Below are 127,002 nucleotides of genomic sequence, written 5' to 3'. Positions count from 1 at the left end.
GTTTAGGTCATGAGAGTGGGTCCCTCATGAATGGCTTGGAGCCCTCCCCATGGCAATGAGTGAGTTCTTGCTCTGCTGATTCACTGGAGAGCTGGCTGTTTAAAGGAACCTGGCTCCCTCTCCTCTCTCTTGTTCCTGCTCTAGCCATGTGACATGCTGGCTCCCTGTCACCTTCCACCATGATTGTAAGCTTCCTGAGGCCACACCAGAAGCCAAGCAGATATTGGCACCATAGTTCGCATATTGCCTGCAGAACCACGAGCCAATTAAACCTCTTTTCTTAATAAACTACTCAGCCTCGGGTATTCCTTTGTAGCAATACAAATGGCCTAATACACTGTTTAACAAGTTACCACAGTTAATGGCTTAAAACACATCATTTTGATCTCATAGTTTCTGTGGGCCAGCAGCCAAGGCATGGCTCATCTGGGTCCTCTGTCTCGGGGTCTCTCACAAAGCTACAGTCAAAGTATCAGCTGGGGCTGGGTTCTCATCTGAAGGTTCAAGTAGGGAAGGACCCACATCCAAGCTCACATGATTATTGGAAGGATTCAGTTGCTTGAGGATTGTTAGAATAAAGGTCCCAGCTCCTGGCCATGTGGTCATCTTCAATATGGCAGCCTGGGTCATCAAAGCCTGCCAGCCAGGAAGGCAATAGAAAGACTCTAACATGACAGAAGTTATTCTCTCTTGTAACTTAATCACAGAAGGCACATCCCATCACTTTTTCCATATTCTATTGGTTAAAGGCAAGTAGCTGAGCCCATACCCAAGGGGAGAGAATTGCACAATGAATTTCAGGAGAAAGGGGTGATTGGGCATCATTGTAGATTCTCCCTGGCACAAGTTTATTTACAGGTGTGTCCTCAGGGAGCAGTAGGGAAGGAGAAAAAGCCAACTCAAAGATGTGCTCTGTTTGGAATTGGCCATGGCTACAGGCACCCAGTGCTCAATCCTGCAAAGCTAGGGGAATTTTTTTTTTTTTTTTTTGCCCAGGGAACAAAACCTTCAATAAGCTACTGACCCCTGAGGTCAAGGGTGGCTCCACTGGTATTAACTTTCCCATGCTTCCAGGATGCTTTTGCAGGATTCTAGAGCAGGCTCCTGGGACGGCCCACACCATGCTGTCAGAAAGGAGCAGGACACAGGGGGAATCCTGGATGGGACAGGTGCTGAGAAAGGCAATCAGAGCTTGCACAGAACTGGTTGCTGCCTCAGTAGCTGAAGAAAGAGGTACCCAGAGGACTGAAGCCATGTATGAGACATGTCTGATACAAGCTCATCCCCAGGTGTGTGTGTTTACACAGGCCTCCACCTGGGAGACAGAAGGCACTGCCTCCCTGTGAGCTTGGGGAAAGCTAACGCAATGGGGCCACATCCAAATTTAACATTTTCTTCCACCCAAATGTAGCTCTTTGGCTGACCTTTCTCTGTTGAAGGCACCATCCTGCTTCTCTCCCAGCTTCACCTCAAAGTTGATCACCTCCGTGGATTCTTTGTTCTCCTTTGCAATTCATGCCTTATGGGGTAGGACCAACCAGCCATGTAACTTGAGGACTCTGTGCAAAGTGAAAATTAGGGGCCTCTTCCAAGCATGTGGACCAGTGTGACTGCACAGGTTGCACTTCCCTGAAGTCAGCCCTGCCTGCAGGATCTATAACTTCAAGAGATTCTCCAGTCACATCCTTAGGCTCTTAGCATTCTCTGCTGTGCTTTTCCTCTTGGCACCCCCACCAACTTATGACTAAAGTCTTCTATGCTTCTGTGGCCCTGAAAGAATGAACTTCATCCAGGACCCTGAAGGTGACCTGTCAGTCCTGCTGCAAACTCCATTTGCCATAATGATCTGCCTGAAATGCCACCCTAACTCCTCCTGCAGAGGAGAAGAAGAGTGAGTCTGTGGAGGTGGGGTATGCAGTGTGCAACCTGCACAGCTGTACCTAGCAACCTGGAGTCAAAGCGGGACTTGCCAAGAACTAAAAATGGTGATAAGGGGGTCTCGCAACCTTATGTGCCCAGTACTAGTCATAAGAACTGACTCTAATATATCACTTACTACGTTCCAAGCCATGTTTAAGCTCTTTGTACATATTAATTCACTGATTTCATTCTCACAATCATCTTATGAGACAGTTGTTCTTTTTATTCCCATTTTACCAAAGAAGCACTGAGCAGAGAAATGTAAAAAAAAAAAAAAAAAAAAAAAAAAAAACTTTCCCAAGGCTGTGAGACCAGTTACCAGAGCTAAGAATTGAGCCCAGGCAGTCCAGCTCTCAAGTCCATTTCCCTAACCACTAACAACACTGAAAGTGAGAGCCTTAGCTATTAGAGAGATCAGGCATGTGCACAGAACCTTCAGAAGTCTGACTACCTGATGATGTTATGCACTGTTTGTGGTTTGGAGAGAAATGTGTGCATCTCATTTGATTTTTTTCCTTTACTTTTTGTTGAAATTACTTTGGGAAAGTCTAGCCTATGTCAAGAAAGAGAAAAATGGGCAAAGAGACGGAGATGGATGGATGGATGGATGGATGGATGGATAGATGGATGGATGGATGCAGAGATATAGAGAGATATAGATCATGCAAAACCCAGGTTATAAAGAAAGGGAACGGAGCTGGGAAAAAGGTGGACCCCTAAGCCAGGCTTAGCAGCAGCTGTAGAGAGCAAAATAAAGGTAAAATTAACCAATCTCCCAAATCAGTCAAAATCCTACCTGATTTCTAAGACTCAACAGAATTATGTTCCCAGGAAGCCCCTGTGAATCCAACGTGAGATCTGTCTAAGAAGGAGAAGTGGGAGGCTGTGGTGATTGCAGCCTGTGTGTTTGTCTCTTTCTAGAAGAAAGGAATGTACACCAGGGCCTGATACCCTCCTGAGAGGTTGTCCTGACCAGCAGGGCAGCTGCATTGCTGGGGAGGCAGCAAGCTGGTAAGGTCTTGCTTCCCAGAGCAGCAGGTGGTGGGTTGCCATGGGTCCAGGAGTCCTTGCTGACATATAGCAGTTGCCTTGGGGATGTTGGAAGAGGCAGCCTTCCTGGCCAGCCCTGGTGAGCAAAGGAAAAACACTACAGGTGGGGAGAGTAAAAGGAGGATCACAGACCTTGTGGAGCAGCCCACAAAATCCCTCACACCAGTGCCTTATTGTCTATAAGAGATGTGCTGTCTCCACAAACTCCCACCGGCTAAGTAGCAGGGAGAAAGTGGGTGGGGTGGGGAGGGAAGTACTTGATTGCAACCCCATGCATTAATCTCCATCCAATTCAGTCACTTGGGTTTGAGTCTCTTGGAGCCTGAGTGGATGAATGGACTGAGGGCAGACCTTGAGATCTGTGCCACAATGGGATTGAGTATCAGTGGGGAGGAACATACCTGGCTGTGTTCTCCAACCAGGAGGGACAGCTGCCCCATACCTCCTGTGACTTCCACAGTCCTGTGTCTTGCCTGACAAAGTCCCTAGGTGGTTTGCCTGGCCATCATTTGTCATTTGCTCTTGTGGTAAGTCACAACGTGGTTTCTCTGACTGCTCAGGACTCAAAGCCCTCTTCCACCACACTCAAGGGGTGCTGAAGGTTAGGAGGGCAGGACCCCAGGCTTTTTGCAGGATGACCTCAACGTTGCCCACCCTCTAAAAAAAAAAAACTAACCATAATGACTGTCCTCCCCAGTAGCCAGCTTCTCAGCAATCCATCAACTACTCTAACAAGTGTAAACTGAGGTCAGCTTGGGAATGGAAATGTTCAGGCCTCCTTCAGCCCAAGCAGGCTGAGCATGTGAGACGTGACCACACTCCACCTGTAGCTGGGCAAAAGCTTTCCCCTGCCCCTTAGGTCCCATAACCTCCTAGCAGGCTGGTCTCAAGGCCACCTCCAGACCTCCCATCTCCCAAGGCTCAGGAAAGAAAGCACAGCACCTCCCTTTCTATCCTTCCCTTTCCCTTCCTTCCCCACAATCACATGAGCTTTGATGTGGATCTTTCCCCAGTTGAGCCTTCAGATGAGACCCCAGCTCCAGATAATACCTTGACTGTAGACCAGCAGAGGTGGCCTCTTCCTCCCCACAACTGCTCCCTCTATGTAACCAAGAGGCAAGGCCTGAGCAGGGCAGGAGAGGGTAGGGGAATTTGAGCAACACATCAAAGCCAGTCTTGGTCTGTTAAATAGGAGTTAAAGGAACTTGGAAATTTTTTTCCTCTCCTATTATTTTGCCAATAAATCGCATTTTGAATATCAAAAGCTGAATGTTAGCTCCCTTTTTCTTTCTGCTCTCCTCTGTAGCAACCTCAGTCTTTTTCCTCAAGGCCACTGGATGTTGGTTTAGGCTAAGGAGCAAAGGGAAAAGTCTCATTAATAGTTTTCAAACGACGACTCTCTTTCTCAGGTCAAAGCCAGGGAGAGTGAAAACTAGGAACAGTTAGAGATAAAATTTGCTGGACTATGTATTAGGTCTAGAAAGCTGGTCTAGCACTTTACTGCTGCCTCAAAGTAGTTACATTCCTGATTTGACAATCAGCATGCAGCCTGCTCTTCCTTTGAGCAGGGCAGACCCCATTTTATGAGTGCACCAAGATTTCTCCAGGAGGAAGGAACAGATTCAAGCTAACTAAGTGGCTGCATAGCTGATGAATAATCCAGGGACCAGCTAAGAGTTGCAGCACAGAAGATGCTGAAAAAAGAGCCAGATGATCACATCTGCCCAGGGCAAAGCAACACCTCCCTGGGTGTTGCCAACACACCCATATTTGCACTTCTCTTCTTTTCCTGGCACGTGTCACTGACCGTCCCCTCCTTCATCCTCACAAGGGCAGACACAGCCATCTCCATGCCAACACACTCTCACCACACTGAAACTTCTACATGTGCAGTTTTTTCCCATGTCGATTGCACTCTGGGTTGGATGTGTCTAGTGACAGCTGCAGAGGTGCTGAGTGCACGGGTAGGTGACAGGCAGCTCAGCCCAGGAAGGTCTCCTCTCCTCTCTGTTCCCATCCACGTTAGCCTTAGAGAGCACATCCTGTCTCTTGTCCTTCTCCCTATGTTTCAACACCTGTGCTACCTCTGCTGACTGAGTTACCAACAACACCATCCCTGCAACAATGCCAGCTCCTTTTCCTTAAGCAGCTCCTCTGTGCCCAGGTGGAGGTTGGATGCTTTCCATTTATTTCTTAGAAATACTCAGGCGTACTCTTGGGTGTATGTTACTCCCATTTCATAGATGTGAAAACTGAGACCAGGATAGAAAAATAGCTGGATCAAGGTCACACCACTAGGAGACGGGATCGTGGTACCTACTCTTTGGTCTGCTTAGCAAACTTTCCTATCATCAGAAGTATGAAAAGATAATTTTCCCAAAACAGGTGAGATCATGACTCTCATACTTTAACATATGTTAAAGATTTTATTTGACTTAATGAGGGAACCAGGCAGATGTTACAAAAGAGAAGTCTGAAAAGCAGAAATTTATAGGGAGTAAGGAAAGTGGAAATGAATTTACAAATAGACCGAAACTGGCTTTTTCCTTAGGAAGAGGGTAGTCGATTGAACCGCTGGACAGGATTTATTTGCATGTCTATAGACAAGAATTATTTTTGCATTGCTATCAGTTATGTACAACTTACAGAGCCATAAAATAGCTCAAAGACCCTGAAAGGCTAAAATCCAATAATATGCAAAGGTATGCTCAAAACAACCTAGTTTTCCATCGGCGACACCTAGTGATCTTTTTTGCTTATTCCAGATTTCCTTACATGGGCAAGTCCTTGGCCAGATCTAGGTGATCCTGGTAACTTACGGAGAAAATCATCTTGGCTGATGTGGTCAGGCTAAGGCAGCCAGTCACACAGAGGAAAGAGGAAAGGCAGATCTCCAATGTCACTGAGCATCTACCACATGTCAGGCACTACTTCAAATGCTTGGCACATGCTAATTCATTCAATCCTCACAATAACCTATGAGCAAGCCTTCGTTGCTGTTCCATCTTATGGATGAGGACAAGAGTACCTGGCCAGCTAAGGAACTTGTCCAAAGTCACACTCAAAGCCTGATGCAAACACAGAAGTCAGATGCCAGAGGCGTTGCTTGAAGCTCCGTGCCATCTTGTCTTACAGAACGACCCGGAAAGACAAGCAGAGAGAAATAATGATGGGCAATGACAGATCAAGATTGCAGATGGGGCTGGGGATGGGTTCAAGCCCCTATGGCTCTGGAACCTTTAGGAGGTTCTGGAAGGTTCTAGAGTCTTTCTTCCCTTGGATTCCTCAAGCAACCTCAACATCCTTTTCCGGGTACCAAAGACAATATCTCTGTATCCTTTTGTTGCTTAAGCTCCTTTGAGTTGTACTTTATGTTTCATAAAGAATCTTGACTTATGCATCTATTAAGTGACAGAACTGAGTTTCAAACCCTCATGTGCCTAAAATGCATAGCTGCGTCTCAGTTTTCTCACCTGGAAATGGGACTATTCTAGTACCTACCCTGCTGGATTATTGTGACAGTTGGGTACGTTGATTCAGTAAAGCTCTGAAAAGAATGCCTGGCAGTTAAAGGCACTCAGCGTTATTATCAAGTTATTAAATTAGTGTTATCATCAGCTCCATTTTGCAGATCAGTACACTGGGACAAAAGATGTTATGAACTTTGTCCAAGATCACTCACCTGGCACCATTTATTAGCAAATGGCAGAGCCAGAAATTGAAACCAAGCAGTCATCGGAGCCCCTCGGCTTCACATCGACCCTGGGAGGGCCCTCAAGAAGTCATCTGCCCCCTGCCCTTCTGTCCAGAGCTGAGTGGGTGTTCCAGAAGCCTGGGCCAGGCTTCCGGGGCAGAAGGACTCCCAGAGCTGGAGCTGGCTCCTTTCCCAGCTTGCTTGGAATTTAAAGAACCTCAGGAAGGTGAGGCCTTCCAGCTCTGAGCTGCAGCGGCCAGGTGAGCACAGCGCTCTGGGGCAGTGGCTCCCACTGAGCCCAGTTCTTATGCAAATGGACCTGCTCCCATCACCTACCCAGGTGCCTATGGAGGCGCCACCATATCTCTCTACTTGCACTGCCTCCACGTCTTCTTCCCTGTCGTCTCCACCGTATGGAGGCATAAATCCAGTTAATGTGTCCAAAAAAGAAAAATCAAAATGTCAGATCTGCAGTGATGGTTCAATTGAAGGAATATTGATTGTCACAGAGAATATTCTCACTTTATTCACCTACTTAGTCTGCTCCCCTAGGCGCATATGAATTCATCAAATATTGTCACAGCGAATAATAACGTTCATTCCCGCATTGTTGTGACTGCTTGGGCTTCGGTCCTGCTCACCATGCCTGACCCAGGTGGGGTAAGGCCAGGGGAGGGTGGGAAGGGAGAGGAGGGGGTTGCTGACGTGGTTTTGTTGTTTGTCCTCTCCAAATCTCATGTTGAAATGTGATCCACCATGTTGGAGATGGAGCCTAATGGAAGGTGTTTGGGTCACGGGGGCAGATGCTTCCTGAACGGCTTGGTGCCCTCTCTGCGGTAATGAGTGAGTTCTCCTTCTACTAGTTCACAGGAGAGCTGGTTGTTTAAGGAGTTCCTCCCCTCTCTCACTGTTTAAGGAGTTCCCCTGTCACCATGAGACATGCCTGCTCCAACTTCACCTTCCACCATAAGTAAAATCTTCCTGAGGCCTCATCAGAAGCCAAGAAGATGCTGGTGCCACGCTTCCACAGCCTGCAGAATGATGAGCCAAATAAAACTCTTTATAAATTACCCAGCCCCCAGTATTCCTGTATAGCAACACGAAATAGATGAATACAGTGGCCAAGGCATCACATCATGGCATTTTACTCAAGACAAGACACTTTGCCATCTAGCATCTGAACTGATCTTCAACACCACCACGTGGGGGAGTCAGGAGGGAGAGAGTTATTCCCAGTTTTCCAGGTTGGATCCACAGAGTTAAGCAACTCATCCGAGATCATGCTGCTAATAAGCTAGAATTTGAACCTTGGTTTCCAACTTCCAATTTGGAACCCCTTTCATGCCACCTGCCCTTTCCTGCAAATGGTGGGTCTGATCCAGACAGGCCTAGAGATGAGTGTGGTCCTCTAGGCTTCTGCATGGCTCTGTCTGCACTGTGGATCATGCATCCACTCTTTGTCCAGGCCTGGACACAGACTCAAGGAGATGCCCCATAGCTCTCAATGCATGTATTAAGATGGAAAAGCAGGAGACATGGCTTTTAGAGACTAACAGCTGGAACTGTCAGAATGCCACACTGAGAGTTGACCCACACGACCCCTCCGAAATTGTTTATTGAGTTGACATGACACCAGCACAAGGTAAAGGCTGAAGAACCCTGAGAAAGTAGCGCAAAATATCACAGGGAACATCTTAGCCCCCTGAGACCTGCATTTCTTTTCCTTTTCTTTTTTCTTTTTTCTTTTTTTTTTTTTTTTTGTGAGACAGAGTCTTACTCTGTTGCCCAGGCTAGAGTGCAGTGGTGCAATCTCAGCTCACTGCAACCTCTACCTCCTGGGTTCAAGTGATCCTCCTGCCTCAGCCTCTCAAGTAGCTGGGACTATAAGCATGCACCACCACACTTGGCTAATTTTTTTTTTTTTTTTTTTTTGTATTTTTAGTAGAGACAGGGTTTCGCCATGTTGGTCGGGCTGCTCTCAAACTCCTGACCTCAGGTGGTCCACGTGCCTCGGCCTCCCAAAGTGCTGAAATTACAGGGATGTGCCACAATACCCAGCCCGAGACCCACATTTCTGAAACATCAACCAAGAAGAGGGGTCAGGCAGCCAAAGCCCCAGAATGCACTTGTACCATAAGTTGTGGGGTCTCTCCACTTTCCAGGAAAGCACAACCCTAAATATTTAGACCAGCCTTTTTTTACGGTGTGTCCCAAGGAACAAGGGATCTGAAATTCTGAAACGATTTTGCAGTCAAATAAATTTGGGGAACTTTGGGTTAATTAAAATCAAACAGATTATTTTGATCCAGGGTTTCTTGGAACCTCCATCATCTTGATTTTAATAAGAACAGCCCATGTTGCCTGTGGCCCAATGTGCCCAGCACTGTTCCAGTACTATTTCCCATTTTATTTAAAATGGGCACTGCTATGCCCATTTTACAGCTCAGGAAGCCAAGACACAGAGGGGAAGTGACCTGCCCAAGGCCAGGAGTTCTCGCGTGATGGGACAAGATGAGCAAGCTAGAATCAGCAGCGACTCTGAGGCAGGTAGACAACACAACACTTCCCAACCTTACTCAGCTCTGGATCTGCCCCATCCTTTGTTCTGTCCCAGAGCATCTCCTGGGACTCAGGTTCTGTGGAATATTTAAGAACTCTGGTTTAAACAACTTCCCTGACGGGCTAGCTCAGGTAGCTCTCAGAGCTCCGTTCAACGGCACAGCCAGAAGCAAATGTAAGTTGATTTGGTCTCTGAGTAGTGCCTCTTTCTTGTTCCCCAAGGAAGCTCCTGGGCTGTGGGGAGCCTGTATCCAAAGGCTGGAGCCCCTGGGGAAAATCCAAATGTTTGGCTGGATGGGGACCAGTGCTTCCACCTCTCTATCCTCTTCCCCGGGCCACCTTGAAGTAGAGAGCTGAGGAAGGTGGGATGGACTCCACGCTCTTCCTCCTCATCGTGCGCCTGGCTGGACACCAGTTCTGGAACCTTCCAGCCAGAGGCAGAAAGGATCTTTCCAGTGGTTAGACTCAGCCCAGAGGAATAGAGACACTAATCACTTTGAACAACTGCCTCTCTGTCCCCACCTGGGGCTCAGCCACACCCACCATAATTTCTGACTCGATGTGATGCTTTGGCTGGAGTCCACAACAGATGCATGGAGTGGGGGATTTTATTCCCAGGAGTCTTTGCCAGGAGCTCATCCCTGGGAGGGAGAGGGGAAATGTGGCCTCAATAGAAGAATATCAATAGGAAACCATGGTGAGAAGACATAGTTGGCCAGAGCTGGGGATGGAGTAATTAATTCTACTTAAGTAAAATGTTACTAATAATTAAACGTAGTAATTAAGAAAAATTGGATCAGCTGTTGTCAATGTGGCACAGAAGCAGGAGCTCCACTGACACATTATTTGGGCAGCTTCCCGCTGGGAGCGGATGGGACTAGACACGGCCCACAAGGTCACCTTGGGGCCCAGGAGAAACCAGAGGAGCTATGAGCTGGAGAGGCCTCTGTGAGAGGAAGCCACAGGCTTGGGGACATGTCTGGTAAGGTGACAAGTCCAGAAGGCTGGTGAAGACTCTACGAGAAGGAAATCCAGAATCTGGCCCCAGTATGTCCACCTGTACAAAGCACAGGAAGTCTGTGCCAGATAGCGACAGCAGAGAGCAGCTCTCAGGCAATAGAGGGGCAGGTGAGATGCTTAAGAGAGACGGATCCCCGTGGATGGAAGACGAGACAGGCAGAGAGGACTGATCAGGACTCAGGCAAGGACAGGCATCTGTTGGTCAGCAAGTGAGTCTTCAGTGGTCATAACTCAGGCGAAGTCGGGAGGCAGTAAAGTGTCATAGCTGGAGCCAGAACTGGAAGACAGACACACTAGCTAAGGGAGGGCTCCTCAGCCTCGGCACTATGGACATTTGGAGTCAGACAATTCTTTGTGTTGGAGGGAGTGGGGGCCTGTCCCAGGCATTATAGGATGTTTAGCAGCAACCCTGGCCTCTACCCACTAGATGCCAGAATTATCCCCCAATTATAACAATAAAAAATGTCTCCAGGCATTGCCAAATGTTACCTTGGAGGCAAAATCACCCCCAGATGCAAACCACTGAGGTTATTTTTCTTTTTTAACCAGCCACTGAACGTCACAAAGGTTTACTGCTTACTCCTCTGAAGAGAGCGTTTTACTCCATACAGTCATTCAAGCCCCAGGCTTCCTCCCACTCATGGCTCACTAACCCCCAGGCTCAGGGGCCTCCACTGGATCATTCACATCCAGCTGGTCAATGAGCTCAGGAGCAGTGTGGAGAGATTTAGGGGCCAGGCCTGGAAGTGACTGATATCACTTCTGTCCATGGGCTACTGGCCCCACTTAACAGCAAAGGATGAACCTGGCACAGCAGTGGGCAAGGAGGGAACCCCAGATATGATGGACAGCTACCCCCATGCCATGTCAGCTCCTGGTCCTGGCCCTGACTCTGCCATGGATGGCTCCTCTCACCTGGGCCAGTCCCTCCTCCAGGCCTCAGTTTCCTTCTCTTAAAAGGCCCCTTTCATAAACAAAAGGTGGTCTATCCATTCAATGGAATATTACTCAACATAAAACAGAATGAAGCACTGATATGGGCTACAACACAGATGAACCTCAAAATCAAGCCGTGTGAAAGAAGCCAGACACAAAAATATTTTACAATTCCATTTCTATGAAATATCCAGAATAGGTAAATCCATAGAGACAGAAAGCAGGTTAGTGGTTGTCAGGGGCTGGGGGAAAGGAAAGTAGGGAGTGACTGCTTAATGAGTCCCAGGTTCCCTTTTAGGATGCTTAAAAAATATTTTAGAACTACACAGAGGTGATGAATGTACTAAATGCTGCTGAATTGTACACTTTAAAATGGTTAATTTTATGTTATGAGAATTTTACCTCAATTAAAAAAAATTAAAGGAACTTCCAGCTGTAATCTTCAGTGAATGCTTAAGATCCAGGCAGCACAGGAACCAGGGCACCCAAAGGTAGGAAAATGGGAATCTGTTTTCCCCAGAGACACACCCCAAATAAATAAGAAAACAAAGTCCCCTAGTCCCCACTCTGCCTTTTGAGTCAATACAATATAAGTGAGCTTTGTAAACTATAAAGCTCTCCATAAATGTAAGCAGACATTATTACTGGGGCACTATTTAGGATCTCATTATTATTCTGAATTCAGCCAGGGCAAGGCTGGACATGAAGGAAGTGAGCTGCATAAATGTGTGTGTATTAAGGGCAAGCCAGTACAGGGGTTCTAAATGCAGTGGCCCAGAACAGCCATTACTATTTAGGATGAGGTAAATTAATAATGAAGCTGCTATTTCTTGCTTCCTGGGTGCCCGACACAACACAACACACCTTCCATGCATCTATTCAGTTAATCTTCTCTGCAATCTTGAAAGGTAGTAGGATTAGAACTGTTTTAAGATGAGAAATAGAAAAGTGAAAGGTTAAATAACTTGCTACATGAGTTATCTATTGCTAAGTAACAAGTTATCCCAAAACTTAAACTGTGGCTTAAAACACAGTTATTATCTCACACTTTCTGCAGGCTGAGAATTTGGGCAGAGCTCAACTATCCTCTGTCTCAGGGTCTCTCATGGGCTCCAGTTGAGGAGCTGGGGTCTCATCTGAAGGTTCAGCTGTGGAAAGATCTACATCCAAGCTCATGTGGTCATTGTGATTCAGTTCCTTAAGGGACTGAGTGTCTTGGATCCTAGCTGGCAGGTGGCTGGAAGCCACTCTGTTTCTTGTCACATGAGCCTCTCCAACATGGCAGCTTGCTTCATAAAAGTGGCAAGCCAAGAAGGCACTAGAATCTAACAAGACAGATATTTCATCTAATGCAGCCTGTCATGGAGGAGCATCTCCTCACCTTTGCTGTCTTCTATTAGCTAGAAGCAAGTCACTAGGTCCAGCCCACACTCTAGGGGACGGGACTAACACAAGGGCATGAGCACCAGGAGGTGGGAATCAGGGAGGGGGACCATCTCAGAGTCTTCCCATCATGCTTGCCAAAGGTCTGTGGGTGCTAGAGAGCCAAGCTACATGCACCCTGGCTTTGTAGAGGAGGCTCAAGTCCATATCATTGCACTGTACTTTCTCCATGTTCTTCAAGGGTAGGCAGGGTGTGGGGGAAGGCAAACAGGGAGAGAGAAAGAGAGATTTTTCTATAGAACAAAAATAAGCTCTTCCTGGCCAGGCTACACTGATGAGGCTGTTCCTGCAGGACACAGCCCACAGCTAAGGCTGCCCCCAATATTAATGGTGTCCTCATTAGAGGCATAAGCAGGGTTGCATTTTAATTGCTGGCAGAGCCCTGAGCACCTGAAGGGGAGACTTGCCACATCCTCCTCATCATGACTATTAATAGGCTGGGAACACTCAGGGCTGCTCAAACCCAGGGTTGGCAACTCCCACTCCCACCAACACAAGCAGCTCAAGTCTTCTCAAGGCCTTCTTTACACCAGCCCCATAGACCTGCAGTAACCAAGGACAACACCTGGCCTTTCCTCCAAGGCTGGTACAGTGTGTGCCTGGAACTTGGGTCTTCTGAGCACCTGGGAGATAAGGGTGAAAGACCCAACCTGTCACCACCCAACCTGCTCAAGGGAAGAGCCTCATCTCCTATCCCTGTCTCCCTGGCAGCCAGCACAGTGCCTGGCAGGTGGGCCTCAGTGGATGAGATGAGTCAATGGCTGCCCACAGGGGTCATCTATGCAGATGTGGTAGGATGCCCATGAGACCAAGTTTGCCCAGGGAAAATTAGCCTCCACCAACTTCTGATTTCCCATCTATCTTTAGGTGAGGGGGATGTTTACAAACTCTCTAATGGCCAAAAGACCAAGGCAGAGGGGAGGACACCTGAGATTAGCAGGTTAAGTGCTTTTGTAAGTATTTACCTTCTTGGTGCCCCAGAAATATAACCATCCAAAATGTGACCCTCCCAGCACCCCCCGCTTCCAATTCAGACAGAGTAGAGCTGCCATGCCTCAGTGTACCTCCAGGGTTGGAAGTGAACACCTGCCAGTGTCCCACCCCCATTTCTTTCTCTAGGGATTGCCAGATTTTTGAAACATAAAAGCCTCTATGCAATCCCCTTCCAGCCATAAAGTGGGGCCATTGGCTCTTCAACCTCCCTTCCAAGTAAAACTCTTGAGAGATTCCAGTGTGCATTGCTTTCTCCTCACCATTCTAGGGGTGCTTATCATTAATGGGTCCAAAGCGAGTTCTCTGGCTTCTTTCTTACTAAAGCAGGAATAAAAAAAAAAATCTTAATATCAGGATCCCTTCCACCTCTGACTATATACATGCATGTGTATGCAGCCTAACAGTTTGTGCCACATGAGTAATCTAGAAGGTCACGTTTCCTTCCACAGCCTCCCTAGCTTGGATGGGCTGGTAACTATATCATTCTTATTTGCAAGGCTGGATTAAATCTTGTAGGGCATGTTATCCAAAGGCCATGGAGACCTCTTGACTCCTCCAACAGGAAAATGGGCAGCTCCTCCCCCTGAGAAGTCTTGGCCAAGGAGGGTCAGAGCCCCCACCCCCTGCCCACCCACTCTTTACCCACTCCTCCCCAATCACAGGTCTCCTTTCCTCCAAGTTCTGGCATGCCTCCTCCTGCCTCCCTAGGCCGAACTTTGCTATGCTGGGAGCAAAGAAAGCTTTATTGAATTTTCGCAAGTACTTTGCATGGCATCTGATTTACAATTCATAACCTGGATTATACTGCAAGTTCAGCCTTCCGGGGTCGGTGTAATTTAGATCTCGGAAATATTTGCCGTGCTTTCAATTCCCCTGACATCTGAGGGGTTGGAAATGGATTCTGCCCCTGGAGGTTTGCTATTTGGAGGGGCCGATGGAAGTGGGTACAGGGACGAAGACAGCTCACAAAGGGGTGGTGGGGAGGCAGTGAGACATGAAAACTGAGAGGCAGGGAAAAGATAAAGTTAAACACCAGCAGGAGGGAATGATCACATGCATGAGACAGACGGGCAGAGTAGGCCATGTGACCACGGCTCCCTATCACCTGCACACGTCACCTCTGCCTGTGCAGTGATGGCCCTGGGGACAGGAGTGCTGCTGTCCAGGGGAAGTGGCTTGGCAGCATGGAACAACCCACCTTCCCATCCCACCTTCTGGTCCTGCCTTTTTCCCTACCTGGCTATAAGAGGGGCAAATCCATTAGCCTTTTTCTTTAACCAGTCTTATATAATTCACATACCATACAATTTGCCATTTAAAGTGTGCAATTCAGGCCAGGCACGGTGGCTCATGCCTGTAATCCCAGCACTTTGGGAGGCCGAGGTGGGCAGATCACTTGAGGTCAGGAGTTCGAGACCAATTGGCCAACGTGGCGAAACCCCATCTCTCCTAAAAAATATACAAAAATTATCCGGGCGTGGAGGTGGGCACCTGTAATCCCAGATATTCCGGAGTCTGAGGCAGGAGAATTGCTTGAACCCAGGTGGCAAAGGTTGTAGTGAGCAGAGATTGCACCACTGTACTTCAGCCTGGGTGACAGAGTGAGACTCCATTTCAAAAATAAATAAATAAAAATAAAATTTGCAATTCAATGGCTTTTAGTTTATTTACAAAGTTGTACACACATCACCATGATCAATTTTTGAACCTTTTCATTACCCCACATAAATACCCTGCACGCCTGGGCCATCATCCCTGTACTAGTTTCCTGGGGCAGTTATAACAAATTAATCATAAACCTGGTACCTTAAAATAACAGAAATTGGTTCTCTGTCTGTTGTGGACGCCAGAGTCTGAAATCAAGGTGTGGGCAGGGCCATGGTCCCTCCAAAGGCTCCAGGGGAGAGTCCTTCCTTGCCTCTTCCAGCTCCTGGTGGCTCCAGGCGCTGCTTCGCTTGGGGCTACGTGGTTCCAATCTGTGCCTCTGTCTTCGCATGGCCTTCTCCCCTGTGCCTCTGAGGGCCAAATCTCTCCCAGCCTTTTTCTTATAAGGACACATGTCATTGGGCCCACCCTAAATCTAACATGACCTCATCTTTAGAGTCCACCATAAATCTAGCATGACCTCATCTTTAGGGTCCACCCTAAGTCTAGGATGACCTCATCTTCAGGGTCCACCCCAAATCTAGGATGAACTCATTTTCAGGGTCTCGCTTAAATCTAGGATGACCTCATCTTAAGACCTTTAACTTAATCATATCTGCTATGACTCTTAAAAAAATGAGTCCACCTTCACAGGTTCTACAGGTTAGAATACGGACATATCTTTTGGGGGAACACAATTCCACCCAGTATATTGTCCTTTTGCCCCTGTCTTCCCCAGCTCCTGGCAACCACTAATCTACATAGATTTGTCTATTCTGGACATCTTATATGAATGGAACCATATAATACGCTGTCCTTTGTGATTGGCTTTTTTCACTTAGCACAATGTTCTCAAGGTTCATCCATGTTCTAGTATTTACCAGTATTTCATATCTTTCAATTATTGAATAATATGGATATATAACATCATATTTATCCATTCATCAGTTGATAGACATATGGGTTCTCTCTATATATATATATATATATTTTTTGCTATTCTGAATACCATTGCTGTGAAAATTCATGTACAACCCCTAACCACTTTTACCTTTAGCAAAATAGTGAGAATTTCATACTTGTCTTCCCCAAATCCCAGAGTTAGGATGAGTATGGCAGGCAGCTTCCAGAATGGCTCTGAGTGTTCTCCCATCTCCTGGTATTCACGCTCTTGTATAATCCTCTTGCCTTGAGCATGGGATGGACCTAGAGATTTATTTCTAATAAACAGAATATAGGAGAAATGATGGGATGTCACTACCAAGATTAGGCTGTAAAACACTGTGACTTCTGGCTTGCTCTCACTCTCTTGCTTGCTCACTTACTTTCTCTATTGAATCAACCTGCTATGTTGTAATCTTTTCTACGGAGAAGGCCATGTAGCAAGGAACTAAGGACAGCCTCTGGCCAACAGCCCTCTACGGACTAGGTCTTGCCAGCAACCACATGAGTGAGCATGAAAGTGAATCCTTCCCCAGCCAAGACTTCAGATTAGACTGAATCCCTAGCTGACATCTTGATTATAGCCTGGAGAGATACCCTGAGCCAGAGGACCCAGCAAAGATCACCAGGATTCTTGACCCTTAGACTGTGAGAGGATATTGTATGTGTGTTGGTTTAAGCTACACTGTTTTAGAGTAATTTTTATGCAGCCTTAGATAAAGTGAAGATAGAAGAAAAGATACTCTTGGGAGACCCTGAGCTGCCAGGATGGTGGATCAGGGATGAGCTTATTGGGAACTGACACTTAGCCCAGATTAGCTGATGTTGAAAAGTCTTGGCTGCAGACATCCCAACACAAAAGTCTATTAAATGATTTGGTTTTCTTCTTTGGGATGGAGGAGAAGTGCTGAGATAACCAGAGTGGAGAAATCAGATGTGATATGCCATCTTCCTCCCTCTGAAGCTACAGAGCCCTGAAGGCATGGAAGTGAAGGAAGGAGCAGTGGTTAGCTCCAAATTTGATCAAAAGCACTACAAAGACTACAATTGGGTCAAGGAACTAGAAATCTGGGCTTCCAGGACACTGCTCTTTCTAGTGCACTGGATTTCCTAAAGGGCAAAGAAAGTACATTATCTGATCCAGAAAAGACTGCTTAGGTGGCTGAGAGGGTGAATACCTGAGGACAAGAAAATATTAAGGCTTAATGAAACTATCAAAGTGTTAAAACTTTATTCCAAAAATGGCTATGACCATATCACTCAGCCTGCATGGTCTTCTCACAATGTAACTTTGCCACTTCCCCTATCAAAAAGTAAAGCCAATATCTTCCCTGGAACCTAATCAGACCTTAGTGACTCCTTCAGCAAAGTATGGCAGGAATGATGCTATGTGACTTCCAAAGCTAGGTCATAACAGGTGACACAGTTTCCACTTGCCTGTCTCTTGGGATGCTTACTCTTGGAACCCAGCTGCCATGTTGTGAGGAAGCCCAGGCCACATGGAGAAGCCATGTGTAGCTGTCCTGTCAGACAGCTCCAGCCAAGGTCCCAGCCAACAGCCGGCATTAACTACCAGACATGAAAGTGAGGAAGTCTTTCAGATGACTCTTGCCACCATTGGAATAAAACCACATGAGAGAACCCAAGTGAGAACTGACTGGCTAAGACCAGTTAACCTCAAAAATCATGAGGAATAGTAACAATTAATTATAGTCATATTAGTCTGTTCTTGCCCTGCCACAAAGAACTACTTGAGACTGCATAATACAAAAAGAAAGAGGTTTAATTGGCTCATGGTTCTGCGGGCTGTGCAGGAAGCATGACTGGGGAGGCCTCAGGAAACTTACAGTCATGGTGGAAGATGAAGAGGAAGAAGGCATATCTTACATGGCTGGAGCAGGAGGAAGAGAGAGAAGAAGGAGGTGCTACACATGTTTAAACAACGAGAACTCCTGAGAGCTCACTCACTATCACAAAAACAGCAAGGGGTAAGTTTGCCCCCATGATCCACTCACCTCCCACCAGGCCCCTCCTCCAACACTGGGGATTACAATTCAACATGAGATTTGGGCAGGGACAAAACTCCAAAGCATATTAACAGCTGTTTCATACCACTACATTTGAGTTGGTTTGTTACATACCTACAGGCAACCCAAACCAAGTAAAAATGCTATAATCATGAAGATGATGGATGGATGGATGGATGGATGGATGGATGGATGGATGGATGGATGGATAGATGGATGGATGGATGGATGGATGGATGGATGGATGGATGGATAGATAGATAGATAGATAGATAGATAGATAGATAGATAGATAGATAGATAGATAGATAAACTGATAGATGGATTGATGGATCAACGGTTGCATGGATGGATGGATAGATGGATGAATGGATGCATAGATGGATGAGGAGATTGATAGGGTAACAGAAAAACATCAAATGAGCACTTCCTATGTGCCAGACACTAGACCAAGGGATTTATTGATATTATCTCTTTTTTAATTCTCACAACAATCTTATGAAGCTGGTATTCTTATTCCCACTTATAGAAATAGTAACTTGGATTTAGAGAGTTTCAACAATGTTCCTGAGGTTACAAAGCTAGCATGGAATAGGTTCTCCTCACCCCAAAGTCCATGATCTTGACATGTCTGGTGTGGAGCACAGGTAAGGGTGTGAAACTGAGGATGAAAGTAATAGAAATTCTAGGCCTAATTAACTCAGGCAGACCTTAACTACTCATGACACTAGCCTGACCTTTTCTGGATGCCTCACTTCAGGATTTTGTCTGGAGTACATGTTTCCCTTTATTCTCCTGCTGAGGACTACAGAAAAAACTATTTTTTGACATAAGAACAAGGAACCTAAGAGAGGAGTCTCCCTCCTGTGCTGTCTTTTGTTCTGAAAAGACAATGACTAAAATGGGAAGAGCTGTTTTGCTGGTATTGTTGTTGTCATGATGGTGATGGTGATGATGGAGGTGGTCATGATGATGGTGAATGGTAGTGAGTGATGGTGGAAGTAGTAGTAGTGATAATAATGATGGTGATAATGGTGATGGTGGTAATGGTGATGGTGGTGATCATAGTGATGGTGGTGGTGGTGATGGTAGTGGTGATAGCTATGATGGTGATGATGGTGGTGTAGTAGTGGTGGTGGTAGTGGTGATGGTGGTGATAGTAGTGGTGGCAGTGGTGGACATGGTAGTGATGATGGTGGTAATGATTTTGGTCATGATGGTGGTGATGGTAGTGATGGTGGTAGTGGTGATGGTGATAGTGGTGATAGTGATTGCAGTGGTGATGGTAGTGATGGTGATGGTGATGGTAGTCATGATGGTGGTGGCAGTAATAATGATGGTGGTGGTAATGATTTTGGTCATGTTGATGGTGATGGTGATGGTAATGGTGGTGGTGGTGATGGTGGTGATACTAGTAATGGTGGTAGTGCTGGTGGTGATAGTAGTGATGGAGGTGGTGGTGGTGATGATAGTGCTGGTTGTGGTGATGATGGTAGTTGTAATAATGTGGTGGCGATGATGGTGATAGTAGTAATGGTGGTGGTGATGATCGTGGTGGTGATGGTGGTAGTAGTGTTAGTAGAGATGATGGAGGTAACAGTGGTGATGATGGTAGATGTGGTCATGGTGATGGTGGTAGTGGTAGTGGTGTTAGCAGTGATGGTGATAGTGGTGATGATGGTGATGATAATAGCAGTGCTGGAAGTGGTGGTAATGATGATGGTGGTGGTGGAAATGATTGTGGCGTTGGCAGTAAGCATGGTAGTGTTGATAGTGGTGTTAGTGACGATGGTAGTGGTATTAGTCAAAATCCATGGACCCTCTCTGCAGAAAAGGGAGGCCTCTGGCCAGGATCATGCCAAACCCTCTCCTCTAAAGTCCAACAAAAGAAGATGGGCATGGTACGTGGCATCCATAGAATAGAGCTGGTTATATAAGGCCCTTCCAAACTCTTCCAGCAACCAAGAACCTCAGAGCTATTGACACTTGCCTTCTCTCCTATGTTTGTTCTAAATCTGGTTCACTGTGGCTCAAGAGCTATTACTGATCCTAATTTAAAAACCCAATGCAAATGGAGGGTCCTTGTGAGTTTAACACATCACTCCCAAGGCTCAGCACAGTGCCTGGCCTATAATAAGCCCTTGATACACATTTATGAATAAACAAACCCTTCAGCAAGATATAGTTCTACTGAGGACCAGAAATATCCACAGTTGGATTCAAAAATATTTCCTGAAGCTCTCAGGGAGGGGTATCCTAATCTAGGAGTTGGGAAGCCTGGACATACCTTAAGACAAAGATGGCTTCAGAGTCCTTCTAACCATAGAAATCTTGTCCTAATCACACTATTCGAGGATGCATAAATTGGCTGCTGACTAAGCCTTTTGTGTGGCCTGGAAGAAAACAGACTTTGTGAGAACTTAGTACAGTAAAAAGTAATAGCTAATGTTTCTGATGGCTTGTGATGTGTCATTTAAAAACTTTACACAAATTTACTTATTTGAACTCACAGCAACCCTATCATGCATGTGCTATCACTATCATTATCAATCATCATCATCATGATTTTATGGAAGAACTGTAGACCAGACACAGGAAGAACAAGCAAGCTGCCCACAGTGTCACAGCTAGCTAAGCCAGAGCTGGACAAATCCCAGGCAGTCTAGGCTGCTAACCACTGTGCCACCTGGCCCCTTCCCTTCCGTTGTTTCCTATGAGCCTGGCCCTGCACTCTGCACCTTTCTATGAGTTGTTGCATTCCATGATGGCTTCAGTTCTATGCAATAGGTGTGCTATCGGGGTCCTGGGAGGAAGCAGTTGGCCTACTTAGAGGTGTGATGGAAGAGAGTCTGATATGGTTTGGCTGTGTCCCCACCCAAATCTCATCTTGAATTGTAGCTCCCATAATTTCCACTTGTTGTGAGAGGGACCCAGTGAGAGATAATTGATTCATGGGGGTGGTCTCCCCCATACTGTTCTCATAGTAGTGAATAAGTCTCATGAGGTCTGATGGTTTTATAAGGGGTTTCCACTTTCACATGGCTCTCATTCTCCCTTGTCTGCCACCATGTAAGATGTGCCTTTCACCTTCCACCATGATTGTGAGGCCTCCCCAGTCATGTGGAACTGTGAGTCCATTAAACCTCTTTCCTTTATAAATTACCCAGTCTTGGGTATGTCTTTATCAGCAGCATGAAAATGGACTAATACAGAGTACCAGTGAAAGAACCATTGACAATGCTGATACAGGCTAAGGGGATCCAAGGAATGGGGGGTCGCACCCAGGGGTCAGCCAGAGATGGAAGCCAATATGCCCCTAGGATTGAGTGGGTAAAGGAAGAGCTTGGAAACAGAGGGGACTATAGGAGAAGGCCTTGACAGCTACTGCCAAGCCACTGCCTGGGCTGGAAGGTGCCAGGACCCAGTGTCGTCACTTCTCTCATCTTATCCTCTGAGCTCTGTTACTGCCATATCTGTGCAAGCCAGAGCTAAGGTCCTCAGAGGCCAGCCTCCCAGTCAGAGCAGGTGGAGAAGGAGGGAGGGTGGTCTGCAAAGTAAATGGACACCTTCCAGCATGGCCGAGGCTAAGAAGTTGAGACTAAGAGAGTTTATGCAACTTGCCCAAGGACACAAGCTTGGAGGTGAGCACACCAGGTGGACTTCAGAATTCTTCCCACGGCTGCCTCTGTGGCCTGAGTCACAGTGAGGAAGGCTTTCGTGTATGTACATTGGTGTAAATGATCATCACCCAGGCTGCCAGCAGCCTCCGCAGTGTTCTGATAATGGGATTTTAATTCACTCCCCCCATCGTCCTGCTGAGCTGAGAAGCGTTCCTGTTTGTCTACTTCTTGTTAGGCTGCTGCTTCAAAGCAGAAACAGGAGGCAGTCCCTCTGGTCCACTTGCCATTCACACTCTTTGGGCCAAACCCCCTTTCTCATGTCCCCCAGCAGTTTCCACAAATGCTGCCATCCCACCTGTAGCCAGAGAGGAGAAGATATACAGAGTCCACCTTTGGAAACAGGAGAGGAACTGGACAGCGCCAGGACACTGACCGGCAGCCTGGCAAGAATAGAAAGTGGCTGTTTACCCTGAGCCAGGCTTTGGAGTCTAACAGAACCTGGTTCCCAGTCTTCCCCATATTGGGTAGCACCACCACAGTCACTCAACTGTTCAGGAAAGAAGCTCATGTGCTCACTCTTGACTCCTGTTTATCTCACCCCTACATCCAATCATCAGCAAGTCCTTTCCAGAGAAGCAATCCCACCAGTCTGTGTCTATTCTTCTGACAGGCTGGAGTTGACTTCCGCTTCTTTGGACACTCTATTATAAGTGGAATTCCCTTTATAATGGGTGTGCTCCTGCAAATTTGGGCTTAAGCTGCATTTTTGTAAATTGAACCCCAGCACGCCATTGGCTTACCCAAGCTGTCACTGAGGTTGGCTCCCCAGGGAATCCTAACACTTTAACCCTATTTCTACCGCTGGAAGACTCTAGAATTTTCCAAAAGGCATTTAGTACTGACCCACTCATGTTCCTGGTCACGGGTTGTTCCATGGGTTTTAACTACTGTGCCACTTATTGAGCTCCTAGAAGCAGTTCCCAGGGCTGCCCTGTAGGCAGCTTCCGCTGGTGCTGATAGAGATGACTGTGCTGGCCGCACTCCATTTGACTCCCCCATCGTCCCCTGCCCCCATTGCCTTGCCAAAGCCATGCTCTCTTCTCCCCTCTGCTCTGTGCCTTGGAAGGGTGACTTCTCCAGGCTGTGTCAGCTGGGCCTTTTTGTCTCCTGCCTTCTAATTGGGTTTGGCCTATCAGAGGCACTGGCAGGAGACCAAGGGCAGGAGGAAGGAGCCATGGGGATACTGATTCCACCCTCTCCCTCCCTGCTGCTATTCTGAGAGCAGCTGTTTCTATCAGGGCCATGGTTCCTGTTGGGTGGCTCCCTCTCCACGGCTCCAGGCTCTGATAGCTCCACTTATTTTCCTTGTCCCTTTGGACTAGAGGTGGCAATGGCTCCCCACTCTTGCTGGCCCCTGGATCCTACACCAGAGGAGCTGGTTTCCTTAACTCTTCTCACAAGTCTACAAATGCCCACGTCATTAAACTGCCTTTGCTGGATCCCCTCAAGGATACCATCTGCTTCCCTTCGGGACCCTGCCTGGCACAATGACAGTCATGACGATGATGCTGCCATGCTCTGAAGCTCAAAACTCTGACTCCCAGTCCCCACCCAGGGCCGTGGGTAACTCACTTCTAGCCCCAGGGTAAGTTGGGAGGAAGACTAGATGCCTCCGAGGAGTCCAAAGATGCCGAGGTGGGGGAGGCACTCCGAGGGCAGGGTTTCTCAGCCTCAGCACAACCGGTATTCCAGGCTGGATCAGTCTTTGTTGTTGGGGTGGCTGGGGCTGTCCTGTACATTGTAGGATATTTACCAGCATCTGTGGCCTACACCCACTTGATACCAGGAACACCTCTTGCCAGTCACGATCATCTCCAGACATTGCCAAGCGTCTCCTGGCGGGGAGAGTACCCCCTGGCTGAAAACCCTGACCTCCAAAATGGTGGGGCATGAGCTGAGGGCTAGCTGGGCTGGTTTGCTTCTTAGGTGGCAAAGCACAGAGCAGGCAGCCCAGAATGGAGTCCTCGGCAAGGCAGAGATTCCATCGCGGCTCCTCCGTGTGCATTTCTAGCCTCAGCAACTGAGCGGGGCCAAGGCTTGACGAAACTCACTGGTCACCCTCAGCTCGATGCCCTGCTTGGCCCTGCTGCCTGAGCACAGGGGTCCAAAAGGCACCACTTGGCTCTCTCCTGGCCCTCCCACCACTCACCCACACTCTCCTCGTCTCCCCTTACCCGCCTCAAAATGATTTTGGGAGGCAGCTGGCAGCAGGGGAGTACAGCTGCCACTAAGTTATCCAAACGATTTATCTTAAGATTCATGCAGAATTCATTGTGTGGGGACCAGGGTGGGTTGCGCTTTAATATTCATGCAGATTTGGAAGAAATGTTAATCACGGGTTTGGGTAATTTGCACTTTTGCTTAATTCTCCTCCTCCTAGGCTCAGTTGGCTGCCCCGCTAGCCCCCTCGCTCCTCTGCTCCTGGCTCCTGCGCCCTGGAGTTCTTCCAGCCCACGGTGCAGCTGGGGTGGACTCAGAGGTTGGAGGGAGGGTGCTGACCTGCTGTCCCGGTGGTCGGGCTGGCCCCACAGCACCTCGGGTGGGGAGGGGGAGACGGGGTGGGCAGCAACGGGAAGAGCTGCAAGAGCCTCTGGGACATCTTGACGGGAAATAGATAACCTGCTATAGCAACCAGATATGTGCAAATTAGCATTGATTATTCTCAAATTAACAGCTTGGGCATTTCAAACCCAAAACAAGGCCTCAGCTCTGCTCTGATCTTGCCCTCCCTCCCAGCTCCCAGCCCATACTGTTTCCCCTTCCCCACAGTGACAACCATCTGGGCCTCATCAGGGTGAGAGGCAGGCTTCCTGGGGGACGGGACCTGGGGGGTTTCCACCAGACCTCATCGCCTTCTTGCCCCTCACTTAGGCCTGGGGCCTGAGCACAGGAGCCCAGAACAACTGGCACCTTCTGGCTGCTCCCTCCCAGCCCTCGCACCCCTCACCCGTGCTCCCCTCCTCTGCCGTTACCACCTCCAAATGATTTTGGGAGGCAGCTGGAGGCAGGAGAGGAAGAGATTCTTCTGTAAATTTTCCCTGGTTCCGACTGCCCAGTATAGCCAACTCCACCTCCTCAGCCCTAGTTTGGGGGTCCAATCCCCTGGAAATCAGGGGTTTTGAACCACGGGAGCTTTGCCCCCCAGAGATGTTTGGCAATGTCTGAAGATGATTGTGACAGGGAAGGGTGGCTCTGGCATCACGTGGGTAGAGGCCACAGAAGCTGCTGAGTATCCTACAATGTAGAGGACAGCCCCGGCCACCCCAGCAACAAAGAATGATCCAGCCCAAAATACCGAAAGTGCTGCGGCTGAGAAGCCCTGCCCTCGGGGTGCCCGCCCCACCTTGGCACCCTTGCTTTTCCTCAGAAGCATCTAGTCTTCTTCCCAACTCACCTGGGGGCTAGAAGTGTTACCCAGGGCCCTGGGTATGAACCCCACATACATGGAGAAGGAAGCTTAGGACTCAAAGCCACACCCCATGAGCATGTGTCTCACTCTCTTCCAAGTAGCTGGGGAGGGCCCAGGAGCCACAGCAGAAGAACGCTGGAGAAGCCCTGAGTGCCCCAGGCAGAGGATCCAGCGCTCAGAAGGGGCTGCTCTCTACACTCCCCTCTCCATTTTAAGATAAGAAAAGTAGAGTCCAGAGAGGCAAAGCCACTAGTCCAGGGGTACACAGCTCATTAGCGGGAGAGGGAGCTCTGAGTTCAGGTTTGCCTGAGGCCCAATCAGATGGCTGCAGCATCAGGGTCCAAGCAGAAAACAGGCACCACTCTGAGTGTCTCAAAGGGGGAGATTTATGCAGGAACTTGATTGCACAGGTGAGGGAAGAACTGAGAAGGGGACAGGGAGACATTCTGGGAATTAGCAACAGTGGGAAGCCGCTACCACCCCAGGCTGAAGGGACAAACGGAGGAGAAGGCATCAGTGGACCCCCACTGCCAGGTCTATCCTGGAAGCTGGTGGATCTATCTAAAGAGAGCAGAAGCAATGATGAAATCCAGCAATGCTGGAAAGAAGGAGGAAAAATCCTCTAGCTTCTTCCTCCTGCTTGCTCCCATCTCCTGCCGGGACTCAATGCCCAAACCAGTCAGGAGCCAGCTGCCACGGGCAGCCCCCCAAGGTGCTAAGCAGGGCAGGAGGAGCATGGAAAATGGGTCTGAGAACCAGCAGGCAACTGACCAGCACAAGACCTTCCAACCCAAATGTTGTTCCTCTCCCTCCCTCAGGCCTTGCCGGGGACTTGGGAAGAGGAGCGTGAGGAAGAAGACCCAGGAGGAGAGGCACCACAGGACTGTCCCATGCACCGGAGTCAGTGGAGACAGCGCAGCTGAGTTGAATAAAAAGGGAGCTAGGGGCTGGGGGTGTTCAGAGTTGGCTCTCTCTCCTCCAGGCCCATCCTCCCACCCCTGCTGGGATCTGGTCAGCTTCCAACCCCGGCAGCCGGTGTTACCTGCCACTGCCTGTCAGCTTTCCCCCGACCATGCAGCTGCTTCTATCTTGGCCCAGAATAATAATCAGGGAGCCACAGACACAGAGAAAGTGTGGCAGTAGTCCAGATGGCCGCCCCTTCCCCTACCACTCCCTTGCTGTAAAGACTGGGTGTCCAAATCCCTGACGCCCACCCCCACTAGACACACATATATGCATGCGCGGGCACAACATACCAAGGTGTCCCAGAATTAGAGTTCCCTGGGAAGGCTTTCACACCAGACCATGTCAAAACGCAACAGAATATCTGTTAAAGCAGGGAGTGAATGAGATGCTCATTGAAGGAGGGCACTTAGAAATAGTCTCAGCCCCTTCCTCATCTAGTGGAGGAGAACTCACACAGCAGCATAGCAGACCTTTTCCAACAGGGAACCCCTTGAAAGCTACAGGTGTACGGCAAGGAGGCCACCACCTGTTGCAGGTAAAGGACATAAACTGTGACGTGCCCTGAGAGCCCTGGGATTCAGAGGTCACTTGGATCAGATGGTCCGAAGGTCGCCCAGGATGGCTGGCCCAAAGCAGCGCCTTAACACCATACCTGGCACAATGGCGGGCATTGAGGAAAGCGCTTTTGTCTGCTTAAATTGCTAGCCCTTCTTTGGGCTCTTTTGGGAAGACCCCTCAAGTACTACGTGAGCTTCAAACACAATGGCCTGAATGGCCCCTCCTGGTTACAGAGTGATCACGTGACATCATACACGTGCCCGTGTGATTGAACTCTCACAGTGCTGCATTCCCCAGATCAGAGTGATGGGTTCAGAGATGGGCGTGGAGTTCAAGCCAGCCAAGTAGTCTTGCCTGGGGCAAATCTACTGACTCTGTTGGAAAAAGGATGCTTTGGCAGGTTCACAGATGGCAACAAATGTACCACTAGGTGCCTGCATAGATAGGAGGGGAGGCTCTGAGTATGAGAGGGCAGGAGGTATACGAGAACCCGTATTTTCCACTCAATTGTGCTGTGAACCTAAAACTCTCTAAGAGATAAAGTCTATTAAAAGCAAAAAGGTTAAGGTCTTTAAAGCAAGGGAAAGAAAAAACAGAAAGATGCCAATATAGAAAAGAAAGAATGACAGGCTGTGCATGGTGGCTCACACCTGTAATCCCAGAATTTTTGGAGGCCAAAGGGGGTGGATAACTTGAGGTCAGGAGTTCGAGACCAGCCTGGCCAACATGGTTAAACCTCATCCCTATTAAAAATTCAAAAATTAGCTGGGCATGGTGACACATGCCTGTAGTCTCAGCTACTCGGGAGTCTGAGGCAAGAGAACCACATGAAACCCAGGAGGTGAAGGTTGCAGTGAGTGGAGATCACACCACTGCACTCCAGCCTGAGTGACAGGGTGAGACTCTGCCTCAAAAAAAAAAAAAAAAAAAAAAAAAGGAAGAAATAATATAATTTAATGTTAAAATATTTCTGTGTGTGAGGTAGAGGGGCGGGGAATTGTGCTTTGCAAACTAAGAGCTATTTCTATGAAATTGTGTATTTTAGGGGGGCATTTAGATACAGGAATTATTTAAATAGCTTAGCTTCTATTGAACTTCTTTTGTGCATGGGGTATGAGATGGTATGAAAGGCCATTTGTAACTATCTTTTATAAAGTCATAAATGCAAACTAAGAGCTATTTCTATGAAATTATATATTTTGGGGGGCACTTAGATACAGGAATTACTTAAATAGCTTAGCTTCTATTGAACTTCTTTTGTGTATGGGGTATGAGATGGTATGAAAGGCCATTTGTAACTATCTTTTAAAAAGTCATTTTTATTGAGTCTGAATATTATAATAATATTTTGTACTGCAGTTGCTAGTGCTGGGAGAATGAGAGCCTGCAGAGCCAGTGGTTATCCTGCCTGTGCTGTACAGGACCCTGTCATGAGAAAGAATCCAAATTGAAGTTCTAGAAGAAAAGAAACAGAAAGTCCTGATGACATTGTTTGGACCCCTGGAAACACTCATGCATAAAGTCAGCACAACTCTTGGACATTTCAGATACACGGGCCAATGAATTCCCTAATTCAAGTTGTGTTTCTGTTACTTGCAACAACAAAGTCCCAATGAAATAAATAAATGGATAAATGAGCATATAACCCAAGACTTGAAAGACAAGAAAACAAACTTCAACTCCTGTCCCTGAGATTCAAAGTTAAAGAGGTTTATGTGGATAAAGCAAGGTAGACCAGCATGGCCATGCACAAAGCTTAATGGCTGAGAAAAACAATGAGACCTCTTTGCTTTATAAAACTACCACGTGAAAGGAAGAGTCCAGGCTGGTAATCCAGCTCAATGCAATGGCTTAAATGTTTGTGCAGAAGAGTAGATTTTACTAGAAGGTAAGGCTGATGTCAGAAGCTCCCCAGATCAAATCATCCTATCACTTGGTTGCACATTGAAAGTTGTTGGCCAAGCATGGAAATCTGAACTATAGGGGGCTGTGACCTCGATGCCCTTGGATAGCACTGCTGTACTCTGAGTTGAGATTGAGACCATGAAGAACCTGCCATTAATTAGTCAGTGTCATTCACTGAGCTCTGCAGGCCCAGTCTCCAACAGCGACATCAGGTGGTAGTGGGAAGTAATGGCAGTGATTGACCGATGAGACTCTAGTTGTTAAGTCTCTGATGGAATAGGGCTGTACCCCCTAGTGCAGAGTAAGTCCCTGAGATTCTTAGACAAATCCAGTGTGAGGGAGGCCACAGGAGGAGATCCTGGACATTATGAGTATTCTAGCAGACAACTGGAAAAAAATAAGAGCTGTAATATGTTTTCCTCCCAAACCGGAAAATCAAGTCATATGTTTTCCAAAAGATGTTTGAGGCTAGAAGGTCAAGAGCTTAGAAGTCTGATTCCAGCCTGTCATTATTCCAGTGTGTGACCTTGGGTGTGTCATGTTCACTTTTATTTCTTTATTAACATCCCCTCCCCCCACACTGGAGAAAGAGAATGAGAAGAGCCAGGACTCCCCTTCCAGCACACCCACAGATGACGTGGACAAAGCTCTCTGAAGGTCACACCTGCATCAGGTGGCAGTGGCTCCAGGCAAGTATCTCTCATACTACACAACAGCCTCCATGCCCTGTGGCTATAGGAAGCTTCCAGGACAGCAGAGCTAGAAGAAAGCATCCTCCTGGGGTGAGGAACGATGCACAATGTGGGATTTATATCAGGGGTGACCCTATCATTGAGTTTAGGACAACCTCCTGCCAAGCAACTCTCACCACCCCAATCCCAGTCCCCCAGAGGCCAAAACACAGACCTGACACCCACTTCAGGGCCCCCTGCTCCTCTCCTGTGACACCTACCTCTCCCTGTGGAAAATGCAAGTAGGGGCCAGGTGCGGTGGCTCACGCCTGTAATCCCAGCACTTTGGGAGGCTGAGGCGGGCGGATCACGAGGTCAAGAGATAGAGACCATCCTGGTCAACATAGTGAAACGCTGTCTCTACCAAAAATACAAAAATTAGCTGGGTGCAGTGGTGCATACCTGTAGTCCCAGCTACTCAGGAGGCTGAGGCAAGAGAATCGCCTCAGGTGGACGTTGCAGTGAGCCGAGATTGTGCCACTGCACTCCAGCCTGGGTGACAGAGCGAGATTCCGTATCAAAAAAAAAGGAAGAAAAGAAAAGGCAAGTAGGGCAGGAACACCTGTGGGCCCCGGGATGCTGGACCACAGCGTGCAGGCAGGAGGAGAATCCTCACTGTCAGAGTCAGAGAGTCCGGGCTAGAGGGAATCTCAGCAATATTCTCTAAGTACTTCAGGTCACAGACAAGGAAACTGAGGCCCAGCAGGGGGAGTGAGTCTAGAAAGCCTCCCAAGGGGATCATCAGCTGGGCTGGCCAAGGCTGGGGCCCAGCTCACCTGTCTCCTAACCCCACACTCCCTTCCAGCATCCCCCTCTTCCCAGTGCCGTATTGTCTCACACAGGGGCTCTAGGTCTCTTAGCACAGCATGGCAAGCTCATGGCCACAGATGAGGATAGTGTGGGGCAGACAGTGGGCCTCTAAGCCCATCCCACCCCTGCCCTTCTGCCCAGGGCGGGGAGCTTCTGAGCCCACAGTAATCCCCTGAGCTTCCAAAGGCTGTGGAAGCTGCAGGAGCTCTGTCCGGAAGAGTGCAGACTTAAGGGGGATTTGGGTTGAGCAGGAAGAAAGGGAGTGGAGGGGGCTGAGGCCCAGAGATGTGCTCTGAGGGGATTGGCTGTGGATGCCAGGAGCACCGTGTGTCAAAGCTAGATCCAAGCTCAGACATAAGCCCCCTTCCCCTCCTTAGAGGGGAAATACACAGGCTGCTTTCAATGAAGGCTTTAAACAGAACGTGTCCAGGCGTTTCAATGTTCTCTTCCCAGAATAGGCCCCTCAATTCCATCTTCTCTGAGCTGGCAACTAAGGAAGGACATCTCTAACTTTGCCTGAAAATTAGAAGTCTGCCCCTTGCAATTTGCTCTGTGAGAGACAGTGCAGTGCGGTGGATGGGCTGGAGACGCCAGCTTCGATGTGGGGGTGCGGCTGCCTCGGACTGCAGCTCTGCCACTTACTGACTGGGTGAGCTCGGGAAACTACTTTATGTCTGTCTCCGAGCTCCAATTTCTTCACCTATAAAGTAGCAGGGTAGCATTGCCTACTATATTTGTTTTTCATTGCTGCTGTAACATGTTGTCGCAAATTTAATGGCTTGAAACAACACAAATTTATGATCTTACAATTCCATAGGTTAGAAGTCTGCCATGGGTCCCACGGGGCTAAAAGCAAGGCTTCAGCAGGACTGCATTCCTTCTGGAGGCTTTGGGGAAAATTCTTTCCCCTGCTTTTTCCAGCTTCTAGAGGCTGCTCACATTCCTTGGCGCATGGTCGCTTACGTCCGTCTGCCAAGCCAGCAGCATAGCATCTCTCTGACCATCCTGTCATCATATCTCTTTCTCTGAACCTCCTTTTCCACTTTAAAGGCACACCCAAGTTATAATAATAATAATAATAAACTCCCCAGCCCCAAATCCTTAACTTAATTACATCTTCAAAGTCCCTTTTGCCATGTAGGGCTCCAGGGATTAGGATGTGCCTATCTTTTGGGGGAAGGGAGTATAATTCTGCCCACCACGTCTACCTTTTAGTGTTGCTGAGCAGGTTTAAGTCAAGGATTTAGCACAATGCCTGGTACACAGACACCACTCAATAAAGGGCAACTGTATTCATGGACATGGCCTCATTTTGTGATGTCTTCAAAGGGCAGCTCCACCTGCCTGTGACACACTGTGCCCCATCCCCTGCACACACATCATACCCAGGCCAGCAGGCATGTAGCACCCAGGGCATGTATGACAGGCCCGCTGCCCGCTGTCCCTCTGCACACAGCCTGCCTCTGGCACAGGTTCCAGATGCTGCTGTGCATTTTGCTTATGCTCAGGCATTTGCATCCTCTTGCAGTGCCACAGATGTTTGCATAGATGTTCATATGCAACAGACACATGTGCACATACATGATCTGCCACTCAGGATCAGCAAAGTGCACACAGACACGCACACACACACACACATCCCATATATGCAGGTCCATATCTCCCCAGACCCCACTGACAGAGGCCCCTGCTCAGAGAGGGCACTGCCACTTTTTCTGGCCCTGAGCAGATTGAGCTGCCTCCCTGTCCCCTGCAGCCTGCACTCAGCAACCCCTTCCATGTCTTGTCCTGGGTGTCACCACCTCCCACTCCCGCTCCCAGAGCCCCAGCTCCATTGATTGGCCTTGCAGCTCAGCAGCCGGAGATGTGCCCCAGCTGGAGGAAAACACTTGTAATTTATGGAGTGTCTGATTTTTAATCAGTTTTTTGTTCCTGTGCTGTAATTGTCCTAATTAGATATACATATTTTGATGAAGGTTTTTCCAAAATAAAAATTGTAATCGAATCTTGCTTGACATTCTTTACACCCACTCGCTCGGATCCAAACTTCCACAGCAGCAGGCTCTGGAAATCGTGCATGCAGCTCGGGCATCTCCACACGCCTCCCCCGGACCACTGCAGCTGTCCTGTGGCCCTCACAGGCTGGAAGGCAGGCGCCCACTAGGCAGGGCAGTTTCCTTTGCCCTGGGCCTCCAAGTGCCCCCATCAGAATGGGGCAGACTTTTCCTGTGGATCTGACCCCTCCAGGGCTTCTGGGCCAAGGCTTACCCCTGGGGGAGGGCTTAGGACTGTCTAGCACTGAGGTGCCCTCTCTCTGCCCATCCTTCTGCTTCCTGGGGCCCCTCCACCAACCATGGAGAATTGATGCCATCCCACAGGCCTCAAGGGCAAAGGCTGGCTTCTGTCACCCCCCACTCTTATAAATAATAATAATTCCTGCCCCTTATGGAGTATCTACCATGTGCCAGGCACTGCATTTTATATACATTAGCCCTAATCTGCATGACAACCCTCTGAGGGGATTTTTCAGAGGAAGAAATCAAGACTTGGAGAGGGTAATTCATTCGCTCAAGGTCACATGGCAATAAATGAAAGGATTGCAGTCTTCTTTGCTGGAACACTGAGAGGCAATGGCTGCCTACCTGGGAAGATCCAAGAGGAGCTAGTTCTCCAGCTGCTCCTCTTAGGGGGAGGATCCACAGGGCTGATCTTACCCCAGCACCCCAGCATCCATCTGCAGCTGACCCTGAATAGCCAATGATGCAAAATTCCTCCTTCTAAGCCTACAGTACAGACCACACATGAGAAGTCTGGTGTCTGTCTACATGAGTCTCTCTGGGACCTGGAAACCAAGGTTCAGGTATCAGAGCATAACCAAGAAGTCAGCCTTGAGACTGGCTGGGAGGCTGTGGACAAGAGCTGGTTCCTAGGATCTTAGATTCCAAGAAAGGCCCTCTCAGCAAACCTATCAGGAGATCCAAGCTAAGAACTTTCTGTGCCGGTTCTTAAACTGTTGACCGTTACTCCAAACCCTCCCAGTGATACTCCGCAAACCATGGTTGTGCTTTGCCTGATGCGCCCAGTTAGCTCCTGCCAGTAGACAGCACTCGGGAGACACAAAGGCAAGAAGAGGGAGAAGGACTTGTTCCTTTCCCTTTGCTTCCTGTCCCTCTCAGGGTTGCCATGGCGATGGGTCTTCAATCTGGTGGTGGAGCTGTTTCCATTGTCAGTAGTTGGTCCTGGTTTGCAATGTGCTTGTCCCACACTTCAGAAGGTGCCTTATTGTGTCCTCTCAGAGATCCCAGCAGCAACTGGCACCTGCCCAGTCCCTAAAGAGCTCTGAGTTCCAGCTCCTAGTGGCCTCTCCACTAAGCTTCTAAATTTGAGTAATCCCAACCTCTTCCCTTGTTCCCTCAGCCCTAGGGATCGTGGCTGCTTCTTGTAGTTGCTACCTTTATGATTGCTTCGTAAGTATCACAGAACTTTTGCAGTTCTCCAATACTCCAAGTCCTTCTATTAAATTATCTTGGTTAAAATAACTGGTGTGGTTTCTGATGTTTTACTGTACTACACCCTGCATGGTGTCCAACTGTAAACTGGAAAAGGTGTGTTGAGAGGTGCCACAGCCACACCTGTGTTGGGGAGTGTGGCCCACTGGCCCACAGAGCTGGGCAAAAAATCCAGCAGAGAACTATGCCACCTCTAGTACTCAATCGGCACACTAGGCTGAACTAATAAAGGAATAAGTGAATGAATGGGCAAAAGAATTAATAAATACAATAAAAATGATCAACCATAGAGCAGTCTGTTCCAGACCCAGACATGGCACCCCCCCTTCTTACAGAGCCCAGCACAGACTAAAATCACCAAGACAATCTGATTTGATAATGGTTAAGATGAGAAGTTCAATTGTTCTCTGGGGTAATTTGACACAGAAATGGGGAGTAGGAGCAACACTGAACGCCAGCTGAGCCTACTGAGTGTAGTAATTAGGGTAATTAATGCTAGCAACTGGCCCCAAATTCTTGGTGGTTTCATAAAACTGCTCAATGGTTTATTTCTCACTCACATCAAGTTGAATGTAGATGTTGCTGATCAATTGGTTCTTCTAGGAGACTCTCCTCCAAGTGGTGACTCAGGGATCCAGGATCCTCCCTGAACCTTCAGGCTCTGCTGTCCCTAGGATATCCTGGAAGTCCTCTGTTAGGGATTCTCTATATTGAGCTGAAAGATGAGAAAAGAAAGAAAACATGGAGAATCTCCCACCCAATGCTCAACCACCTTGGCCTGGAAGTAATATGCATCATTTCCATTCAAATTCCATCGGTGAGAACTAATCATATGGACCTACCTAGATGCAAGAGGGGCTGGAAAATATAATCCATGACTGAGCAGCTATTGTCCAGAAATGGTGATACACCATGGATGTGGAACACATTTTTGTTGGTCAGCTAACTATTTCTCTTACCCTCAGGTACAGTATTAACTTGAAGCTATGACATCAAAAATATGTTAGACCTTGTCTTAGTCTGTTTTGTGTGGCTATAACAGAATACCACAGAGTGGGTAATTTAGAAACAACATAAATGTATTTGACTTATGGTTCTGGAGGTTGGGAAGTCCAAGAGCATAGTGCTATCATCTGATGAGGGCTTTCTCGCCATGTCATCCCGTGGCAGAAGGGGAAGGGCAAGAGAGTATGTGCAAATAAGAGCAAGAGAGAAAGGAACCTAACCTAGCCATTTTATCAGGAACCAAACCTAACCTAGCCATTTTATCAGGAACCCACTCCCACAATAATACCATTAACCCATTTACAAGAGCAGTGCCCTCATGACCTAGTCACCTCATAAAGGTCCTACCTCTCAACACTATTGTATTGGGGATTGTACTTCCAATACATGAATTTTGGGGGATGTGTTCAAATTATAACATTCCACTCCTGGCCCCCAAATGTATATCTTCACCCTGCAAAATACATTCATCCCATTCTAACAGTCTCCAAAGTCTTAATTCATACTAGCATCAACTCAAACATCCAAAATCCAAAGTCTCACCTAAATTAGATGTGGGTGAGATGGAAGGCATGATTCATCCTAAAGCAAATTTCCTCCAGCTATGAGGTGTGAAATCAATACAAGTTATCTACTTCCAAAATACAACGGTGGGACAGGCGTAGGATAGACACTCTCATTCCAAAAGGGAGAAATAGGCAAGATGAAAAGAGTAATAGGCTCCAAGTAAGTCCAAAACCCAATGGGGAAAACAACATTAAGTCTTAAGTCTTCTGAATAACCTTTCTTGACTCCATGCCTTGCCTTCTGGAAACACTAGGACAAAGACTGGGCCCCACAACCATGGTTTTACTGGGCTCAGTTCACTCAGCAGCCCTCACGGGTTGAAGTCTCAGACCAGCAGCATTTTTTTTTTTTTTGAGATGGAGTCTCACTCTGTTGCCCAGGCTCGAGCGCAGTGGCGCAATCTCGGCTTACTGCAACCTCTGCCTCCAGGGTTCAAGTGATTCTCCTGCCTCAACCTCCCGAGCAGCTGGAACCACAGGTGCACACCACCACACCCAGATAATTTTTGCATTTTTAGTAGAGAGGGGTTTCACCATATTGGTCAGGCTGGTCTTGAACTCCTGACCTCGTGATCTGCCCACCTCAGCTTCCCAAAGTGCTGGGACCACAGGTATAAGCCACTGCGCCTGGCTGCCAGCAGCTCTCTTAGTCTGATGCTGCAAGCTCAAGCTAGTAGCTCTATAGTTCTGGGGTCTTGGGAGTGGCCCCACTCTCATGGCTCCTAGGCATTGCCCTAGGGGGGACTCTGTCATAGCTCTGACTTCACATTTCCACTTGGCATTGCCCTAGTGGGGGCTTTCTATGGTGGCTCTGCCTCTGGTGACAAGTCTGTGGCTGGAGCCCTGGACTGTCCACAATATCCTTTAAAATCTAGGTAGAGAAGGTCATGCCCCCATAGCTCTTGTATTCTGTGCATGTGCAAAATTAGCACCGTGTGAATGTTGTCAAGATTCACAGCCTGTATATTCAGGAGTAGTGAGTCAGGCTACATCTGAGCCTACTTGAGCCATGGCTGGGGTGGCTGAGGAGCCCTGCACCTGAATGTGGGGAACAGAAGCCCAGTGTGGCTCTGGGCCGCAAGCCCACGAAAGGTACCCCAGGCCCATCCCTCAAAATCTTTCTGCCCTGCTAGAGTTCTTAGTCTGTGATGTGAGGAGTAGCCTCAAAGATCTCTGAAATGCCTTTGGAGTCTATTTTAGTCTGTTTTCTGCTACTATAACAGAACACCACAGACTATGTAAATTATAAACAAAAGAAGTTTATTTGGTTCTGGAGGCTGGGAAGTCCAAAACCATGGCACTGGCATCAGGGAATGATTATCCTGTGGTATATGGGTGGAACACAGAAGTTTGCACACAAGACAGAAAGAAATGGGCAAAACTTATCCCTTTATCAGGAACCCACTCTGACAATAACTAAACCACTGCTTCAATAATAGCATTAATCTATTCATGAGGAAAAAGCCCTCTTAATTACCTAAATACCTCTTAAAGTTCCTGCCACCCAATACTGTTATACTGACAATTAAATTTCAATGTGACTTTTGGAGGAGACATTCAAACCACAGTAGGTTCACTCTCCCATTGTCTTGGTGATTCCTTCTGTCAGTACTGATCTTTTTAGCAAATGGTCACTTAGTCACATCCTTAGTTTGCTCTCCTAAACATGTTTTTTCATTCTTCACATGATCAGGCTGAAAATTTTTAAGATCTTTTCATTCTTCTTTTCTTTTCTGCTAATTATAAATTCCATCTTCAAATCATTTATCTCCTCTTACTGTGTGTGGTTAAAAGTAGACAGCTTCTTCACTATTTTGCTTAAAAATTTTTTCTGCCACGTATCCCAGTTCACCATTCTTAATTTTTGCCTTCCATAAGGCCTTCAGGCATGGACATAATTCAGTCAAGTTCTTTGCAACTTTATAACAAGGATAGCTTTTACTCCAGTTCCCAATACCTTCTTTCTCATTTCCATCTCAGACTTCATCAGAATGGCCTCTACCATCCATATTTCTACCAACATTCTGATCACAACCACTTAAGTAATTTCTAAGAAGTTTCAGACTTTACCCACATTTCTTCTCTTCTTCTGAGCCCTCTGCAGAATCACTGTTACTGCTCCATTCATGGCAATCTAGACTTTTTCTAACCAGCTTCTCTAGATGCTTCCAGCCTCTACTCATTACCCAGTTCCAAAGCTGCTTACATATTTTCAAGTATTTGTTATAAAAAATAGTACCACTTCTCACTACCAATTTTCTGTCTTAGTCCATTTTGTGTTGCTCTAACAGAAAACAACAGACTGAGAAATTTATAAACAACAGCAGTTTATTTGACTCATGATTCTGGAGGCCAAAAAGTTCAAGAGCATGATGCTGACATCTTGTGAGGACCTTCTTGCTGTATCATGCCATGGTAGTTGGTGGGAAGGCAAGAGAGTGCACATGAGCATAAGCAACAGAGAAACGGAGACAAACATATCCTTTTTATCAGGAGCCCAATCTTGTGATAATGCCATTAATTCATTCATTAGAGCAGAGTCTTCATGACCTAATTACCTCTTAAAGGTCCTGTTTCTCAACAATGTCACACTGGGGATTATGTTTCCAACACATGAATTTTCAGACACACACTCAAACCATAGCAGACTTGGCCTTTCATGGGAGGGAACACAAACTAGAGAATGTAGGCAGACATAAAGCTGTGTCCATTAAAGAGGTGAAATATATTATTTGCATTCTATTTACTGGCTAACCCGCAACATACTGGACACTGAGTACAAGAAGAAGCATAAAAATTGTGTATCTTGTAATTCCAGGCTTTGAGCTGTTTTCAGTCCGACTGATGAGACAAGGTTTGTGCCAGTGAAAGTAGAAATTCAAGACAGATGTGATCACCAGTCTCTGCAGGCATAAATCAAGTTTCATAACTGACTGAACTAGTATTTGAACCAACATTTCTTCCTATTTTCATCCCAGTAGCATCATCCTAATCTGGTGACCTTAAGGTCTTTAAAACATTTGGTTATTACTGGAAGAATGTTGCCTCCATCTAAAAGTTGCAACAAAGCTTTCTTTCCCCGAGAAAAATCTAGCCAGCCCTTTGTGTAGGTTGACTATAGTGGGCATGTGCCCAGCATCATTTTCCTGATGGTTCATTCTCCCTCACCCAATGCTGAGCCTTCTCCAATCTAAGGAAGTGGTAAGTCCATGATCCGATAAATTTATGCCATCTACATGACACAGTGATCAGTTAAAAGAAGACTCAAGTTGGTCCAATAAAAATCCTTCCCTAGAATTAAAGATACTAAAAGACAAAATTTATTTTCCAATTGAGGTTGATAAGCTTGGAAAATATGAATTTGGGCTACTTGTGGTCATGTTTCTCACCACAGCAGAGATCATTTTCCAGAGTGAAGCCAAACAAAAGATGGCAGGCAGAGGAGCAAGAGCTTTGGGGACTCAGTCTCGTCCCTGAAGGCAAGTTCCTACTGCTGTCCCAGAATCCATCAGAGCTCCTGGACCAATACATTCCCCATTTGCTTAAGCTGATTAAGTTGATTTCCATCACTTGCAAATAAGTGAGTCCTGACTAATATGTTGGCTTCACAGTGCCATGCCCAGCGCATCTTATCTGCACATCTCTATTTTCCTGCAGAAAAACAACCATTGGACAGAATGGGCTATGAAGCTCTTCTTAAAAGCACACATTCCTGGGCTTAACCCCAGACTTACTGATCCAGAATCTCTGGGGATGGGACCCAGGTATTTGTGTAATGCTACCAGTGATTTTGTTGCACACACAGTGCCAAGTTTGCAGCGTGGGATCACCACATCCCATTGGCTGATTCCTGGAGTCAAACTCCCCTGGAAAATTTTGCTCCAGCCAGGTATCACACTTTAAGATGAATACTAAAGGGTGTTATGGTTTTAATGTGTCCCCCAAAGTTTAGGCGTTTGAAACTTAGTCCCTAATGCAACAGGGTTGGGAGGTGGAACATTTAAGAGTGGATTAGGTCATAAGGGCTCTGTCCTCACGAATGGATTAATGTTATTATCCCAGAAAAAGTTTAGTTATTGTGAGAGTGGATCTGTTATAAAAGTGAATTCAACCCCCACTTGCCCTCTTGCTTCCTCACTCTCTCTTGCCTTTTCACCTTCTGCCATGGGATGATGCAGCATAGAGGCTCTCACTAGATGCAGGCCCCATGACCTTGGACTCCCCAGCCTCCAGAACTGTAAGAAATGAATTTCTTTTCTTTCTAAATTACCCATCTGTGGTATTCTGTGATAGCAACACAAAATGGACTCAGACAGAGAGCATGACCAGGAGAAAACAGGTCAGTGAGGGCACTCGCGCTGTTCTTCCTCTGATGTGTTTTTTCAGAAATCAGGGTGTTTAACCAGGGAAACAGCAAATCCACGAGGGATGTTCTGTCTTCAACAGTGTGAAAACTGTCATGTGGAAGAATAACAGATTGACTTTGTGGTGTTCCAGAGGACAGGCCTTCAACCAAGGGCATCCTGGTGCCAGATTTCAGCTAAACAAAGGGAAGAACTTTCCAGCAATTACAGCTGCCCCATGGTAGAAGGGCTGCCACAGAAAGTAGTGAGCTGCTCGGCTCGGCCGTGTGCAGACATCAGTGGCTCACCATCTGTCAGTTGCTCTGGCTGGGGCTGTTCCACTGGACAGAAGGCTGGACGAGCTGCCATTTTCTTGCCAGGATTCTACAATTCTAGAACGTGGCCTGGGGACAAAAGAGGCCAGGCTTACCACAGGGGCCAAGTGGCCAGAAGGGGAGAGACGTACACAAGTTTGCTGGGAAGGACTCATGTGAGAAACCAAACTCAAGATAGACCTTGAAGGGCACACAGGTAGCATTAATTATAGCACAGGCCAGCACTGAAGTCAGGAAATTTTCCACTTTTCGTAACTTGGTTTTATTTTACTATTATTATCGTGACTGTAAATTACTGTGATAAAGAGGGGGGAAATCCCAGATATTTCCATTTTGGAAAAATAAAATCAATAAACTGAAGCCTAATAATGAATATTCATGTCATTGAATATAAACAAGGAGAGTGAAGGAAGGGATATTGTGAATGAAGTAGCTTCTATGTCAAGAAAAGTAGAGCACTGGGGCCGGGCGCAATGGCTGTAACCCCAGCATTTTGGGAGGCCGAGGAGGGAGGATTGCTTGAGGCTGGGAATTCAAGACCAGCCTAGACAACATATTAGACCCCATCTCCACAAAAACAAATGAAAACAGAACACCATGGTGCAGGATGCCTGCTCCCTCGGTCCTCAAGGTCAGAGTACCCAGCAGAACCCAGCAGAACCTGAGTTGTGTCTTCACTCAGGGTTTCTCAACCTTTTTCATGCCCAGGCATTTGGAAACTTCTCTAAGTATGCTACTATATTTCTGCAGCAAGGAGAAGATTGTAGACCAAGTAGGGGAAGGGAGAGGGACAGAGACACTTCAAAGTGGACATCAGACTCTCATTTTGCAGGGGAAGGAGAGGAGAAGAGCCCATGCACATAATGCCGCCCCCACAGCAGAGTGATAAGGTTGCACAGTGGGACTGGGCACAACCCTGCGGAGGCTGATAAATCACTCAGAACTCTGAAATTTGCAAGTGACAGAAACTGAACTCAACTAGCTTAAGCAAAAGGGGGATTTATTGGCTCTTGTAGCTAAGAGGATTCTGGGACAGCTCACATAATTAAAGAAAAGACTGTTGGGACCAGGACTTTGGGACCAATTCTCTCTCTTGTCTACAACTCCATCCATGACTCCATCCATCTGTCTCCTCTCCCACACACCCCTACCCAGTTTTCATCTGCGCTTGTCTCTGGTCGCAGACAGGCTCTCTTCCGCACTGATGAAGACGGCCACCAGACACCTCACATTCACACCTTCCCACTCCCGCATCCCCCGAGAAAAGCTCCTGCTGGCAGGATCCATGGCCCAATCTCAAAGGAAGGACTCTGATTGGCCCTGCTCTCATGCCCCGCACCCCCCTCGGACTGATCACTTTTGTACGGGGGATGGGCCCTGTGATTGGTCAGGGGTGGGTTCCATGCCTGTCCCTAGGGGCTCGAGAAGAGTGAGGGGCCTTAATAGCAACCTCTACTGGGGTCTGGGGTCAGCCCTGGGATGCATCAGGGGAGTGGGAAGGTGGTGAAGGAGGATCTTGGAGCAAAGAGGAAGGGCTGCTCACCTCCCCCTGGGAAAGTCCTCGTGGGCTGATGGTCACTGTAGGACTCCCTCCCTCCCTCCCGCCTGCTGACCCATGAGTCGGGCGGCTCTGCCTTCAGTGTGTGGAGGGATCCAGGCAGGACTGGCTGAGGGCAGCTCGCCCTGGCCCTCAGAGGATGATGCTTGGTAAGGTTCAGCCTCTGTACACACACACACACTTGCATACTCACACGCATCCACACAGATGCACACTCACATACCCTCATACCCACCAGACACACCCTGACACACACAGAAATGCATACACATTCACACACACACTGACACACTCATACCATCACAAATGCACACTCACAAACACACTTGTATTTAGACACATTTGCACACAGACACACATTAACATACTCACACTGACACTCATACACACACAGATGCACACACACACTCTCATGCTCACCATACTGACACACTCATAGACATGCTTACACATTCACACAGATACACATACACTGACACACGGACACATAGTCAAACAGATGCACACTCACACTGACACACAAACACACACTCCCACAATTTACACACACATTCATGCAGATGCACAATCACACATGCGACACTCACCTTCACAATTCACCCACACATACTAACACTCAGACACATTCACTCATGCTCACATGCACTCACACACTGTCACACACTCATAGACCACTCATACACACACTTTCACACATTCACACACTCTCACATTCACACATGCACACACATTCTCACACACACTAACACACACATTCAGACACACCCTGTCACATATGCTCACTCACCCACACACTCTCAGGCTCACACAATCACACTCACACATACTCTAATATATGTTCACACAGTCTCACATATCCACACACTTGATACACACACTCTCACATTTGCACACACACACACGCACCCTCACATATGGTCTCATTCACACCCATGCACTCGCACACACACTCACGCTCACACACATTTGCATACACATACATGCTCACATTCTCACACACTTTCTCACACACACTTACACACTCTCACACACACACACACACTCCTCCATCCCGTAGTCCCTTTGAAGGTCAAGATGGTACCTCCCACTGCCTCCACACAGGCCTTACTGAGAGCATGTGGGGGGTTTGCTCCCCTGGCTCCACAGAGGACACGGGGCCATCTGGCTGCATCTCCTCCCCTGGCTGGGAAGGTCTCACACTGTCCCCTCTACTCCCCTCCAGGCAGGGTCACCTTAGCCTGAGCATCCCGGTGCGAAAGATTCTGTCTTGTTTCTAAGGCCTCCAGAGGAAATGCTCGTCCCCAGGGAAGGCAAGAAGAGAGAGAAGACGGTGCCTCTAAACTGCCTGGCAGCCAAGAGCACGTCCTCAATGAAGGCGTCCAAGAGCACATCCTCAACGAATGCGTCCAAGAGCACATCCTCAACGAAGGCGTCCAAGAGCACGACTTCAACGAAGGCGTCCAAGAGCATGACCTCAATGAAGGCATCCCTGTCCCACCGCCCTGCCTGAGAATTCCCAGACTGCAGTTGGAACTGTGCACCCCCAGACCATCTCTGCACCTTCTCTGAGTCCATTTCCCCACCTGCTTGGTGGAGGTCAACATGCTTGCCCCGAGGGCCACCCAGAGGACACCAGGAGAGATCAAGTGGCACCCAGCACAGAGCTGCCCACTCAGGGACGGGTCGACAAGGTCGGCTCCCTTTCCCTCCTGCAGAGGTCACAGCTGGGAGACGGTGGACTCCCATGTGAAATCAGAGGAGAGTGATCCCTGGGCAGGGTCTGCCTTGTCAGCTCATGATCTGTCCTGGCTGAGGCAGAGAACCTCAGATCTTCACCATCCTCAAAGCTCACTTCCCAAAGAGTCCAAACAAGAAAGCCACTCTAACTCCTCTGCATGATTTGGAAACCCAGACATCAAAGCCTCTCACTGCCTGTGGGCATTTTCTACCCGCTCCCTATGCTCTCTTCATCCACCCTTCCCTTCCCCTACAGGCCCCTGGCCCTCCTCAGCAGACCCCTATGTCCTTCCTCTCCTCCGCTCAATCAACAAGACCTTTCCAACAGTCGTCTCTGCCATTAACCCCTGCAAGCCACAGCCTCTAAACCTTGGTTCCTAACCAGCTCCTCCGCATACCCCTGCCTGTCCCTTTGCCTCCTAGCTGGATTTTGATTTAGGATCTAGCTCCAGGAGACCCAGGTCCTGGAGGGCACAGGTCTTGCGTAGTGGACACACTGCTACGGCCAGGCCTGGCTCAGTGGCAGGGCACATCCAGGGCCCCTTTGGATGGCACTAAAGAGGCCACGTGAATGGTTCCCTCATTCCCCCGGGAATTTGTCTGCTCTTGGTCTCCCTCCAAAACATCACTTCTCCTTTCAGAGGCCACCCCTTTTCTGTTAGTTGATATTGATGTGTAATAAGCCAAGCACATCGAAGCGGAGGTGAAATGCCTCTTGAAATAAATACTCTCCCCAGCAAACAGGTCAATCCATCCAGGCAGGATGGGCTTTGCTGGCAGCCAGGGAAGGGCAGGCAGGAGCCCTGGGAGCAGGAGGGAGAAGGGGCTTCCGGGGACTCTGAAGGATGAGATGGGATGGACTGGGGGAGGGGTGGGCGCGTCACCACATTTGACGCTGTCATCAAAAGTGGAAATGGAAGGCACAGTTCTCAACCCCTCAGACTCCCATCACAGCAGAGATGAAGCAGGTCATTTTAAAGGCTGGCTCTGGAGTGGCAAAGACAGACCGTGCAGTGCAGAAGCCTCTCTAAGTGGGGAGGGTGAGGAGTCAAGGTCACTGAAAGTCAGCAAAGCCTCCGTCCATAAGTGCTGGGGCTCAGAAGGTCCTAGAACAGGAGGGGAGCCTGGGCCAGGCTGCAGAGGTCCAGGACATGGATGGGGCTGTGCATGTGAGCTGGGGCTCATCGGAGGTCATTAAGCCCCCTGCCGCACCTCTTAGCAGGACCACCTCACTAAACCCATCCTCAGTTTACGGTAGCCTCTCCTGGTGTCAGTTTCTTCTCAGGGAAAGGGTCATTCAGTGGGGCAGGGCAGGGCACCACTGAGCTCCACACCTAAGGGATGGAAAAATAACTCCAGCTTCTAAATCTGTCCCCTCCCATGAGGACTGTAGCCTATTTCTACTTCCAGAGGTGACCTCTCCTCTGTTACAGATCCCTAAGACCTGGTCCATGCAGAGAGCTTCACCCCAACACACATTCCCAGGCAGAGAAGATAAAGATATTCCAGAACACACACACATACACACATGCACAGGCCTGTATGCACACTTACACATGTGCATATATACACATGCACACACATGCATGCACATATATACATACACACATGCATGTACACATGCACACATTGTCAAACTGCTCATACAGATCCAAACTCCACTTGCACAGCCACACAAAGAAACAAAACAATCCCACACTTAGTTTCTACTCTTAACTGCCAGAAAAGCTGGGGGTGCCTTTCACATGCTAGGGACAAAACCAGGAAGACAGGCAAGGCTCTTCTTCACCCACCTAAATTCCTTCTGACCATTTCTCAAAGACCTACAGCCCGGCCTTTTCATGATACTGTCCTTCAGTCTTGCAGGGGACACTCATGGAGCCTGAGACTGCCAACCTCGTACCCAAAGCCCACGAATAGAATATGGAAGGAAGGCTCTTAGACAAAGAGGTCAGGGTCAGCTTCTCCGTTTGATCTCCCCAGCTGCAAAGGGGCAGTTCAGAGCTCGCTGGGCCTGCCTGGCAGGGGAGAGGAGTGGAAGAGGGGAGAGAAGGGGTGAGAAGTGAAGCAGGCAGCCGGCGGTGGCCAGCATCCTCTGCAGCATGAACATCAGGTCATGAAATGCAATTAGGGCTGCTTGTGCCTAACCTCCCTTCCTCTGCAGCTCCCTGTGACTTGGCAGATTATTTGGAGGATGCTCCAAGCTCCATTAGTTTAGCATCGTTTGACCTTGAGGGTCTGCTACTGAGCACACATCCAACTGGCTGCCTTCCATCCGAACTGGGGCAAGTGGGGACCAGGCTTCGTCACTTTTCTGAAGACCAAGCTCTTGGCTGAACCAGTCTGAGTGTCTCCATCACCATCCCAGGATACAAGTGCCTCTTGTGTGTCGAGCTGGTGAGACCTCCTCTGCCCCCAAGCTCTATGGCACCAAGACGGCCTGCAAGCCACTGCTCTCCTCCCCTACAGAGTGGACTCCTCCATACGGGAAAGGGCTAAGCAGCTTCCAGCCTTTTGGGGAGTGGGTGTTTGATGAGAAGTATTGCATTTGTGGATGAACGAATAAATGCACAGCCCTGGAGAAGAAGCCTCTTCATGCTCATCTCCTTTATTTTCTTCTTTCCTTCTCCTCCTGAAAGTTATATCCTCTCCTGCCTGCGGGCTCAGGTGCTGTGTTCTACCAGCTGGCCACACTCCCCTCTACTGAGCAGGCTCCCGCGGCTCTGGAGGACACACTCCAGTGTTTGTTCTTTGCTTTCTTCTCATGTCGTTCCCTTTCCCTCAGGTCCACTCTGGGGAGGTGCTGAGATCAGGATTGGTGGAAGGGCCCTGCTGGTCCTTCCTCCCCACACGCTCCTCACCTCACCCACAGCTGGACAGAACAGAGCCTCAGGCTGGCCTTGCAGTGTCCCGCTGTCATCCGTGAGAGCCCCCAGGGCTGCTTCTTGCCCAGGATGCCAGGCTTTGCACGGGGACCTCTACCCCACCAACCCCCCTGATTGCTTTCTGCACACCCATAGCGTCCTGGCTGAGTCTAAGAACTGGTTGCAATGAAATGCATGATAGAAGAGGAAAGAGCCTTCCCCAAATTGTCAGACTGAGCCCTAGCCCCAGGTACAGAGAAGGGGGTAAGAGAATTTCACTCCTGGGTCTTCTCAGTCAAAACCTTCTAGCACTGGAGGCAAGAGGAGGGGAAGACAAAGAGGAAGGGATCCTCTTCTTTTCTCCCAAAACCGCGTGCTGACTTGGGCTTCCCCAGCCCTGCCTCCCAGGATAGCATCTCACCTTTCAGACCTCTCTCCCTGCTACCACCTTCCCGCCCACTTAGAAACCTGCTCTAGGTTAACCCTGGAAAGGAGCGGATAAGTAATTCGTACTACAGTGTGTATTACTAGAGTATGAATCACTCAACAAGAACTTGATACTCTCACCTGTGTGTCTTCCTGTGAGAGGGGCTGATGTTTTTGACCTGGGAAGGCAAGTGGCTTCCATCTCCCATGCCCAGTCTAGCTGGCCCTGGCTGCCTAGAGCACCCCAGGAAGACTAGGAAAAAGTCTTCTGAAGCCACTTCTGGGCTCAACGAGAAAGAGTGCTCTGATCAATTGGTGATGTCTGCCATGGGCACAGGATGAGGAGAATCCTAGTAGGTTCACTCGGTATTTGACATTCCAGATTTAATTCCAAAGGACTTACATAGTGAAATTTCAGAACTGTATCACGTGAGCCCTGCTCTAATTAGGACAATGAGGTGAGCAAAGGCTGGCTTGGCCAATCCTAGCTGTTTCTCCCACTCCCCACCCGACGCAGTTGACTAAACTGAAATCAGAGAGAAGGATGCACTGCTGCAGCCACTGGGCTCCCAAAACCCATGCAAGGCACGCTGGAAAGATGGGCAACCATGGGTCAAGCAAGGCTGAACTCTCTCTGGGCCAGAAAAGTGGGTATGGATGAGTGGCCATGGAAGAACAACTCTTCCCTTCTCTGTTCAAGGTCAGGGGTGGGCGAGATAAGTTTCTGATTTGATTCCTCCAGCTAGAACAGGGGTTCTCAGGTGTCGCTGCACGTGGAATCACTTAGGAAGCTTTTTAAAAACACAGAAGCCTGGACTTCAGTCCCAGAAATGCTGGCTTAATTGGTCTTGGGTGCAGCCTGGGCTTAGAGAAATGTTAAAATCTCCCCATGTGATTCTAATCTTTCATCCAAGGTCGAGGCCACTGGGCTGAAAGGAGTTTTGAGAAATCATTTAGGCCAGTGTTTCTGAAACTGTAATATTCATTCAAATCATCTGGGATTGTGTTAAAATGAAAATTTTGATTAGACCGGGGTGAGGGCCCAAGAGTCTTCATCTGTACCAAGCTCCTTAGTGATGCTGATACTCCTGGTTCTAGGACCACACTTTCAGTAGGAAGGATTTAGGCCACTGGTTCTCAGAGTACAGTCCCCTGACCTGGCAGCCTCAATATCACCTAGGAGCTCCTTAGAAATGCACCTTCTTGCGTTCTATCCCAACCGACTGAATTGGGAACTTGGGGGCACACTCAAGTGTGGGAACCAATGGTCACTGAGAGGGGCCAGTCTCCTGCTTCTAGGACACACCTGTTCCCCAGGTCTGCAGGATTCCTTCAGAAGAGCCCTCTTGGATACAGCTCCCTTCCTGGTCCAGCCAGATGCGTGTTTTGGGGGGTGGTGAGAACAAGTGTGAAGGAATTAATGAGTCCATATGTCAATTTTTGGCAAGGAATAAATGCACACAGTAAATGCACAAATGTCTAGTTTTCCAACCCCGAGGGAGAAGGGAAAAAAAACACCTGAAAAACACCAGCAATGGAGAGATGAAATTCAATTCCAAACTAAAAATACACATAATTTATCATTATCTGGAAGGAGATTGGGTGAAGGCCGTTAGCGGGTATTTTCTGGTTGGTGCTGTTCTCAATAGCATGAGTGGCGAGCCAGAAGGGTTACTGCCCTACATTTCCCTTTGTTGCAGTTAGCAGCAGCAACTTCAGTGCACAGAAGGCCCCACGCTGCTTCCTCCCACCAGAAATGATTTCCCATTATCTAGTGGCTGCTGGGTAGAGGGCATCAGGGCTCCAAAGGTACCAGCCTCCTGAGGGGCAAAGCCACCTCTATTTCTCAGAAAAAGAACTTAAACCCAGCAGGGCTACTGCAGATAGACTACCCTGGGGGCAGGGGCCCAGGGGTGGTAGTGGGGATGGAGTATTTTCCACAGCGGCGTGGCAGCTTGGGCTTGGTAGAGAGGAGGCAGGAGCCTCCAGGATGACTGTGGCTGTCCCCACCTGTTCACTTCCTGGGATGCAAGGAGGATTTGCAGAAGAATGTGAGTGCATTGCCCGGAAACCCATGTGGCCAGGCAGATCTGAATTGGAACTAACCTCAGACTACAGGGGAAGACCCCAGGAGAGGAGGTGGCCAGTTTTATGTACACCAACATCCTTGAGCACCTGCAGCGAGCCAGGCACTGGGGACACAGTAAGGAATGGGACAGAGTTCCTGCCCTCGCGTTGCACACAACCCAACAGCCACCTGGTCAAGCTGCCACAGATGTGTTCACTCATCAGTAAGGACCAGGATGCATCCTAGCTGTTGAGTGGTAAGGACACCTGTCTCCCGGAGCCGCCATGATCAAAAATGACCTTCATCCCAGTCTCCAGGATGCTGGCTGCATTTCTCTTCCTGTTCTTTCCTGCCAGTCTGGCTGCTCCCAGATCCCCATGAGGTTTCTGTCTTCATATTGCCTTGTCTGTCCATAAACCCCATTACATGAAATAGCCTGTGCGAGCCTCTGGGCCCGACGACCTAAAGAACCTCTTATCAGCTATAGGTCAATCCCTTAAAATGCTGTTAGGAAGACAAAATGAAAACCAGTGAACAAAAACGGAAGGGTTGAAGGCAGCAAGTAAATTCAGCAAATGGACCCTTTGGAGGACTAGCCATGGCGTGAACTGGATTTCAGGAAAATGACCTTTGGGAAATTGGGCTACCTCATCTCAGGCTCCATTGAGCCCCAGGTCGCTCCTGGCCTGGGGCAGGCTGCAGGGGGTGCCTTGGGCAAAGTCTCTTCTGGGAAGCCAGGCAGGTGCTCTCTTCCTCACTCAGCCCCACACCCTGTGGCTTCCCAGAAAAGTCCTCATTCCAGCTGTAGATTATACCCAGCCTTGACTCACTGAAGAAGTTCAGAAAAGACTTTGGAGCCTTGAAGAATGGAAAGGGGAAGGAAGAGATGCCTGAAAGGGCAGCCTGTGAATACTGTCCCCCAGCAGCTATTTAAGATAAGCGGTGGCACCTCCTTCCCGCAGCAGCAACCCCTGGAGAAAGCTCCAGCTGTCCCCAGCCCTTCTTTTCCTGCCTGATCACGCAGAACTGTCAGGGAGCTGGTTGGAGATGAGGGACACAAGCCAGGGTGTGCTTCCAGCCCACTAACAAGTCATCCCTCTCTCTGTGCAATAACAACCCTTGTCCTACGAATTATGTTGTTTTTTTAAAATAGCTTTTGACAAATGGGGTACGCACACACCATGGAATACTATGCAGTCATAAAAAGGAATGAGATCATGTCCTTTGCAGGGACATGGTGGAAGCCGGAAGCGGTTATCCTCAGCAAACGAACGCAGGAAGAGAAAACCAAATACTGCATGTTCTCACTTACAAGTGGGAACTGAACAATGAGAACACATGGACAAGGGATGGGGGGTTCTGTTGGGAGTTGGGATGGGGAAAGGGAGAGCATTAGGAAAACTAGTTTTTTAAAAAGTAGCTAATGCATGCTGGGCTTAGTATCTAGGTGGTGGGTTGACAGGTGCAGCGAACCATCATGGCACACGTTTACCTATGTAACAAACCTGCACAACCTGCACAGGTACCCCACAACTAAAAATTAAAATAAATAAATAAATAAATAAATAAATAAATGGCTTTTGACAACTGGTACTGCTCTTCACAATTAGTCCTGAGAGTCCCCAAACTCCAGCCAGCAGTGTCCCTAATTATTGGTGAATTATTGAACACCAGTAATTCACTCTGCTTTCCTGAGCTCAGTCTTTGAGGGCAGGAGATGGCAAAGGTCTAGGAAATGACTTAAGAATCCGGAAGAAGACCCAATCTGACCCCCTGCGAAGCCCCCACCAAGTCTATTGTGATCAAGGTCCTGCTCTCACCTCCTCCCTGGGACTGCTTAGCCGAGGGTCGTGGCGGCCGCCTGCTGCTGAGTAGAACAGAACCTTCCAGCCCTTTGACCCCACTCACCTGCTCTAAGAGGGAGCGGACTCTATTCTCCCTCCCTGCTTCCTGCGAGGTCACGTGCTCCCATTTCCACCCCTCTGGCTGCTGCCTCCTCGTTGTCTTTTCTTTAAAAGGAAAACAAAAAAAAGGCAACCTTAATGAGGTATAACTTAAACATCATAATATTCACCACTTTAAGTGAACAATTCAACAAATTTTAATGAATGTGTCATCAAAATCGCTCCAATTCGATGGTCCTCTTCCTCTGCCTTTGGACAAGTGCTGGTCTTCATGCCGCGCCGTCTGTGCCCGCGACGATACAGGTGTCCAGACCTTGCCGCTCAGTTCCAGGGACCTCAAATGTGGTATGTCGCAAATTCCACTCGTCAAACTGACTCCTCCTCTGCACTCCCTACCATAGTGGATGGCACCATCACCCACCCAGTGCCCAAGCAGACACCACTGAGTCATGGCCCACCATCCTTAACAGGTCTAGAGCCCATGCTCTGCTCTCGGGCCACGCTTGCCAAGGCCACCACCGTCACTCTGAGCTGGGTTCCCACAGCGCCGTCACCTGGTCTTCCTTCCTGCACTCCTAGCCACCCATCCCCATCTCCAGGTGGCCAGCAAAGGCATCTAAGACACATATGCCATCAGGCTGTGCCCTGCTTAACATCTTTTTTTTTGAGACAGGGTCTCACTCTGTTGCCGAGGCCAGAGTGCAGTGGTGCAATCACAGCTCACTGCAGCCTCGACCTTCTGGGCTCCAGCGATCCTCCCGCCTCAGCCTCCCAGGTAGCTAGGACCACAGGCATGCACCACCACCATGCCTGGCTAATTTTTGTATTTTTTGTAGAGACAGGGTTAGCCATGTTGCCCAGGCTGGTCTTGAACTCCTGGGCTCAAGTGATCCTCCCACCTCAGCCTCCCTAGTAGCTGAGACTACAGCTGTGTGCCACCAGGCCCAGCTAATTTTTTTTTTCTGTAGAGACAGGGTTTTCCCATGTTGCCTAGTCTGGTCTCAAACTCCTGGTCTCAAGTTATCCGCCTGTCTCAGCTTCCCAAAGGGCCGAGATTACAGGTGTGAGTCATTGCGCCCAGCCTTCGCCTCATTCAGCAGCTCCATTGCCTGGGGTAAGGTCCAGTCCCCATGCTGAGGCTCCATGAGGCTCTGCTGCCAGGTGTTTGGCTGAGGTCCCCTTGTCACCTTTGGAAATACAACAGTTGTGGGCGGCCCCAGTCTCTGTCCCAAGAACATCAGCCCAGACCCTTGGTCAGAAAAGACTCGGAACAGATTTAGAGGAGCCGCCAGTTCTCCTCTCTGCCTCACAGTATCCCACTGGGTCTGCCGAGTCTAATTCCAAATTGGATGAACCGACCACTGGTTTGCGCATCGACTAGTCCAAGCTTCAGGGACAAACAACACAGATTTCTGGGGCTGTCACCGCGCTGTGGCTCCCTTACCTCATCCACGCGGCGCCGGGACAAATCGACAGCCTAGCCTCCGCCTCTCACCGGTTGCATTAAGACAGAGAGAGAGCAGCTGGCTTTGCATCTCCAATGGGTTAAAAAAGAGAAGGCAATTCCATCTATTTACAAAATAGGATTACAGAATTGCAGAATCCTGCTGGGGCTTGGGGGGAAACTTTGAAAACACATTCATTTTGTTTCATCCTTATCAGAGCCACCTGGTCTCCCTTCCCCCACACCAGCCATGTTGATTACTCAGAGACCAAGGCATGAGCAGGAGCTCCTGGTACCCCAGCCTGCAAAGGTGTGGCTGGGGCTCCTTGGTGCTCCTCAGCCATTTAGACTCCTGGCTGGGAGGCTAACGTCCTCCGTCAAAAAAAGTGCCCCTCTGGAGAAACAGAGGCACCAGCAGCTTTCCCACCAGGGCAGGCCTGCCGAGACCTTGGCCCCTCCCCGAGACCTCCACAGAGCCCTGAACCTACAACGGAGGAGGAATTGATCTTCCTCGGAGACTCTGTCTATAGGAAAAAAGAAACAAGCCAAAGAAAAGCAAGGGCAAGGGAATCAAGTTATTGTGAACAGTGTTCGGGCTCCTGAAATAACAAACACGTTGGTTAAATTGCATTCTCACTGTGGAACGACTCATCTTGATGCAAAGCCTTTCTTCCCTGCACCAGAGGGGGAAAAAACATAGTAAACAGGAGGTGGGGGAAATCAATTCCTCATGCAGGTTGCTCATTGAATGAGGGAATCTCAACCCGACTCTGTCCTTTCCTGTCTTCTATTAACTTTGTCCATTTCCCACCTCCTGAGTTGCTGGCTTTGCATGATGAGGTGGGTCAAGGTTTGGGGAGGTGAGCCGGAGGAAGTTGATGGCCCCTTGGGCTGGGCCATGGCCTCTTAACTCTATTATGTTTCTGATGGGGGGCTTTGTCTTCAGATTGGCTGCAAGAAATCACAGAAAATGAGGGACCTCAGAGAGCATCTATTTCAACCACCTTATTTTACAGATTAGGAAAATAAATCTCGGCGAGTTTAAGGTCTCACTCAAGGTTGTTTAGCCATGAGTGGCAGAGGCAGCACATAAAGGAGCTAAATGAATGGAGAGTCCAGTGGGCAGGTACTGCCCGGGGGCAGAGGGAAGCACTTCTGCAGCTCCTTGGATTTTGTTGCCTGAGGTCAAATGAAGAACTCTTAAAGGGATAATGGCTCAGTAACTCAGGCGCTAAAGTAATGGAAGCGAGAGGGAAGATCACCTCCTGACTCTAAATCTCCGGGGGACAGGGGGCGGTGGGAAGGGGAGAGAATTGATGGGGGCCTCCTCCTGTGTCCCTGAACAAACACAGAGCACTTGCTAGAAAAGTGCTTAGGAACTAATCACACCTACGAGTGGGAGGGGTGCCCTTCAAATGGTAAATCTCCCCATTACCAAGGACGCTTCCTTTATTGTGGATGCACAGGCTCCTCAGAGCACCCAAGGCGCTTGGCATCTCCCTTGCTCCTGGTGAGACCGGAAGACAGGCTGGTCTCCAGCTCTGCAGAATGGAGCTGGGAGGAACTACAGCTGCCCCAGCCCTGGGAAGTCACCAGTACTTAGGGTTGCTAGGTTTAGCAGATGAAAATTCAGGATCGGCCAGGTGTGGTGGCTTACACCTGTAATGCCAGTACTTTGGGAGGCCAAGGCAGGTAGATCACCTGACTTCAGGAGTTCGAGACCAGCCTGGCCAACATGGTGAAACCCTGCCTCTACTAAAAATACAAAAATTAGCTGGGCGTGGTGGTAGGTGTTTGTAATCCCAGCTACTCCAGAGGCTGAGGCAGGAGAATCACTTGAACCCGGGAGGCAGAAGTTGCTGTGAGCCAAGATTGCGCCACTGCACTCCAGCCTGGGTGACAGAGCAAGACTCCATCTCAAAAAACAAAAAAAATAAAATAAGAAAAGAAAGGACAGGACGGCCAGGTAAATCTGAAAACCAGCTCTAACTGCGTAACTTTTGTAACGTTTTGGTGAGAGAAAGCTAAATAAGAACATTTAGGGTGTTCCGACAGGGTCAATATGGGTCAAAGGACAACATCTGTTAGCTCAGAAGAAATCTGTCAGCACAGAGCATATCATGTGCTGGCCGGGCGCGGCGGCTCATGCCTGTAATCCCGACACTTTGGGAGGCCAAGGTGGGAGAATTATTTGAGCCCAGTTCAAAATCAGCCTGGACAACGTAGGGATAGCCCTGTCTCTACAAAAATAAAAAAATGATCCATGCCTGATGGCACTACCTGTGGTCCGAGCTACTCAAGAAGCTGAGGTGAGAGGATTGCTTGTTGAAATCAAGGGTGCAGTGAGCTGTGATCACGCCACCGCATTCCAGCCTGGGAGACAGAGCAAGACCCTGTCTCAAAAAGCAAACAACAACAACAAAAAATGTGCATACCTCCCCTGGCCACCCTCCCCACTCCAAACCCCAAGCAAGTGCGTGGGAAGTGCCCCGCCCCACACACAGTAATCTGTCTGCTCCTCCTGGAGTGAACTCCATATAAATGCCAGCATGGCAGTCTGTGTGTGCTTCCCCACTGGGATAGGGGCCCAGAAAAGAAGGGCTCTCCAAAGTGGGCTGATAACCTTCTAGACTTGTTAGTCTTTTCATCCTAGGGGGCCTTCCTGGTGGAAGCAGGCTTCAAAGAAAGGAGATTTACATATACCACAGAGCTCCAGCATCTCCTACATTTAAAAGTCCGGGACACTCTCAAAGGACCAAATAAGTTGCACTGGAATAAAAGTGTCAAACAGGAAGGCGGGGTGGGTAGGGGGCGGGTAGAGCCATGGGGTTTGGACACTGTGGCTGGCAGGTCACTTCACCTTTCTGTTTTATAGTTACAGGATCTCGTTATGTTGCCCAGGCTGGTCTCAAATGCCTGGGCTCAAGCCATGCCCTGCTTTGGCCTCCCAAAGGGTGGGGATTCCAGTGGCCGGCTTGAAACTCTCTTTCTTATTTGTGGGATGAAGACTGCCCAGCCCACAGGTTGGTTTGAGGATCATGTAGGGTGATGGAAATAAAAATGCTTTTAAATAGCAAGCTGCCGTGGGGCGCAGTGGCTCACGCCTGTAATCCCAGCACTTTGGGAGGCCGAGGCAGGTGGATCACAAGGTCAGTAGATCGAGACCATCCTGGCTAACACAGTGAAACCCCACCTCTACTGAACAAAAATAGAAAAAAATTAGCCGGGCGAGGTGGCGGGCGCCTGTAGTCCCAGCTACTGGGACGCTGAAGCAGGAGAATGGCGTGAACCCGGGAGGCGGAGCTTGCAGCGAGCCGAGATTGCGCCACTGCACTCCAGCCTGGGTGACAGAGCGAGACTCTGTCTCAAAAAAAAAAAAAAAAAAAAAAATAGCAAGCTGCTACGGACTGGAATATAAGCTCCTAATAAAATTGGACATGACCTGACATCGAGCACCACACTAAACATTTCACGTGCTTTGTCTCGGAGCCGCTCAGTTAATCTCATCATCACATGCCTATGGGGCAAATCCATGACTTCTTCACTTCGCATCTGTGGAGCTCAGAGGTCTCATACTGCCTGGACCCACAGTCGGCAAATGAAAGACAGACCCTGGCCGGGCGAGGTGGCTCACGCCTGTAATCCCAGCCCTCTGGGAGGCCGAGGCGGGCAGATCACGAGGTCAGGAACCATCCTGGCTAACACAGTGAAACCCATCTCTACTAAAAATACAAAAAAATTAGCCGGGCGTGGTGGCGGGTGCCTCGGGAGGCTGAGGCAGGAGAATGGCGTGAACCCGGGAGGGGGAGCTTGCGGTGAGCTGAGACTGCGCCACTGCACTCCAGCTTGGGCAACAGAGTGAGACTCCGTCTCAAAAAAAAAAAAAAAGACAGACCCTGATTCCAAATCTGGTGTTCATTCATTCCTTTTTCAACAACGATTCAGCAAGCGTTTGCTGCCGTCAGCAGAGTTCAGGGTATCAGAGAGAACGCGGAGGATGGGAGACACCCACTCTTGCTCTCATAGAACTCACAGTCTATTGGAACCATAACCACAGGAGAAAGGATCCTTTTCCAAGCATTTACAAGGCACCAGGGACTGTGCCAGGTGCTTTGCATGATGTAGGAACTAATGTTATTCCCATTTTATCAATGAAGAAAACCGAAATTGAAAGAGACAAAATGATAAGCCTAGGGTCACACAGCTACATTGGAGCTTGGATTTGAACCCAGGTCCTGGACCCCAGAGGACTTGTTCTCCCTCACTGCTGTGCTAGATAAACAAAAAACTTTTATTATGATGATTTAAAGCTTAACCTTTACTCTCAGGTTAGGGTCCCCATATCTTACCATGTCAGGTTTTCAGAGTCTAAGTTTGTGAAATTTAGAAAGAAGAGGAGAATCTCTGGGTACAGAGGTGAAACAATGCTTTGTAGGAAGGATCTAACATTTTCTTTCAGGATGAGGGCAGGAGTGTGTATCTGAGGCTTTGGCTCAAAGACAAAGAGGTTCACCTCATGATCTACAACAATTCCACATTGTACCACTGCGTCCCGGCTCCCCGATCCCCTTGGAAGAACTTGTTCTTTCAGTCAGAGCGAACTCGCATGCTTATCTGTCAGAGGGAACTGCCATGCTCAGGGCTCAGCACCCCCAAGTTAAGGAGACAAGAGCAGCCATCTCCTGGCCCCCAAGCACCCAGACTCACACCCGTCTCTGCTGCGACTTCACTGAGGAAGGAAAAATCGTTCACAATGCCTGTACATTAAGAAGTGTATAATTATGCATAATAAAAAGATGCCGGCGCTTGTGTATATAAACACAGTTTTGACTGAGTGCCTTCTCCCAAACAGCCCTTCCGGCTCTCAACAGCAGCCGTGGAACATCTTACACATATGGTGGCCATCCAGGCCAGGAAGGGGGTTATATGGAAAGCTGGTGAGCCAGGAGTCAGGACATTTATAATCAGGGCATAATCTGTGACCTGCTACCCCAAGTTGAGCTGTCCTTCTCTCTGTCCCTCCTCTGCCCCAGGCTCAATTTGCCCCCAAAGACAATAATAGGGAATTCTGCCACGTGTCTCCAGGGAAGGGGAAGGAGAGCTGCTGAATGGCAGGAATATTTCCTGGTTTTGATTTGGGGGTCCTCCCATTTCTATCTGCACTGATTTCGGCACCTGTCACCTGCAAGGTGCTGAGTAGGCTAAGGAGGAAATCCCCCAGTGGATAAGCCACTTCCGACGGTGTAGCAGTTCAATAGGTGATCAAAGGCACCCCCAATTTCAGTCAAGCTCCCAGCCTTGGGTTCTCCAGCCTCAAGCTTTGCCTGGCCTGCCCATCAGGGTGTGCTCTTGCTGCCAGCTGCTCCTGACCAGAGCGGTGAGTCTTCAGGCTGGTGCTAACCCAGAATTTGTGCAGTGGCCCCCAGGTTCCTGGAGACCCCATGCTGCACCATGAAAGGACCTGCTCGCCACAGTAGCAGGCTCTGTTCCTAGCCTTCCCCACCATCACTGCCACCTCCCCACACAATCCACCACTTCTCTGCAAAGCTGGACAGCAGAGCAAAGCTGGTTCCAAACTGGGAAGCTGGGGAGCCAGTAGAGCTCGTCTCCTGCACGTCCTCCTTGGGCCGTCACTAGCAGGCCTCTCTCAGGCAGGCATGTCGCCCAGCTACGCTGTCACTCTATTTGGGGTGGGGGACAGTGAGGAGGAAATGAATGGAGGGGACAGTGCTTGGCCTCCTCAACCTGCATCATATGTAGTGTCCTCTCCACACGCCAGACAAACTGGAGATGCTGGTCCCAGTTAGGTTCTGCTGAAAGCAGAGCCTGAAGCGAAGACTTGGATGCAAGTGGTTTATTTGGGAGATGGCCCCAGGAAGCAGGAGTGAGGGGCAGGGAGAGTGAGACTCGGAAGGGAGAAAAGTAAGGAGGGGTGAGTTCTTGGGCTTGTCACTACTGCGGACAATGGGACTCAACCCCACTGGGGCCCCTCTGCAAAGCCAGGCATGGGGTGCCCTGTCATGGTTCCTCTGGAAGACCGCAGACTAAGGCATTTTCCCTCTGCCCATCGGCTGAGGTTTGATTCTCCTGCTTTTCCACTTGCACCTGCAGTGACACTCCTTTCTGCTTTGGCGACAGCCCCAGGCAGAGACTCAGGGTACACTTGAGGTTGGGGGGTGGTTTCAGCATACACGGACTGCCCCCCACAGCTATGGACAAATCAGAAGGGGCGAGGCATACAGACTCAGAGCATGGATGGGTGAGCAAATGAAGGAGTGAAAGAGTAACTTTAAGACAGTTTCAGGGAGTGGACCTTGGAGTGCAAAAGCGGCCTCTTCTCTGCCTGAGGATCACCTCTGTGTGAACCTCAGCTTTGTCTCTGAGAAGGGGATGATGCAAAGCCACAGGCGGAGCATCACAGCCAGGACAGCAGGGATGTGCTAAGAGGGCACGAGGCTCTGGGAGCAGGAGAAATGGCTCAGGCGGGAGCTGCAACTGTCTGGCACCGTGCTAAGGAGTTAGGACTGTATTTTCTTCCCATCACAGGCACGTGGGGACATCCTCCTATGAGCAAAGCCAGGAGATTTACAGTCTGTGGCTTGGGTGAGGCAGGCTGCAGGTCAGGGGCAACCCCTGCCAAGGAGCGGTAACGCCCACATCCCCTCCACTCCCTCCACCCACACCTGCCCCTTGCTGTGCAGACACGCCCTCATGCTGGCCGTGGCAATGAGACTGAGAAGTGAGTCCCTGGGAGTCAGCAAAGGTTTCTCAGGAAAATATGAAAATGATGCGATTTTAGAAAAATCAGACAGCTAACAAGAGAGTGTCTGGGAGAAGGGAAGCGAGTCAGTGTTTCTCAGCTAGGATGGCACCAAAGTCCCAGGCACTTGAAAGGTGTTGGGCATTTTTCCTTTTTGCTATGACCGGGGAGGGCACTCCTGAATCAAGTGGCCATGAGAAAGGCATCCTGCGAGGCGCACGACAGTCCCCCAGCAGCAAGGAGCAGCCCACTCAGTCCAGGGGCATCACCTCTGGCCCCACAGTTGGTAAATGAAAGACAGACCCTGATTCCAAACCCAGTGTTCATTCATTCCTTTTTCAACAACGATTCAGCAAGTGTCTGCTGCCGTCAGTAGAGTTCAGGGTACCAGAGAGGAAGCAGGGGATGGGAGACACCCACTCTTGCTCTCATAGAATTCACAGCCTATTGCAACCATAACCACAGGAGAAAGGATCATTTTCCAAGCATTTACAAGGCACCAGGCCCCTGGCTCCTGGAAAAGTCACCAGTCTTCCGGGGACCCCTGTTACTCTCCTCATGACCCAAATGTCACAGCTCCCCCATTGAACACCCCTGAAAGAACACTTAGAAACAGCCCAGGGGAACGATACAGGGGGGTTGCTGGACTTCCCATTCAGCTAGGAAGAGGAGTGGGAGGCAGGTAACTGAGAAAGGAAGGCAAAGCTTCTAAGCTGCGTGCCCAGCCGGCTGAGTGTTTAGGGATACGATAGAGGACAGCAGCTGGGAGGTACCTGAAATGGGGTTAGAGGGAGACAGTCTTGATGTGCAGTTGTCACAGGAAACCGTGAAGGAGCTGGTGTGAGCACTGCTGAGCCGGGCCAGGTCTCTACAGAGGCAGAAATGAGAGGTGAGCAAACAGAACCGACCACTCCTTTTGGGGCCCCTCTGCAACGTGGTCACTGCAGCTCGGGCGGCACTGGACAGGTGGGCACCACAGAGCAAGGGGGCTGGCAGAGAAGGGTGGGACTCCCTTGCAATTCTGACATCTCCCTTCAGCAATCCATCCAGAGAGACGTTTTTATGTAAGCAGTAGCCAGAGAGGGATTGGAGATGCTAATTCCATTTCATTAGATCCCAGCAGCTTTCGATTACAGCAGGCCGGAGGGAGGAAACAGAGCTGATGTGTTTTTAAAAGCCGCAGTTTTGCGCTGTTTTTAATTTAATGCTGCTGGTAAAAAGATGCCGCCTTGGAGTCGCTAATGATTCGTGTGAATTATTTTGGTTGATTTACACACCCCTTCGACTTTAAATAACAAGGGAGGAAGGAGAGCTGGGTCCCCCCTGGAGCTGCGAGTCTGCAGCTGAAAGAGGATGCTGCCTACTTGAGGGTTTCTTTTTTCTTTTTTTTTTTTTCAATCGTTTCCTCCATGTGGGGCTGGGCCCTGGGCATTTATAAACAGGGCACAAACTTGGGACACCAGACACCGTTACCCTTGGACCACTGCCCTCCAAGCCATGTCTTGCCTACCAACCTTTGCCAAAAAAAGCCAGTGGTTAGTGTATTAGAGTCAGTAAAATGTGTCAGGCTTAGGACGAAGCTCTTAGATGCACAAACTCTGATGCTCACATTCATGCTGAGAATTAGTGTGACTTTTCCTGTGTCCCTGAGGAAGAAAACAAAGCTCTGAGAGGTTAAGGAGCTTGCTCAAGGTTGCCTTGCTAGGAAGGGGCAGAGACAGCATCCAGACTCATGCACAGCAGGGCCCTTGGGGTTTGGTTCAGTATTGCACCTGCAGGCCTGCAGGAAATGAAAGAGCAAGGGACCCAGATTTGTCTGAATCCAGAGTCAGAACCCTTCCCATTTTTCCAGAGGTCCAGTGGTCTCCAAAGGGACTGGGCTGACCAGAAAGGCCAAGACCAAAGGCTGAAGGGAGTAGAACCCTCCCTTCCAGACCCCCAGCATCCGATAGGCATCTGAGCAGCAGTTTCACCCAGGGCCCCCAAGCAGGGGTTTGATCACGTGCCTGTCTGCCAGGAAAACAGTTTGAGGGTTGGAACAAGTGTCCAATAGGAGCCTTCATTTATCTTGATTCCCATGTCATCTCCATCAGGGGGAAACCTCTCCTGTCTGCCGGTGCTCCTCTCCTTCTTCCCTTCAAAATAAAATTAGAGGCAGCTGGTAAGAGCATTAAGTCCTTTCCAAATTTCCCTTTCTCATCCGTCATGTCCAGGCCCGAGCTTTGAGGCTGCACTGGGGAGTGAGGGTCTCTCTGCTGGGAGCAGCAAAAGGCAGACAGGGGGCTGGCAGGGAGGGAGGAACCCAGCTCAGGCAACTAGGGAAAGGCCTGGCCTCTCCATCACCAGGCGGTCAGAGCAGCTGCATCTGTAATTCAGGCCAGCGGGAGGCTTTGGGGCTGGCTGGGCCAAGGCAATCAGGAAAACCACCAGAATCAGGAGGAGAGAAATAGAGGCCCCCGGAAGGCTTGTGACTTTCCCATCAGGGAGGAGCAATCAGTGTATATGCAAAGTGCTGCAGATTGACATCACAGGCATTTCATCCGGGGACTCAAGCCGGGAGAAACAGGTTACAAAGGTGGAAGTCCCAGGTTCAAATCCCAGCTCTGCTACTTACTAGTTCTGTGGTCTCAGGCAAGTTATTGGGCTCCCTTCAACCTCCATTTGCTGATGAAAAATGAACCCAGCAGGAAGCAGATGGCACCCGCCAACAGGCTGAGCAGAAGGCCTTAGCCAAGGGACCAGGAGCGGCGACATAACCTGCAGATCTGGAGCAAAGTGAAATGTGGGCCCCAGGGTTAAAATGTGTTAAGAATTTCCAGATGATGACAGCAGAGCATCGGACCAGGCATGGGCCCTTCTAAGCGCTGGGCCCAAGATGATGTCATGGGTCACAGGTCCACAAAGCTGGCCCTGGAAGGGGCTTTTTACCAAGACGTGGGCACGGTTTAGGAAAACCTCTCCTTGTGTGACAAGTGAGTGACCTGGAGAAAGCATATCTGTCCCTTTGCTGTGGAAGGCCTCAGAATGGGAACAGAGCTTTGACAGGGGTCGGAGGACTGGGGACATTCCCGCTCTCTCTCTGTGACCTGAATCGAGAGGCTAGTGATGCGGTCCATGGAGCTCTGCCTCCCAGTGCGGAGCAGCGGGGGAAGGGCTGAGGATGGCTATGGGGATGAGCAGCTCTCTGCCTCGCTAGGAGGACCTCATGAATGTTTGTGCAAAAAGGCGTCTAGCACAAGGAGGCCCTTATGAGAGCTATTCGGCTTCCTTCTGGGGCACTGATGACTTCCCCCACTCTGTTCTTGTTCCTCTGCTCTATCTTGCTTCCTCTCTTGAGGGTGGACCCACTGGGAGATGTCTTACGCTCCCTGTGGCATCTCCCAGCTGAGAACACAGCCAGTGCCTAGGTAATGGAAGTCATTGAGTGAATCTGGTTGTGAGTGGGAGACACCGGCTCAAGCTCTTTCACAGTGAATCTGGTGCTGCCCTGGAATCTGCATTCCCTGGTGAACAAGGACAAAGAGGGAGACATCGAGCAGGCCAGTGCCCACCAAGCTCCGGGTCTCGTCTGTCAGGTGGAAACTGAGCCCTGCCGGACACAGCAGCCATACCCCGAGAGGTAAAGAAAGGGACTAGGATCGAAGTGGGAGAACTAAAGGCAGAGCTGAAGGGGCTCCAGGTGGAGGGTGAGGCTAGTAAAAAACTGGGGTGTTCCGGAAGCCAGATGTGGTCTGACTCCCTCCTGCAACCCCTCAGGGGGAGCCCCTGTGAGGGGCACAAACACTCAGCTCTGGAAAGCATGCAGTCACACCGCCAACATGTTAGCAGAGTGCCATCTGCCTGGGAACAGCCGCCTCTGTGCAGAAAGCTTGCCATGCCTCCTGGTGATGCCAGCTGCAGGCTATGTGCTGGGGCAGCTGGCACCACCCTTGAACCTGCTCTCCCCTTCCAAGGAAGACAGAGACCCTGCTAAGGTGAAAGTATGAAACCAAGCACAGGGCTCCCAGATCAGAGGTGTGGCTCAGTAACGCTCTAAAATTGGGTGCAACTTTGGAAGACCCAGCATCCTCTCTGCTGGTCAGGCAAGGTCACACCGCCAGGGGCTCAGCTCCCCAGATGCCCTCATGCGGTGCTGAGCCCTGAGCTGGGGGGCACTTTACTTCTCCACATATCCAAGCTCTGCCTCTCCACAATCATGGTTTGAGTCCTTAAGAAGCAGTTCCTGAGTGGATTTGAGCACAAATCGTTTATTTGAGAGGTACTGGCTATGGGGGGAGCCCCAGCGGGAGAGCAGGCAAATGACCCAGAGAAGGGAAGGCAGCCAGGGAAGCAGTGTTCTAAGTCCACTGCCAAAGCAGGTACTAGGGCTGCATCCTGTGGGGAAACTGAGAAACAACACAAAACACAGGATCTGGAACCATCCACTCCCAAACCTACGTAAAGGGTAAGCTGAGATGTTTATATGTCAACTCATGATGATCTTCAGCAGAGGGCTGCTTCTGGGGGATGTTCATTCTAGGCTTTTCTAGGGTCTCCTAATGCAGGGGTTGGGGGTCTCGAGGCCCTGAGAGGCCAAAGCTGGCAGTTGAAAGTTAGCCCAACCGTGCAAAAAGGGATACAGTCATAACACTTACAGTGTCCGCTTCACCCTCTGAGCTCCAACATGTGTTCATAGCACCCCAAAAGTATTTGTTAAGCACTTCCAGTTTGTACCAAGTTTAGAAGAAGATACAAAGAAGACTCGGTTATCTCTGAGCCTAATGGTCAGAGAGGCACAAGGCAAAGAAAGCCATTGCCGTGCAACCTCACAGCAAAGGCAAGCCAACATCAGAGCACAGAAGAGGGAGTGGGGAAGTGGAGAAAGCTTCCATGAAAAGAGAAACCTTTGCTCCTGATGGCTTTTAATATCACCTATATGTTAATAACTGTCAAATTTGTATATCAGTCTGAACTGCTTCCCTGAATTTCAGACTTGTAGACCTGACTGCCTACTTCCTTCTGCTTGTATGTTTCATGCGGATCTGTATTTGTTATCTATTGCTAGCTAACAAATGATCCCAAAACTTAGCAGCTTAAAACAACTGACATTTATGATCTCACATGGTTTCTGAGGGTCAAGGTTCCAGGAGAGGCTCAGCAGGGTGGTTCTGGTCTGGAGTCTCTCATGAGGCTGCAGTTGAGATGTTGACCAGGGCTGCAGTCATCTGAAGGCTGGACTGGGGCTGGAGGATCTGCTTCCAAGATGATGCATTCACATGGCTGCTGGCTGAAGACTTCAGGTTCTTCCCACACACCCACTCCATAGGGCTGCTGATCATATGACAGCTGGCTTTCCTCAGAGCAAATAACCCAAGAAAGAAAGGGAGACAGAGAATGAGACAGGCAGGGGGTACAGTCTTTTACAACCTAATCTAAACACTGGCATAACATCACTTCTGTCACATTTTATTGCTCACACTGACCAACCCTGGTACAGTGTGGAAGGGAATACCAAGAGGTGTGAACACCAAGAGGTGGGGCCTGGCCAGTTGCAGTGGCTCACGCCTGTAATCCCAACACTTTGGGAAGCAGAGGTGGACAGATCACTTGAGCCCAGGAGTTTGAGACCAGCCTGGGCAACATGGTGAGACTGCATCTCTACAAAAAATATTTTTAAAAATTTATCTGGATATGATGGTGCATGCCTATAGTCCCAGCTACTCAGGAGGCTAAGGAGGAGGATCACTTAAGCCCAACAGGTTAAGGTTGCAGTGAGCCATGATCACACCACTGCACCGCAGCCTGAGTGATGGAGCGAGACTCTGTCTCAAAAAAAAAAAAAAAAAGGGTTATGGTCATTGGGGTCATCCTGAAGACTGGTGACCACAGGATCTTAAACTTAACACGCCCAAGATGGAACTCCCGAAGTTTCTTCCTTCGTACACAAAGCCGGCTTCACTGTCTTCCTCATCTCAGTGAGAAATGGCAAATCCATCTTTTCAGTTGCTCAAGCCAAACCCTTGGAGACATCCTTAACTCCTCTCCTTCCGTTCACATACATCCAATCCTTCAGCAAATCCTGGTAGCTCTACCCTTAAAATATGTTGGAATTCTGACCATTTTCCACCACCCCCATTGCTACCATCCTGGTTTAAGGCACCTGGTTTATCATCTCTCACCTGGATTATTGCAATGGCCTCCCAAGCGGTCTCCCTGCTTCCATCTTGGAGCCCCATGCAGTCATAGCGATCCTGTTAAAATGCATTACTCCTCTGCTTGAAACCTTGCCATGAGGGCAAAAAGTTCTTACAGGGCCCTTCACCATCTGACCACACCACCACCATCCTAATCTCACATCCTATGACTGCCCATCCTAATCTCACATCCTATGACATCCTAATCTCACGCTCCATCTGGCCACCTTGGATATTCCTGGCACACTCCAAGCACACCCCTGCCTCTGGGCCTTTGTACTTGCTGTTCCCTCTGTCCAGAAAGCGGTTCCCCCAGGCATCCACTTGGCTGGCTCCTCATTGCCTTCAAGTCTTTATGCAGCGCCTCCTGCTTGGAAGGCCTTCCCCTGGCCACCTATTTATCAACTTTCTATTCCCTTCCCTGCCTTTGTTTTTCTTCTTAGCATTTTTCGCCACCTCCAAATCATCTATTTTATTTATCTTTCTTACTTGTCTGTCTCCCCCACAGAACGTAAGCTCCGTGAGGATCCCTGTCTGTTTTTTCACTACTCTATTCATAGCATCTAGAATTGTGGCTGACTCATTCAGGATGCTAAAAAACATTTGTTGAATCACCAGAAGGAGGGAACATGAAGAAAGGTATTTCAGTTATCTACCACTTCAGACCTATCCACCTTAACTGGGATGCTTAAAACAACAATCACGTATTTGGCTCCTGAATCTGCAATTTGGGCAGAACCTGGGAAGACAGCTCATCTCTGCTCACATGACATGGACTGGGGCAGCTCAAAGTCAGAGGTGACCCAACCGTGGGGGCTGGAGTCATCTCAAAGCCATCATTGCTCTCTGGTGGTTGTCACTGGCTGTCCCCTGTGACATCAGCTGGGGTCATCAGCCAGAACCCTACGCTGGCCTCTTCATGGGCTGTTGGCTTCCTCACAATATGGTGAGTTCTAAGAGCACTGCCCCAAAAGGCAAGTAGGGCAAGCTTCCCATTTCTGAAGGCCTTGTCCCAGAAACAAATGCAGTGTCATTTCCACCATTTCCTACCGATGAAGGGGTCATAGAGCCTGGATTCCGGGGGAAGAGACATAGACTCCACCTTCCAATGGAGAAGCAACAAATAATTATAGGCCCATGTTTTCAAGACCACCACATAAAGTAAGAGAAAGAAAACCTTTCCCAGGCCCCTTCCTTGTGCCGAGCTCAGCATAGGATGTTTGCAATCATCAACACACAGGGAACGACTTGCCCGCGTGCTGTATCAGAGAATGCGGCAAGCATCTGGTGTGCTTCTGTCCTGGCCCATGAACCCAGCGCTCACTAGGAACTCTAACTTCTTTCCTCTAAATCACACTGCCTTTCAGAGATCATCTAGCTTTCTCGTTGTAATATTCCAGGAGGATAACACACTATTCCCCAGAGAAGGTATTCAGTATCAGGCCAGAGTGTGCTGAGACAGTCCCAGAGGGATAAGTTACAGACTAACCCAAATGACTTTTTTTGAAGGCAGTGCCGTATCTCCAGCCCAAAGAAAAAGCTAGATCAGGATTTCATTTTATCTTTTTTTTCCTCTTTTTCTTTTTTTTAGACAGAGTCTCACTCTGTCACCCAGGCTGGAGTGCAGTGGCACAATCTCAGCTCACTGCAGCCTCTGCCTCCTGGGTTCAAGCAATCCTCCAACCTCAGCCTCCCAAGTAGCTGGGATTACAGGCACCCACCACCATGCCCGGCTAACTTTTGTATTTTTAGTAGAGATGGGGTTTCACCATATTGGTCAGGCTGGTCTCAAACTCCTGACCTCAGGTGATCCACCCACCTCGGCCTCCCAAAGTGCTGGGTTTACAGGCGTGAGCCGCCGTGCCCGGCAGGTCAGGATTTTTTCACTGGGGTTCTGTCGACATTCTGGGTCAAATCATTCTGTGTTTAGGGGCTGTCCTGTATGCATTATAGGATGCTTAGTGACACCCCCAGCCTCCACTCTCTAGATGCCAGTAGCAAGCCCCTCAATCTTTCTGCAGCTATGACAGCTAAAATGTCTCCAGACATCAGTCACCTTCACCTTGGGGGCAAAATAACCCCCAGATGAAAACTACTGGGTTAGAATGATGCTTAAAGTATTATTTGCAGTATTTTCTCAGTTCTGGATCTGTTTGAAGTTTTCTCCCCCGGCTCACTTGTAGCTCCTGATCCCTTTCATCTTCTAGACACCGTGAACCATGTACTTGACCATGTGGCCCACTTCACCGTGATTATTGGAAAACTTCGAATCAAAGTTGTTTCCGGGTATATTCCACAGGGACGTGCCTCTTTAGTCTTATGTCGGCTCCATTTTACATTTCTTCTTTGACCAAACTCTTCATTTATGCCAGTCTTCTTATATTTTATGCATTCTTTTCATCTGTCCTAAATCTTTTCTAGAAGAAAGGAGAGTACAAAGAGCTAAATAAATAACTGCAGTCAGGGTAAATATTCATGGAGATGACGTCACAGAGAGGCAGACACCTGCCTGGAGGGAAATAGGACAAACGGAGCATGAGGGCTTGGCGAGAAGGCAAAACCAGGCAGGTGGGAGCCAGATGATGTGTCTGGGCAGTGTGGGTCACCCAGAGGGGTCACCTTCCAGAGGGGAAGATTAGAGAGAAGATGGACAGAGGCTGGGGTGTCAAAACCCTTCCCCCAGGAAAGGATCTTGTTTTGTTGTATTTTCTGTTCACAGGAAAGTCGGGGAAGGGGTTGTTTGTTCACTCGTTATTTTTGTTTTAGAGACAAGAGTCTTGCTCTGTCTCCCAGGTTGGAGTTCAATGGCATGATCACGGCTCACGGTAGCCTCAACATCCCAGACTCAAGCAATCCTCCCACCTCAGCCTCCCGAGCACAGCTGGGACTACAGGCATTTGCCACCACATCTGGCTTTTTTTTTTTTTTTTTTTTTTTTGTAGAGACTGGGTCTCACCATCCTCCTGCCTCAACCTCCCAAAGTGCTGGGATTACAAAGGTGTTTGCCACCATGCCGGGCCAGGAAGGTGTTTTAATCAATAGCGCTTGCCGACAATCAGACCCCACCTGCCACGTGAATAAGTCACCTTGGAAATGAATCTTCCAGCCCCACTTCAGCTTCCTAAAGTGACACTGCGTGGAGCAGAAATGGGCTGTCCCTACCACACCTACCCAAACTGCAGATTCTTGAGCAAAATAAATGCTTATTGTTTTTAGACACAACATTTTAAATTGGCTTGTTGCACAGCAATAGATGACTGGATCATCTTTAAATAACTGTCAATCAACCCCTCCCAGACTCAGTTTCCTTATCTGAATTGTGAGCCTTCAAGGGTCCATGGAGTGCCTGGCATGGGGAAGGGCCTCCTCTGCCATCAGGTATTGGATATGACTGCAAAGGCAGGCAGGTACTAAGCCAAAACACAGCCGTGCCTCCAGTACAGCTGACGGACAACACAGATGTGCAACTGAAAGACAGTGGAATAAGCAGGCATTCACTCAGAAATGAGGGCTGGAGCTCCTACCGTGTGCCCAGGGAAGGAGTAGAAGGAAGTACAGAACTGTGGGAAGCAGACAGCAGGGAAATCCCACACTGCTCAGTCCTGGCCCCTTTCCTCCCTCTCTTCTCTCTCCCTGGGGTTCTCATCTCTGCCAGCCACATCTTAATTTTTGTGTATGTCCCAAGATAGTCTTTCCTATGAGTCCCCCACCTGTATATTCAACATCACCTCCTGGGTGCATCGAAGACCCTCATCCTCAACAAGTCCAGATCTACCCCCACCTCCCAACATCAAGTTGATCTTCTTCTGCTCTCCCCAGGTCAGACAGTAGCTTTGTCCAGGGCCACAAGTTATCAGCTGACCACCCTGCCTCTTCCTCCTCGCCCTCCTCCCCATATCCTAAATGTCACTGAGTCCTGATGGGTTTGCTTCCTAAATACCATTCAAACTGGTCCACTGCTCTCCATCTCACAGCCGTCCCCCACCGCCATCTCCTGCATAGCCATCGCAATGGCCTCCTTAATAGCCTCCCCCACCTCCATTGCCTCTCCCTTCTCACCTGCCCACACAGCAAGAGCAAGCTTTGTAAAATACCAAATCATCTCTCTGCTTAAAACTTTCCACTGATTTCCTGGTGCCGTTAGGTTAAAGGCCCATGTCCTGTCACTATCTACAGTGGGTCCTGCAAGGCCTGGCCCCTGTGGAACCCACCCACTCCACCTCCTCTGTAACCACCTCCCACTCCCTGCACTGCTGTCTGTGTTTCAGCCACATGGAGCACAGAGCTCGCCAAACTCTCTGTGCTCCGTCCTGCCACAGGGCCTTTGCACATACTGTTCCCTCAGCCTAATATGTACTTGACTTACCCCCTTCCAACATACACCTTTCCTTTTTTTTGAGACAGGGTCTTGTTCTGTTGCCCAGGCTGGAGTGCAGTGGCACAATCTGGGTTCACTGCAACCTCAACTTCCTGGGCTCAAACAATCCTGCCTCCCAAGTAGCTAGGACCACAGGCTCACACCACCACATCCAGCTAACCAACACATACCTTTTCTGTTTTTTTTTTTTTTTTTTTTTTTTTTGAGATGGAGTCTTGTTCTGTTTCCCAGGCTGGAGTTCAGTGGCACAATCTTGGCTCATGCAACCTCCGCTTCCGAGGTTCAAGCAATTCTCGTGTCTCAGCCTCCCAAGTAGTTGGGATTACAGATGTCTCCCACAATGCCTGGCTAATTTTTGCATTTTTAGTAGAGATGGGGTTTCACCATGTTGACCAGGCTGGTTGCAAACTCCTGACCTCAAGTGATCCACCCGTCTCGGCCTCCAACACTTTGAAGAGGCCTTTCCTGCTCTCTCTGACCAAACCAACCCCACTGGTACCAAATGATAACCCTCTTTCCTGGCATTAATCTCCATTTAATTTTACATTCCTTTGTGTGATTCTTTGATGAATGTCTTCCTTTTATGCTAAATTTAAGCTCCTGAAGATTATGACTGTTTTTTTGGTACTGTTATAACCCAAAAAGCTAGCTCAGTGCCCTGGCCAATAGTAAGCACTCAATAAATATTTGTAGGCTGAGGCATGGCTCACTCCTATAATCCCAACACTTTGGGAGGCTGAGGTAGGAGGATCACTTGAGTCCAGGGGTTAGAGGCCAGCCTGGGCAACATAGCAAGACCCTGTCTCTACCAGAAAAATTTTTTTAATTAACTTGGTGTGGTGGTGCATGCCTGTAGTCCCAGCTACTCAGGAGGCTAAGGCAGGAGGATTGCTTGAGCACAGGAGTTTGAGGCTGCAGTGAGCTATGATTGTGCCACTGTCCTCCAGCCTGAGCAACAAGGTGAGACACTGTCTCAAAAAATAAATAAATAAATAAATATTTTTAAAATAAATATTTAAAAAATAAAATTTAAAATTCAATGTTTTAGAAAGGGCAAAAAAAATTGTAGGGGAGATGCTGAGAGGTGAGATCATTAGTACTCTGTAGAAAACCTGGGCAGCACTTTATGAGGTGGGTAGGACTTGAGGTGACCTTAGAGGAGGAGGAGATTTTTGTGATGATGGAGGCATTTGGAAAGTATTGTGTGTGTGTGTGTGTGTGTGTGTGTGTGTGTTGGATAACAGGAGGATATGGGCCAGGCTAGCAGAGGGGCAGGTTGGGAAAAGGTGGGACACCAGGTAAGCCAGCAGGAGTAGATGACCAAGGGTCTTGAAGGCAGGTGGAGGAGTCGGCATGTGACAAGCATGGGAGATTTCAGAGAAGAGTGGTAATCCCAGGCAGGCACTCAGCAGGGCAGCGAGTAGCAAAGCCTCGCAGCAGAGCAGGAGGGACCCAGGACTGTGGACGGCTGGAGGCAGAGAGGAGGCTGGTCAGCATCCAGGCATGCACCACCAAGGACCTGGAGGGAGGGCACAGAGGACAGAGAGGGCAAGGTGGATAAGGAGGCATTCAGGAGAACGCCATCCCCCAGCTGGGTGACTGCTGTCTGCAAAGGACCATACAGGAAGGTCCCCCTCCACACTGGAGTGTCAAGAACTGGTCTGTCAGACAGAAGGCAAAAGACACCAGTGCCATTTCCCCAGCTCCGACACTGCCTGGCTCCATGCTCTGCTCTGTGCCCCCTTCCAGCTGAGTGGATCAATACCAGCCATCAGGGCTGAGCCAAGAGACGGAGGACAAGGTTAGCTGTCTGTAGGGAACGCATGGAACACCCAGAGCAGGCCTGCCTGGGTGACTTATTGCTTATTAATAATATAAATATGTAAATGTTACGAGGGCCATATTGATCCCAACATATGAGCCATCCATCATGAGAGTGCAGAACGGGGTGTTATAAATATCAAATAATAAGTCTGCAGCCCAAGACTTATCAATATAGGTGGGCTAAGGCTGGGACAGTCCCCAAGGCAATTTTATAATGAGAGCAACTCCAGCAACCTCCCGCCGCCACCCCCGCCACAGTGTGTGTGGTCTGTGAAGGGGAGGGGGAGACAGAGGACCCCTCAAATGGAAAGGAAATATTCATATGCAGGGATTCTAGAGAGAGAGCCTCCCCTTTTCTCCTTTACCATGGCAGGAAAAGCTATCTTCAGAGCTTCCAATATCTCCAACCTGGTGTAGAGAGGGTTCTCATCCCCACGTATCCTGAGGCAAAATAGCCTAAGGTTTAGCATGTGGGTGTGAAGTCAGGGAGACCTGGGCATGGAATCCTGCCCTGCCCACTGTTCACCAGCCTCGTAAACTTCACAAGTTTAACTGCTTGGAGCATTGGTTTACTCATCTGTAAAATGGGAATGTTGACAGCAATCGGCAAGGTTGTAAATATTAAATGGGACAATGTCTATAACCACCAGTGTCCGTGGTAGGTATGACTACTATGGCAGAGTGGCCAGGGGCTCCTGTGCCGTGAGACCAGGGACTGTATTAGCCCGTTCTCACACTGCTATGAAGAAATACCCAAGACTGGGTGATTTATAAAGAAAAGAGGTTTAATTGATTCACAGTTCTGCATGACTGGGGAGGTCTCAGGAAACTTATAATCATGACAGAAGGCACCTCTTCACAGGGTGGCCGGAGAGAGAACAAGTGCCAGCACGGGAAACGCCAGACACTTATAAAACCATCAGATCTCGTGAGGACTCACTCACTCTCACCAGAACACCATGCGGGAAACCGCCAGCATGATTCAATTACCTCTGCCTCGTCCCACCCTTGACACATAAGGATTATTACAATTCAAGGTGAGATTTGGGTGGGGACACAGAGCCAAACCGTATCAGAGGCATGACACTGAACAGCTCCAATCCAGAGTATCCCATCACTACCTCCAGAAGATGTGCCCAGTAAAGTGACATCACGCTTGAGGAAGGAGCAGCCTAACCCCAGTCACACCCCAGCCAAGCCCCAGTTTGGTTTTCCTTGTGAATTTCAGGTTGAATGCCCACAAAGCTCGTGAAGGCACAGGGAATGGGGCTCGGAAATCAGCCGGTCCTTACACGGTCTCTGCCTTCAGGAATTTCAGGCTACAGTGGGGGAAGGGACACCTAAAGCCTGAGGCTGAGCAAGTGCTGTTAGAGGGGTGCTCAGTGCCCCAGGGGCCTAAAGAGCAAGGTCATGTCCAGCTGGGGGGAGTTGAGAGGGGCTTCCTGGAGATGAACCTAGAGTGGGCAGCAAGAGGAGGGAGTGGATCCAAGCTCACCCACCAGCCTGGGCCCTGTGCAGAGCAGGAGCTGGGTGGGATGTTCCCATTCTTAGCAAACCTGGAGGGAGCTCAGGCCTGTGGCTATGAGCCTCATGCCCAAGCCTGGGGGCTACTTCATTCAGCATGAATTTTTTTGCATTAATGTTGGATTTTGATTATTTTTTCATATTGCGTTAAAATATTGTTTATCTTGATGACTGCATTTTTGGTGCCCCCTTAAATTTTGAGGTATCCAGCGTGATGCCTCACCCTGCCCCCAGCTCTGCCAGTGACTGCATTTTCTGGGCTTATTCCCCCTGCTCACCAGCTCTTGGCTTCCAGTTATCCAACCCACTTTCAGGTGGCTCCAACTCGGCCTTCCTAGTCTTCTAGACGCTGACTCCGTCTCCCCATTCCCCACCCCAGCCTCCGTGGTCTCACAACCCACCGCAGTGATGATCAACCTTTGCATCTGGTGGCGGAGGCAGTGCAGGGAGGAGAGCTCCTGCCATCAGTGCCTCCTCCCTAGGGAGCACCCGCATCACCCCAGGCTGCATGCTTTCTGGCACTATCTGGTTGTCTGCCCCCACCCCAGCTCCTGAGAGGTGAACACGGTCGGCCTCCTTTGTCAGGTGGGGAACCTGTGACCCAGGGAGACTGTGGGACTCGCCAAATTCACAAAGCTGGTTGAGCAGTGGTGGATCTGGGATGTGGTTCTAGCAAAATGCTCTTTTCATCAGAACCCAACATTTCCCAAATTGTGATCCTTGGAACCCATATTGCATGGGCTGTATATTTGTGAGACCTGAAAGGATCGGCCTGATGGTCAGAGAAGCTTGACCTGCAGATGTGCGTGGATGGCCATCATGAGGAAGTCGTCAAAGACTCTAGGCAGTTCTGCAGTTTAAAAAAAAAAAAAAAAAGAAATTGATTTTAACTCAGCATTTTCCAAACTCATTGACCTCAAAACTCTTCTTTCGTGGAACATCTCCCTGGGCCACTTGTGCATCTTATACAGTCAAAAAACACTGACCTGTTTTTAGCGTGAGAGTTTTCCAGCAGGTCCAAATGGGCCCTGCCAGGACCCATACTTGAACCTTGACCTTGTAGGGGAGGGAAGCTTTCTTTTCTCTCTCCTAGATTCATGGCTGAGACACCTGTAACAAAAGACAGCTTAATAAGAGAAGAGCATACAAATGTATTTAATGTAAGTGTTATGTGGCACAGGAGCCTTCGGAAATGAAGACCCAAAGAAACAGACAAACCTGTGTATTCCTGTGCTTAGGTTTGTTGAAGAGTGACAGTTGCACAGAAGTGAATGGGACACAGAGGGTCTGATGTTAACGGTCATAAACTAGGGGGGCTTAGCAAGGCCCGTTTGTTCAGATTCTTCTCTGTGTCCCTGGGTCTTCAGGTCTAAGGATGCTCCTTTTCTCTGGATACAGGAATCGTGCCTCTCACATTAGGGTCTTATGACCTGCTTCAGAGGAAGGGCAGAGGATTCCTTTATGGCCTGTTTCAGGGGAGGGCAGGAGAACGCCAGACAGACCTTCCCTCTTCTACTGTTCCTCAAGTGCCAGGCGCCATATTTCAGGGTAGTGGCTCCTAAACCCCATCAACCTCTACGCTGTACTCCATTTTCCGACTTAGCTTGCCTTGGTGGAAGAGGAAGAGGAGAGAGGGCCTTTAGGAGAAGCCCAGAATGGACTTTCAGATTTTACATTAACTATTTCTATATTGTTTGATTGTCTCACACTGCACATGAATTACTTTGTGAGGAGGGAGGGAAAGAGGGGAGAAAGAAGAGAGGGGAAGGAGGGGAGTGCTGTACCGACCCTTATCAACTCCAATGGGAATGGCACCAAGTTCAAGGGGCTGAAGAAGAGACCCGGAGCCAGCAAATGAGACATGGGGTTTTACTGGGGCTTATACAGAGGGGAGAGAGTGCAGTGGCAGCAGGCTGGGCAGAAGAATCGCAACCGTTTGCAAAAGGCATGCAGTTTCTATGGCACTTTCACTTAGCACCTTCTTGGCTCAGATGTTCCTTATAGATAAGGGATGAATCTCTGGGTTGGCCACTCCGGATTCCTTAACTCAGAACTCCAAACCTCATTCAGGTGTGTCTGCCATACAGGGTCGTGCTCGGGGCGTGCTTAAGATATTGCTATCAGGTGCATTGACCAAATGGGGAAGGAGAGAAGAAAAAAGAAAACAGGAGAGGAAAGAAAGGAGGGAGGGAAGACAGAAGGAGAAAGGGAAAGGAACAGAAGAAGAAAAGGAGGAAGAAGGGAGAGAAGAGAGAAGTGCGGAGAGTGAACGTGATCCTGGGGTTTGCAGCTCCGACAGCCCATCCTCAAGTGAGAGGAAATCTCAGGAATGACAGCAGGCTCAGCAGGCAAAGGCATCCCCCTCCCAGGTGCCCCCTTCATCTTCCTCACTCAGTTCCCACCTCCACCCTCTCCCAACCAAACACCACCAATCACACATGAATTAAAAGCCATTTCCAGGTGAGCCCAGTGGCTCACGGCTGTAATCCCAGCACTTTGAGAGGCTAAGGCTAGTGAATCACTTGAGGCCAGGAGTTCAAGAGCAGCCTGGCCAACATGGCAAAACCCCATCTCTACAAAAAATTAGTTGGGCATGGTGGTGCGCGCCAGTAGTCCCAGCTACTCGGGAGGCTGAAGCATGAGAATCGTTTGAGCCTGGGAGGCAGAGGTTGCAGTGAGCTGAGATCGCGCCATTGCACTCCAGCCTGGGTGACAGAGCGAGACTCTGCCTCAGAAGAAAGAAAAAAAAAAAAAGCAATTTCCATGACAGAGGCTTTGCATCTGCCCTGGGCCTCAGCCACACAGGCTTACACAGTTTGCAATCTTTTTGTTCAACTCCCCTCTCTCCCCAGCCATTCTAGGTAGGGTGGAGGGGGGAACTCAGGGTCTTCTCCCTGCCCCCCACCCAGGCCTGGGCACCATTAGTATTCAGCATCTTCTCGGTAATGGTCCCTCTTCATGCTGGTTTGATTTTATTATTATGCCAACACACTTGCTTAATTCTCTGCTGTCTTTCTTCTGCACTGTTGATTTACACTGTTAGTGTTTTAATTATACAATTCAGCACTCCTTAAAACATGAAAAACTGCTCAACTTTTCAAGCAATTAAAAGGCAGCAGAGTATATCAGCAGATCCGAGACGAGATAAGTAAATCAAGCAATTAAAAAACTCGTTTGGTGAAAATGTAGCAACCCACCCAAAACGAGCGAGGCCGGTGGGCCCTCCGGACCAGAACTTCGGAGAGCGGCGCCTCCTCCATCTCACCTTCCTACCCGGGAACGTGGCGCCTTCTGCCTTACTCTCCTTCTTACTCTCCCTGGGTTGAACGTGAGGCCTCGCTGACCTCAGCCCAGCCTGGCTAAGAGGGCCTGCGTGGGATGACCTCAGGACTTGGCCAACCACAGAGTCAGGTTTTAACCTGGTCGCCGAGCAGCTCATAAACTTGGCCACATTCCTCCTTTCTCTCGGCCTGTTTCCCATCAGCAAATGGGACTGTACCATGATGTTTTTTGTGTGGGGGTGAGTAAAATATACATAACAAAACTTACCATCGTAAGGGAGAAAAAAAAATCTTTTCCTCACCATCCTAGGTTCACGGCCAAAGCCCTAATAACAAGACAGATTAACAAGAGGAACGCGTAGAAAGCATACACATTGATTTAATGTTTTACATGACACAGGAGACTTCATAAGGAAACGAAGATCCAAAAAAACAAATAAACCTATGTATTTTTTATGCTAGGTTTGATAAAGAAGTGAATAGTTGTGGAGAAGGATGATCAGATGAAAAAGCACGATCTAGGCCAGGTACGGTGGTCACACCTGTAATCCTAGCACTTTGGGAGGCCGAGATGGGCAGATTTCCTGAGTTCAGGAGCTCGAGACCAGCCTGGCCAACATGGCGAAACCCCGTTTCTACTAAAAATACAAAAATTAGCCGGGTGTGGTGGCACGTGCCTGCAATCCCAGCTACTCAAGAGGCTGAGAAACGAGAATTGCTTGAACCTGGGAGGCGGAGGTTGCAGTGAGCCGAAATTGCACCACTGTACTCCAGCCTGGACGACAGCAAGACTCTGTCTCCAAAAATATGTATGATCTAAAGGGGGCACCTAGCAAAGCCTGCTTGTTCAGATTCTTCTCTGTATCCCTGGGTCTTCGGAGATAAGGACGTTCCTTTCCTCTGGGTACAAGGGAGGGTACATCTCACATGAGGGTCTTATGACCCACTTCAGGGTAAGGTCTCGGAGAAGGTGAGAGAGACCTTCCCGTTTCTGCTGTTTCCTCAAATGCCAAGGTGCATATCTGGGTGTAGCATGCCTGAACGCCATTATCATCTTTCCCATTTTTAAGTGTACAGTGCAGTGGTGTTACATTCATGTGGTTCATTCACATTTGTATGGTACAGTCATACCGTTGCCTAATTGTCATCACCATCCGTCTCCAGAACCCTTTTCATCTTGCAGAACCGAAACTCTACACCCATTGGACACTCCCCATTCCCCTTCTCCTGTATCCCTGGTTTCTAAGCTGGTTTCCATGGAGCCCCAGGGTTTCATCTCAGGCCCCTAGAGGGCTGCTAAGAGCAGAAGCAGGTAGCAGGGAGATGAGTAAGCAAAGCTCCATTTTAATCTGTTTAAGCTATTAGGCTTCCAGATTTGATTGCATTTGAGTATAAGGCTCTGAAGATTATTTTTTGAAGTCAGAAAATGACTTTATGAGACCATCCGAAAGACCTGGATTGGGAAGGACTGACTGAGAGGCTTGAGTTTTTTCTAAAGGAAAGTTCTGCCCACGAGCAAGGAGGATGGGTCCTGCTTCTCTGGGTCTAGGGCAGGGCAAAATACACTCCCCCCAAATGAGCTGGGCTCGCCCCAGGAATCCAGGCTCCTCCCAGGCCTTAACCAGTTCCCTCCCTCATGAACTCTTGGCATCGTGACTTCAGGCTCCAGGGGACCCAGAGAACCAGGGACTCTCCGTTGCACTGAAAGTGAGGGTGAGGAGGGTGGGGACAGGGTGGGAGCAGGGACAGGAGGTGTGCAGCCCACTTGTCCATCACACAGAGAGCTGGAAAGACCAGTGGTGATACCCAGCGCCCACTCGCTGGGAGGAGGCTGTCTGGGAGGAGGGTATTGACCCAGGCAAGAAGGGAGGCAAGGTGGCAGGTGCTCTGGAGTGGGCACTGAAGAAGATGGAGGGGCCGAGAGACAGCTTCAACCTGCAGCATATGGCTCAGGGCAGAACCTCCCTGAGTGAACACACTTCCCCATCCTTCATCAGCCACTGTCAGGAGGATTATAAATGCGGAGAGTCGGTATCCAGAATCTTAACCATGTTGGTCACAGCAGGAAGAGGCAAGGCCAGTGCCCCTGAGCCCTTGGTTCTGGGACCCGGGTTCAGGTTTCCTACAAGAGAACAAGCACACCCTGGAGTGTGCCCGGATCCAGCCCTCCCAGAAACTCTCCCCGTTCAGGGGAAGAGGTACAGGACACCTTATCAAGGAAGCAGAGGGCTTCTCTGACATTTCCTTTTCAACCTGGTACCTTCCCTTTAATGACACCCAAGGGACTAGGCAATCAGAATCTGGAAACGGTATCCTTTCAAGAAGTGGCTATTTGCTAGTGGTGTCTCTCTCCACCGGGTCTTGTTCAGCAGACAGAGCCTCCCAGCCACCAACGACAGCGGAAAGTAGTCATGGGTCACTATCTAAATGAGGTAGGGGACAGGGGCATAGACAGGTCCTGTCTTTATGATCTCGTCCATCCCCCCAGCTCCAACCCTGTCCACACACTGAGCCAGATCTTCCTGGGTCACCTGCTGGGCCACAGCTCACCCTGGTTCCAGTCACATGTCTGCCCTTGGACACTCAAGCCAGCCCCTCCCCTGGGTTCTGTTCACAAACCCTCCCAACCTGTCCTGCAGTCTCTTCAAGGTTACTCCCCCTGAGCAATTTCTGTTCCAAACAGTTTCTACCGGCTGTTCTTTGTAATTCCAGAACCTCCATTAATCATTCTTAAGCTCTTTGAATACAATATTTTCTCTAAGAACTGAAATTTCTTCACAACTCTGTACCTTCCTGCCATCTCCAATTAACCACACTCATCAGTCATTAACATAAAGCATTAGCATATCTATAACTTCTGTATACCTTGATTCATCTGGCTTGGATTTTTCTCCCAATTGCACCTAATAGGCTGAGGAATGACCAGGATGTAAGGGAGTGTGCACCTCACCCAGCCTCAGCATTAAAATGTTAGAGCAGAAATAAAGTCCCAATGTTGTTAAATCCAACTCTTTCTTTTTGCACATAAGGAAACTGGGCTTTGGAGAGGTGAAGTAGTATCCCTCTTCCTCCCACCAGCCGTCCCAGGTAGCGTCGCCCCTAGCGTGCCTCCTGCAAACCAGTTCCCAGAAATGCTCTGCAAAAAGCAAAGGGAAGGGGTGGTATATAGAGACCAGGGGACCTGCAGTCAAGTAAATTCAAGAAGGTCTGAATACTATGTCATTCCCTTGCACATTCTTGTTAAAGGCTTTTGAGAAGTCTTACAGTAAAGAAGCCTGTTATCTTTATTTAACCCAAAATTTGTTTAAGCATTAGCTCTTTTTTTCCTTTATGCCACCTATATTATTTATATATTGCTATATTTTAAAATTACCCCCGGCCGGGCACGGTGGCTCACACCTGTAATCCTAGCACTTTTGGAGGTCAAAGCAGGTGGACTACTTGAGGTCAGGAGTTCAAAACCAGCCTAGCCAACATGGTAAAATCTCGTCTCTACTAAAAATACCAAAAAAAAAAAAAAAAAAAAAAATTAGCCAGGTGTGGGGGTGTGCGCCTGTAATCCCAGCTACTCAGGAGGCTGAGGCAGGAGAATAGCTAGGACCCGGGAGGCAGAGGTTGCAGTGAGCTGAGATCACACCACTGCACTCCAGCCTGGGTAACAGAGCAAGACTCCATCTCAAAAAAATAATAAAAAATGAATTAAATAAATAAATAAATAAATAAAATTATCCCCAAAGCTAAGTAGCTTAAAAGAATAGACATTGCTATCTCACATAGTTTTTGAGGATCAGGAATCTATAAGTGATTTAGCTGGGTGGTTCTGGCTTGGGGTATCTCATGAGGCTGCAGTCAAAATGTTGGCAGGGGCTGCAGTAAGCCAAAGGCTTGACTAGGACCGGAGGGTCTGCTTCCAAAGCCAAAGGCTTGACTAGGGCTGGAGGGTCTGCTTCCAAGAGGACTCAGTCACTCACATGGAACTTATTGTTCACAGAAAGCCTCAGTGCCTTGCCATGTGGGCTCTCCATAGGACTATATAAGTAGACTCATGGCATCGCAGCTGACATCTCCCAGATGGAGCCAGAAGAGAGAGAGAAGTTTAGTATCTTCTATGACATCATTGGAAGTCACCATCATTTCCACAATATCCTATTGGTTACACAGGTCAGTCGTACTTGGTGTGGGAGAGACGACAAGAGGGTGTGAATACCAGGAGATAAGAATCATTGGCCGCCCTCTTGGAGGTCAACTACCACACCAGCTATTAACTCTACACATCTAGAGAACCACTAACCCAGAACCTACTCTATGGGGATTAAAATACAACCAAGAAAGGTATGAATGTCCCAGATCCTTGACCTGATGTGACAAAGATCAAATGCTACTGGTGTCCTCGCCTGGCTCCACTTTCTAAGGACCAGCAATCGCCTTCATTGCTCGGCTTTCTCTGGTTCCACCCTTCTATGAGGCTTTGCTCTTCCTCCCTGCTGGTCCAGGCAGACACCAGGGCCTGGTGCCTCTACTGAGCAATGGTCTCTGGGCTCCAAGGCAAGGCCCAGATGCAAACCTTCTCTCCACCTCAAGTCAGCTCCCAGCATCAGATAAGGCAAGACTGGCTCCCCTTTTTGATGTGGGAAGCCCCTACTGAATTGAGTTCCTGATTCCAGTGTGAAAGCAGCTATAATAAGAACAAGAATTGCTGACACTTATTAAGTGCTTATGGTATGCCAGGCGCTGTTATGGCCACTAATATGTACTATATTATTTAATCCTCACAATATATACCCATTTGATAGATAACAAAATCGAGGCTCTGGCCAGCCAACGGATATGGCCAACAGCACATAGGTGAAAGTGGCATGACTGAGATTAAACTGGGACTGTCTGATTCCAGATCCAAGGTTGCTGACTATTCAGCTATGCTACCTCCAGCTACCAGGTTACCCATAAAGCAGAGGTGACTCAAATATTTGAGCCTGTGTCATGGGAGACTCTCTTCTTACTCAGGTAACCTTCTCCTCCCACTGCTCCAGGAGTTTCAGTGACCCCACACACACCCGCCCATCTCCTCTAGGAGAATGCTTTTGAATCATAAGATTTTAGAAGACCAAAATGCCATATTCAAATAATATTTACAGACAGTCCTCCAACAACAACAACAGAAAGGTTGTTTCCTCATGTGCTCCCTTAAAAAGAATTTTGAGAGATGTATTTACTGAAAGATAGCTAATTGTTTAAAGTAAAAATATTAGCATTGTAAGTTGGGGCATATTATATGTGTAGTTGTAAAATACATAATAACAGTAGCACAAAGGAGTAAATAGAATTTTCCTGTACTAAAATTTTTATATTTCATGTTTAGTGTTACAATATTAATTCTAAGTATACTGTGATAGGTTAAGGATGCATAGAACAACCACCAAAAATAGACAAAGAAATGTAGATAAAAAGCCAACTGAGTTCTTAAAATTAAATTTTTTTTAATCAAGAAGGCAGGAAAAGAACAAAACACAGGTGAGACAAGACAACCAGAAAACAAAATAGTAGGTGTGGCTGATAGACCTTAAGATGGTCCCCAAAAATCCCTACCTTCTGGAATTTACACCATTGTGTAAGATACTCCCTGGAATGTAGGCAAGACTTATGACTTGCTTCTAACCAACAGAATACAGAAAGATGACAGGATGCCCCTTCCATGACATCTATTGTATTACCAGATTCTCTCCTTTGTTGACTTTGCTGATACAAACTTCTATGTTGTGAGCATTCCTCACAGGGCAGGGAACTGAGGGTAGTCTCTGGCTAACAACCAACAAGAAACTGAGGCTCTCATTACTAACAGCCAGAGATTAACCAAATCCTACCAGCAACCTCATGACCTTGGAAATAAACTCTTCCCCAATCAAGCCTTCAGATCAGACTCTAGCCCTTAATAAGATCTTGATTGTGGCCTTGTGAGACATCCTGAAGCAGCTAAGCTATGCTCAGATTCCTGACTCACAAAGACTGTGAGACAATAAATATGTGCTATTTAAGCAAGTAAATTTATGGTACTCTGCTATAAAGCAATAGATAACTATTACAACAGAACAGTAGACCTACATCAGATCATACCAATAATTACATTAAGTATAAATGGACTAAAAACTCAAAATAAGAGGGAAGAGTATCAGATTGGGTTACTTACTATTTAAAATAAAAGGGGTGTATTTTAAATTACACACTTAGGTTAAAAGTGAAAGTATGAAAAAAGATATATCATGCAAACAATAAACATCAGAACAGTGATGTCTCTATAATACTATGAGATAAAGCAAACTTCAAGATGAAGAAGATTACCAGAGACAGAATGGAGCATTCCATAATGATAAAAGGATAAGTCCATCAAAAAGACATAGCAGTCCCAAAATGTATGTATCTACTAACAGAATTTCAAAATATATGGAAGAAAACTAACAAAACTATATAAAGAAATGGACAAATTTGCAATCATAATTGGAAATTTTAACATTTCTCTCTTAATACTTGATAGGACAACTAGAAAAATATCAAAGGACATAGAAGATGTGAATAGCACTATCAATCAACTTGGCCAAATCGATGTTGATAGAACATTCTATCCAACAATTGCAGAGCATACATTCTTTTCAAATTATCACAGAATATTCACCAAGATGACCATATTCTGCAACATTAGTCTTGATAAACTTGAAACATTCAAATATTACAGCATACTTCTCCATAGAAGGAAAATAAGAAAACATGTTGAATTAAATGATAATGAAAATATATGAAAATCTATGAGAAAAACTCTCTTTCCACTCATGGAGATGTAACTGCTACAAGAATTGCCCTCTTATTGTAATCAACCAGAAAACTGGAGAAAATATAAAAAACAGCTGTTTTCAGATACTGGACTATGGACAGAACATAACAGGGATCCCTTAAATAAAAGAACAAACAAGGTAAGGCCCAGCTTACAGCTAAGAGGATTTCCAAGCCTCAGCAGAGCGAGGAGGAATTCAAACAGAGCAAAGGGTCTGGCTAAGATAAGAAATGTTGGAGTTTGTGGAATCTGAGGAGCCGAAATTGGGGGCATAACACTGGGCAGAAAGGAGACACAAAAAGAGAGAGCATGCAAAAGGTGTCCCAAAAAGTCACTGCAAATCTTTAGCTAAGCATTGATCTGCATGTGTGGGGAGTAAAATTCCATAAGGCAGGGGAAGGAACCACTTGAAAGCAGTGGATTCAACCATTCCTAAAGCTCACACAGGTCTGGGAATGTTTACCAAGCTTGTTTTCCCACGAACCAGAGTGGCAGGACTTCATAACACACAGGATCTCATAGAGTCCTCAGAAGGGTATTGATTTAGTAGTGGGGATAAATTAGCTCTAGACTAAGTGATGTTCTGAAAAAGCCTGAACAAAGACTAAGAGCAAGCCTCAAAGGGATCAAACTGATCCCCAAGTTAATTTAATTGTATGCCAGAACGAAATCCAAAACATTTTAAAGAAATAAATAAAATCCAGCACAAATTCACAATGTTCAACATTTAATCAAAAATAGCAAGTCAGGAAAATATGTAGAAAAATGTAACCCATGACGAAGAGAAAACAGAGCAAGAAATTACAGAAATAATGGCATTAAGACATTTAAAAATGATGACAAATACTTTAATAGGCTAGAGTGGCAGTCCCCAACCTTTTTGGCACTAGAGACTGGTTTTGTGGAAGACAGTTTTTCCATGGACAGTGTGGGGGATGATTTCAGGATGATTCCAGTGCATTACATTTATTGTACACTTTATTTCTATTATATTACATTATAATATTTAAGGAAATAATTATACAACTCATCATGATGAGAATCAGTGGGATCCCTGAGCTTGTTTTCCTGCAACTAGATGGTTCTATCTGGGGGTGATGGGAGACAGTGATAGATCATCAGGCATTAGATTCTTATAGGGAGTGTGCAACCTAGATCCCTCACATGCACAGTTCACAATAGGGTTCATGCTCCTATGAGAACCTAATGCTGCCACTGAGGAGGTGGAGTTCAGGTGGTAACGTGAGCAATGGTAAGCAGCTGTAAATACAGATAAAGCTTCACTAGCTGGCCCACTGCTTACCTCCTGCTGTGCAGCCCCATTCCTAACAGTCCACAGACCAGTACCAGTCTGTGCCTCAGGGGTTGGGGACCCCTGGGCTAGAAACTATAAAAGAAAACAAGAACATGATGAATAGAGAAATGAAATATTTGTAAAGTCCCCAAAATATCTTTTAGACACACAAAAAAATGCAATATCCAAAAGAAAAAGTAAAAATGTATTTGAGGGGACTAACAGCAGATTAGATACTGCAGAAGATCACTGATCTTGAAAGTGGAGCAATAGATCCTATCTAAAATTGAGCACAGATAGAAAAAGAATAGAAAAAAAGAGAACAACCAGAAAATAAGTGACCTGCAGGACAGTATTAATGTTCTAACCTATGTGTAATTGAAACTCCAAAAAGTATATATATTTGCAGATGTAATAATTGGCCAGGTGCCATGGCTCACGCCTGTAATCCCAACACTTTGGGAGGTTGAGGTGGGTGGGTCACTTGAGGTCAGGAGTTCAAGACCAGCCTGGCCAACATGGTGAAACTCTGTCTCTACTGAAAATGTAAAAAATTATCCAAGCACAGTGGTGCATGCCTGTAATCCCAGCTACTCAGGAGGCTGAGGTGGGAGAATTGCTTGAACCCAGGAGGCCTCTGTGAGCTAAGATCACACCATTGCATTCTAGCCTGAGTGACAGAGAGAAACTCCGTCTCAAAAAAAAAAAAAAAAAAAAAAAGAGAGAGAGAGAGCGAGAGAGAGAGAATAATCAAATTGTTTACAACTTGGATGAAAATGATAAACCCACAGATCCAGAAGCTAAGTAAACCCCAAACAGAATAAACATTAAAACACACACACACACACACACACACACACACACCAAGGCACATAATCAAATTGCTTAAAAGTTGTGCTAACAAGCTGGAGGGGAAAAAGACACATTTTGAAGAGGATTAAAGATGAGAATGACAGCAGACTCTTCAACAATTGTGCAAACCAGAAGACAGTGGAATGACATCTTTAAAGTAGGGAAAGAAAATAACTGTCAAACTAGTAATCTTTAGTTAGTGAAAATACCTTTCAAAAGTAAAAGTAAAACAAAGACTTTTTCAGACATACAAAAGTTGAGAGAATTCCTCACCAGCAGTTCTGAACTTTAAGAAATGTAATAGGAAGATATTCAGGGAGAAGGAAAAGGATATCAGATGGAAATCTGAATCTACACAAAGGAAGAATGTCAGAAATGGTTAATATGTGTGTATTTATAATATCCATTTTTCAATCTCTTCAAAAGATAACTTGCTGCTTAAATCCAAGCAATAGTTCCACTTCTGGCCAAGATGGAGTAACAGAAAATTGATTTACTCTAAAATGCTAAATGGTATGACTGCTTTGGAAAGTTAAGAGGCCAGCCGGGCATGGTGGCTAACGCATGTAATCCCAGCACTTTGGGAGACCAAGATGGGCAGATCGCCTGAGGTCAGGAGTTCGAGACTAGCCTGACCAGCACAGTGAAACCCTGTCTCTACTAAAAACACAAAATTAGCCAGGCGTGATGGTGCATGCCTGTAATCCCAGCTACTCAGGAGGCTGAGGCAGGAGAATTGCTGTAACTCAGGAGGCAGAGGTTGCAGTGAGCCAAGCTTGTGCCATTGCACTCCAGCCTGGGCAACAAGAACAAAACTCTGTCTCAAAAAAAAAAAGAGAGAGAGAGGTCAAACACATGCTTACCATACGACCCAGTGATTCTAATATCTTTTTCTACCAGATATAAAAGTATATGTCCACACAAAGACTTATACATGAGTATCTGTAAGAGCTTTATTTATAATAGCCTCAAATTAGAAACAACCAAAGTACCCATCAACAAGAGAATGGATAAACCATTTGTGGTGCAAAATGGGATTCTACACAGCAATAAAACGAACAAACTACTGATACATACAATAACATGGGTAAATTCAAAAGCCTTATTTATAGTGAAAGAAGCCAGACACAGAAGACTACAAGCTACATAATTTATTTATATGAAATTCTAGAAAAGGCAAAACTGTAGTGACAGAAAACAAACCAGTGGTTGGCATAGCAGTTGGAGTGGATTGACTAAAACAGCCACAAGGGAATTTTTTGGGGCGATGAGAATATTTTACACTTTGGATGTTGTGGTGGACCCATGAGTAACAACATTAGTCAAAACCCAGTGAATCACAGACTGAAAATGGGTGAATTTTGTTGTATACAATTTATACTTCAATAAAGTCATTTTTCAAAAACTGTGGGATGTCACTAAAACAGTGATTGTTGAGAGATTTGTACCTTTAAATGCCTTTATTAGAAAAGAAGAAAGCTTTAAAAATCAAATATCTAGGTTTCTACTTTCAGAAGCTAGAAAAAGAAGAGAAAATTGAAACCAAGTAAGCAAAAGAAAGTAAATAAGAGAGACTGGACATGGTGGCTCATGCCTGTAATCTCAGCACTTTGAGAAGCTGAGGTGGATGGATTACCTGAGGTCAAGAGTTTGCCTGACCAACATGGTGAAACCCAGTCTGTACTAAAAATGCAAAATTAGTTGGGTGTGGTGGTACATGCCTGTAATCCCAGCTCCTTGGGAGACTGAGGCACAAGAATCACTTTGCATGAGAATCAAAGGTTGCAGTGAACTATTGCATTCCAGCCTGGGCAACACAGCAAGACTCCATCTCCCAAAAAAAAAAAAAAAAAAAAAAAGAACAGTGATAAATGAAACAGAAAACAGACAAACCATAAAGAAATTTAACAAAGCTCAAAATATTCTTCCTTTAAAAGACTGATATAATTAATAAATTCCTTTTAATAAAAGAAAATAAGAGAAAGTTTAATTTACCAGTAAGTGAAAGAAGGGACAAATCCTACAAAAACTCAGAGGATAATAAAACAATATTATAAACAACATTATGCCAAAATATTTATCAACTTATGTGAAAAGAACAAGTTCTTTGGAAAACACAAATTACCAAAGCTGACTCAAGAAAAAAATAGAAAAGGAGGATAGCTAATATACCTATCTAAGTAATTAAAATCCTAATTTAAAAAAAAACTTCCAGCAAAGAAAATGCTAGGCCCAGATAGCTTCACTGGTAATGGTATTAAACACTTAAAAAAGAAATAATACATAAAACTTACATAAAGCTTTTTCAGAAAACAGAGGGTAAGGGAGTACTCCCAATTCATTTTATGGTACTCTGTACCAAAAACCTGGAAAATAATTTTATAGACTAATATCCCTTATGAGCATAGCTTTAAAAAAGAAACTCTTAACAAAATTAGCAAATCAAATCCAGCAATATATAAAATGTATAGCACATTTCATGCATATGAATGTATAAACTCAACCAAGTAGAGTTTATCCCAGGAATGCAAGGTTGGCTCAACGCTGCAATTTCCAAGGAATGTAATTCAGTTTATTAATGAATTAAAGGAGAATAAGCACACGATCTCAAAAGATTCAGAAAAAACAAACTAAGAATTGAAGGATAAATTATTCAATCAAGTAAAGGGCATGTACAACAAAGCTATAGTTAATATCATACTTAATGGTGAAAGACTGAATGCTTTTCTCCTAAGACTGGGAAAAATGCAAAGATTTCTGCTCTTATCACTTCTACTTAAAATTGAACTAGAGTTCTAACCAGAGCAATAAGATAAGGAAAAGAAATTAAAAGTATACTTATTGGGAGAGAAGTGAACTCTCTTTTTCACACATGACATGATTGGTTACATTAAAAAAAAAAAAAAAAAAACTAATCTACTAAAGAAAAAGATCTACTAGCACTAAAACATTAATTTAACAAAACTGAAGGACAAAGGCCAAAATTAATTTTTTATATACATTATCAGCAAACAATTACAAAATAAAATAGCAATAAATCCTATTAACAATGACATCCAAAAATGTAAAATACTTAGTAATAAATCTAACAAAACATTTGCAAGGCATCTACATTAATAATTACAAATGCAAATGAAAAAAATCTAAAAAGACCTAAATAAATGAAGCAATATATCATGTTCGTAGATTGAAAGCCTCTGTATTTTAAGACGTAATTCCTCCTCAAATTGATCCATAGATTCAACATCCCTATCACAATCTCAGCAGGCATTTTGTAGGAAATAATGTGATTCTAAAATTTATTAGTTGGCTTTTAATGAGTCTTAACTCAGACTAAAATGTAAAGTCTCTGTATCAGCACAGTGTATGGTCTTTTGGCCCTTCTTCCCCTCCCATTTTTTTTTATTTTAATCCAAGTTATGGTTTAAATGAGGAATAATCAATATATCTAATTATTTTCTCTTTGCATAAAGTAAACTTGCGAACTAGAGCTCAGGAGCCCTTCATTAGGAGGGTGGAAATCCTCATTAACTGCACCAGTGAGGAAGATGACTGCATGGACTGATAGGAAACCTCACAGCAGCCATTGGGCAAGCCCTGGGCAGAGCTGCTTTTAAGGCACATTATTCCCTTGTTGGTGCTGAGAATAAACAGGGAGTGGTGCTACATACGGTTTTTTCAAAATAAAAGGAAATCTATATGAAATATAAAGGACTTAGAATAGACAAAACAATTTTGAAAAATGGGAGGAAGTTGGAGGACTCATACTACCTGATATTAAAACTTGCTATAAAGCTACAAGACAGTATGTTATTGGTGTAAGGATAGACAAATAAATCACTGCAGTAGAATAGTGAGTCCAGAAATAGACTCACACATGTCAATTGATTTTTTAGAGGCACCAAGGCAATTTAAGGAAAAAATATCTTCAACAGTGCTGGAATGACTGGGTATTCATATAGAAAAAAATAAAATGTGAATTCCAACCTTATACTACAAATAAAATTAGTTTGAGAAGAATCGTAGACCTTAACATAAAATAGAAAAGTATTAATGTGGTTTCTCTGTGTCCTCACCCAAATCTCATCTTGAATTGTAGTTCCCATAACCCTCATGTGTTGTGGGAGGGACCCAGTGGAAGGTAATTGAATCATGGAGGCAGTTACCTCCATGCTGTTTTCATGATAATGAGTAAATTCTCACAAGATCTGATGGTTTATAAGGGATTTTCCCCACTTCACTCTGCACTTCTCCTTGCTGCTGCCATGTGAAGAAGGACATGTTTGCTTCCCCTTTTGTCATGATTGTAAGTTTCCTGAGGCCTCCCTGGCCCTGAATAACTGTGAGTCAATTAAACCTCCTTCTTTTATAAATTATCCAGTCTCAGGTGTGTCCTTTATAGCAGTGTGAGAACCGACTGATACAATCATAAAGCTAAAATCAGAAGGACTAACAAGTGTTGACAAGAATGTGGACCAAATGGAACTCCATCCGTTGTTGGTGGAGAGTGAAGTGGTACAACCACTTTGGAAAACTATTAAACTTTTACCTATCCTATGGCCCAGCAATTGCACTTCCAGATATTGCCTTAGTCCATTCAAGTGGCTCTAACAAAATACCATAAACTGGGTAGCTTATAAACAGAAATTTATTGCTCACAATTCTGGAGACTGGGATTCCCAGATCAAGGCACTGGCAGATTGCATCACTGGCTTCTTGGCCACAGACAGCACCTTGTTGCTGTCTCCTCACATGGGCCTCTTTTGTAAGGGGATAGGTATCATGAGGGCACCCTAATAATCTAGTCATCCCCGAAAGGCTCTATCTCCAAATACTAGGAGGTACTCCTAACACTAGGCCCTAACTCCTAATACCTTAGGAATTAGGATTGCAACATGTGAATTTGGAGGGGATGCAAACGTTTAAACCACAGCTGTATTTACTCAAGAGAAAGGAAAATAAATGTCCATAAGAAATACCTGCACAAGAAAATTCACAGCAACATCATTTACAAAAGCCACAAACCAAAAACGATCCAAATATCTATCAACAGAAGAAGAGATAGTATATTAGTATATATTAATATAGAGAGAAAATATATATACTAACATGTACTAATTATACATATATGTGTATTATATATACGTATGTATGTATGTACTTTTTTTTTTGAGACGGAGTCTTGCTCTGTCACCCAGACTGGAGTGAAATAGCACAACTCAGCTCACTGCAACCTCCACCTTCCAGGTTCGAATGATTCTTCAGCCACAGCCTCCCAAGTAGATGGGACTACAGGCACCCGCCATCACGCCCAGCTAATTTTTGTATTTTTGTAGAGATGGGGTTTCACCATATTGACCAGGCTGGTCTCGAACTCCTGACTGCAGGTCGTCTGCCCACTTTGGCCTCCCAAAGTGCTGGGATTACAGGTGTGAGCCACTGTGCTCCAGCCTGTACTTTATTAATTATATGTGTATTGATACAATACAATACTACTTAGGAATTAAAAGTATCAAACTACTGATAGGTACAAACTTGCATGAGTCTCACACACACTGTGTTGAGCAAAAGAAGAAAGACACAAAATAGTACTTGCTGCCCTGTTCCATTTATATGAGTTTCAAGAACAGGCAAGCCTCATCAACAGTAATAGAAATCAGAGCTGTGATTGCCTCTGGAAAGAGTGGGACTGACAGGGAAAGGCATAGGGAATTTTTATACTCTGATTGGAGAGGGGTTCCATTGCGTGGGTATTTCCATTGTCAGAATTCATCAAATTGTACACTTCAGATCTGTGCATTTCCTTCTTTTGTTAATTTTACCTTTAAAAATGCTACAAAAGCACAAGTTTAGAAAGAACCAGGCCGGGTGCTCTAGCTTAAGACTGTAATCCCAGCACTTTGGGAGGCCAAGGCAGGCAGATCGCTTGAGCCCAGGAGCTGGAGACCAGAATGGGCCACATGGCGAAACCCTATCTCTACAAAAAAGTACAAAAATTAGCCAGGTATGACAGTAACATGTGCCTGTAGTTCCAGCCACTCAGGAGGCTGAGATGGGAGAATCACCTAAGCCCAGGAAGTGGAGGCTGCAGTGAGCCGAGACTGCACCATTGCACTCCAACCCGGGCGACAGAGTGAGACCCTGTCACCAAAAAAAAAAAAAAAAACAAAAAAACAGAACACCCACAGTGGGAAACCTAATGGTTTTGCCTGGCTTGCCTGCCTTGTAAGATCTGGCCCTACCTAGACAGGACCCTATATCTGGCTGAGCTCACTCCTTTACTCACCTTGCTCTTGCCTCCCCAGCTTTTCTTTTAGTTCCACAAGCACATCAAGCTCATACCCCTGGGAACCTTTGTGTTCCCCAGCACCCACCCCCCACACCACCATTTCCAGAGTTCTTTCCCAGATCCTTGCAGGATTGTGTTCCTAAGAGAGGTTCCATGGATCAAGTTTCCCTGCAGAAAAGGGATGGCAGGCGAAACAGTGAAAATAGAGGTGAGTTCAGAAAGAGACCATTTCCAAAGCTGAGGCCAGAGTGTAGGGAGCCCACTAGACAGAATGCAGTGCCTGGTGCTCGAGTCCCTGGGCCTGAAAGGGGCGGGGGAAGAGAAGGGGAAGTCCTTTCCAGAAAGGGTTGATCTGTCAGGATGAGAGCCAGGAAATAAAACCCAGCTTCACTCTCCTTCCTCCTTCCTGTCCCTGCCAGTGCTCCCCATGGGCAAACTGAATCGGAACTCAGAGGGCAAGGGAGCCCTCTGCTATAGGTCAGCCCCTGGACACAGGGTGGAGAAGGATGGAGAAGAAATTTAGGGGCCAAACATAATATTCAATGTAGACACTGCCCCTGGATTCCCATCTACATAGCCATCCGTCCCGTTCCCTTCTTAATTTCTTCATGGTACTTACCGCTACCTGAACTCATCTGACTTTCTTATTTGGTGGCTTGCTGGTTACCAAACGCCCCTCCTCTAGAATATAAACCCCAAGAATCTGGGGACTGTCCTATCTATTAATGTATCCCTAGTGCCTAGAACAGTGCCTTGTACTTAAAACAGATGCACAGCGCGCCATAAATCCTTTGAGAAAATGAACAGATGGGTACATTACTGCCTCCCCAGCAGGCTGCCAGACACAAACTAGCACATTCTCTCCAGCCTTTTTTTTTTTTTTTTTTTTGTAATTAACACACTTTTTTTTTACAGCAGTTTTAAGTTTGTTTAAAAAAAAAAAAAAGATTGGAAAGTACAAATTTTCCCAATCCCCTTTCTCCCTGCCCCCACCATTTCCCCTGCTATTTATACCTTGTATTAGCATGGAGCACTTGTTACAATTGATGGACCGATATTGATACACCATGATTAACTAATGGCCATATTTTACATGAAGGTTTGCTCTGTGTTACACTGGTTTGACAAATGTAGAATGACATCTCTCCATCATTGCCATAACATACAGAATAGTTCCACTCCCCTAAAAAAAACTCTGTCCTCCACCTATCCATCCCTCTGCCCTCTCCATGAGCCCCTGGCAACCACTGATCTTGTAACTATCTTCATTGTTTTATCTTGTCCAGAACACAGTCTCTCCATCATTTTGACCCCTGTGGCACTACAGATCTTCCACAAACATTTACCAAATACACAAATGAGTGGATGAAAGGACTCAGAGATGCCCACATTCTGTGGGGTTTGGAGCATCCCATGGAGCAGTGAGCCCTGGCCCCTTCCCCTATTTGGGGTCGAAACCTTCATTCCATTCCCTTATTTGCCCTCCCCTTCCCCAGCCTCACTCGACGTCTTCATCCCCTTTAAATTACACAAAGATTTCCGTGTATGAAAGCTAATTTAGGCACCATAACAGAGACTATATTTAATGTAAATGGAAGAAGCGGAGGCAGAAGGATTTATGGAAATAATAACCTGCCCGTAATAACATGGAGTGGGTCACCTGCTTAAGAAACAGTGGATTGAGGAGAAAGAAATTTACCTCCCAAAAGAACGAATGTCACTGGAAAACTGCCACAGTGCCAAGTCTTGGATGATCTTATTAAATCCCATAGATCTTATTATGTTTCCCACCAGGAGAGGCTACTTCTTTCCCTGGTTCATAAGAAGGGCCAAAGTGAGGCCTAAAGTAGAAAAGGGGAAGGGGAGGGAAAAGGGCAATTCCCAGAAAGGCCTGGAGTCAGCACCTACCGGGCCGAGGGCCCTGTGTGCACAGAGCCCAGCACGGGCCACATGCTCTGGGCATGGCGTAGAGCCCTGGGGTTGGGCAGGGGATTCTTGATGCAGGAGGATGGGGGGTAGAGAAGGATCTAGGAAGCAGGAAGCTGCCCATGCATGACAGATGGCTCTGACATCACAGATCCCACCTTGTGCAGGCGTGGGTAACAGGGAGGTCCCTAGCCATGTTTCAGACAGCTGGGGTACAACAGATGCCACCCCCGAGATGGTGGTTGGAAGTAACAGGAGGCTTTGGTTACATGGGCAAGCTCCTCATTTAGAGAAATCTGGGTTCAAATCCCAGCTCCATTCCTCACTGTCTATGTGATCTTGAGTAAATCGTAAAACTGGCATCACCTATCCCAGCACTGAGTCGATTCTCGCTCTGTCCATTCCCCTTGGGAAATTAGCCCTGGGACCAGGATGGCCCTGCCCAGGAGGAGAGAAGCTTCCTGGTTGCTGGCCAGATTCAGACTTGGATGCCTTCCAGTAAGAGTAGGAGCCGTATAACTGCCCCCCAACCTCATCAAGAACCCTTGTTCGCAGGAGAAACATCAGCCCCCCAGGCCTTGCTGTCATCCCCAGCATGGAGCAGCAGTGGGGACACAACCCTGCAGCCTGTGAGTTTAACCTGTGCAGCCGGTGCCCCAGCCTGAGCCTCTCCCCGCTCCTGCCCTCCCCACTTCCTTTCTGCATGAAGGTTTGTTAGGAAGTGGCTAAGCTGTAGAGGGCCATTAAGGCCACAGACAGAGATTGCACACTAAAGGATTACGGCTGCTTCCATAGTGCACTGCAGCTATTTGAATGCGTTTGCATGAACTCATAAGTCTCAATGCACTTATTGTGGGATGTCCTCATATTGGCGAGGGAGAGTTGGGGGAAATGGAGGGGAGGGAGACCATGCCAGGGAATGAAGGCAAAGCCACCTGGGCCAGGAAGAGGGGGTGGCTTCCAAAAATCCCAAGAAGCCATTCTGGAACTCGTTAGAGGACTGTCTCCATATGAGGTCTCGAATCAAGATGGACAGGACATGGACTCATCTCCCTGCAGGAAACCTGTTCCTGAGTTCCTCTCGCAGGAGGTCCTCAATGAGGAGGGCTTGGGCGCTGAGAAACAGGAAGCGTCATTTGCCTGGTGCAAGTCAAAGATGGGCCACCCACAGGGCTAGCATAGGGAACCATGGCTCATCTCCTCCAAGGCTCTGCTGCAATCCCACCTCCACAGCAAGTCCTCCCCTGACCACATTATTAATTCTGCAACCTACTCCCCATCCTGTCCCTTCCCCATCATCCTATTCCTTTTACTCTCTGCTCTACTTTTTTTTTCAATATCACTGTGGCCTTCTAACGTACCACATGGCTTCCTATGTTATTATGATCATTGTTAGGTTGAGCTCCACACTAGAATGTAAGCCCCACGAGGGCGGCAATGGTTGTCGGTTGTGTTTGCTGATACATCCCAAATGACTAGATCCATTTCTGGAACATAGCAGATGCTCGATAACTGCTTCTTGAGTGAAAGCATAGATCAAGCTCTCAAGAAAAGAAGTAGCCAGGCACCGTGGCTTGTGCCTGTGATCCCAGCACTCTAGGAGGCCAAGGCAGGAGGATCTCTTGAGCCTAGGAGCTTGAGACCAGCTAGGCAACAAAGTGAGACTCCATCTCCACAAAAAATAAACAAAATTTGCCAGGCATGGTGGTGCTCACTTGTAGTCCGAGCTACTCGGGGCCTGGAATGGGAGGATCGATTGAGCCTGGGAGGTTGAGACTGCAGTGAGCCATGATTGCACCACTGCACTCCAGCCTGAGTGACAAAGCCAGACCCTGTCTCAGAAAACAAAACGAATGAATGAACGAAGAAAGAGAGAGAGAGACAGAGGAAGGAAGGAAGGAAGGAAGGAAGGAAGGAAGGAAGGAAGGAAGGAAGGAAGGAAGGAAGGAAGGAAGGAAGGAGAAACTAACAGAAGGAAGGAAGGAGGGAGGGAGGAAGGAAGAAGGAAGGAAGGAAGGAAGGAAGGAAGGAAGGAAGGAAGGAAGGAAGGAAGGAAGGAAGGAAGGAAGGAAGGAAGGAAGGGGGCTGTTGTCCCACCTCATTTATTCCCAGTCTGCATGTTGTTCCCCGGCCTCCCTGGGAATCTCTGTCCGTGTGTACAGTAACCCAAACCTAAACCATATCCCCAGCCTAAACAGCATGAGGAAAACCTTCTGAAAGTTGATGGGAACACTTAAGACAAACCCAGCATTTTGCTCAGAGGCCAGCTGTGGGGCTGCCCCACACTCAGAGGCCCATTCTGGGCCCCTGCACTTCTGGGATAAAATGGGCAAAGGGATGGCCCTGCTGGGAGCCAGGCAGCCCAGCCACAGCTCCCTGGCTGTGCTCCGCTGACAAGGTCCTCAGCTTCCCCTCCTGTGGGGTCCCTCATCATCCCAGAAATGTTTGCATTTGCAGGTTGCAATTAACATTAGCCTTGGAAGATCTCCGTTTTGTGGGAGCCTCTTAATGAAGCCATTGTTCTTGGCACCCACCCCCGCCCACCTCATCCCAGCACCCACACACGCTCACACTGGGTTCTATTTGGGCTATCGAGCAATGATGGCCCCGGAGCTACTCAGGGATTGAAGTGGCCTCCAGGGTCTGGGCAGCTTCTTCAGACCCAAAAGGTCTTCTACCCCATAATATGGGCCCCATCACCCAGGGGGTGCTTCAGAGACCATTGGTCTGAGAACTAAGGAGAAATTAGGAATCAGAAAGAGAAAATCTACCTTCCCTCCCCCCTGCCTGGGAAAGCCAGGCAGAAGCAGGGGCATTGAGGGAGATGAAGGGTTGGCCGGGAGGGAGATGGAGGGCCGGCCGGGAGGGAGATGGAGGGCCGGCCAGGAGGGAGATGGAGGGGTGGCCGGGAGGGAGATGGAGGGCCGGCCGGGAGGGAGATGGAGGGCTGGCTGGGAGTCTGCACATGCAGAAACGAGGCGGGTGTGCCTGAGACTGAGAAATGCAGCAGCCTCTTAGAGCAGCAGGCGTCCCAACGAAATGACTTCTTTTAATCTAAATTTGATGAGACCAGGCTGCCTTTCGCCAAAGAGAGAGGGAAGTGGGTGTACCCCTTGCTCCCTGGCCTTGAGTCCTCCCTCCCCGCCACCTCCCCACCTCCCCTGCAGAAACTGTCTCGCCTTCTCAGGCCACTTCCTCCTCTTTCATGCCACCAGGAATGCCCCAGCTGCAGCACACACATTTCTCGGTGACCAGGGTGTAATTCTTATTGACCCAATGCTTTTCTTATCACTGTCCGGCCAGAGCTCCCAGAGTTCCCCAAGGGAGTGACCAAAAGGACTGGTTTGCCCAAGACTGAGTGGATTCCCAGAATGCGGGTCTTTCCGTGCTTAAACCAGGAAAATCCTGGCAAGCCAGGGTGGTGGGTCACCCTATTTCAAAGAAAGTTTCAAGGGGCTTATGGGAGACCCTTTCCCCAAACAGCTGGATGCCATCCTGAAGGCCAGAACACCTATTGTGGCATGAGGGCTCCACCTCCCCAGGGAGGAAGCTGGGTCTTATGACTTGTCACTATACCCCTGTCTGCTCCACTTCAATGCTAGCAGCACTTTCAAACAATTAATCAGACATAAATCCTGAAGGCTGGGAGGCCAAGGCAGGCAGATCATGAGGTCAGGAGTTCGAGACCAGCCTGGCCAATATGGTGAAACCCCGTCTCTAATAAAAATACAAAAAAAAATTTATCTCGGCGTGGTGGCATACACCTGTAGTCCCAGCTACTTGGGAGGCTGAAGCAGGAGAATTGCTTGAATCCAGGAGGCGGAGGTTGCAGTGAGCTGAGATCATGCCACTGCATTCCAGCCTGGGTGACAGAGGGAGACTGTGTCTCAAAAAAAAAAAAAAAAAAAAAAATCTCCTGAAACCAAGTCATCCTGACTTTTCTTCTTGCTGCCCGCCCCTGACATCCATGCCCTGCCCATCCCATGCACTCCCCATCTCTCATCTGTGCCCACCTCTGTCCACCCTGCAGCGCCACTATCTTGATCACCTGGGCTGGGTGAAACAGGGCTAACTGATTGCGACAGCCCAGTCCAGCCCAGTTGCCAATGTACCAGGAATACACTGGGTGTTACGGGTTGAATTATGTCCCCAGAAAAGATATGTTGGGCTCCTAAACCCCAGTACCTATGAAAGTGACCTTATTTGGAAACAGGGTCTCTGCAGATGCAATCAAGTGAAGATGGGGTCATCAGGTTGGGCCCTAATCTAATATGACCAGTGCCCTTAGCCAAAGAGGAAAATTTGGACACAGAGAGAAGACAGCCATGTGACAATGGAGGCAGAGATTGGAACGATACATTATACATGCATCCTTATGGAGCCAGGGAGTGCCACAGATGACCAGAAAAGACCAGAAGCTAGGAAGGGTCAAGGGAGCACCCTGCACTGCAGGTTTTGGAGGAAGCACAACCCTGCCGACACCTTGATTTCAGACTAGCCCACAGAGCTGTGAGACCAGGCATTTCTGTGCTTGAGGCCACCCGGTTGCGGATCTCCGTTCCAGCAGCAATAGGAAACTCATACACCAGGCCAACGTAGTGGATCAGACTGAGAAACCACAAGGAAAGTGGAAATCAAAAAAGGGAGTGGAAGCGAAGTGGATCACCCTGGCTCCGGGGCTGCGCAGGGTCCCCGCTGGAGCTGCGGAAAGTGATAGAGCTCCAGCCATCAAGCCACATGGCCAGGACTTTCACCGTTCCCATGCTCAACCAGGCCAGAGTGCTGCCTTGCTCCATCCGTAGCCCTGCCTTGTGCAACATCAAAGTGGCCAGGCCGTGGGCCACCTCCTGACCCCACTGAGCCCAGCTCCAGGGACTCAGGCCAGTGCCAAGTCCTCTCTGCCTCTTCTCACTGCAAATGGAAAAGACAGGTAAGGTCGGGCCGCAGGTATTTCATCGCCTGCTGAGTCCCAGGAGAATACCAACCAGCACTCAGAACTGGCCCGGCACCTGGAAACCACAGCCCCACTTTATTGCTGTGTTCCTCCTGGAGACCCCCTGAAATACAGGTATCTGAGCCTGCCAGGCTCTCCCCAAGGCAGAGCCTGAGATGAGGACATTTGTAGTAGGGCTGTCCTATCTGGGAGGCAACCCCAGGGAACAGTAATGAAAGAACAAGAGGGTGACATAGGGACAGAAGAAAGTCAACACAGAAGTGCTGTTGAGGCCATTACCGTGAGCAGCAGGAACTCCTTCCTCCAGGACCTCTGAAGAATGAATGGCACATAATGCTGCCCAGAACTGTGCCCTGTAAGACTAGGTGTGGGGGCAATAACCCACTGCCTCCGCACTGCCTGGCTGAAGATGCTCATAAACCAGGCAAGCGCCCTAGAAGCTCCCACCAGCATCCTCCAGGTTGGAGGAGCCCAGGGGCAGAGATGGGAAATGTATGCCCTTGCTTGAGGCAAGGTGGCATCAGTGTGGATGCAGTGGGAGCCTGCAGGGCACCGTCTCCTGGCTGGCCTGGATCAGAGGTGGGGCGGAGCAGATGCAGGTCAGGCAGCAGACTGCCTGCTCAGTAGATAAATCTTTCTGCAGACCTTTGAGGAATGACTCATCCCTTATACCCAGGTGTGAAATTTGTCTTCCCCTTGCAGGTCTAGGTTACGAAAAAAAGAGAGAGGGTGACACACGATTGAGAGCTTTTGATGTTAGATTTCCCTGTGTTACCAGCCCAAGACACCCTCCAGTGACAGGGAGGCCTGCGTGGGGACAGAGCACAGTATAATCAGGGATCGTGTTCTGCTTCAGAAGTGGCCTGGAGCAGAGAACCCAGCAGCCAGGGTGGCTGGCAGGAGAGAAGCAAGCCAGACATCCCTGCTCCCCTCTGCTTGCCTGTCTTTCTGAGTCCAGAAGCCAGCACAGGCTGTCCCCAGCCTGAAAATAGGCTGGGCTCCAAAAAGTGTTTTGAAACATCTGCTGTTTGGAGCTGGAAAGCACCTTCTCATTGAAATGAGACTGTGCACAGCTCCTCAGGCCCCAGCCCAACTCGCAGGAAACCCACTGAACGTGGGCCACCAAAACACCGTGCAATCAACGGGGTCAGCAGGTCATAGGGTCCCCTCGGAAAGCACAATCATGGTCACAACTCGGGGAGCTAGGAGCACAGAATCCCCTAGGCAGTGAGGTCAGGGGATCCTCCCCCTCCCATCCTCTCAACTGCTGGGCAGTGGCACCGGGCAGTTTTCAAGCTCCAAACATCTATGGCAATCTTACAGCCAGAGCAAGGACTCCAGCGAACAGGGCCGGGATGAAGCTGGTGGAATTTGAGGGGCTTCTGAAGCTCAGATTCATCTCCAGGAGCTAAGGAGGCACAGGGGAAGACCCAGGAGAAGGTGGCACGGTACCTTCTTTCTGGCTGTGTCCTAGGTTGAAGAGAGTAGCCTCTGCCCCAGGATTAGATGGAAGTCACTACAAGTCACTGATGCCTGTAGCTAAGGCTGACTCCCAGCCTCCTGGATTTTCCCCCCCTCCTCAGACCGCAGCTCCTAGAAGCTCCTCCTTCAACGTCTATGGGCTCCACTGGGACTCAATCCCCAACTCCCAGCTCACTTCTCCAAGGACCCAATACAGCCTCCATCTTCTGGACGAACCAGCTGAGGCCCGGCATCACCCAGGAGGCAAGTGCCAGAATCTAGACAAGGACACAGAACCGCTCACCCCCAGCCAGCCCACCTACTCACCAGGAAGGCGCAAGAAAAGCTCCTGTTTCTCGGGTAATGAAGGCCGCTCAGCCCCTGCCTGGGGATGGGAGCCTGGAGTGAATCTTTTGGGAAATTACAGGTATCACTTTATCTTTCCAGGGGAAAAAATAACCATGGAAAACGCCTGCAATTACAGCTCATCACCGCTGACTGTGTAACTGCAGCCTAAGTACCTGGTAATCAGAAGACCGCAGACAATGAGAATTTACCTTTATTGAGCACCTTTCCAACCCTCCACCTCAAACCCTTTAGCGTGATGTGGCAGCAGGAACCTGGTTTTGCAAACACTCGATACAACCTTTCCATAGTCTTTCCATACAAAGATCGGGCCACTGACCCTTGGCTATCCACGGAAATGTCAACTTCTTTTCTTTCCCCAGAGGTCTGGCTGAGTGTTACTGGCCGCCTGGCCCCTCTCAGTCCCTTGCTCTCATCCGAATTTAGTCTTTTATTCAACCACATTTGTGGAGTGTCACCTCTATAGCAGCCATGGAGAGAGGAGCAAGCAACACAACAGCAAACAAGCCAGGCAAGGCCCTGCCCTCATGGGGATTACATTCCAGTCTGGGAGATAAAGAGTACACAGGGCAACCTGTGAGTACAAGAACTGTAGCACATCACCAGAACTATGAAAAAAACTTAAAGGGGCTGGGTACAGTGGCTCATGCCTGTAATCCCAGCACTTTGGGAGGCCGAGGCAGGTGGATCACCTGAGGTCAGGAGTTCAAGACCAGCCTGAACAACATGGTGAAACCCTGTCTCTACAAAAATACAAAACTTAGCTGGGCATGATGGCGGGTGTCTGTAGTCCCAGCTACTCAGGAGGGATAGGCAGGAGACTCACTTGAACCTGGGAGGTGAAGGTTGCAGTGAGCCAAGATTGTGACATTGTGTTCCAGCCTAGGTAACAGAGCAAGATTCTGTCTCAAAAAAAAAGAAAGAAGGAAGGAAGGAAGGAAGGAAGGAAGGAAGGAAGGAAGGAAGGAAGGAAGGAAGGAAGGATCCAGCCTAGGTGACAGAGCAAGATTCTGTCTCAAAAAAAAAAAAGAAAGAAGGAAGGAAGGAAGGAAGGAAGGAAGGGAAGGAAGGAAAGGAAGGAAGGAAGGAAGGAAGGAAGGAAGGAAGGAAGGAAGGAAGGAAGGAAGGAAGGAAGGGAGGGAGGGAAAAGAAAAGAAAAAACATACAGGTGATGGGGTGGATAGCAGCACACAGGGACATGTTAGGGTGGTCAGTGAAAGCATCTCTGAAGAGGTGACATGCCTACTGAAACCTGAAGGTGAGGACGAGTGGTTCCTTATGGTCAAAGGTGAGGAGGCAGCAGATGCAAAGGCCATGGGGCAAGAAACATCTTGTTGGGCCCTAAGTGCTACATAAAAGCTAGTGAGTGCCCAGAACACAGTGAGAATGGAGGAGAATTGCACAAGCTGAGTGTGAAACGGCAGCAGAAGAGATGCCACCTGACACAAAGGAGTTTGGATTGGAAGTCCATTGATAGGTTTTAACCAAAGGGACGAAATGATATGATTTGTATTTGGAAAATATCATTCCAGTTGCCAGGTAAAGAATGGATGGGCAGGCCGGGCGTGGTGGCTCACGCCTGTGATTCCAGCACTTTGGGAGGCTGAGGCGGGAGGATCGCTTGAACCCAGGAGGTGGAGGTTGCAGTGAGCCAAGATCATGCCACTGCACTCCAGCCTGGGCAACAGAGCGAGACTATTGCATCCTCTCAGGAGGACAAGCCAAACCACATGCACATCGGAGGCCTCTGCTCACATCACATCTAACAGAATTCCACAGCAAGTTACACGGCCAAGAGTAATGCCAATGGGGTAGGGAAATATACCACACAAGATCACGTGACAAAAGGAATGCACGAAGACTCAGGAATAATGCAACATTGTCTGCCTCAAAAAAAAAAAAACAAATGGATGGGCAACGAACAACATGGAGAACATGGGGGCGGGGCGACCAGCAGAGGCTGCTGCAGGGACCTGGGAGGTGATAGGAAATGGCAAGAAGGCTATTTATCCATTTGCATTTTGGGGAAGAGCCCACAAGCTGGATTAGTGATAACGGAGGTGTGAGGATGTGGAGAGGATGGAGCAGATGCTCCCGGGGTCTGGCTGAGCAGCTGGGTGGACAGGGAGGCCATCTGCCAAGGAGGACAAGGTTGCTAAAGGCATGTACAGGAAAGAAGTGCTGGTCCAAAACCTGTTTGCTGCCAAATCCATCCCTTATGCTGCCCTTGCCCTTCTCTGTGTCTCGGCGGGGGTGCTGACCTCAGCATTTCCCAGGCTCCTGTATCAGCTGGGTGCAGCCAGTGGGAGACACTGGCAGGGGATTGAAGGGCAGGAGAAGCAGAGTTGGGCCATCTCCCTCCCTCTCTGCTTCAAGCAGAGTCCAGGAAGCAGGGGTTATCTCCTCTGAGGCTCCAGCTCCCAGGAGGCAGCTCCCCTGGCTGTGGCTCCCACTGGGTCTCCCCAGCCCCTGAGGTTAAGGACCCACCTCTCTTTCTTGTTCCTCCATCCACACATAGTTAAACTTCGTGCCTTTGCTAACCTCTAGGTTTCTTCATCATTCCTTGTTTGGTTTCTCAGTTTTTCCGTTATCTGTGTAACCAAATTCCTATAAAAAATTCCCTCTGCTTTAAAAATTTAGAGTGGTGTATGTAATCCTGATTGGACCTTGACTGGTACATGAAATACCTAGATGAGGTGGGAGGTGCAAAGCTGGTCCATGTGGACCTTAAAATTTTAATCTTATATTGATCCTGCCTCCTAGAATTCCAAGTACCAGTCTCCAACAAGCAGAGTTAACCACAACTCTCTTAGGAACATAAAACCACAGGGTCCAGAGGCTGAAAAACACCTTAAAGATGCCCTAGCCTTAACTCTTACCCAATGCTGGATGCCCTTTGTAATGCCTTACCAGATGATCTTAAGCCTGGGCTAATCACCCTAGGTGACAATGTATTAGTTAGCTATTGCAATTATAATGCTGTGTAACAAACCATCCCAAAACTCAGTGGCTTAAAATAACAAGTAGTTTGTTTTCTCGCTCATAGGTCTATGGGTGGCTCGGGTGTTTCTCCTTCAAGCTGAGGGCTTGGTTCCAATTGGGTTCAAGTCTGCTCCATGTGTCTACACATTCTCTGGACACCAGAATCCACCTGAGCACTCTTCTGACAGATCACAGGCTCTCAGGAGGACAAACCAAACCACACGCACATTGGAGGCCTCTGCTCACATCACATCTAACAGAATTCCACCGCAAGTCACACGGCCAAGAGTAACGCCAGTCGGGTAGGGAAATATACCACACAAGATCACGTGATGAAAGGAATGCACGAAGACTCAGGAATGATAACACAACCAGTAAGAGGTTTCCTCTGTCCTGATTTTGAGCTGGAATCTGCCTGTCTGTGTGTGACAGTTAATATAGGTTGGTGCATCATCAAAAGTGATGGCAAAGACCCCAATTCCTTTTGCACCAACATATATTAGGCGTCAACATGATTGTATTGAAGGACACCTAGATAACTGGTAAAGTATTATTTCTGGGTGTGTCTGTAAGGGTATTGCCAGAGGAGATTGACATTTGAGTCAGTGGACTGGGAGAGGAAGATCCACCCTCAATGTGGGTGGGCACCGTCCAATTCAGCAGGCAGAAGGAAGCGGGATCACCTTGCTTGCTGAATCTTCCAGTTTTCATCTTTTCTCCCGTGCTGGATGCTTCCTTCTGCTCCTCCTGCCTTTGGACCCCAGAATCCAACTTCTTCCGCCTTTGGACTCTAGGACTTACACTAGTAGCTTGCCAAGGACTCTCAGCCCTTCGACCACAGACAGAAGGCTGCATTGTTGGCGTCCCTGCTTTTGTGCCTTTGAGGCTTTGGGACTCGGACTGAGCCAATACCAGCTTCTTTCTTCCCCAGCTTGCAGACGGCCTATCGTGGGACTTCACCTTGTGATCATGTGAGCTAGTTCACCCTGGTAAACTCCCTTTCACATAAACATAGATCCCATTAGTTCTGCCCCTCTGGGGAGCCCTCTAATACATGATGTTAAGCCAAGTTTTCTGTATCCCCGTTCTTCCACATGATATACTAGAAAACCTCCCACAGGCCCAAAGCCCACTTTTAATCTTCTTCCTCGTGAACTTCCCTGATTCCTTCAAAGCCCTGATTTTCAGACCTGTCATCCTGTTTGCTCCCCTCTGAATATGATCCCATTTTATTTTGATTACACCTCATGTATAATGTCCACAACCGACTGCACTTGGTATTTTCTAACCATGACAGATTCCTTGTCCCTGTGGCAAGGGCCCCATCACCAGTGGAAGCTGAACCCATATAAGCAAGAGAAGAGAGCTTCCCCCAAAGCACTGCCTCCAGAAGGCTCTCTTGGTTATGCCACCCACACAGATGATCCCTCCTCTTACGCTGAACCCCACAATCCTCATGCATCGCTAGGCCTGTGCTGGTTGACAAACTGCTTCTGGTCCTCAGCCTTGGGTCCATGGATGGGCATCATAGCTCTATTTGGGCCCTAAGAACCTAGAAGACAGAGTCTTTTTTGGGACCACAGTACCTGGTACTAGGCTCTGGGAGCCCCTAAGTCTATGTTTGATGATTGATCAAGTGGTCATGACTGAAGGGCTCAAGTAGCTTTACCCATAGGCACTCAACTATTCTTTAAGGGATCAGGTCTTAGCTCTTCCTAAAGCAGCCTCTACCAGAATGCAAAGCTGGGTGTGAGATCTCAGCACCAGCCCTAGTAAACATCTCAACTCCTCTAGACTGTAGAGATGTTTACAGGAGCTGTCTGCACTGATTTAGCCTGGTCAGCTGGAGGGAATCTCTCTCTCTCCCTCTCTCTCTCTCTCTCTCTCTCTCTTTCTGTCAGACACACACACACACACACACACACACACACACACACACACACACACAGACTCACAGCTAAGAACCCAACAGGATTTTTGAAGGCCCAAGCAAAGCTGACAACTGATCCACAGCCTCCTTCCTTCAGCTGGAAGGAATCTCATATCCAGGGAGGGAAGATGCCGCTGTAACTGAGAAATAGAATAGGGAGTGCTTCATCACGAGAAGAATGGAATAGTAGGCACTAGAATTAAAGGAGGACTTTTCCGCATAATGTTAGTGGAACCCTTGGCCGGACAGCTTCTCCAGTGTGTTAGTCAGGATAGAATAGGATAAGCTGCAGTAACAAATATCCCCAATACCCTAGTCCTTTAGCACAGATAAGAGTTTGTCTCTTAGACTACATAGGCATCACAGATCAGCAAGGGGCTCAGCTTGTCATGATCTCTCAGGAAGCCAAGCTGGCAAGGGCATTATTTCAACATGTGCTCCCCCTGCCCACAGTGCTCCCCCTGTGCACAGAAGTGGGAAAGATGTGTCACAGACCAGGCACCACTCTGAAAGTTGCTGGCCAGAAGTGAAACATGTGTATTCATATTTTCTTGATTAGAGTGAGTAGCATAGTGATTGCTAACTTTAAAAGAGGTGGACCAGTGTAATCCTTCACATGCACAGAGGGCAAAGAGCACAAAAGACCATTATGCCTAATGTCAAGGTGGGAGCCTCAGCCCAGGGGCAGGACGTCCACAGGGCAGAGCTGCCCAGGGCCCAGTTCCTCCCTGGTGGGCCTCTTCTTTACTCTCTCTTGCTCACTCCTTCTCCCTCTCCCTCTTGCTGTCTTTTTCCATGTATTCATTCATTTAACAAATACTGACTGTGCTCTCATATGGCAGAATATGGGGCAACCCAGGGAACACAGCAGATTCAGCCCTGATCTTGTGAGCTCTTGCCTATCAGAGGACACCAGCAACCAAGCAAATCCCATGTCCACCGTTTCTCAAGCCAAACCTCACATCTTCCTTGATCCCTCTCTTCCTAACTGCCCACATCTAATTCATGAGTAAGTCCCGTCCACTTCACTCCAAAATCATGCTGAATCTGACTCCCTCTCCACCACAGATGACCCCTGTCCCATCACCTCTCTCCTGGACCCCTAGAGATCCCTGGCTGGTCTCCTCATCCCACTCTTCCCACCTGGAGTCTGTTCTCCACACAGCAGTAAAAGCGACCTTTAAAAACCCAATGTCACCAGGTGCGGAGGCTCATGCCTGTAATCCCAACACTGTGAGAGGCTGAGGCAGGATAATCACTTGAGCCCAGGAGTTTGAGACCAGCCTGGGCAACATGGCAAAACCTCGTATCTACAAAAAATACAAAAATTAGCCTGGCATGTTGGTGTGTACCTGTGGTCCCAGCTACTTGGGGGACTGAGGGGCGTGGATCACTTGAGCCTGGGCGGGGGAGGGGGTCAAGGCTGCAGTGAGACAAGATGGCAAGCCAATGTGAGTGGAAGGCAAATGTAAAATAGGTGAACAAACATAAACTAAACACAAATTGTGTTAGGCATTATGTGGGCGACAAGTGAGGTGCTGAGCTAATGAAACTCACAGGGACGGCCTGGAGACAGGCGGTCAGGGAAGGTGTTTCCAGCACCTGCCATGCCACCCGGCCTCACCTCCTACCCCATCATCTGCTGCAGCTCCCAGTCCCGCACAGACCAGCCTCTCGCAGGTGCCATAGGGCAGTGCCTGGCCTCGGCCTACACGGTGACTCCGAGGCCCTCTGTCACTGTGGAAGGAAACACCCGAGGGCTCTCGCTCCTGTGCAATCCCGGAGAGTGGGTGACTTCCTGTCCTTGGAGGCACCGCTGACCAATGGACCGATGGGGACAGGAGCCCATGCATAGATGCTTTTTCCTTTCATCCTCGGGGGGAGGACTGAGATGCACACCATACAACCCCATGGGGTGGAGCGCCAGTGCCTGTGGCTGCAGCTGCCTCCAATATTGCTTTTTCCTCCTTCCCTGCTTCACTCCCTTCTTCCTTGCTCCCACTTCCAAGAATCATATTCCCAAATAAACAACAGGCCGGTAAGCCCTCATCTCAGGGGAACCAAGGCTGAGGCAGAGGCCTCCTTGAGCAAGTGACGGCTGGACTGAGCTGCAGAGGCTGAGAGGAGAGGAAGGAAGACCACGCCAGGCAGCCGGGATGAGTGGGAGCAGATATCCAAGGGGTCCCAGGGGCTCATGTGTATGGGGAATAAAGAAGGGGCAGCCAGAGTGGTCTGAGGGTAGGGAGGGAACAGGCATCAGCCCTTGAAGGACCTTCTGAACAAGGCCAGAGAACTGGGACTTCCTCCAAGGGCAGCCGGAAGTCATCAAAGGGTTGAATCAAGAGAATTCACAGTGCTCAATACAGCTTTGAAAACGGCAGCTGCTTGTGTTCGTTCCATCTAGTCTCTGCGTGTCCTACATCCTCCCCTTTTTCTTTCCTAACCTGGCGCTCCTCCACCTTTCATTCTCTCTACCTTCCATGCCTACCTGACCCTCTCCCACTCCTTGCACCCACTCACTTCTGGGGCCACTCCCTGGACCTCTCCAGCCTTCACATCCCATTAAGGACACCATGAAGAGTGAGGCAATAAAGCAGGGGAGTATCGTAGTGGAGACCGTATTTTCTGAGCCCATACAGGACAGAGGTCTCAGAAATCTTGGTGCACCCACAGGAGTGTTGGGGCAATGTTTGAAATTGGAGTTGTCGTGAGAGTTCTGAGATGTACGTTTGCCATGACTGCATGGTGAATCCAAATGGCAGGAGTCAGACAAAGAAGAAATCGCTGTCCCCAGGATGAGGGGAAGAATTCAGGGATGGGCAGTGGGAGGCATTGAGCTTTGCAGCCAACACACCTGGCTTCTCTCCAACATCCACCGCCGCTCGCCGAATGGCCACAGGCAAGTGACTTAATCTCTCCAAAATTCAACTCCACTGTTTAGAAAAATGGCGCGATAATACAGAATTCATTAGGACTCTCGGTCACAAGTAATGGGAAACACACACGAACTACCTTAAAATGAGGAGGGGAACTTGCTCTCATAGAACACCAGGAGTCTTCCAGAGAGAACAAGACAGGGGCTTGTTTCTCCTCCTCTCATTGTCTCTCCAGCCGGCATCTTCTACTTCCCAACCAGGGTGGGGAAAGCCAGAAGACTGAAAGAAAGCCTGAGTTACAGCCTGGGCAACAGAGTGAGACCTCGTATCTACAAAAAATAAAAATAAAAAAAATCAGCCGAGCATGGTGGTGTGTACCTGTAGTCCCAGCTACTTGGGAGACTGAGAGGAGTGGAATGCTTGAACCCTGAAGTTCCAGGCTGCAGTGAGCCATGATTGCACCAATGCACTCCACAGGGAGATCCTATTTCAAAAAAAAAAAAAAAAAAGCCTGGGTTTAGATGTTGAGATTTGGCTTCCTGACCAGGCACGGTGGCTCACACCTATAATTCCAGCACTTTGGGAGGCCAAGGCAGGCAGATCACCTGAGGTCAGGAGTTCGAGACAAACCTGGCCAACATGGCAAAACCTCATCTCTACCAAAAATACAAAAAAATTAGCCAGGCATGGTGGTGCATGCCTGTAGTCCCAGCTACTTGGGAAGCTGAGGCAGGAGAATTGCTTGAACCTGGGACGCGGAGGTTGCAGTGAGCCAGGATGGTGCCACTGTATTCCAGCCTGGGCAACAGAGCAAGACCGTCTCAAAAACAAACAAACGAGCCAGGCGCAGTGACTCACACCTGTAATCCCAACACTTTGGGAGGCCAAGGCGGGCAGATCACCTGGTCAGGAGTTTGAGATCAGCCTGGCCAACATGGTGAAACCCCGTCTCTACTAAAAATACAAACATTAGTCATGCGTAGTGGTGTGCACCTGTAGTCTCAGATGCTTGGGAGGCTGAGGCAGGAAAATCACTGGAACCTGAGAGGCGGAGGTTGCAGTGAGCCAAGACTATGCCATTGCACTCCACAGGCAACAAGAGCAAAACTCTGTCTCAAATAAATAAAAAACCAAAAACAAAACAAACAAAAAGAGTTGGCTTATTTGGAGAGACATCAGTCTGTGTGTGTGTGTATGGGTGTGTGTCTGTCTGTCTTCTGTCCCAATTCCAAATTCATAGTAGTATCTGGCCCAGTGGGTCAAGAGACACGTACGGGCCAATCAGCTGTGCTAAGGCACCATAATCTAGGGAGAGAAGTCTGAGTGACTTAGATTAGCCTGGACCAAGCACCCGTAGTCATGGGCGAGGTTGTGATGTGCCAACTCGACTGTCAGAACCCCACCCTGGAACATGTATGTATATGTATGTGTGAGAGAGAGAAAGAGTGAGAGTGTATGAGTGTGTGTGACTGTGTGAGTGTGTGAGTGTGAGAGTGTGTGTGAGTGTGTGTGGGTGTGGGTGTGGGTGTTGGATGAAGGAGAGACATCCTTCCCAGAAAAGCAAGGGAGGCTGTGGCTGGGCAGTTGACAAATAGGGAACACCACAAAAACGGAGTCCTTGAAATGGGATCATGTTGGTGAAGTGCCCACAGCAACAGCTGCAATAAATGGTTCCTGTGACTGTAAGCTGACCCCTGCAGTGCTATTTATCTCCTCCTCCAGCAAAACTTCCTTAGAGCTGCCCAGGGCCACAGTCTTCACTTCCTTATCTCTCATTCCCTGCTTACTGCTCCACGTGGACTAAAACCACATCTCTGTGGTCACACTCATCCAAGTTCCCAAGTTCCCATCCTCCTACTGATCACCAAAGTCGGAGGTAACTTTTCTGTTCTTCTCCTGTGTTATTTCTCAACAGCATTCAGCATGATTGCTCACTCTGTCCTTCCTGAAGTGCGTCCTTCTCTTGGTCGTTGGCATCCTCCTCCCAGTTTTCCACCGCCTCCACTGGCCTATATTTCTCTGTGCTGGCATGCCCTGAGGCTCAGCCCTTGGCCCCCTGCTTCTCTAGCCAGTAACTCTCCAAGAGTCTAATCCACTTCCATGACTTTGTCATCTATGGCCAATGACCTTCACGTCTCCATTCCAGCCCTCACTTCTCCCCAAATCTCCAAACACCTCTATCTAACTGCCTGCATCTCATGCTGTCTTCACATGGGTGTTGTAAACTCAGCAGAGTGAGTTGAGCCCCATCCACCCTGCCTTTCCCGTGCCATTGAAATAGCATTCACTGGCATAGGAGTTGTCCTAGCTTCCTCTCTTTCCCTAACCCCCTACCCCCAATCCATCAGCAAGTCCTGCAGTCTCTGCTCATCTGTCACAGGCTGAATTCATCCACTTCTCTCCAGCCATCTCCACTGCTATCAAGCGGCCATCACCTCTTGCCTGCACTACCCCAGTAGTCTCCTAACTGGTTTCCTCACTTTCTCTACTGTCCCCTACAATCCATTCTCTGTTCAAACACCAAAGCAATGATTTCAAATGAGTAAGCCCGATTATGTCATGTCCTGGCTTAAATGCCTTTCTTTAACACTAAGAAGAGCACACTGACTCCTTAGGATCTGCCGCTGCCCCCCACCCTCCCAGGTGCTATGCACACCATCCCCCCTCCCACATTCTGCTTCAGGCTTGCTGGACAGCTTCTGTTTCTCTAACACTCCAAGCTTATTCCCGCCTTCGCACCCACCCACTCTGCCTAGACAGCTTCTCCCCGTCCACACCTTTCACCAAACGCTAAAGTCCCATCTTCATGTGACTAGCTCCTCTAATCTTCCAGCTCTTAACTGAAAAGTCACTCCCTCCAGTGGGCCTTCCCTGATTGGTCTATCTAAAGAAACCACTCAGGGCTGGGCATTGCCGCTCATGCCTATAATCCCAACACTTTGGAAGGCCAAGGCAGGAGGATTGCTTGAGCCCGGGAGTTTAAAACCAGCTGGCAACACGATGAGACCCCATCACTAAAAAAAAAAAAAAAAAGGGGGTTTTCTTAATAATCTGGGTGTGGTGGCAAACGCCTGCGTACTTCCAGCAACTTGGGAGAAGTGAGAGGATTGCTTGAGTCCTGGAGGTTGAGGTTGCAGTGAGCTGGAATTGCACCACTGCACTCCAGCCTGGGTGACAGAGCAAGACCCTGTCTCAACAAAAACAAAAGAAAAGGAAGCTGCTTAGTGGATCTGTATTCATCACCTATTGATTTCTTTGCATAGAAATCAGACTTTTCAGCCAGGCTCACGCCTGTAATCCCAATACTTTGGGAGGCCGAGGCAGGCAGATCACTAGGTCAGGAGATCGAGACCATCCTGGCTAACACGGTGAAACCCTGTCTCTACTAAAAATACAAAAATTAGCCAGCCGTGGTGCCAGGTGCCTGTAGTCCCAGCTACTTGGGAGGCTGTGGCAGGAGAATCATTTGAACCCAGGAGGCGGAAGTTGCAGTGAGCTGAGATCAGGTCACTGCACTCTAACCTGGGCAACAAAATAAGACACCCTCTCAAAAAAAAAAAAAAAAAAAAAAAAAGAAAGAAAGAAATCAGTATTTTTCAAATTTATTTATTGGTTTATGCATCTGTCCTTTTCTAATGTATTTATTTCTTTATGGTCTATCATTCACCAAAATAGAATCTCCATGAGAGTAAGGACCTCATTTATTCTTCCGTCCCCTATGCCCAAAACAGTGCCTGTCACACAGTTAGCACTTTACAAAATAGAAGAAAATTATAAATAGTAAAGGGCAAAAAGAGTAATAAACCAAACATTATTTAAAAAAAAAAAAAAGGGTCACTTGTGGATGAAGAAATGCAACAAATATCTGGAAAGGGAAAAGTGATGGAAGTGTGCGATGGAGGATGGAGGAAGCTGCCTTCGGAATATGCTCTGGGGAGGCGGGGTTGAGTCAGCCACTGAATTTGCATAAAGAACACTAGAGAGATTGGGGCTTGCAGTTGTCAAATACAACCTGTGGTGGGAGGGAAAATGGGGAGGTGGTGCTAAAAACACAGGGGTTAATTGAAACTCTGTGGAACAAATTTGTCATTCACCACCCTCCAACCCCACTCCCACCTAACAGAGCAATAGGAAACGCAGCAAAAACCAGAAAGGACTCCTGGCTAAATCAATGAAACTGCTAGTAGAGAATGGGAGGCCAGCGCAGTGGCTCACGCCTGTAATCCCGGCCCTTTGAGAGGCCAAGACAGAAGGATCACTTGAGCTCAGTAGTCTAAGACTAGCCTCAGTAACAAAGGGAGACTCCCTCTATACCAAAAATTTTAAAAATTAGCTGGGCATGGTGATGTGTGCCTGTAGTATCAGCTACTCAGGAGGCTGAGGCTGGAGGATGACTGGAGCCCAGGAGCTCAAGCCCACAGTGAGCTGTGATTGTTCTACTACACTCCAACCTGGGTGGCAGAGCAAAACCCTGTCTCAAAATAAGAGAGAGAGAGAATAGAGCAGCTGTTATGGCTGCTGGTGTTCCGTAGTAAAGTTCATCTCGTTCTGCCATTTTTGCCTCCCCACAACCTAGCTTCACAGCCACCTCCCTGGCCAGTCCTCATAAAGCAAAGCCAGATAGTAAAGTAAGCCTTGCACATGATCCCAGAGGTCCGAGGCAGCATCTCCAGGAAGGGAAGGTACTCAATGGGAAAGCAAAACCACACATAAAAATCAGGAGGTGGGCGCAGTGGCTCACGCCTGTAATCCCAGCACTTTAGGAGGCGGAGGCGGGTGGATCACGAGGTCAGGAGATCGAGACCATGGTGAAACCTCGTCTGAACCAAAAATACAAAAAACTTAGCTGGGCGCGGTGGCTGGCGCCTGTAGTCCCAGCTACTCAGGAGGCTGACACAGGAGAATGGCATGAACCTGGGAGGCGGAGCTTGCAGTGAGCCGAGATCGCGCCACTGTACTCCAGCCTGGGCGACAGAGTGAGACTCCGTCTCAAAAAAAAAAAAAAAATCAGGAAACCCACGCCAACCTCCTAGAATAATTACCCCCATCCTTCATTCTTAAATAGAAACAGACAAATGAGATTCACTAGACATGTGACAAATGAAAGAGAAACTCTAAGATTAAAAAAGAAAATGAACAGCAATCCAAATGTATCATCAAAGAAATGTGGAAGCCGATTACGTCCAAAAAACAGAACAGATTGCAATGAAAAAAGGAATTATCAGAGAACAAGAAAAAGTTCTTAGAATTTAAATCATATGGTTGTTACCATAAAGGCCACATACGGCAAGCCCACAGCTAACATCATACTCAATTGCAGAAAGCTGAAAGCTCTTTCCTCTAAGATCTGGAATGAGACAAGGATGTCCAGTTTCACCACTTCTATTCAACAGAGTACTAGGAGCCCTAACCAGAGCAATTAGGCAAGAAAACGAAATAAAATACATCCAGATAGAAAGAAAGAAGTAAAATTATCTCTGTTTGCTGACAGCATAGTCTTATAAATAGAAAATCCTAAAGACTCCATCAAAAAAACTGTTAGAACTGATAAAGGAAGTCAGTAAAGTTGCAGGACACAAAATCAACTTACAAAAATCAATAGCATTTCTATGCACTGCTAACAAACTATCTGCAAAAGAAATTAAGAAAACAACCCCATTTTTAATAGCATCAAAAAAACACGGGAGTTAATTGAACCATGCTGAAAACAATAAAACATTAGTGAAAGACATTGAAGATAACACAAATAAATGGAAAGATATCCCATGTTCGTGGGTTGAATTAATATTGTTAAAATGTCTATAATACCCAAAGGTATTTCAGATTCAATGCAATCCCCATTAAAGTTTCAATGTCATTTTTCAAAGAAATAGAAAAAACAATCCTAAAAATGTGTTCAGAACAACAAAGGGGGTAAATATTATGTTAAGTGTTTGTACCCCCGACACACACACATGCACACACACAAAAAAAAACAAATAAATAAAGTCAATAAGAGGAAATTTGGAGACGTGATGGATATATCTATGACCTTGATAGTGGGAATAGTTTCACTGGTATATACTAATCCCCAAACCAATCAAGTTGTATACATTAAATATGTACAGCTTTTGTATGTCAATCATACCCCAATAAAGCGGTTTTAAAACAAGAAACAATATAGTTGTTGAAATATAAATACATTAGAAAGGTTAGAAGGTAAAGTTGAGAGAATTTCCAAAATGTTATAAGAAAGAGAAAACCTACATATGCAGAAAGAAAGAAAAGATAAGAGACATAGCACATCAATCCAGGAGGTCCAACATCTGACTAATAGACCCTATAGAAAGAGAGCGGAGAAAAAAATGGACATAAATAAACTACAAAATAAAAACAGAAGAAGGTTTTCCATTACTTAAGGAAGAAAGAAGCTTTCGGAATATAATATTGGGAAACATTAGTTCATCAAACAAAAAGACCCTGAAAGTCTCCAGGGAGGGGAAGAAGTTACCTACAAAGGAATTAGACATCACCTGTGGTTGCTCATCAGCAGTACTGGATCCAAAAGTAAAATGAGGCCTTCAACATTCCCAGGGAAAATTAGTTTTGAAACTAGAAATCTATGCCTACCCAAACTAACAATGAAGGAGAAATAAAGTCTCAGACATCCAAAAACGCAGAAAAACTACCTCCTCTGCATCATTTCCAAAGAAATTACCGGAAAACGTACTCTAACAATATGAACAAGATACCAGGAAAGAGAAAAAGTTGGATTCAAGAAAAAGCAGAACTCTCACTAAAAAGGAAATCCCAGGATAATGGCTGGTTGGAACCAAAGGTCAGTGTACTCTAAAGACAAGTTCTTCAAGAAGAGCACAATAAATTTCAAATGAGGCCAGGCACGGTGGCTCATGCCTGTACTCCCAGCACTTGGGGAGGCCGATGCGGGCAGATCACTCGAGGCCAGGGGTTTGAGACCAGCCTAGCCAACATGGTGAAACCCCATCTCTACTAAAAATACAAAAATTAGCCAGGAATGGTGGCGCATGCCTGTAATCCCACCTACTTGGGAAGATTAGGCAAGAGAATCGCTTGAACCTAGGAGGTGGAGGTTGCAAGATAGTTGAGATCGCACCACCACACTCCAGATACTCTGTCTCAAAATAAAGAAACAAAAAATTAAATAAATAACTAAATAAATTCTGAATGATAAGTAGACTTAATAAGAAATTGGAAGATATTTGTGAAATGATGAGTAAGATAATTTTGCTTCCTCCAAAAAGAATAAAAATATACACTTAAAGCCAGGCGCAGTGACTCACGCCTGTAATTCCAGCACTTTGGGAGGCCGAGGCAGGCGGATCACCTGAGGTCAGGAGTTCCAGACCAGCCTGGCCAACATGGTGAAACCCCGTCTCTACTAAAAATACAAAAAATTACTCAGCATGGTGGCACGTGCCTATAATCCCAGCTACTCGGGAGGCTGAGGCAGGAGAATCGCTTAAACCTGGGAGGCAGAAGTTGCAGTGAGCCGAGAGTGTGCCACTGCACTCCAGCCTAGGCAACAGAGTGAGACTCTGTCTCAAAAATAATAATAATAAATAAATATATACAATAAAAATAATAAATAAATAAATATATATATATATACACTTTAAAATGCCATGAAAAATTTGTACCAAACAATCACAATCTGAATCATGAAGCAAATTAAAATGTGGCATGATTTTGAACAAGTGATGGAGAATACAAAAATATTTGATTTTGTATAAGGGTTATGATATGAGATTGAGAGAGGAAAAAAACATAATCTCTTTACACCATACTACTGGTTCATTGCAGAAAACAATACTTATATCATCACAAAATGTAAAGGCTGTTGACTGGATTTCAACTTTTAAAATCATTGTATAGATAAAACGTGAATGACATAAATGTGGTTAAAAAACAGACTTTCAATGTCGCCAATTTTGACAATGTGAAAGATAAGGATGCAGAAGCTGGAAAGTTATCAGGGGTGGGGAGAAGAGGAGAAAGGAGAACAGGAGATGTAATCATGTCCTTGTGTTACAGAGTGGGCACACAGAATTACTGGCTCACATTAAGGGAGTAAGAATTGGACTTTTTAGGCCGGACCTGGTCGCTCATGTCTGTAATCCCAGCATTTTGGGAGGCTGAGGCAGGTGGATCACCTGAGGTCAGGAGTTTGAGACCAGCCTGACCAATTTGGTGAAACTCCCATCTCTACTAAAAATACAAAAATTAGCAGGGCATGGTGGCAGGTGCCTATAATCCCAGCTACTTAGAAAGCTGAGACAGGAGAATTACTTGAACCTAAGAGGTGGAGGTTGCAGTGAGCTGAGATTGTATCACTGCCCTCTATCCTAGGTGACAGATAGAGACTCCATCTCAGAAAAAAAAAAAAAGAAAAGAAAAGAAAAAGAATTGGACTTTTTTTTTGAGACCAGGTTTCACTCTGTTGCCCAGGCTGGAGTACAGTGGTGTGATCATGGTTCACTGCAACCTTGACCTCCTGAGCATAAGTGATCCTCCTGCCTCAACCTCCTGAGCAGCTGGGACTACAGGCACATGCCACCACACACCTAATTTTTTGCTTTTTGTAGAGATGGGGTCTTGCTGTGTTGGCCAGGCTAGTCTCAACTCCTGGGCTCAAACGATCCTCCCACCTCATGCTCTCAAATTGCTGGGATTACAGATGTGAGCCACCAACAGAATTGGATATTTTGAATATATTAATTAAAATTGATAAGGTAACCAGTAGAAGAAATAATTACCAAAATAGGAGATAGATGAGGGAAGTAAGCAAAGTCTTCATATCTCACAGTAGGGAACCAATATGGGCCTAAAGTTAACAAATCAAGAAATGGAAGTTTAACAATATTAGAGGCCACCAAAGACCACACACACATGCACGTGCACACGCATACACACACACACACACGACAGTGGTTGCCTCTGAAGGACAGAACTACACCTATGGAATCGTGGGGAGTTCTTTATGATCATCTGACTGAAAAGGAGATAAATCAGATCTAATTTACAGATGGTTCTGCATGGTATATTGGCATCAACCAGAAGAAGACTGCTATTAATACATTACCACTGCAATCGAGAGCATTTCTTAAAGGCAGTGGTTAAGGGAAATCCTCCCACTAGACAGAAGTTCAGGCATTATCTTTGGTTGTCTACTTGGGCTGAACGGAAAGATGACCAAAAGTATGGATCTACACTAACTCACGGGCTGTGGTTAATGGCTGGACTAGACACTCAGGGACTTGGAAATAACAAGATTGGAAGATGAAGACAAGGAGCTCTGGGAAGGAGGAATGTGGATGGACTTCTTGGAGCAGGCACAGAGGACAAATATGTTTGCGTGCCATCTGAATACTCACCAAAGTCTAGCCACAGTAGAGGAGGTTTTCAGCAAGATGACACCTTTTGTGGCTATCCATTTGCATTTTTCCCCAGGCCCCTTGATGGTTGTGCAATAGGAAAGTATACAGAACAGTCACAGTGGCAATAGCAGAGTCTATGTGTGGGCTTAGTAATAAGAACTCCTCACACAAAATCCAGCTGGCTACCACCTCTGCTGAATGCCCAAACTGACAACAGCAGAGACCAACGCCGAGCTGGTCTCTAGTATCATTCTGCAGGGGGATTAGCCAGACATGTGGTAACAGGTTGATTATATGGGAAGGGGCAGCAATTTGCCCTCCCTAGAATAATATGCATTCAGGATACAGATGTACCTTCCCTGCTGACCAAGTTTCTGCCAGTACTACCATCCATGATCTCATAGGATGCCTTATCCTGTAAGGATAAGGATATCCACCATCATGATATTCCACGGATATGGTTTGGCTGTGTCCCCACCCGAATCTCATCTTGAATTCCCATGTGTTGTGGGAGAGACCTGGTGGGAGGTAATTGGATCATGGGGGCAGGTCTTTCCCATGCTGTTCTTGTGATAGTGAATAAGTCTTACGAGATCTGATGGTTGTAAAAAGGGGAGTTTCCCCGCATGAGCTCTCTTCTCTTGTCTGCCGCCATGTAAGACATGCCTTTCACCTTCCACCATGATTGTGAGGTATCCCCAACACATGGAACTGTAAGTCCATTAAGCCTTTTTTCCTTCCAAGTCTCAGGTATGTCTTTATCAGCAGCGTGAAAATGGACTAATACACCCACATGACAATGTTTCTGATCAAGAAACTCACTTTGTAGAAGTAAAGTGGGGCTGGGGGAGGTGGCTCATGCCTGCAATCCCAGCACTTTGGGAGACCAAGGTGGGAAGGTCTCTTGAGCCCAGGGGTTTGAGACCAGCCTGGGCAACATAGTGAGACCCCACCTCTACAAAAAAAAAAATACAAACAAAAATTAGCCATGTTTGGTGGCATATGCATCTGTAGTCCCAGCTACTCAGGAGGCTGAATTAGGAGGGTTGCTTGAGCCCAGAGAGGTCAAGGTTGCAGTGAGCCATGATTGTGCCACTGCATCCCAGCCTGGGCAGCAGAGCAAGGGCCCTATCTCAAAAGAATAAAAATAAAAAAGTAAAGCAATGGGCTCATGCCCCCTGGAAATCAATGGTGCTCCCACGCACCCCATCACCTAAAAGCAGCTGGTCTGACAGAACAAGCAAACGGCCTACTGAAAACTCAGTTTGCCAGCTGGACAATAACATACCAAAAGATTGGTCCGTTTTACAGGATGCAGCATATGCTGTGAATTGATGTCCAATCTACGGCCATGTTTTTCCCAGACCAGAATACACAGGCCAGGGAAACAAGGAGTAGAAGTGGAAGTGACTCCTCTTCCTATTTTTTAAAAAATACTTCTCGTAGAGAAAGAATCTCACTGTGTTGCCCAGGCTGGTCTCAAACTCCTGGCTTCAAGTGATCCTCCCGCCTCAGCCTCTCAAAGTGCTGGGATTACAGGCCTGAGCCACCACACCTGGCCACCTCTCACTGTCACACCTAACAACTCCCACAGAATGTTTGTTTCCTATCCCCTCTTTAACTTTGAACTCTACTGGTTTGTAGGTTTTAGGAATCAAGGGAGGAATGTTTCCACCAGAGACCCAGTGATGGTTCCACTGAACTGGACATCAAGGCTGACACCTGGACATTTTATAGGCACTTTATGCTGCTGAATAAATAGGCAGAGAAGAGAATTACTTTCCTGGTTACCAAAGAGAAACTAGGTAGCTACTATATAAAGGAGACAAGGAACCCAGGAAGTTCTCTGGTGACCCGTGTAGTACTTCCTTGTCTAAGGGAAGAATAATGGATGTGGAACGGGCAATGAGAGAAGGAAGTTAATACCAACATGACCTCATAAAAACAAGAACATAGAAAGCAGGAATATGTTCTTCCTTGCCTGTTGGATATGTGTACATGTTTGCACTGGCACATATTAACTAATGTATCTTCTCTCTCCTTTGCCGTTTTTATTTTACGTAAAGATTATTAGCAGTGGTTAACTTCACAATTTCATCTGTAAGTTACAAAATATTCAGACGGGACCATGACTAGCTTTTAGGGGTGATCAACATCATCCAGAAACGAATACCATGTCTGTCACTCAGAGGAGGATATAATAGCTCTTGGGATTTTACGTCTTCTCTCTTTGAGAACAACGTGAGTGTCTTTGTACAAAAAATAATTGCAGGTTATAAGGTAAAGGTGTACGTTTGTTGTCATCATTAGGTGGTGTTCAATACATGTAAATGGACGCTGAGTAGCCAAAGGGGTGGAGGACTGTGTCAGTTGTCAAGCTATCATCTCTCAACTCCAAGCTCACCCTTCTATTTATTTATGTATTCATTCATTTATTTTTTTTTTTTATATTGAGATGGAGTCTCACTCTGTCACCCAGTCTGGAGTGCAGTGGCACAATCTCAGACACTGCAACCTCTGCCTCCCGGGTTCAAGTGATTCTCCTGCCTCAGCCTCCAGAGTACCTGGGACCACAGGTGCCCGCCACCACACCTGGCTAATTTTTGTATTTTTAGTAGAGGTGGGGTGTTGCCATGTCGACCAGGCTGGTTTCAAACTCCTGACCTCAGGTGATCTGCCTGCCTCAACCTCCCAAAATGCTGGGATTACAGGCGTGAGCCACCACACCCAACCCGAGCTCACCCTTCTAAACTCTACTTTTTGGTGCTAAGATCAGGGCTCTGCACATAACATCTCTCCTTTGTCAATTGGCTCCTTGTTGGGTTCTGCCTATAGGAGAACTAGAGAGAAACCAAAGGCTGGAGGAGAGAAAAGAGGCATGCTCTTTCTGCTAGTTTATTCTTCTTGTCCCTGTCTCTCCAGCAACAGATCTCCCCCAAGCAGCAGCAGTGCATTCCAATAGCCAGTTTTTTACTGCACAATCTCATCATGCTCCTTCAGAGATAGCAGCACCAGTCAGCCAGGCTGCAGCGCCTGAGGTCTAAACCCAGCTTCATGGGGCCTCTTCTTCAAGTTTGTAGAGTCAGATAACCACGACATCTCCCTTTTGTTCTGTCCGTCCTAGGGATGATGGCTTCTTTCTATAGTTCCTTTAACCATGCTACTTCAATGTTCTCTTTGGGCTTTTTCAGTCCTCCAATACCTGTTTAGCCAATTCTCTATATTAAATTCTCTCTGTTAAGGTAACTGATGTGGTTTCTATTTTCCTGACTGAACTCTGACTGATACAAGCAGGCAACTGTAACGTTTTATTATAGGCCTCCTATACAATTGGAATTCGTTTAAATTCTGCACGTATACTACTTTTTGTTACTCTTATCCAATTCTTCAATGTAACTGCAAGGAGAGTGCAGTTACAGAGTAGTGCCCGGCCATTTAGAAGAACCTCCTCAGCCTGGCACGGTGGCTCACGCCTGTAATCCCAGCACTTTGGGAGGCCAAGGCAGGCAGACCACGAGGTCAGGAGATCGAGACCATCCCTGCTAACACAGTGAAACCCCATCTCTACTAAAAAAAATACAAAAAAAAATCAGCCAGGTGTGGTGGCAGGTGCCTGTAGTCTCAGCTACTCGGGAGGCTGAGGCAGGAGAATGGCGTGAACCCGGGAGGCGGAGCTTGCAGTGGGCCGACACTGTGCCACTGCGCTCCAGCCTGGGCCACAGAGCAAGACTCCGTCTCAAAAAAAAAAAAAGAAGAAGAAGAAGAAGAGCCTCCTCTACACCGGGTTGGTCATAGAAGACTTCCTGGAGGAAGTGACAGCTAAACAAAATTTGAGAAACTCATTGAAATTAACTAGGCAAAGAGTGTGGGATAGTGAGCCAGGCATGGGGAATAAATAACAAGTACAAAGGGAAGGAGGTAATAAGGCCTCATTAAGTTCAAGGAAGAGTCCGGCTGGAGCATTGCCAGTATCAAGATGGGAGGCTGGGGAGGAGAGAGGTCATCAGATCAGAAAGGACCTCTGCAACCTTAGCGAAGAGTTGGGACATTTTCCCAGGGACTGTGAAGATCTTCGAGAGTTTCAGCAGGGAAGAGGCATGACTGTATGGCCGGCAGCAGACACCCAACGTCCTTGTGCCCACCTTGAGCATTGCTCTCAGTCAAGTCACATCATCGCCAGCACTTGCCCAAACTCCAAATCTCCCCCTCTTCCCAGGCAGGCGCCTCCTCAGAACACATCTGTACTGAGTTTCCCCCTCAGAAACCTTGTTAGGGCACTAGTTAGTGTGATAAACTAATTCACGGTGAAGTGTTAGCAAATGAAAATGGTTTATCCCTCCTCGGGGTATTTTCATTTTAAGGAGACTGGGTTGACAAATATTTACCGAATAGTCTATTACATGCAAGAAACTATGTAAAACTGCTAGGGGGAGTCATGGCTTGACCTAAATAAATCGGTCTCTAACGATAGAATCCTGGGCTCACAGGGAAGCATTGCAGGCACCAGACAGCCTTTCTCATCTCTGCTTAAGCCATATTAGCATCTCTCTTGATCTGCCCTCCATCCCGACCCCTACTCCTCCCCTCCAATGGGGGTGAGCAGAGGCCGTGGCCCCCGGTGTTTAACTGTGGCTTCCCTGAGTAGTGTTGACATTGCTGGGACTGCACTGGGGGCTCAGGAGTCAAACTTTGCCCCATGTTTTGGAATCCCCAGGTCTTCCCCAGGAAGCCAGAAGGAGCTGTACTGGGGGAGCTCCATCTCCTGTCCTTGGCCATGCTCTGCCCCCACCTCCACCCAGACACACCTACCGAGGGCCTCCTGCACACCTGGCCCCGCGCCAGGAATAAGGGCCAGGGAGCAGGGGGGCAAGGACGGGAAACAGCACAGAAGTCCCACACCTGCACTTCAGTTCAGCGCGGGATGGATTCTCCCTTGAATAGTGGAGCCTCAGGCCGGGCACAGTGGCTCATGCCTGTAATCCCAGCACTTTGGGAGACTGAGGTTGGTGGATCACCTGAGGTCAGGAGTTCGAGACCAGCCTGGCCAACATGGTGAAACCCTGTCTCTACTAAAAATTTTTTTTAAAAAAATTAGCTGGATATGGTGGTGGGCACCTGTAATCCCAGCTACTCAGGAGGCTGAGGCAGGAGAATCACTTGAACCCGGAGGCAGAGGTTGCAGTGAGCCAAGATAGCACCATGGCACTCTAGCCTGGGCAATAAGAGCAATACTCTATCTAAAAAAAAAAAAAAAAAAAAAAATAGTGGAGCCTCCTCACCTGGTTGATTCTCCTCTTCTCTTTCTGTGTGTGTGTGTCTCTCTCTCTCTCGCTGCCTTCTGAGTTAACAAACTGAAACAGAAAGGAGGATGAGAGACAGGAAGGAAGGAGGAATAGCTGGAATGGGATGAATAGAGCTTTTCCAGCTGCTGATCCCCCAAGTCCTCCCTCTCATCCCCTCTCTCATTGTCAGGCCCCACTCCTCCCAAGCTGGATTCTCCAGAATCATCCTCATGCCCTCCGGCCCCTCCCCACTTACCAGTCTGCAACTCCCTTCTTGGATAGCGCAGGTGAGACACATCCCGAATAAAGACGCTGAATGAGGAAGTGGAAGCCGGAACCCTGGGGCTTTCATCAGATTCACTGCAGTGTCCAGAGAAGCTTACCTGTGCCTTAGCTAAGTTCTCAGGACTCACTATTCCCATCTATAAGATGGGCATAGCCCAGGGCCTGTTACCCTCTAGGACCATCTAGACCATCCCTCTCCGTCAGCTCTTCTCAGGCTCCCCCTTCCATCCATTAAGAAACACTGACATCTAGTGGTTGCATGGGGGACCTGCAGTGCAGACCTGGCTTCCAAGGACAGGGCCCACAGATGCAGAAGCCTCTGACAGCCTTATATAGAAACAGGGAGCGAGCCCCGTATTCCATGGTGCCCTCTGCAGCGTCCCTCCCTCTCCCTCCGAAGAACCCTTCCAAGACCCCCAAACAACATGGGAGTAAAGAACCAGTGTTGAAATGGCCATATTCCCCAGTCCTTGCTGAAGACCACCCAGACACCTCCCTGGAGACGAGGAGGGGGGAGAACCTGTGGATGAAACACCCCATGGCCAATCCACAAAGTGAGTCATTAGGAGCTGAGCACAAGCCCAAATTCCAGGAGCCACGCGAGGCCCCACCCTCCATGCCCGTGCAGGGAGGGGCAGATGAATAGGACAGCTTCCTACCACGGCGGCTGCCAATCATCCATCGGCCAGCCGCTCCATCATGTGACCCCTCCCCCCCAGACGCTTAGTCAGCACTCCCAGGTGCCCAGCGTCATATCAGGCTGTTGACAGTGTGTGTGCCTGCGTGTGCGCGCGCATGGGCGAGCACAGGGAGAGATGTGTGCAGAGGAAAGAAGAGGCACACAGCATGAGTCACTGGCAGACGTAAGCAAGTGAACCATAAAATAATCTAAATTCATTTATTCAACAAATACTTCCCAACACCTGCTGTGCACCAGAGAGAGCTGCTCCCAAGCCACCAAGGGCTCATCCCAACCCTAGCACCTGACAGCTACTGAAAGTAGTCTACCCCACACTCCTACCCTCCAGTTAACCCACTCTGCATATGTTAAAGACAGTTTTACCACTGGCTTGCATCTCTGCATCCCCAGTAGCTAGCACACAGAAGGGGCCTCATATGTGCTTATTGAAGTCATTAATCCAGTCCAGCGCCTGCCAAAGCGGGAATCCCTTCTGATAACGTCACCAATGGCTGCTCTCCCAGCCTCCTCAAGGGCCATCGGTGATTCCATACGCTGTTGTGTCCATCAGGGTTCTGTGGCAAGGGACAGAACAGCCACTCAGATTCACTGGAGCAGAGAACGGAGCTGCACAGGGAGAGAGGGCAGAGTCGGGTGCTGGCAGGCACGGATTGAGGGTAAGAAAGAGAACGGAGTCGGGTGCTGGCAGGCCTGGATGACCACATCTGGTTTTCCCATCCTTTTATTCTGTTTTCCTTAGCCCCCTGCCACACCCATATCCCCATCTCCAGGGTCTGCCTCTGTTTGTTGCTGGCCCCGGCCTGTCCTTCTGTGTAACAGCTGCCTTCATGCAGCCCGAGGAAGGGAGATGGCCACAGGCTCCTCCAGGCTTGCACGATCCTAGCACAGGATCCCAGAGGCTCCCTCTCCTGTTGAACATATCTGGTTTTGGGGTTTTTTTTGTTTTTTTGGGTTTTTTTTTTTTTTTTTTTTTGAGACAGAGTTTTGCTCCTGTTGCCCAGGCTAGAGTGCAATGGTGCAATCTCAGCTCACTGTATCCTCCACCTCCTGGGTTCAAGCGATTCTCCTGCCTCAAACTCCCAAGTACCCAGGTAGCTGGGATTACAGGCACGTGCCACCACGCCCAGCTAATTTCATACTTTTTTAGTGGAGATGGGGTTTCACCATGTTGGCCAGGCTGGTCTTGAACTCCCGACCTCAGAAGATCCACCCGCCTTGGCCTCCCAAAGTGCTGGGATTATAGGTGTGAGCCACTGCGCCCAGCCATATCTTGAGGAATATCTAAATCTCGGGAATGACTCTGTCTGAACCAGCTCCGATCCCTGAGTCCCCAGTGTCCAACCTCCTGTCCATTCTTAAGGCCTGAGAGACAGGTACAGTGTCCCAGGGGGCACATGTCTGCCCCTGTGGTCAAGGGGAGGGGAAAGGACACGGTCATTGCCTGCCCATCAGAATCATGTACAATAGGGAGTAGGACAGAAGGATCTCCCAAATGAGGGAGGGTATCTTACCAGAAAGAGGGAAGGAGACATGCTGAGAAAGTGCAGTGTTTCAACAGTGTCCCCCCAAAAATTCACTTCCATCTGATCCTCAGGACGTGACCTAATTTTGAAATAGGGTCTTCACAGATGTAGTTAGGGTAAGGATCAAGAAGAGATTATCCTCCTGATAATCTCTTTGAAGGGTGTTTTGGAGGTCCAGCCGTGGTGGCTGACGCCTGTAATACCAGCACTTTGAGAGGCTGAGGTGGGCAGATCACCTGAGGTCAGGAGTTCAAGACCAGCCTGGCCAACATGGCCAAACCCCATCTCTACAAAAAATACAAAAATTAGCCGGGCGTGGTGGCACACATGGTGGCTGTAATACCAGCTACTTGGGAGACTGAAGCAGGAGAATCGCTTGAACCTGGAAGGCAGAGGTTGCAGTGAGCTGAGACTGCACCACTGCACTCCAGCCTGAGCAACAGAGTGAGACTCTGTCTCAAAAAAAAAAAAAAGATTATCTTGGATTAGGGTGGGTCCTGAATCCAGTGGGCATGTATGTCCTCTTAAGAGACAGAAAAGGAAACACACAGACACAGGAAGGGGGTCATGTGAGGATGGAGGCAGAGACTTGAGTGACGTGGCCACAAGCCAAGGGACACCAGAAGCCCTGCCAGCAGCTGGGATAGGCAAAAAGGAACCCTGCCCTAGAGCCTCAGAGGGAGCACAGCCCTTCCGACACCCGGATTTCAGACTTCTGTCCTGAAGAACTGGGAGAGTATCAGTTTCTGTTGTTTTAGGCCAACAAGTGTGTGATCATTTGTGATGGCAGCTCTAAGAAGAGAACCCAGGAGGCCAGGACCAAAAGACGTCCACTGTGCCATTTTCTGGGGTGGCGGATGTTTTGGGGGACTGGAAAGCACCTGGTGGAGGTGCCAGCTCACTTCCCAGAGCCATGCCCACCAGCTGCCACTCTGTTGAGGAGACTCGGCTCAGGACCACTCCTCCCTAAACTGCCTGTCTAGAGCCTGCACACATGTGTGACACGGCAGATGCTAAAGGGTCCAGAGATTTTAGGACCCTCCCACCACCATCAACCACTTATGAGTAAACTGAGGCCCAAAGAAGCTAAACAGCCTGTCCCCTTCAGATAGTTAGAAGAATTTCTGAATAAAGGGAAGAATTCTTCAGTAAAATTGATACATGACCTCTTTCTTCTTTGTTAAAAAATCGGATTAATTAGTAAAAGCTGGAGTGTTTGATAGTCACTGCTGAGAACACTGGAATCGTCAGGAAGCTAAACGCTTCTGAGCAACGGGCAAAGCGCTGGAGATGAAGCGGGCATTTTTTTTGGCCTAAGATTTTGACAGGGTCAAGAGGACGTTCAACCCCTCACTGAGCCTTCACGCTCCTTGACTAATTTAATTGTTTGGAAGTCACAAAGTGCAGTAGCTTTCTAGTTTCTTCTTTTCCAGGCTGAGATTTCATTCCTTGAAACATTCTCCTTTCCTTGATGCAGTTTGCAGGGCCTCCACCTCGCTGGCGAGCCATCTGTGCACACACTCACCACTGCTCACTGCAGCCTCACTGCCGGGCTGCCTGCGGTTCTGCCCCTGCCAGGAGACCTGGGCTGGAGCAGGATGGTGGCTGCTGCCCGGAGGCACGGGGCTGGGAGAGACGTGCTGAGATCAGGCCTCTCCTGCAGCTTCTCCATCAGCCCCCAGGCCCAGGAGTAGACCCAGAACATGGAGAACCCGGATCCTGACTCCTCCCATTCCAGTAAGATTGTAACCCTCCCTGGCCCCTCCACATGGAAATCCAGAGCCCAGCCCAGGCAGTGTCTCCAGGCAGCAGGTGCTTCCACAGCCTGATTCAGGACCTCTGGTCTCCCCCCAGGTCCCCAGCTTCTGAGACTTTGATGTACTGACTCCTGCCTCCCACCTGGGAAGCCCAGCAAAGCTGTTGCCTCTCTCCCACTCCTGGAGTTGACAGACTCCAGGCTATTTTTCAGGTGATTTGGGGACCTTCCTGGGAGACACTTTGAAGCCTCTTCAAAGCCAACTGTGTTGTGAGCAGCTGCCAAGCTGCAGAAAGGCCCCGCAGCCTGGACCATGTCTAAT

At 48.0% G+C, this 127,002-nt stretch overlaps 2 long non-coding RNA genes across 2 annotated transcripts; both read right to left on the bottom strand.

Moving 5' to 3' along the window:
* Nucleotides 1-7,423: 7,423 nt before the first annotated feature.
* Nucleotides 7,424-59,769, bottom strand: LOC140708775 (uncharacterized). The gene is made up of 4 exons (XR_012088977.1): nt 59,580-59,769; nt 50,607-50,707; nt 34,357-34,511; nt 7,424-7,695 (listed from the first exon to the last, which is right to left on the bottom strand). It is a non-coding gene; the product is annotated as an uncharacterized lncRNA (long non-coding RNA).
* A 1,535-nt stretch (nt 59,770-61,304) lies between these two features.
* On the bottom strand, nt 61,305-98,718 carry LOC140708774 (uncharacterized). The gene is made up of 5 exons (XR_012088976.1): nt 98,404-98,718; nt 73,692-73,815; nt 73,464-73,555; nt 63,907-67,396; nt 61,305-61,571 (listed from the first exon to the last, which is right to left on the bottom strand). It is a non-coding gene; the product is annotated as an uncharacterized lncRNA (long non-coding RNA).
* Nucleotides 98,719-127,002: the final 28,284 nt, after the last annotated feature.

The sequence above is a fragment of the Chlorocebus sabaeus genome, chromosome 16 (genome assembly GCF_047675955.1).
Source record: "Chlorocebus sabaeus isolate Y175 chromosome 16, mChlSab1.0.hap1, whole genome shotgun sequence".
Lineage (NCBI taxonomy): Eukaryota > Metazoa > Chordata > Mammalia > Primates > Cercopithecidae > Chlorocebus > Chlorocebus sabaeus.
The sequence above is the reverse complement of the archived record's forward strand: the minus strand, read 5'-3'. Positions and strand labels throughout refer to the sequence as shown.